Source organism: Vulpes lagopus, chromosome 7 (assembly GCF_018345385.1).
Source record: "Vulpes lagopus strain Blue_001 chromosome 7, ASM1834538v1, whole genome shotgun sequence".
In the NCBI taxonomy this organism is placed as follows: Eukaryota; Metazoa; Chordata; class Mammalia; order Carnivora; family Canidae; genus Vulpes; species Vulpes lagopus.
In genome coordinates this window covers 97552472-97696650 of record NC_054830.1, presented here as the reverse complement: position 1 = coordinate 97696650, position 144179 = coordinate 97552472, and the positions used below count along the sequence as shown (strand labels likewise).

Genomic DNA, 144179 nt, shown 5'->3' with positions numbered 1-144179 from the left:
AACCCTAAAGTCATTGACTTGATGGCTAAGAATCATTTCTCCAACATGCAGTGTGTGTTTGTTTGTTTGTTTGTTTGGGGGGTGGGGGATTAACCATATCATCTGGTTTTCCTTATTTATAGATCTTAATTATTGTAAAATGCTTTATTGTAAAACATTGTGATTATTTTATTTGCAGTTAATACCGTTACCATGGGGTCCTGCTATATACCTGGCAAAGCACTTTTTGTATATTACCTCATTTAATCCTCACTACCACACTACAAAGCAGACACTGCTACCATCTCCATGTATAACAGTTGAGGAAAGTGAGACACAGAGAGATTAAGTCATTTGTCTAAGTTTATCCAGCTGGTCAACAGCATATTTGGGATTTGAACCAGGGAAGCCCGGTCTTAGAAGCCCGACTTGGGGCACTGGGTGGCTCAGTGGTTGAGCATCTGCCTTCAGCTCAGGTCATGATCCCAGGGTCTTGGGATCTAATTCTGCATCTAGCTCCTTGCAGGGAGCCTGCTTCTCCCTGTGTGTGTCTCTCATGAATAAATAAAATCCTAAAAAAAAAAAAAAAAAAAAAAAAAAAGCCTGACTCCACCGCGATGCTATTCTGACTCTCAAGATCATCTGAAATACCCTTCAAAAGCTATTTTTATATTCTATATTCCCTTCCACTTTAATTTCACCTACTTCAGTTCTCTACCTTATCAACATTTATAAAATGCATGTTGGTAAGAATATGAAGTTTCCGTATTATAAAGAAACTATCGTCGTTCACTTTTTTGCATTCACACAATGCGCATGTAAAGTCCAGTAGGTAACCGCAGTCCTAAGATGTCTTTCTACTAAAAACTTCAGGGCTGGGGGGGAACTCTTTAGGAAAACACATTCTCCCATATGCTCTGATGTTTACCAAAAGGCCATTTCTTTGTTTCTAGTGGTAGCTGACCAGTGAAGTCTGCACACATCATTTCTCCCCCTCAAACACTTCAATTGCCTTTTATTGCCTTATTTGTAAATTAAAGAGCTCTTCTAAAAATTGGTATTTTTCTCATGAAGATAAGAATTCAACATGTGTTATAAACATGGACTCAGGGGCACCTGGATGGCTCAGGGTTGAGCATCTGCCTTTGACTTAAGTCATGATCCCAGGGTCCTGGGATCAAATCCCACATCAGATTCCCCGCAGGGAGCCCTGCTTCTCCCTCTGCCTATGCCTCTGCCTTTCCCTGTGTCTCTCATGAATAAATAAAATCTTTAAAAATAAACAAACAAACACGAACCCAGCCCCATAGCCGTTATCTATGTTGCTACCTGTTCTCCTGCCAAGGATTGACTTCGACTGACTCTGTCATCCTTAGAGTAGCTCTGAGGAGAAACGCCCCAGTGGAAGGTTCTACAACTTCAGCGGGGCCAGAGTCCCACAAATAATCACATTCTTCCAAGAGTATGAAAGTCCTTTAACAAGGGGCTCCAATAGTAAAAGACCTTTAGACACAAGAATCTGAAACATTTCTGTTTAGATATTGAATTTGAGCTCACCAAACACTTGCATGTTCACTCAGTATTTTTCAAGCCTTGTGTTGTGACCCAGTAGTGGGTTAAGATATCAATTTAGCTAGATGACACTTTTATTGAAAAAGGCAAAATAGAACAGAATGAAAACTCTTAAAAGTGTATTTTAGGCAGGAAGGGTAAAGATTGTTTTATGAATATTAATTTTCATTCTATATATTTATGTCTGTGTGTGCTAGGTTTGGATGGAAGGCCCCCAAAAGTTGGAAACCACTGCATTCATTTGCTTCTAACAGTGGCACAAAGAAGTAGGCAGGGCCTAGAAGTCGAATGGCTTGCTTATGCTTACACACCAGCTTAGGGACATCCGTCCAGCTTTTTCCATTCTTGGTGTAACTGTCATTCTACAATCCCCATTGATTTAGGACAAGAAAATGAAGCAAAACAAAAGAAAACAATAACATCCTGTTAACACAGCAGTGCATGATGCTACTGAGGTTAACAGGGACAAAGGCCATAGTGAACAGAACAAAGAAGCGTTCAGAGGTCTTCCCCCCCCCTTTTTGAAACTCTTGAAAGTAGATTGCAGAAAGGTATCCAAGAACTCCCAGCTATAAGATAAATAAGTTCTAGGCTCTAATGTACAGCATGGTGACTGTAGTTAACAAAACTGCATTGTACACTTGAAATTTGCTAAGATAATGAATCTTAAATGTCCTCACCACATACACACGCACACACACACACGTGCACACACACACAGAGGCAACTACATGAGGTATTGAGGGTGTTGCTAACCTTATTATAACCTTAATGTAATCATTTCACATTATATACATATGTCGAATCATCACATTGTACTCCTTTAACTTACATAAGTGTCAAATACATCCCAAGAAGGCTAGAAAGTGATAAATATTAGCCAAGAACTATTTTTTAATATTTCACAAAGCCTCTCAGAAATGGTAGTTTCATCCAGAATAAGGTCTTTAACTGAAATGTCAAGTTTTTTGCTTTTGGCTAGAATTGCAGCAACTCCACATATTGTTCAGGAGTGCTTTGATGTCTTTGGTTAATTGCAGTGGAGTGGAAAGTGCCAATGACCAGACTTTTAATGATGGCACTGCCTGTTGGTAGCTGGGTAAATATGGACAAACTATTTAAACCCTCGAGCCTCCATTTCTTCTGTAAAAAGGGAGTTACATCTGAGACTCAATAATTCTTTGTTCTACCCACTGATAGCCTTATGGTCAAGAGTTTTGAGAATATTAATCAATAACAAAATTTCCTTCCACCCATGCTATTATTTAGAATCATGTTTTCAAGCTTAAGAAAAAGTTAATCTGGCACAAGCAAACGTTTTCAAAGCATCTGAATTAAAAAAAAAAAAAAAGTGTAAAGGAGATAAAATGAAGAGAAACATCCCAAACTGACAAATGTGGTTGGGCTGCTGGTTCCAAACTGATTGATTGATTTGTTAATTAATTTACGATGGTGCAACAATAATTACAAGCTACTGTTTGTCAGCCAAATCACTTGTGATGAAGTCAAAGGTTCACATCTGTGTGCATGTCCCAAGGATCAATGCATCAAATTAGCTCTGTTGGCTTTTTTCCCACTAAAAGCTAACACGTGTCATCAATATTCCAGCATTTGTGTGTGTAAACTAATTGATTGAACATTCGTGCTACGTAAACATGCGGTTTGTGTTATGTGGGGTACCATTTATAAACATCTTTGGTGCCAAAAAAATGAAAAGCCTCACATAAGATAATTAATATCTTATTGGACAAATAAAATGGCAATTTAGTGTTATTCCTTTGATTTAAGGATAAAAAAGCATTGCTGTTTCTTCTAAAGTGTTGAGCATTGTTGCATTGCATAGTATTTAACCATTCCACCTTGGAGCAAGCCTGAGGAAATTTACAGAGAAGGTGAAAGAATTGTCTGTGAGGCTGTTCATGTCTATCAATAATAGCAAACTACCTGTGATTCTAGAAAATCACCATATTATTGTCCTCAGTAGTGTCTGCCTGATGGACAAGTACAGCTTATAGAGAAGGGTTGTGTCTAGCTGAGAGGGCTTCAGTGCCTGTCAAGGGCCTCAAGAATGCTCCTCCACATTCACTTTAGTGACAGCATCAAGGACAAAGGGTCATGAGATTAAGGGCCGGTGACCTTCCAGATTCTGAAGATTGGGCTGCAGAGCACTGAGTGCTGGCATCAGGAAGCAGTGTCTCAGTTTTCATTCAGATGCCAGTTTATATGGTTGAAACAGGGCCTAGTCCAAATAAATGGTATTTTTCACTTTTTTGCTCACTCCAAAGAGATCATTTAGAAGCAGTCACTTCTTAACGTTGCTGGGAGACCTTCTTTCTCCCTTTTCCAAAGACGTGTGTCCCTCCATATCGTACCCATCCCAATTTAGATTTCTGTTATTCTTGGCATGTTCCCCAAGCCCTCACTGAAACACTGAATGTTGAAATGTCAGGCCACCACCAAGGCCTTTCCCAACATTGCAATCTAGGTAAGACACATGGAAAAATCACTGAAATCTTCGAGTGGAAAAACAATCAATCCTCTGAAATGAAACAGATGTCATCAAAAATAAGAAAATAGACCAAAAGCTCACCAATTTCAAAGTCACCTTGCTTTGGTCACTTACACAATACAACTACATTAGCCTCTTCCAAATTCTCTAACTTATTAGGTGCCTGAAAGGTCTTAGTCACTGTGATAAAGGTAGAGTTGAGAAAGCAGGAGATGCTCCTTGTTGACAAAGATGCTTTATTGGTCTACTGCTTACCACTTGGTAATGACCATGAGCCTGTCTGCTCCAAGGAAAAATATGAATTTGCTGCTTCTGCCGTCAGCCTTAAAACTTTGCTACTAATCTCATGGTAATTCCTACATGCTTCTAACACATTTAAGTTTTATCTTGGAAAGGGCAGGTGCTGATTCATAACAGGTCACAGATCGGAAGCCTATCATCATTGATCAATGTGCATCCTGGGTACCCACTGAGATCACTATGCCCATTAGTCACTATGGGAAAGCCATAGTCTTGGTGCAATTTGACAATTATTTATTAAGGGCCTTTTATGTGCAAAATATCATCTAGAGCCGGTAAGACACAGTCCCCATCCTCTTGGGGTTTATAATTTTAGTTGAGCAACTAAATAACATTAAACAAATCTTATATTCATAATTAATAAATGTCATATAATAAAGTGGGTTCATTTGTATTGGAACATTCATACAGCCTAATTCATACAGTAAAAAAACGTATCAAAAATGCTACGGTGTTGCAATTCAAACAGTTGCAATTCTAACAATCCTGAAAATAAGAGAGAAAAATATCCCATTTATAGCATAATATGCTGTCCATTATATGATAAACTAAATCTTTCCTTATAGTACACACTAAGTGTGGGCTATAATAATAACCTCATCAAAGAATTGTTACAACATGAGTCTTCTGTGGTCCAAGTGAAAGAGCAAACTTACATCAATTTAAAAAAAAAATGAAAGTTTGAACTGCATGATGGTACAAATGGCATTTGGGAAATGTTGCTTATTCCATGCCTTCCCATTAAATGTATAAAAAGTGGTCACCGCTAGCATTGCTGTTGCCTGGGACATTGGTGAACTAGTCGTGCATTGTTATGTGAAGGATTAATCCCTCTGAGTTCAGCAGTAGAATTTGCAAAGAGCGTCCTACAACATTTTAGACAGCCAGCATTTTCCGTGTTGCCTGGTGGAAATTTAGCATTATCTCATGCTCCAGAAGACTGGCAAAATTCTGGAAAGCTTTTCTTCACCTACTTATGTTTAACACCACTAGATAATAATACGTGTACCTTCGATCAAGTTTTGCATGTTACAGATCTCAAGTCGTTTATTATGTTTTATCTCGTTGGAGCCTCACAACAGCCCCATGAGGTAAACAGATATTATCAAAACCTGAAAATGGAAATGCTTTGCTTGCCAATTTCTTTCCAAAAAATTTCCCCCAGATGGCTTATGCCTATAGCGAATCTAATTGTCTCGAGGAAAGATGAATGGAATCACATTTCCAAGGAATTTCAGCCACCTCCAGTCCTAGGGCTGTACAACCTCGGGCGCAGCTTGGGAGTGAGTGAAGTAGCTCACCGAGCGAGAGCGAGCTGAGCCCCAGAAAGAGGTCAGGCTTGAATCGAGGGGGGCAGGCAGGTGCAGGGCAGGCGGCTGCAGAACCTTGACCTCAGCCACAAATCATGAGTCATTTGCCGGCACGATTGACGGCTGGATTGTGGGGGATAGGCGGGCACACTCAGACGCGGTGGATTTTAGTGTTCCCTGCCCCTTTCCCCCCTAGTTGGGGACCACGCTTCAGCACAGTGGTTACCCTCAGAGTCCTGTGGCTTCATCTATATGGCGAGGCTGGTAATGGCAATTGTGCTGTCCTGTGCTGAAGACTGATTGGTGTTAAGTTGCCTCCCAAGGAACCTGGGAAGTGCCTGGCAAATTGGAGGCCCTCTACAATCATTGATTTTTTTAACCCTTAAAATAATAACATTTTTTTAAATCATAACATTTAATGTTTAACAGTAGTTATTGAATCTCACTACAAGGAGGCTCTGCTTTTAAGAAATCTGCTAAAAAAAATTTTTTAGGACTTTATTTATTTAGCAGACTCTCCACTCACCTCCAGCCCCATGCAGGACTTGATCCAGGGCCCTGGGATCATGACCTGAGCAGAAGGCAGAAGCTTAACCAACTGAGCCACCCAGGGGCCCCAAGAAATCTGCTACAATTTGAGACAGAAAATATTGAAGTTTTAGGATTGCTTTAGTCTATGAAGTTCCCACAGATAAAATTTATATGAATTCAAAAAGTCAACATGAGTATGAAAGTCCCATAGAAAATGCTACAATTACATTCACTTAATCTGCCCTGTGTGTTTTTTGAGCACCTACTAAGTGCTCAGACTCAAAACTCTATGATAGTCCTGGCTTATACTGGCCCCCCTGGGTATGTGTCATGAACTTGGTATTTACACTGCATTCACCAGGTGCCTCACTGACTCCATCTCATTCATCCTCACGACAGGTTGGAATGACAAGTAATGAGTACGATTATCTGCACTTTACAGCTGGCTCTACCAGCCACAAGAGGAGCAGATTCATTTGCCAGAGGTCACCAAATCTACATTTCCCAGGATTCAGCCCTATGCTCATAAACATATCCATTATGTTATAACCTCAGAAAATGAACATAGTAGTGGGAAGTTAAAAAATAATTGCTTTCTGAATAAAGTCATTTTTCAGAGAAGTACTGGGATAAATTTACGTTAGAACAGTGAGAAATGAAAATTGCTATTAAAGCTGTCCGTTACATGATATGCTAAAGCTGCCCCATTACAAAGCATGCTAAGTTAGTTGAAATAATAATTATCATAACAAACACTGATAACTTTCTAGTCTCCTGATTCTTTGCTTAAGCACTTAAAATGCAATAAGATTTTAAAAACTTAAAGCTAGTGAAATACAGAGTATACCTACACATCTCCCTTAACAGAACTTTTTGTGAAAACAACTTCTCCACTGAAGGTGCCTTGCAATACAACAGAGGAATGTAATTCTTTTTTGCTGGCCTGGTACATATTCACTAGTACATTTTCCTATATCCAAGTTCACTTTCTCAGCCCCCCAAAGTATAGATTACAAATTGTCAAATGTCACAAAATAACAATCTCAGAGAATTTTAAAATATCCAAAGGTAGTGATTGACATCATTTAGCTCCGTTCCAGAAAATACGCTATAGTTTCAATGATGTTGCAAGCATCGGATATCTCTCTTTGTTGACCAGCCCCTATACTGGAAAATGAACACCAGCTTTCCCATAGATAGAAGAGATAATTCTCCTTGAGAACATGACCCTTTGCTTCCAAAAAAGACCTGGGAAAAGAGGATGGACAGGCACTTGTGTTTTCTTACTCTCCGATTAAATTAATAACCATATAATCACTGTTTATCAAGATGGGATCCGAAGGATATTTTCCTTATCCAAAGTTTGTACATTGTGTTTGTTAGGCAAGCACACAAGTGAAAATAAATCTCAGAAAATAAGATAAATATCACTCCCAGATAACAAAGTATCTTGGAAGAACATTAATATATTTAATGACATCTGCCGTACAGTTCATTTTTATTTACATATGCTAGAATGGTATTAGGAATGAAAACTCATCACTAAAGAATATAAGTATGGAAGATGCATGATGAAAAAAGACATAGACAAAAAACTTTGTCTATGACAAAGTTTGAAATATTCAAAATGTGGTAACTTTATTTACAGATGTCGAAATCATGTTTTTCACTCAGATATCATCATCGTCACTGTTGTTTTTTTACTCAGTAACTCATGTAATAATCTATTAGTTTTTGCCAATGTCATTAATTGTACAGAAACTGGCTTAGGTAATGGCAACGTTAACATACACCTATAAGACTAAGAAAGAGTGTTAACTACCTCTCAAGATGAGCAAGGAATGAAAAGATGTATTAACTAACTCAGACAACAAGCAGCAAATCTGCAAATGTAATAGCTATGCATTTACCAACATTATAGAGAAAACAGAAATCATTTAGAAGCGTTTGTTAGTATGATGACTATCCCCCGCCTACAACACTGGGACACGGGTTTGATTCCAGAACAGAGACAGCATTGGTCATCTGTGTACCAACAACACTGACTGGCTATGGTAAGTTCTTAACAGAACTTTGTTGAGTGAGGCACAAATTTTATAGCTTCTAATTCTGGAAATATATTTAATGGATAGACATAATATCTTCGGGCTACTAGTTGATATAGTTATTATCTGTATGGTGTCTATTAGTTTTGATTACATTTCTACATTCAATTATAGCTCTGAAGGAAATAAGACAAAATTTGAAATTAAATAAGTATTGAATTTTGATTTTCAGATATATCTTTGCATGGCTGGGAGATTACCACAGGGTTCTAAATGTGGTCATTAGGCTACACAGGAGTTTTCTCAAATCTATTTTTAGCCTATTAATTAGGCTCTTCAGGAATTCTTTTGTTTATAGTAAAGTAAAATAACATACAGACCAGAAGATATACTAGTGCCAGCATTTGTAAGAAGATAGATTAATTTTCAGGTTTTCAGTTAAAAATAGTCCATTGTAAACCTAAGTTCACCTCAACTTCTCAAAGCCTTTTAAAGAAACATCTGCTGTGAAAACAATCTCTTCAGTTTTGTCCTACCTGTACTGACATTTGTCATCAAAGTATTGAATTCAACTTTGTATTGAGAACAGAACTTTATTTTTAAAACAAGTGATGCATTTGTCCACCTTATTAATATTGTCTAAAAACAAACAATAAGGTATATAAAAGTACCATATTTTAACACATCAACTTCTCAAAAAATAAATTTCCTTTCAAGAAAAATAAAAAGTACTTTGCAACCGAGTAGATTAATTAATCTGTAACCAAGAGTCATCTTTGTGCCTTTGATGATATGAGATCTTGCTTAATTTTTGTGTTTATCTGCTTGTTTATTTTAATATTTATAAGACTGAGGATTTCAAGTCTCATAGACCAGCAATTAGTTTTTCAAATAAATTTTGTGGATTCATATTTAAATAATTGCCATTCGTGATTAGGTAAATTTATAAATGTTCTGGCCTGGTTCTGATGGGATCAAAGGATTAGACTTGGGAAATTCAGGAGAAAAAAATGTCTGGTAAATACCCGTTACTCTGAAGTTTCAAATAGCTAACAAAGAAGTTCTAATAAGTCCTACAGAGAGCTTTAAATAAGGAGTGCAAAACAGAATGGAAAGTCCCAGAATTGCTTTTGTTGCTTTTATTTTTCAGTGGTTCAAAAGGAAACATATAGCCTCATCGATAACCAATAATGAAATAGTGCTATTTATGAGATGCGGCTTGCATACATTCCAAGTGGTATTTTTAAATATTGTGAAAGGTCATCAACAGAACTCTAAATATAGCCAACCAACTGTGACTTAAACTGCTCACATGATTTTCCTCCTTGAAGGAGTTACATGCAAAATAATCTGAAGAAGTAAAACATCTAAGATGCACCATTTAAAAAACTGCCTGTATGTAGATGATATTTAACATCTACACACATACATACAGTGAGTTTACTCTTTTTGTGCTTGTTTATTTTTAACTGTCTCAATAAAATGTTTTTCCTCCTCTCTGTTTTACTAAAACATGCCTATCTAGGAAGGAAAACAGATGTAGAATTGGACAACTACGTCTTGTTTGGGTTTTTTCCCTGTCAAGTAGAATTTATGATCATTGTCACACAATAAGAGAATCTAAGTGAAACAGACAATAAGTCAGGAAGCAATTGCCGGGATCCTTTAGCGCTGAAGCTTTCACATTCAGGATTTGGTTACTTAAAACTTCATTTGATTAAGCCAAATAAGGATACAATATCCTTTCTTACACAGAAACCCCAGAATAATTGTAAAAATAAAAGGAGCAATGTCATAGTGAGAGCAGAATCACAATAAACTAGTTTATAACCTGAAAACACCTTTCAAAAATATTCCTGAAATCCCACACAGCAGAATCGTGGTAATGTCGCCACAATACACTTTCTTCTCTCTTCCAGTATATTACTAACGAGCTGCAATAATTATTTTGATTAAACTTTTTACAAAGCATCTGTCATTCCAAGTTTTCAATGACACGCTAAGTATTAAGCTCTTAGACATTTTTCCCAAATTAACAAAGTTTATTCAAATTAAATTTTCCTTAATAAGAAACATGCATGCCACTCACTTCAACCTAATGAAGATTTAATATGAAAATAATTTACACCAAGTATTTTTTACTTAATATTTTACCTCTGAACCTGTGCTTATATATATTCTGCATCTTCTCAGGCAATAAAAGAAGATAATCTTTAAAAGTGAATAATCAGCTTACACAAACCTTTAACAATAGTATTTACAACCATGCTTCTCTTGGGAAGCTATGGTCTCTCTGTACAGAGCTAGGTTGACGACATTTAATGGTGAAATATTTACAGGGATGGTCTCTTATACCCATATCAATCCCAGTTTTTAAGTAAAAAAAATTCAGAGTGAATTTTTTTCTTTTTTTTACTTTTTTCCAACAGAAAAAAAAAAATCTCTCATTTTAAATATTGATTTTCAACCTTACTTCTGGGAACATCCTAAAATGATCATTAAGAGTCATAGTAAGCACCAAAACCCCACTTCCAAGTCTTGGTACAGTCGCATCAAGCACATCTTTTATATAAGCACTTAGCCATCTCTTTCTCCAAATATCCGCCAGTGTTTTAGGAGGTCATTGCACCCACGTACCCGCACAGTGCTCAAGTCTAATAAGAGATGGAATCAGAAACAAAACTCAGCCACTGTAGAGTTTATATCACTTATAAAATGTACTCCAACTGGAAGAAAGTGGTTGAGAGCCAGAGAGAAGGGAAGGGAGGCAGGCTTTCTGCCTGTTCTGGAGGAACTGAGCACTCAGAGCAGCAACAAGTAGCGGCAGCAAAGTTTTCCTGCAGGCTCCCACACCTCGCATTAATGAGACCGCTCATGAGGACAACTGCAGCGCTCGGTGAAGCCTCTCTGCACCTTGGGCGCCCAGGAAGAGCTTCGAAGAAACAGCATAATTTCTACCTTTCGGGAAATGCACACATTCATAAGAACCCCCTTGCCTAGCAGAGCCAGAAGCCAGGACCACTGGGCAGGCGCTCCCTTCTGTCTGGGCACTGGCGATGGGCTGACCACCAGGGCTGGCCGCACCCCTCCCCACCTAGAATAAAGTGCCCATTGTCTCACACTGTACTAATTGTGAGAAAACAGCCCTTGTAGGAAGCATAATAATTATCAAAGCCAGCAAGCAAAAGCAGTCAAGACTTCAATGAAGGGGGCAGAAAGGAAAGAAAGAAGAGAAAAGGAAAGAAAGAAAAATAAATAAATGCTCAGCTGAATTAAGCCAAGGATGAATTTAATATTCATCCTGGAATGCTTGCCTGCAGAAGGTTTACCCATTCATGTCACGACTTTTGCCTACAAGAGACCATTGTCCACACAACAGAAATCAGTAGATTGAAAATTTTCACATAGCACTTTTTCGACGTGAAAGGTTTCCTTTCCCAAAACTATGGCCTCTAATCCAGCATCCTGAGTAAAGAAAGTTATAGCCTCTCTCCCCTCGATATTATTTTGCAAGTTGAATCCTAGAACTCATCAGAGTCCTGAATTTTTATGCCTTTTTTTTTTCCCTCTTCCCAAATTTGCAGCTGGACAAATATGGGGATAAAAAAAAAAAAAAACAACTACCCAGCAACAACAAACCCACACACATTTGCCCGAGCAAAGAAAAATAATGAACTGAATATGCATATCCTCATTAACTAAATTTAATTACGCTGAGTGGCATAGTAATCAGTGGTTGCTCCAGTTACAGTATTCATTGAAAGGGAGGTGGATTCCAAATTAAGGCGAAGCGTGGGGGACAGTCGCATACTGATGAGGCAACTGCACACAACATGATACAATACACTCTCTAAATCATTATTCAGAGAAGCCCAAGAAAGAAGTACATTACTCTGTTTTAAGACTAATGCAAGAACAATTAGCCGAGAAGGCTCCAATCCCCCAGTGACTGCCCCACCTCCATACAATTCACACCAGCCAGCCTGGGGCCCGAGTGGACCATTTACATTTTTCTTTTTTTGAAAAAAAGAAAAAAGTGAACAAAACTTCACACTGCCTTTTTATTTTTCTTCTTAAAGGAAAAAAAAAAAAAAAGGCCTATGTCCCTGGCCACAATAGCGGGGAAATCCTATCTAGCGCGCTGGTGTGCGAAGGCACCCCAGGCTCCCACAACTTGAGCTTGAACTTTCCGCAGGCAGGGAACTTTATAACACGTGCATGAAACAATAAAGGAGGAGCTCAAATAGAAAGGAGGGGGGGGGGTTTGGGGGTGGGAGAAAAAAAATGTTAACACGCCAAACTTACCATCCACCAGGTCCTGGCTGACATGTCATAACATAGCTGCCATTTTATGGAGCTGTCCGATGCTTTCCCAGCCATTATGCTGTCAGCAATCTTCATCAGATGCAGCTCAATGGAAGATAAGACACCTAATCAAGGACACATCGGCCGTGGCTTTCTGGACTACATGTAGGCCAATCCTTATCACACTGCATCATGGGAAAAGCTTCTTTATTAGCAGGAGGAACTGCAACCTCACAGATAGAAAGACAAGGATCAGTTCTTTTGCCTTTTTTTTTTTTTTTTTTTTTTTGGTCTAAAGGGATTGGTGAAAGTAGCTAGCGTTCTTTGTGTATCATGTGCACAAGAGTTAAGTATCTTGCAAGTGGGCGGCTAACTGCTTTGCTGGGCTATGCAGACTAAAGTTTATTTGCATTCTTCTCTGTTGTATATTGTTTGACATGGTCCATGGTCCTTGCTGAGCAGATGAAGGGAGGGGAGGGGGGCGGGAGGGAGTGAGGAAAGAGGGAGCTGTAATTGCTCAGAATTAATATCTTCCCCAACAAAGACATAACAGTTTCATTGACACGGTCAGAACATGGTTCAGATGTCAGTGCACACGGGCGTGCGGGTGTGTGTGTGTGTGTGTGTGTGTGTGTAGTGTGCGCGCCCGCGCACACATTGTGGAACACACAGGTAGCAGCTGCAGCTGGATTCAGCCGAGGTTGCCAAAGGCTACAAACTCCACTCCCATGCTGGACATATGGAAGCAGTTTAACTCTTTGAAATCACTGTTCAAGAAGCGCTGTGCAATCTGCAAGGATAAATCAACCCTGAGAACAGCTTCTCCATCAGGAGACGTCAGGCCTGGTGCTCACCGCCCGCTGAAGACGGCCTAGGAATGCTGTTTCCTTCATCTGGGGAAGACCTGATCAAAACGAGGAGGAGGGAAGGGCAGCGTTTGCCCCGTAATCCCCACTGTACCCTGAATTCCTCGGAACCCCTCGGAACCCCTCTCTGTCCTGCCCTTGGAAGGGAATTCCTGTTCTCAGCCCTGAGCATTGCTGCCTCCTCCGGAACTCTCTCAACTACTTCTTGCAATTGCGCAGGCAGGCAACGCAGGAGCTCCCGTTTGCCAATCAAACAAATGCTCCGCGGGCCTTTCTTCTCTTCTGGAGAGTAAAGATCTGAGTGCAGCAGGAGGAGTCTTACAGTCCCGCCACGACAATCAGAAATCCAGGCCCTGAGGAGCAGAGGGAGTCCTGCCCTTTCTTTTGCTGAAATACAAAAAGGCAAGGGGCAGGTTCTTGATTTTCCAGACCCCTGGAGCACACCCCGCAAACCCAGCCACCCCTCTGAGGGCATTTTGTCACTTTCCGTCCTGTGCACTGCTAGTATCCCCCAAATGGCTTTTAGGCTTAGAATTTAAATGTGCTGCAGACCATTTCAAAGGACGAACTCCTATTCGATTCAGCCAAAGTGAAGGGGGAAAAAAATTGCTGTATTACCGGCAATTTCTTTTCTCTGCATGCAGTTTGTGTGAGGCTGCAAAGGCAACTCCTTTCGGCCTGTGAACTCCAAAGATGAAAAGCAACTGCTTGGAGAGCTCCGTCCTTCGGATATTTTTATATTCACTGGGGAGGCCTGTCAGCCACAGCCTCAGACAGGACAGGAGCTTACGGTGGCCTGACTCTGGGCTGGCAGCAAAATAACCTTTCCTTCACAGAAGCAGCTGATCCTCTTGTGGCCTGGGAATCTAGTTTCACCTCACGTTTGTTTGATTTATTCTCAGTCGGGGTTGGCGGGGTGGAAGGGACCGGCTGCCCCACCCTGGCCTCTCCCTTTGAAGCACCCCAAGGTCCCAACACTTCCTTTCTCCTCTCTCTCCACCCTATTCTTCACTACTTATTTTTTATTATTTTTTTCTTTTGAGTAATGATCAGATAATAAGCCCACTAATGGAATCACAGTTTCCCCCTTTGGATTGGCTCAGGTAGCAGCAGCACTGCTGAGTTCCTACTGTGTGCTGGGCAGCTCACTATACACGTTGGGGCTACAGAGATTAATGAGATGTAGTTCATTTCATTCGTGACTCAAATGCCTTCATCCAGAGCTGTGACAGGCAGAAGGAAGTCCAGCTTCGGTAGCAGGGATAAGGGGAAGGGATGGGCCAGCAGCCCTCTGGAGCCTAGGACCTCATACGCATTTCCAGAGCACTCTTTTGGGGTATTGTGTGGGCTTGGAGGTGAGGCCAGTAAGGCTTCCATGTTTCCTCCCTCTCCCTGCAATCAGTACCTGCGACCCACCTCTCTCAGTGGCTCTAGATGGAAGGAGGACAGCCCGCTACCTTTCTCTGCTGCGCTGCTGCCCACGGGCCCTTTCAGGGCAGAGTCCGACTGGGCACTGGTTTGAGAACACTGCTCAGGCCACCAACACTTTACTGCCTGTCAGAATCCTATAAAACGCTTGGCACACTGCACACTTCATAGGCAGGTGTATCTGCTGAAGAGTGTCCGTTATCATTGTCAAGACACCTCCTCTGATTAGTGGGAAATGATGAAAGATAAGGAGGGATGCAAGGAGAAGGAGAAGCCTGTGGGAGAGAGGCTGCAGCATTTATACACCAATGTGTGAACCGTGGGGAACAGAGACTCACATAGAATGGACAAATCTGTGCACTTCATTTGCCTGGCGGGGGAGCACCAGAGGACTGGTGATGGGGAACCCCTGGCAGAGCTGGGAAGGAAAGGAATCCCGGGCGGTGGTCGTAGTCATAAGATGCATGCCTGGGGGCTGACCACTCACCACTTGGGGTCCTGGGGAATATCTTTCACTGGGAGCAAGAACTTCAGGGTGAGCAGACCCAGTTTATAAATGGGAGAGATCAGGCAAACGGGGCTCACAAGCCAGTGTGACTGGATCCATTGGCTGAACTACTTGCACATGAGGCCGGGCTAAGGGCTCACTAGATGTTTAAAAATATGAATGAGGGCAGTCCCGGTTGCTCAGCCCTCTAGTGCCGCCTGCAGCCCGGGGCGTGATCCTGGAGACCCGGGATCAAGTTCCACGTCGGGCTCCCTACATGGAGCCTGCTTCTCCCTCTGCCTGTGTCTCTACCTGTCTCTGTGTCTCTCATGGATAAAGAAATAAAATATTTAAAAAAATATGGATGAAACTCCAAAACACTAATGAGGAAGCTTCGTGGGGAGTTTGGTAACTGTTACAGCCCACTTAATGCACGTTTAATCTCAGGCGGTTTCCCCCCCCAAATTCCTCTCTCTATAGCATCTGCCCATGCCTGGTGTTCTCCCTCTGATTCCCAGGGTCTCCCCTCCTGTGTTTTCAGCCACCTAGCCGCCTCCCGCAAGTCCCACACCTCACCCAGCAGAACAAAAGTTTGGAACAAGCCAGCTCCTTGGCCCAAAGTAACCTCCAATTGTTGCTTAGTTAAGTTCTCCGAGGGCTTGTTTCTCCCTCATTGGCAAATCAACTAGGCATCAGCCTAGAGCTCAGCGAGAGGATGCTGATATTTGCACAGTTTACCATGCTCCCTATGCCAATTTCAAGGATTCAGAGTCCTGCCCTCATTGAGAAGCAGCAGGGACATGGTCATCAGGTTTGACTCAAAAGTTTGTGGCCAGGATTCAAATCACAGTGTTTTGACCTATTAGTCGTGGGGCCAGAGGTAGGTGGTTAACCACTGCGCCTCAGTGTTCTCACCTGGAAAATGGAATTAGTACTGATGAAGTACCTTATAACTGATACGAAGATTCCAGCAGTTACCATAAGAAAGTGCTTAACACAGTACCTGATGGATAAGAGCTATGTATGTCCATGCCTTATTTACAGATAAGGAAATCAAAGCCCATAATTTGACCCAAATCACACAGCTAATAATTAATGGGGAATGAGAGCAGGGAAGGAAGAAATAAATTTTTAAAAGAGAGAGAAAGAAAAACATAAAAAAAGAGAAAGCTATAAAGATAACTAGAGAAAACAGTGAGAAATCAGTAAAGAAATGAGGAGAGGTGGGGAGAGAGAGGAAAAAACAGAATGAGAAAGCAAACATGAAGCCTTTCTGGTCTCCAGAGCCCTTTTTAGGGCCCTAAGCCCGCTCTGCCCACACTGACCCCCCCCAGAGCTCTCCCCAGCTTCTTGTCCATCCCCCCGGGGTTTGAGGGTTGGCCCAACTGCCATTAGGATCCACGGCTGGGATCGATGGATGCTCCCTACTCATGGAAGCCTACAAGTTTAGATATAATTTGGAGGATTACTCGATGAAGCTATTTCATTGTGACTTACTCAATTTTTAGCTGCTTGGCCCTGATGCTCCATTCTACTGAGTGCCAAGCTGAGCTTGCGAGCCCTTTGTGGCGACCGCAGTAACCACAAAGTAGTGGAGAGAAGAGCCCCCCTGGGAAGGAGTCAGTCCCTGGGCCTCCTCTGCCATTTGTTAGCTGTACGGTCTGGAACTAGTTACTGAACTTTGTGAACCTCTCAGTTGTTTTACCCTTGACACAAGGATTAAATAAGACTGCATAAAGCTCCATCCCAAGCTGCAGTTATTATTAAAATCAGTATGAATTTCAGAGTTGGTGTAACCTGCTCCCCCTTCCTCTACAAGATCAGGGAACTGAGACTCCCCGCGAGACACACAGATGCTCGGTGGAAGTGCTAGAACTCAACCTTTGCTCTCTCCCCTCTTCATCTAGTGCTTCTTCCCCTCCTCCCACCAGCAACAGAAAGAGGATTCACCTTCGGGGCTGTGGGTCTTGATGGTTTGTTGTCTTGTTTTGTTTTGCTAATGTGCCAGAGACTGAGGCCTGATGAATGGGTCTCCAGGGAGCAGGCCTTGGAGAAACTGAGGAAGACTTTTGCTTTTCTTAAACCATGTACTCTAGAAGGGCAGGGATGATGTGGTCTGGGTTTGCTCATCCCCCACATCCAGAGGCTGGCACACAAACACATAGAGCTTCGTCAAATGAACAACTGAACTCAGACACTGGTGATGGGCAGAGAGGTGATAGGGAAAACAGAATAGCAGGCCTTGGGCATGCGGGCTGATGACCAGAGAGCCCTGCAGGGATGCCTGGTGGATCCAATACAGAGATAAAATGAGAGAATGCAAGTCCAGCTAATATTAAGAAGAGAATATTAGCCTTAAGAACCTGTTTGGGGGGCAGCCCGGGTGGTTCAGCGGTTTAGCGCTGCCTTTAGCCCAGGGCACAATCCTGGAGACCCGGGATCTAGTCCCACGTTGGGCTCCCTGCGTGGAGCCTGCTTCTCCCTCTGCCTGTGTCTCTGCCTCTCTCTCTCTCTCATAAATAAATAAAAACTTAAAAAAAAAAAAAAAAAGAACCTGTTTGGGATGGCCAGGCATCTTATCCATCATTTACCAAGACTCAGCAGAAAAAGGCCAGGTTCAGGTCAGGGAGGTTTCGGGGAGCCGGTCACTGGGCCCCTGGCAAGCATGAGAGCAACAGGGAGGAGAATGTGCAAGCACTCTGAGGTGGAAGGGGGCAAAGAAGCATTAAAACAGCCTGATTCTCTTCCGAGTGAAGCAGTCCCAGCTTTCCTCTTCTCTGAGGATTCAGGGAGAGACCTGTGGCTGTTTTAGGAGTTGCATCAACTCACCCCCAGGCGCTGTCAGCATACACAACAATCTCCTGCCTGATCTGAGCTCAGCAGAAAAAAGATGGATCCAAAATGTGGACCATGAGGGTTTCCTGCACCTCGGGCCACATCTCTGGTACCTGAGATGATCCAAACAGCCAGCTCCCCTCTGCAGGGCTCCACCTTCCCTGTCTCCCTTTGGTGACATTGTCTGAAGGGCGTTGGTGGCCACTTGGTATCTCCTTTGGGAGGAAGCCCATGCCATGGGGGTGCACGCACACTCAGAGAGACCCAGCCCCTCCCCCCCACCTGCAGCAACGGCTTCTGGCCGCCTTCCACCACAGCCTGTGTGCCCTGACCTTAACTGATCTCATCCATCCTCAGTGGCTTCCATAAGACACCTCTGTCCAGCACGCTCACCAAAAGACAGTTTCTGAGACAAATAGCAGACCTCCCAAACAAGGAGATTGGGCCCTCTAAAGAATGGAAACAACTGGTTATTAAATTTGGAGTCATATCCAAATGATCTACCTGCAGCTTTTCCCGGAGAAGAGTAATTTGATTGAAACCAGGAACAGAGGCTGAGCTCCTCTTACAACATGACTTTTTCTTTTAAACTTTTCTCCAGCAAGTTTCTAAAGACACTTGCCACATCTTCCAAACATAAGTGTTTTTCAAATATTTTCTCTTTTATGTAGCTATTTATAAGAATGCATGGCGGCTCTGGCCACATTGACATGGGAAGAGTTTTGACTTAGATTCTGGGTAAGGAAAAGGCGGTTGCTTGGATAGCATGTTCTCATTCCTGATAAACAACTCAACTGTGCCTATATATTCACTTATACATAGAAAACATATTAGAATGATATTCACTTATCAATAGGGAGGAACTTGCACTTTTTATACTTTTGTACTCTTAAAAATTTTATAATTTTTATACATTGCATTTATAAACAAAAAGTCAGGTGAAGGCTGCATGGGACCTCCCTGAACTTTTTTTTTTTTTTTTGCAACTTCCCGTGAATATACAATTATTTCAAAGTGAGGAATTGAAAAAAAAAAAAGGAAATAAATACATTCGCATCTAAATGTTTGAGATTTTGAACACTGATGCGGGCGATAGATCCTCTATAGGAGACTGCCGGTTGCTAGAAGCATTCCTAGGCCATGGGATCATAATAGTATGCTCTCCTTGTGCTTTCAGAAAAGGCAGAGAATAAGATTTTTTTTTTTTTAAGAAAGTGGCAGTGAAGGCAAAGTAACAATATATTGTTGTGTTGCCCCTTTCTAACAAGGCAAGCCTTGCCAAAAGATATGCGAGTTTCACAACTAAGGCTCCTAAGACTGCTCAGGCTGGTGCAAGTTCAACATATGAATAACACAGATAAACATGAAACCCCCAAACCTTGATGGGAAGTGGCGATAGGTGGCCTGGAGTGCCTTCCAGTGTACAAGGTCTTAGAAAGAAACAAAGACATGTGCAGGTTTCTTAAGCGCTGTGTCAAAGTCTCCTACTGCAGGGCTCCTTCAGGATAGGGTTATCTTTCTGAGGCTGCCATTAAGAGACAAATCTCCCTGTACCCTCACACCTTCCCCCTCCACTACCCCACTACCATGCTCTACTTTTTGCCACACACACATTGGTTTTGTTGTTGTTTTAAAGATTTTATTTATTTATTCATGAGAGACACAGACGGAGAGAGAGAGAGAGGCAGAAACACAGGCAGAGGGAGAAGCAGGCTCCATGCCAGGAGCCTGATGTGGGACTCGATCCCAGGTCTCCAGGATGACGCCCTGGGCTGAAGGGCACTAAACCTCTGAGCCACCCAGGGATCCCTGACACAAACTCAGGGAGCTGACAAAGGGAAAAAAGAGACCCCAAAGACGGTCTGGGGGTGAGCAGTGTGTATTTGGATTAGGAGGGTCATTAGAGTTTCATGGTTTCGCCTGCTTTGGCTAGGCCTCATTTCTCCAGCAAATATTTATTGCTTACCTGTCAGGTGCCAGTCCCCGTACTAGATGCTGGCGAGTGAAAATACATACCTCTATAGGACTGGGAATGACATTAATCACATGTACACTCAGGTAAATACAAAATTATATCTATGATGGGTGCTTTAAAGGAGAATTACCATGAATGTGTGTACCTGGGGACACAGTTGTTTTGCCAGAACTGGGAAAACTGGGAAAGGCTTCAGAGGAGTAACCAAAGAGAGCTGGAAACCTATTCCTCACAGTAACATTCAAGGCAAGGACAACCCTCTTCATTTTGCAGAATCACAAGTCAAAGACCAGAACCATTTGTGCCAGAGTAAGTGTTGGTGCCTGGAGGCAAAATCAGGTCTGTCATACTCTAAACCAATAACTGTTCCTTAAGTCACCCTGCTTTTGTCTTAGAAGCTGGTATTATTTCTCAGGTTCTGGTCTCCCTTAGAACCAGCTGACAGGTGATCACTTCCTGGAACTGGAAGAAGGAAGGATGAAAGGACCTTCAGGTCACCATGCTTTTAATTTTCTTAAGACAGTTCTACCCTAGGGCACCTGGGTGGCTCAGTGAGTTAAGCATCCTACTCTTAATCTTAGTTTAGGTCTTGATTTCAGGGTCATGAGTTCAAGCCCCACATTGGGTTCACACAGGGCGTGGAGTTACTTAACAAAACAAAACAAAATACCCAGTTCTATCTTAAGAAGTGAAGATTAGGAATCAGGACAGAAAAAGTTCTGCTGAGGGCCCTCTCAAACTCCCCCTTTTACAATGCATTCAGGAGGACTGTAACCTCTTAATAAAAGTCTCACTGGGGTAGAATTCACATACAGTGTCCTGTAGAAATCTTATGTGATGAGATTTTACAACTGTATCCACCTGTACAATTCCCATTCCTATTAAGATATAGAATATTTTCAGTGCCCTGAAAACTTCCCCATTACTCTCTCCAAAGTATACTGACTTCTTCCCAGGCCACAAGCAAACACTGTTCTGATTTCAATCACCATTTACATGTGTCCCTTCTAGAAAATCATATGCATGGAATCATATAGTATCTCTTCTTTTGTGCCTAGCTCCTTTCATTCAACATAATCTTTTTGAGATTTATCCATGTTATTGTTACTGTTTATTGCTGAATAACATTCTGTTGTATGAATATACCACAATTTGTTTATCCTCCTGTTGATGGACATTTGGGTTGCTTCCAGGTATTGACTATTTTGAAAAATATGAGCATTCATGGACAAATATTTCTGTGGGCATATTCTTATTTCTCTTGGGTAAACAAGTGATGGAATTGTTTGGCCATAGATAAATAGATAATTAACCTAATAATAAACTTCCATACAGTTTTTCAGAGTGATTTTACCATTTTACACACCTACAAGTAATATACAGAAGTTCTGGTTGTCCATATTCTCATCAACTCTTGGTGTTGTCAGACTTTTTAACTTTAGCCTTTTGGGTGAATGTGCAAAGATATCTCATTTGGTATAATATGCATGATTAATGGCAAATGATTTTGAGCTCTTTTTCATGTGGCTATTTATATGTCCTCCTTTGTGAATTGTCTATTTAAGTCTAATCTCGATTTCTAAATTGATTTTTTTCTTTTCATTATTTAGAAGTAAAAGTGCTTTGTAAATTTTGGGTACAATTTCTTTGTTAGATACCTGTACTATGAATATTTCTCTCAGTCTGTAGCTTCCTTATTCATTTTGATTATAATGTCTTTAATTTTGATAGTCCTAAATATCGATTTTTCTTCGCACAATTATTGCTTTCTATTTCACATCTAAGAAGCCTTTATTGACCCAGGGGCAGCACAGGAATTCTGCTTTCTTCAAGGAGCATTATAATATGAGCTTTTATGTTTAGATGTATGATCCATCTCAAACTAATTTTTGTGTATGATTTGAAGTAAGGATCAGTGTTTTTGTTTTTGTTTTTCATTTTGATATACTATTGTTCCAGAACCATTTGTTGAAATGACTTTCCATTATCTGCTGCATTACTTTTATACCTTTGGCAGCAATTATTTGGTCTAATTCATGTGAACGAATATCTGGACCCTCTATTTTTCTGCTCCATTGCTAGATTTGTCTATCCTTTTACAAATACAACACCATCCTATTATCACTTTTAAGAAGTACAAGTCTATCCATTTTTCCCTTTTCAAGAATATTTTAGCCATTGCAGGTCCTTTGTATTTCATATGAAATTTATAATTGGCTTGTCAGTTTCTGCTTAGATTTTTATTGGGATTGCAGTAAAATCAAATTGCAATCAATTCTACAGGTCACTTTGGGCAGAATTGACATTTTTACAATTTTTAATCTTCCTATCCATGAATATGTAATATATTTCCATTTACTTAGATTTTCTTTAATTTTTCTCGGCAATATTTTGTAGTTTTTTTTAAAGATTTATTTATTTATTTATTTATTTATTTATTTATTTTTATGATAGACACAGAGAGGGGGGGGGGGAGAGAGAGAGAGTCAGAGACCCAGGAGGAGGAGAAGCAGGCTCCATGCCGGGAGCTGGACGTGGGACTCGATCCAGGGTCTCCAGATCATGCCTTGGGCCAAAGGCAGGCACCAAACCCCTGAGCCACCCAGGGATCCCCTATTTTGTAGTTTTCTATGTAAAGGTTTTGCATATCTTTATTTGAATTTTTCTCGAGGTAGCTTATATTTTTGGGTGCCATTGCAGATGAAATTTCACATTTTATTTTCCATTTGTTTATTGCCAGACTGTAGAAATACAACTGATTTTTATTAACTTCCAATTTCCAGCAGCCTTGCTAAATATGCTCAAAAGTTCTTGTAGTTGGTGAGGTTTTTTGTTTGTGGTGTTGTGGGAGTGGGAAGGTTGGTCTAGTGTTTAGTATTTTCTTTGTACACAATCATGACATCTGTGAAGAAAGAGTTCTATTTCTTCCTTTGCAAACTTTTTCTTTTGCTACTTCAGTGGACTCCCTGTACAATGTTGAATGATAGTGGTGAGAAAACACATTCTTGCCTTGTTCTCATTCTTAGATGGAAAGGCTTCCATATTTCATTACTAAACAGGTTGTTAGTTCCAGGTTTTTCATAATGACCTAGATTGAAGAAATTCCTTTTGATGCTTAGTTTACTGAAAGTTTTTTTTTTTTTAATCATGAGTGTGAGTGGTATTTTGTCAAAATTTTCTGCATCTATTGAGGTGATCATAGAATTCTTCTCTTTTTATCTCCTAATGTTGTGAATTAATAATTTTGGAATGTTAAACCAGAATCACATTCTTGTGATCAACCTCTATTGGTGAAATATTCTTTCCATACATTGCTAAATTTGATTTACTTATATTTTATTAAGGATTTTTGTGTCTGTGTTCTTAAGGGATATTTTCTGTAATTTTCTTTTCTTGGAATCACCTTGTCTGTTTTGGATATCAGTGTCATGCTCCACTCATTAAATGAGCTGAGATGTGTTCTCCTCCTCCCTATCTTTTGAAAGACATTGTGTGATGGTATTATTTTTTCCTTAAATGTTTGATAGAATTCACTAGTGAAGCCATCTGATCCTGGAGTTTTCTTTCTGGAAAAGTTTTAAATTACGAATTCAATGTCTTTAGTAGTTACAGGCTATTCAGATTTTCTATCTTATTGTATCAGTTTTGATAAAAAATGTTCTAAAGAAAAGTATCCATTTTATCTGAATTGTCAAATTGACACAAATTATTTATAACAGTGTCTTATTATTACTTTAATGTCAGTGGGATCTGCCATGAAAATTCTTCTTTCATTCCTGAAAATGGTAATTCCTTTTCTCTCTTTTTTCCCCTTGATCAGTGTAACCAAGGTTTTATCAATTTTATTAATCTTTTCAAAGAACCAACTCTGACTTTATTGATCTCCTTTATTACTCATATGTTTTCTATTTCATTTACTTCCACTCTTATTTTAGAATTTTTTTAAAAAATTAATTTTGAGATTAATTTTCTCTTCTTCATCACTTAAGGTTAACAATAGACCATTTATTTTATACATTTTTTATTTTCTCATGCAGTTACCCAAACCTACAAATTTCCCTCAAAGCACTGCTGTAGCTGCATCCAACAAAATTTGATATATTGTCTTTTGCTTATTTCAAAATATTTTCTAATGTCTCTTGTAATGTTTTTAGTTCCTATATTATGTACTAGTGCATTTCAACTTTATGAATACTTTGATATTTTCTAGAAAGCTTACTTTTGTTCATTTTTAATTCAGTATAGTGTGATAAAAGAACAGTCTGTATACAATTTCATTCTTTTAAGTTTATTGATATTTGTTTTGTGGTCTAGATGAGGATACTGTTATTCCTTGCTTTTTAGGAAGAAGCCTTTAAAAAGTGGTATTCCGGGGGTGCCTGGATGGCTCAGTCAGTTAGCATCTGACTCTTGATATCAGCTAAGGTCTTGATCTCAAGGTCATGAGTTCAAGACCCACATTGGGCTCCACGTGGGGGTGAGCCCACTTAAAAAAAAAAAAGAACAGTGGTACTCTGAACCTCTTGTCCATCCCTTTATGTTTCACCTTTTCCCTCCTCTGGTCTCTAAGTTTCTTATCTTGCTGGGACACTTGTCAGAGCCCAGACTTTTCAAACCCTTGTCTTCCTTACGAACTTCTTTTTCTTTTATGTGAACCAGACCTTAAAGTTCCTTAAAGACTTGCAAGCAGCCTGGCTCTCTAAAAGATAGCTTCTAGGAATATTTCCCAAACTTCTAAGGAAATGGGAATCTGGAGATAAGTTTATGTTTCTAAAATATCATGGGAAAGGAGGGAACCTGGGTGACTCAGTGGTTGAGTGTCTGCCTTCAGCTCAGGTCATGATCCTGGGGTCCTGGGATCGAGTTCTGCATCGGGCTTCCTGTAGGGAGCCTGCTTTTCCCTTTGCCTAGGTCTCTGTCCTCTTTCTGTGTCTCACACAGAATAAATAAAATCTTTAAAAAATAAAATAAAATGTCATGGAAGAATATGTGGACTAAGAATAATAATAAACTCCTTAACATTTTCCCCAGTGATTTACATCTAGAATGGTCTCTGAAAGAGATCATCACAAGGGAGAAGAGAGCCTTGTAATAATATCTTGAGGATGTAGGTTGTGTTCACCTCCCCAAATATCTGTTTAAAATACAGTTTATCAGGTTGTAAGGGAAAAATTCTGTTTCTCAAATGGAAACTCATGTATGAAAATTTCACAAATTACAGGTTCATATTGCCATTAAACTCAGAGAATTGACACAAGGGAGCAGAACCAAATGGTCTAAAGCTGTGCTAATATGGTAGCCACTAGCCACACATCTGACTGGAGCCAGGCAGACCTTGGCTTTCACTCCAGGTCTACCACTTGGAAATGTTACTTACCTCTCAGATTGTTGGTTTCTCTTCCATAAAATGAGCATAATAACGGAACTCAATAATTAGAACTCATCTTATGTTACTTATTATTGTAATCAACTCATGATACTGTGTACAAAGTGCTTAGTACAGTGAATACATATTCCTTATCAGAAGCTGAGAGATCAAGTAACAGGGCCATTGAGAAACATAAGGTTGGGGCAGAGCATGTACCAAAGCAGAGATCGTAGCAGTAGCTAAGGAAGTCATTTGGACTGCCCTGTATGCAGCTCAACATGGCTGGAGGCTGTCACCTTACATATTTAAAAATGCCCAAAAGTAATAGAGTGGAAATAGTGGAGATTAAAGTTGACAAATGACAGAACAGTGCAATCAGAAGTGGAGTCATGTGGGCAGCCTGGGTGCTCAGTTGTTTAGTGCTGCCTTCAGCCCAGGGTGTGGTCCTGGAGACCTGGGATTGAGTCCCATGTCAGGCTCCCTGCATGGAATGGAGCCTGCTTCTCCCTCTGCCTGTGTCTGTCTGTCTCTCTCTCTGTGTCTCTCATGAATAAATTAAAAAAAAAAAAGAAGTGGAGTCATGAGCCAATGGGGCCACCATGAAAGTGCGCTAAGAAGAAGTACAACCTATGTGAGCTGGAGGCCACGTAGGTGAGGGGTGCCAACATCATTTCCTTTGGCCAACTGAGCATGAATGAATGGAAACGTGCATTATAGAAGGGCAGACCATAGGGGAAAAATGATTTGGGCATAGAATCAGTAGAACCTTAAGTCAAACCCTGGCTCAGCTTGTCAACCATGTATGTCATTCAACCTTTCTGGACTGCAAGGCCCTCACCTGTAGGACAGTGGTACTATGCCTTGCTGGCTAGATGCATGAAGTATCTATCAGGAGGTCTAGATAAGGAAGCTGCAGATTGCTACACAAATATAAACTTCCTGGGAGGATGGCATTTGAATGAGGTCAATGTGGCCTGTCTCTGCCAGAAGGGCAAGGGTGTTACCAGTGGCAATGCAGCTCTCCGGTGTTCCAACGTGATTTAGGAGGACAAGGTCCTCTTTTGGCTCCTTCTCCTTAGATCACCAGGATACTCAACCCAACCACACTCCTTTCTGCTACCTCCTCCCCAGGGATTCTGGAGCTTTGGACAGGTGCAAGGTCTCTTATCAAAGAACTCCACACATGTTTGGACCAAGAGAGGTCCATATTGTGTTTGATTTAGGCATTTTACTCTAATCTGAAAATGGAGCAGCACTTAGGGGTGGGTTGGGAATCCCCTTCCCTCCCTTTCTTTACTGTCCCCCTAGATCAAATCCATTCATAAGACCCATCTGGGCCCCTGGACATAGACAGAACCCCTCCTCCATGAACTGTTAAGGTCTGTGTTTTAGAAGAGGGCTCATTTGCTCTGCACATTCTCATTCTAAAGCAAACACATGGTGGAGGAGAAAAATGACCCAATACTGCTTTGTTTCAGGTGCTTCAGGGACAACAGACCAATTCTGCACTAGGTCTTAATGTCCATGGATCAAGATAAAGAGCTTTCTCTCTGGTACTACTGCCTTTCTACATGTCATCCTTCTTCCTTCTCTAATTCTTCCACTTAGTCCATTTCAGATCAAGTTCACAGAGAAAGAATAACCTCCTGCCCCATCAGGGAAATGTCATTTCTACAAGTAAAAAGGGAATGTGGACATTGGTTTGTTATCATAGAGAGGGCATAGTCCAGGCAAAGCCTTAAAGATGCCAGAAGAAGGTTGGCTTCTCAGTGGTGTCAGCCTCCCAGGTACCACTGTATAATGGAAGCAACCAGCACTGATGGTCTGAAGACCCTGCTTCTGCTCCTATGGCTTCTCCTAACGGCTATGTGAACTGGGGTAACTCACTCCTCAATAGGTCTGGGTCTAATCCTCATCCACACAGTGAGGGTGGCGAGTAGTAACAATAATGCTGATAACTAACATTTAATGAGAACATACTATGTACCAGGGATTGTGCTAAGCTTTTTACATGTTTTCCTCCCTGATATTATTTCTCATATTTCTACTGACAAAGAAACTGCCCTGAGTGCAGATGAATAAACCTTCCCAAGGTCGTGGAGCGGGTTTCTCTGGATAAGTACAATTTACTTACAGGTATGTCTGCCCCAATGCCTGTGTTGGAAGCCTCTGTGTCTACAATTGTTATTTCTTCTCTGAAGACTTCTTTCAACTTCTTTGGTCAAAGTTGACCAAATAATTGTCACACTGCAATGCAGAGATGTTTGCTGACCCATGTCAGCATAGGAGACATAGCCAGAGAACCTGGAACAGTTGTTTTTTTGTTTGTTTGTTTTAAGATTTTATTTATTTATTTGACAGAGTCGAGAGAGAGAGAGAGAGAGAAAGAGAGAGAGAGAGAGAGAGAGAGAGAGAGAGAGAGAGAACATGAGCTGGAGGGAGAGGGAGAGAGAATCTGACACAGACTCTGCACTGAGCACAGAGCTTGATGTGGGGCTCAATCTCGAGACTGTGAGATCATGACCTGAGCTGAAACTAAGAGTTGGATGCTTAAAGACTGAGCCACCCAGGTGCACCTAGAAGAGTTCTTGGTACATAATAGATAATAAAGATTTGATGGATAAGCAAGTAGTTTCTGCATATCCTATATGAAAGCATGAATTTGATTTAGTAAACTGGCACACCATTCTCTCTTTGAGTTTATGTACTACCAGCCAGCATCCCTTCATGGTGGGAATTCAGCCTCCAACCTTATCTCCTATGGAGGGGACCTGGGAGTGAGGAATAAGTGGAGTTCACCAGAGCTTCCAGACAATTTCTATGTGGTTAAAAAGAGAAGGTTTAGTTCAACCTTATTATTTTAGTATCACTGCTATCTGATCCTTCAATATACTGGGACTTAAAAGTGATAAATTATATTTTTAAAAAAACAGCCAGGAAAATGCATAGCCCAATAAATAGGAATGCTCAATAAATGAGTTGTGCACAGATTTTAGCGGGCACATTTAAGAGAAATTGCCTTAGTCTGATTTTATATAGCTTGAGGAATTTATTTCCATACTTACCTACTTACTACATGGTATTAAAGAACCCAAAGTAGATAAATCTGTGGTTATTCCAAGAAAGTAGTTCAATGGTAATTATGGATTAGCACACACCCACAGTTAATAGTTGCTACAGTTTAGATTCAGTGCAACCACTCACACTGGTAATATGTGAAATACTCTTTCTCCCCACCCCAGGCACAGTGAATGACTTCCAGGGCAGGATTACTTTCCACTAAGTAGATTTTCATAGCACCAAGCCTCAAATCATTTGTAACCATTAGGGAAAACATGAGACTGAACCAATTAAAAAAATAAAAACTATCCTGAAGCTCACAAAACCACATAATTATACTGCATCACTTAGCATTTTGATTGAGTTTTTGGAAAACTTGATACAAAGGCTGAGAAACTGCCCCAAAAGGCCTACAGACACAATGCCTTTACTTACATAAACTCACTTTTTTAAAAAATGTGTTTTGGGAGGCCAGGATGGCTCAGTCAGTTAAGCATTCAGCTTTTGATTTCAGCTCAGGTCATGATCTCAGGGTCCTGGGATCCAGTCCCCAAGGGGAGTCTGCTTGAGATTCTCTCTCCCTTTGCTCCTCCCAACTTGTCCCCATGCTCTCTCTCTCCAAAATGAATTTTTTAAAAAATATATGTTTTTAAATTTAAAAAATGTGTTCCCAAGATGTATAGACACAGGGAAAGATGGATGGAGAGAGAGGCAGATGGATAAAAATGTAGACAAATACTATCATTAATTTCCTTGATCCAAGTCCATTAATTGTTACTTTTTTATTCATTGTTTTATGATTTTTATTCATCATTTTATAATTTTTAATAGCAAATTATCATTTTACTTATAGAAAGGCCAGCAGCATTGCCATATCACTCCTTTCTGAGTGACTGTTTATGGACCACTGGTAGTAATCAGATGATGGAGTTTGATACTAGATTTTCCTCTACGCTGGGAGAAATCACTTACTCATTTGGGTACTCAATATTTCCATGGGTGAAAAGAGGTTTTCACCTACCACAAGATTAGTCAGAATTTAAAAAGCACTCTGGAGGCGTGCCTGGGTGGCTCAGTCAGTTAAGTGCCTGCCTTTGGGTCAGGTCATGATCCTGGGGTCCTAGGATGGAGCCCCACATTGGGCTCCCTGCTGAGCAGGGGAGTCTGTTTCACTCTCTCCCTCTCCCTGCTCATGATCTCTCTCATTTGTTCTCACTCTCAAGTAAATAAATAAAATCTTTTTTTTTTTTAAAGCACTCTGGAAGGAATATTCAGCTCTACAATAGAAGCCAAATTGTAAATACTAAGTGGGTATCTGGAAGAGTGGGCCAGCAGATTCTCAGTGCATCCTTTTCCCCACTGCTAATGCTGCATCTCCCACCTTCTGAACAGGCGCCCTCCTGGTGCACTTGGTAGCACTCATTAGGTCCCTGGGCCTCTCACGTTACTTTGCTTACCAAGAAGACAAAAGTGTGTCTGTAGCCAAGTGCTCTTGGGTTTCATCCACAAACACAGATCCTGCATGGGAACCCGAGCAGAGAGAGAAAGGCGCTGTAATAGAAACGGAGAATAAAATTGTAATGAATGTTTCATGGGGGCCAACCAGCCCTAGCAGGAAAGCAGAAAAGGGGAAAGACAGGAAGGGGAGCCCAGGAGCGGAGGCCCACGGGACTGTTCCCGAAGCTGAGGTGAGGAGAGAAAAGCGAGAGCCCAGCATTGGGATCAAGGCGTATACATAGACATGGCTTTTTTAAAAGTTAGTCAATTCAGATATTACCTATAGAAATCAGACTGCATTCAGTATCTCTTCTATAACGCGCCCCCAGCCTCTCATTAGTATTTCTTTTAATCAAAGTAGACAAACGAAACAGTACAGCTACGCAAAGAATTAATTTCAAAAATCAGAAATAACCACTGTTAACATTAGAGTATAATGTGCCAGATGCACTCATATGTTTAGGCTTTTTTTATACATAAATGATCATATTCCATATACTATTTTGTGATTTTTCTTTTTTCACTTAACAACACATCAAGAATAGCTTCCCATGTCAGTTAACATAAACCACATCATTCTTAACGGCAGTCTCATATTGCATTGTCTGAATGAATGAAATTTCACTTAACCAGTCTTCTGTTGGACATATAAGTAGACTGTTTTTTAGCGATTACAAAGAATGCCTTATCAACTGGTTTCCATTGTATAATGAGCCACCTCAAAATTTCAGAGCCTAAAATAACAACCCTTTTTCTTTTTATTTAAGGGTGGGAGGGTACAAGAGAAGAGAGAGAGATTGTGGCAGAGGGGAGGCAGATGGAAAGAGAGAATTTTAGCAGGTCCCATGCCCAGTGCAAAGACCGACATGGGGCTCCATCTCATGTCCCTGAGATCAGGACCTAAGCCAAAATCGAGTCCGATGCTTAACCAACTAAGCCATGCAGGCACCCCAACAACCCTTTTTCTTAAGTTCACAATTCTTTGAGGAAACTGGGAGATCTGGTACAGCTGAAATGGCAGGGCCTCTCTCTACACAGTCTCTCATCTTCCAGTGGGCTAGCCTTGGCTTCTCCACACGGTGGCCTCATGGTCTCAGATGGTAAGTCCTGAAGTGCCAATGCTTTTCAAGCCTCTGCTTCTGACACATTTGCTAAAATCTTGCTGGCTATCCCAAGTCACACATCCAACCCAGATTCAAGGGATGTAGAAATGACCCCCCTGGCTTGGTGGGAGAATCTGCAATGTCACATTTCAGGTGATGCATGTATAAGGATGGAGGGATTCTTGCCATTTCACAATCCTCCAGAAGTGCTATACTAAATATCCTTTTAACTACTTCTGTGCACGTGTACCTGGTTATTGATGTGGGATAAATTTCTAGAAAGTAACTTGTTCAGTCAAGGAACATTTTAGGTTGTAGATTCATCTTGCCACAATTGCAGTGTCTCTAATCAACTAGACTTGTAGCAATAAGAGCTCAGTGCCTGGCAGTATGTATATCGTGCAATAAATATCAATTAAATAATGGAATGAATGAATGGACAAATAAAACTAAATAAATAAATCAACAAAAAGATGAGTAGATCAACAGCCTAACAATACTGAAGTTACCATCCTTGGGAATGGGAACTGGTGCAGCCACTCTGGAAAACTGTGTGGAGGTTCCTCAAAGAGTTAAAAATAGACCTGCCCTACGACCCAGCAATTGCACTGTTGGGGATTTACCCCACAGATTCAGATGCAATGAAACGCCGGGACACCTGCACCCTGATGTTTCTAGCAGCAATGTCCACAATAGCCAAACTGTGGAAGGAGCCTCGGTGTCCATCGAAAGATGAATGGATAAAGAAGATGTGGTCTATGTATACAATGGAATGTTACTCAGCCATTAGAAACGACAAATACCCACCATTTGCTTCCACGTGGATGGAACTGGAGGGTATTATGCTGAGTGAAATAAGTCAATCGGAGAAGGACAAACAGTGTATGTTCTCATTCATTTGGGGAATATAAATAATAGTGAAAGGGAATATAAGGGAAGGGAGAAGAAATGTGTGGGAAATATCAGGAAGGGAGACAGAACATAAAGACTCCTAACTCTGGGAAATGAACTAGGGGTGGTGGAAGGGGAGGAGGGCGGGGGGTGGGGGGGATTGGGTGACGGGCACTGAGGGGGACACTTGACAGGATGAGCACTGGGTGTTTTTCTGTATGTTGGTAAATTGAACACCAATAAAAATTAATTTATTTTTTAAAAAATGAAGTTACCATTCTTTAAATATTTGCCAGTGGAGTAAGCATTAATAGAACCCTATTATTTAATTTATACTTTAAAAATTACTAATAACCATATGCTACTTGAGCCCATATGGACAGGTCTATTTCTGGGCTCTCTATTTTATTCCACTGTCAATTTGTCTATTCCTAAGCTCTGGCACTTAATACTGTCATATCTGATTCATGCCTGCATAATACTCCATTGCCTGGAAGTACCACAATTTCCTTAAATGTTCATTTCCTTATAGATAGATGTGTTCCTAGTCTTTTGATAGTAAAGACAGGGTTCGTTTTTTAAAAAATATTTATTTATTCATGAGGGACACAGAGATAGAGGTAGAGACATAGGCAGAGGGAGAAGCTGACTCCCATGAGGAGCTCGATGAGGTACTCGATTCCAGAATGCCGGGATCACGACCTGAGCTAAAGGCAGATGCTCAACCACTGGGCCACCCAGGTGCCCCTAAGGACAGGGTTTAAACAAGTATCCTCTACACTTATGTTTTTGCTCTCAAGTTAGAGTATAGCTTTGGAATGAGAATTACTGGATAAAATAGCATGTTCATTTAAAATATTGATATTTATTGCATAAATGCTTTCCAAAGAAGTTGTAGTGATTCCCACTTTTCCAATCAGTGGGTAAATTTGCAGTTTCCCCAAACTCTCACTTACGCAACATATTAGTTTTTGCCAATCTATGTGAAGAATGACATATGTCACTTTTTAAAAATTATATTCCTATTTGAATTATAATGAACATTTCTTTTTTAAAGTTTATAAGCTGTTCACATTTTCGTGTGTGACTGAACAGATTCAGATTTTTTGGACATGGATTGATTTTGTTGTTGCTCTTTCCTTAATTCTAAGAGCTCCTTGTATCATAAGGAAAATAGACTTAACATTTTGTATTTGCTTTATTCCTGGTTCTTCTCCACAAAAGTGTGTAATTTTTATATGGTCCTATTTATTAAGTATGTATTTGCTGTGCCTGGATCTCAAGTATTTATTCTAAAGCCCTTTCACTCCTCTCTTACAAAAAATTGTTTCCCAAATTTTCTTTTAGTATTTTTTTCTTACTAACTTGTTTGAGAGAGAGAGAGCATGAGTGGGGGGAGGGAAGGGAAAGAGAGGGGGAGAAATAGACTGAGTAAAGAGCCCAATCTGGGGCTCGATCTCAATACTTGGGATCATGACCTGAGCCAAAGGCGGATGCTTAACCCACTGAGCCATCCAGGTGCCCCCTTACTAGCTTGTTTAAATTGTTGGGCTCTCAGGAACTTGTTTTGCATGAGAAGCAAACAGTACTTTTTCCCAAAGGACTAACCAATGCCCTTTCTCATATACTACTAATAATATAATAAATGTATCCATTCCTTCCAATGGTTGGGACTATATGTTTATCAAATAGTAAATGTATGCATGCATTTGGCTCTATTATTGAATTTTATTTTGTTCCATTCAGCTATCTGTCTATTCCAATCTTGCCAACCTTTTAAACTTACTTTAGTTTTTAGAATACATCTTACTATCTAGAGGTCCTGATTCACTTTTACTACTTTTTTTCCCCTTTCCTCTTTTTAAAGATCTTTTCGAGCATCCTTAAATATGTATCTTTGATATGCACTTTGGTTTCAATTTGTCTTTCACGAAAGGAGTATGTTAGATTTCTAGATTTTTGATACAGTCAGCAGTATCTTCCTACTTGTATCTTCCTACCTAGAACTACACACATCTCTCCAATTATTCAAACCAATTTTATATCTTGTGTAAAATTTTAAGTTTTCTTTCATTTAGATTCCATAAGTTCTTAGTAATTTTCTAAGCATTTTATTTTTAAAATTTTTTTTTTAATTTTTTTTTTTACTTATTTATGATAGTCACAGAGAGAGAGAGAGAGAGGCAGAGACACAGGCGGAGGGAGAAGCAGGCTCCATGCACCGGGAGCCTGATGTGGGATTCGATCCCGGGTCTCCAGGATCGCGCCCTGGGCCAAAGGCAGGCGCCAAACCGCTGCGCCACCCAGGGATCCCATCATTTTATTTTTAAAAATGTTGTCAATATATAGGAGTGAAACGGACTTCTCTGCCTTTGAATAATAAGTATATTGTCTCTTATTTGTGGTAAAATACACATAACACAAAATTCACTGTCTTAGTAATCTTCAAGGGTACAGTTCAGTGATGTTAAGTATATTCTCATTTTTATGCAACTGTCACCATCATCCACAACCATCTTTAATGTTGCAAAACTAAAACTCTGTACCCATTAAACAGTAACTCCCTCTGCCCACTCTACTTGCTGTCAATGAGGCAAGGACTCCAGGACTCATGTAAGTGGAATCATGCAATATTTGTTCTTTTGTGACTGGCTAGTCCATAGTCTTTTAGTGGAACACAGAAACACTGGAAATAAATGCTGCCAATAAAATTAATACTCATTATTTCTAAGTTTTTAAAGTATATTTTCTTTTTTTAAAGTATATTTTCCAGTGTTTATAGTTTCAGAAGTCAAATGATTTTGATTTGTTAAACATCAAAGTCAACTTGGTTATACAAAACAAAAATAACTATTATACCACTCAGCTAAATTTATATGTCATTCCAACTTCAATTATTTTATACTTTATTTGTATCTGATAGACCTTTTCGTATTTGTATATAATCATAGTTGCAAAAAAAAAATAATACATGGTTGCTCCTAATGTAATATATTTTTTTTATTTTTATTTTTTTATTTATGATAGTCACACAGGGAGAGAGAGAGAGAGGCAGAGACACAGGCAGAGGGAGAAGCAGGCTCCATGCACCGGAAGCCCGATGTGGGATTCGATCCCGGGTCTCCAGGATCGCGCCCTGGGCCAAAGGCAGGCGCCAAACCGCTGCGCCACCCAGGGATCCCTCCTAATGTAATATTTTAGACCTGGAGGGTAAATTAGTGATAATCTTGTCCAACCCTCTTTTTCTTTTCTAGATGCAAATACCATTTCCCAAAGAAGGTAGGGAAAACATTATTTTAAAAAAAGGTGAAGCCCAAAGAATTATTCTAACAAATATTTCAAGGCACTGAAAGAGGTAGAGAATATGAAATCCCCATCAGACTTTTTTTTTTTTGAGAAGTCATGGAAAAGAGTAGAGAATGCTAGAATTCACAGAATCCTCAGTGAAGCATATGTACCCTCCCTCACCATTTTTTTAAAAAGGGAGGAAAATGATAACTTTAAGGGTGACTCTGTTGTAAGTTTGAGGCTGATCACGCTCATTTTCTTGTGAGGACTTAGAAAAACTGGTTGGGCACCTGGATGGCTCAGTGGTTGAGAGTCTGCCTTCAGCTTAGGGCGTGATTCCGGGGTCCTGGGATCGAGTCCTGCATCGGGCTCCCTGCAGGGAGGCTGCTTCTCCCTCTGCCTGTGTGCCTCTGCCTCTCTCTGTCTCATGAATAAATAAATAAAATCTTTTTTTAAAAAGTTGTGAAAACTTAGAGCCATCATATGTTCACCAAAAACGTCATGTTGACTAAATCCAGTTACTAGTTTGGTATTGTTTTAGGAGCGGAGGGGCAGAGGGAGAAAGAATCTTAAGCCTACTCAGGCTCAGTGCCTGACATGGGGCTCTGTCTCCCGACCCTGAAATCATGACCTAAGATGAAATCAAGAGTCAGACGCTTAACCTTGGTGAAGCACCCAGGTGCCCCCAAATGCAGTTATTTTTATTTGTTAATTTTAATTTTTCTCAAGTTCAACAGAAAAAAATGTAATAAACATTGAACTCAATATAGTTTTTTTTAAAGATTTATTTATTTATTCATGATAGACACAGAGAGAGAGAAAGAGGCAGAGACACAGGAGGAGGGAGAAGCAGGCTCCATGCCCGGAGCCCGACATGGGACTCGATCCCGGGACTCCAGGATCATGCCCTGGGCCAAAGGCGCTAAACCGCTGAGCCACCCAGGGATCCCCCTCAACATAGTTTATTAATAATAATATACCAATAACATAATTTTCTTCTGAAATATTTTAAGAATATATCCATTTATGTCGCGTGGCAGTAATCAGCATTCATATACAATTTTATTTCCTACTCTTTCAACTTGGTATCATTTTTACAGCATATTTTCCCTTATCTACAAACATCAGATATCTTTTGCTGGGGTGAGGGCTATTCATTTCTTTTAAAGATTTTATTTATTTATTCATGAGAGACAGAGGGAGAGAGAGGCAGAGACACAGGCAGAGGGAGAAGCAGGTTCCCTGCAGGGAGCCCAATGCAGGGCTGAATCCCGGGTCTCCAGGATCACACCCTGAGCCGAAAGCAGGCGCTCAACTGCTGAGCCCCCCAGGTGTCCCAGGGTCAGGGCTATTCAGAAGGCTGATCTATTGAACGGGCAGAAGAGGTGGGTAATAGAAGTAATATTAATTGCATAGGTGAATTCAAGCAAAATCACCAGGCCCCTGGGCCCAGGGGAGGAAGAAGCTGAGCGGAGCAGGGGGAGGAAGCCCAGTGAGGAGAGTAACACTTGGCATCTCACTTGGCCTCAGGAGTGAAGTCAAAAGAACACAGCGGGAGCTTAGGGTAGTGAAATTCAAGCCTTAAAACAGGCAGAAACTGCACATGCCTTGCTTCTGTTTTCCTAGTTGTGATAATTGATATATAATGACAAAAGCTGCATGCACTTGAGTAAATAGTAGAACCACACCAGGTGGAGATCTGAGGAGGAGTCCAGAATGGCTGTGTCATTTGTCAGCCCCAATGGCTGAGAGCCTGAGTCACCAGAACAGGGTCTGGTGTCCAGTGGGCTCTCGGCAAATGCCTGTTACATGAACAACTAACAGGATCACTGGACTGATAGGTGAAGAGGTGCCCCAAGACATGGTGTGTCTTGATTTTGATGAAATGAAATCTGTGATTATATCCTAAGGATAAGGCCATTTCCCATTGTGGGTAATAGTTATTATGTGTATTTTTGCTTGATGGACCAAATATACCCAAACTGTGGATTGATAGTTCAAGGTATGAATTATAGGACTCTGTCCTTGATTTTATCTGGTTTAATAGTTTTAATAACAGTTTCAACTTGTATTTCTTCAATGTAATTCCTTTTCTTAAAAAAAAAAAAAAAGATAGACCCTCAGTGTTGGCCTTAAATTATTTTTATCATAACGTTACTTAAATATAGGCACAAGGAAGATTAAATATTGCTCATGGCTTTTATATCACTATGAAGCTAAAAGTTAGAACTAAAATGCAAACCCCGTGAAAATCAAATTAACAACATCACTGTGACATGAGATCACTGGTCTACCTTGCACGGTCCTCATGGCAATGGGCAGGTGCTTTGTGCACAGCCGGGCAATACCAGGAAGGGTCTTGTGATATCTGCATAGCCATTACCCCACAGCCTGACACAGTGTTGTTGGTCTTAGCTCAGCACATGCACGTCATTTACACATCCAGTTGTCTAGTTTCCTTTTCTCAGTAGCCTAGATCATTTGTTGCAAGTACCATCTTAACCGCTAATGCAAATACATGCACCCAAACACCATGGCAGTCTCAAGACAACTGGAATTTTTTATGGATTATATGATCATTGAAAGGAAAACAGGAAATTTATGATTCCTTTACAGAGCTCATTCATTCAACCAATGACTGCGCTCTCCCTAGGCACCGGGCGGCTGCTAGATGCTACAGACACAGGTCGAAACTAGACAGAGCACGTTCCTGCCTGCAGGAAGAACTGAAGAATTAACTACTCCTCACATTTACAGATGACACTGGACTGGAAGGAGAAGCAATATGTGAAAACAGGACCTGGATTATTTTTTAAAAGTGTATACATTTTCCCTATTATGGTATGTTGCAATTCCTAAATCACTACGTGCTTATTGTAAAAAAAAAAAAAAAAAAAATTGCAAGTGATACAGAAGTCTATAAACTAATAACTGAAAGCTACCCCTCTCGCAAACCCCATGGTCTCACTCACCAGGAGTCACAACTGTATTAGTTTGAACTTTCCAGTTATTTCCATGAGTTTGAAAAACCAATTCTGGAAAACTTCACCCTGCGAGCACAGTTTTTAGCCCCTTTTTCTTTACATGGTGGCATTTTCTAAAAAGGTGTCCTTTTTACAGAGGAGAATCCTCCGAGATGGAAGTCTCATAGAGACTGCACTGGGCAAGACTTCAATTTTGCAGAATCGCAACCTTGTTTTAAGTTTTATGAAAAAGATTAACAAGGGGCACCTGTGTGGCTCAGTGGATGAGCATCTGAATTTTTGGCTCAGGGCGTGATCCCGGGGTCCTGGGATCAAGTCCTGCGTTAGGCTCCCTCTGAGGATTCTGCTTCTCCTTTTGCCTGTGTGTCTCTGCCTCTCTCCGTGTGTCTCTCATAAATAAATAAATAAAATCTTTAAAAAAAAAGGATTAATGATGCCATATACAAAACACCCAGCACATAGTAGGCACTTACAAAATATCAATTCTTACATTAAAATAATGGTTGTTCTTGAACTGTTACTGGCTTTTCCAGGTGTGGTATACTATGTCTAGATTATGAAGTGATGGAAGTTCTTTTCTCAACAATCTTGGAGAAAAAAAAAAAACATGTTTTTTAATGTGGCTGATCTTGGAAGATTACAGCTTTTCATATCTTCAAAACACCACTGTTCAGTCGCCCTTCCATTTAATATAATATCCCCCTTGTCCTCATACAGGAGATGTCAGAGGGGAGGTGGAGGTTTGGTCATTTGAATTGAGACAGGGTATTAGCATCAGGACCATATTTCTTTCCAAGTCTAAAATCTAATTTCCTCAGAACTGTGTTTAACAGTTCTGCATTTACGGCTTGAGTTCCTGGCGTCCCATCCGCTTGCCTATACAACATCACTTAGGTAATGCTTGGAAAGTACTTTGAAGGAAATGGGCCCAGAAGTGCTAAGTGGAATTACATGATATGAGTCGACAGTGGGGAGCCACATGAATAGATAAAATCTCCTGTCTGCACTACATTTCATTTTCTCCAGTAAATTTTATGGAACCCTCATGTGTTATGCTGGAAATAAAGCAGGAAGTCACATTTTTTATGAGTAATATGTATGTTGAACATTGAAAAAAATAACAAAGTAGTGGAATGGAATATTTGCACTCAGTTGGGTATAATAAAAATAGTCAGAAATTAAGGGTCAGCCACTTTCCATTATACAATATTTTTAATAAATAAAAAAAATGAAAGATAGGATAAAGTAAACGATGGAGGGAACTGTTATGGAAAAATTTCTTATCCAGGAAATGTGGTTCTGAAGAATTTGAAAGAAAGTTTATATCAGAATATATTTACCTGTTCAACATTTGTTTATTAATTCAATAAACGTTCACTAAATGCCATCAGAAAGCCAACCACTGTGTTAAATACTGGTATAGACAGCATGGGGCCATGCTATACTGGAGGCAAGATAAATGCGTCTTTGTAGAACATGGAGAAGGAATTCTCTGGCAAAGTCATAGAAAGTGTCTCTCGAGGAGATGATATCTATACTATCCTACGGGTGATTAGGTGCTTGCTAGGTGGAGATGGGGAGAAAGAGATTTCACCGCAGTGGAACAGCATTAACAAAACATAGAAGTGTGAAATACATGGGAGGTGAGGGAATGACAAGGTTTAATAACCTGGAACACATAATGCTAAGTCTAAAGGTGAGACCAAGCAAAAAGCTAGCTCTGGTTTTGCAGAACCTTGTAGGTATTGCTAAAAACATGTGCCCTCTCTTCCTTTTTCATAGAACATATACTGGCACATTTGTGGAAATGATGTATTCTACTCATTGAAATTCAGCAGAAGTACCCAGGGAAATCCTGAGGACATTGAGATGAAAATAAAAAGATCCCAATGGTCCAATGCTCACAGTGTAGTTAGTATACTGTTCTTCCACACACCTTTAGTATTCACTTCAATCATTTGTTACTCCATTTGTTGGTACCATCCCCTGCATACATCACTTCTAAGATCAAGAGCAGTAAGCCATAGAGGAAGGAGTGGGGCTCTAGTGTCAGATTTCCTTCTAGAGTCAGGCTCCACTCCCAAGTCCCACAAACACTAGTTGCTTGACAATGGGCGGCATCTCCTCTTCCATCAAAAGGGAGTCCTAACTGTCCAAATTCATAGGGATTGCACATGGATCAAGTGAGAAAATGCAGGCACAGCACCTGGCAAGCTGTGAACACTGTAGATATGTAGGCTGTTTCTACAGACCTGTTATATGAGCATCTGTGTTCCAGTGAAGAACTGTGTGGCTTCTCAGAGCATCATCTGCAGCTCCCTAGGGAAGAAGCCACCACTGCTGATTGCTTCTGTTCTGTGACTGCTCTCCTTCCTTTGCAAGATGAAACGGATATCATTTGGAGATGTTTGGTCACCATCCTCTGTAGAACCACTGTCACTATCATTAGCATTGTTATCATCCCATCATATATTGATGGAGAATGCGTGTAAGTGAACATGAACCAGTCAGAGACCAAACCCTAGCCCATTATAGCCCAAAGGGACATGCAATACTGTAGCATAGGAAATAAACTGATGATTTTTAAAAAAATAAAGTAAATGGGATTACATCTGGGGAAGTGTTTTCTCTTCCCTCAAAATGCCAGAGCGATGTATATATTTTGTTTCTCAGGGCCTTTCTCAGTGCCATTCTCAGTGCCTCAGTGCCTCAGTGCCTCTAACCTCATTTCTACTCACCCCAAATTGAAAAATCAGATGAGGAGACAGAGGGGTTCAAGAAGATCAAGTCCAAAAATATAAATAAAACAACAGGATGACTGGCACCTGTGAATATACTGAGAATATATTTTACCTTTTGACAATGAGCTTAGGACTGAACCACTGATTGGTATATAGAAAAGTAAAAAATTCAAAAATCATGGCAATTGTTAACTCCAGGGAAAATAGAAACTTGTTCAAGGAAGTAAATGTGGTCCTATTAATTTACATCATTATCTACATGATAACATTTACATCATATGACATTCCACCTTCTACCTTAAATCTTTGTATCATGATAAAGAAAGTGTACTTCTCACACAGATGCTTCCACACAAACCAATACGTAGGATGATGGATGGGTGTTAGGTCTTTCAGACTGTCCACAAAAAATGTGAATAAGACTAGATGCTGAGTAAAATGCCTACTTCCCTCCAAGCAAGTCATTGCAGGAGATGAGATAAATGACAACATGATTTACACACTGGAATAGACAAGTATAGTAACTTATATTGTCATTACATAAAATTATGTTGTATGTAATATAGTCTTCATACTTTCATTTAAAAAATTCAAATATGGCAAATATGGCTCAGCTGTGAGAAATATTCATGTAGTTATGTTAAGGTAGAGTCTGAATATGTATCTATCAAGTGTATGATATAACCATAGTGAGAGGATATAGAAGGAAAAGTGTGTGTGTGTGTGTGTGTGTGAGTTGTGGAGGCAGGACAGGGCAAAAATAAAGATAAGAACATTAAATCTCAAAAGTCAAAACTGATCATCATATTACTTAGTAATATGGAGGCAATCCAAAAGAAACAGCCGAAAGAGCTGAAAATGGCTGCCCTGGGAAGGAGCACAAGCAGAGGTTACTGTGTTTTACAATAAATCTTGTAAAGCAGGATTTTTTCACTATAAAAACTATGAACATGTATTAAATAAATATAAAATATATGTAAAGGCATGATGAAAATGGGGTTCAGTTTGAAGTGTTTGAATCAAGGGCTGCAAGGAGGGATGAGTTTTGGGTGAGTCCATTGTTCAGGGCTTCAGAAAGCAAGAAAAAGGTGCAAGTTTTTAAGCAAAGGAGTAGCTTGATCAAGTTGTATTCTGGAAAAACTAGTCATAAATATATGTATATAAAATATCAAATTATATAGTATAATTAAATCTATTATATTTTATATATATTAAACATTATAATTAAATATATATTAACTATATAATTGAATTACATATTTTTATTTACACACAATAAACAATAACCCCACAGGGATTAGGAAAAGTTTAAGAACAGGGAAGCCAATTTGCAAACTTTTGCAATACTCCTAGTAAGCAATGATGACTTTCAGAACCAAACCAGGGAATGTGGGCATTGAGAGAACATGGATCCAAGTGATATGTATGAGGTGGACTTCTCTCACCTCTATGGGAAACGAAGAGGACAAAGTGAAGAACCCAGGTTCCTGTCTTAGCAGATTGGGAGATGGTGGTACCATTAACCAAAATGGACCTTCAGAAGGAGAGACAAGTCTCTAGAGGGAAGTTCAGGGAGAAAAAAAAAATGGTGCATCTGTTTCTGTACACATCTGAAATGTCAAAGGGACATCTAGAGGAAGAACTTGTAAATGCCCATCAGGAGGTCAGGATGGAGAAAGAAACAGAGGATAGGGATTTGGGAGTTCCTGGTTTATGTGTGGTAAGCAGAGTCTCAGGAGGCCAGTCCAATCCCCAAAGAAACTGTATGGTATAAATCAGGGCAAAGAACTGTCCTGGAAAATAAAAATTTTGAAGAAATAATCAGCTGGGCAAAGGCCAACAAAGACAGTAAAATGTAAAAAGGAAAGTAGAAGAGCTAAGTGAGGGTAGCAGCACTGAAATCACAACAGATGAGGGTTTTGAAGAGCAAGGAGGGTTTCACCAAGTCAAAATTTCCAGAGACAAGTCAAGGACCACAATGAAGATATCAGTGACTTTAACAAGGCATATGTAGTGATGGAACAGTATAGACAGGATCGAATAAATGACAGTTGATTAAGTAGATACAGAAATCGTGGCAATGCAGTCAAGAAATTTGGTAGAAAAAAGAAATAGGAAAACAGAGTGGATCATGAAAATCTATTTTCACTGTCCAGTGCCCTTCCTTTCTTCTAGTTAAGCAAACCTGCTTATCCAAACCTTCATTTGGATATCTGCTATATCCACATGGGGCAGAGAATGTTGCAGTCATGGTATCCACTATAGGGTGGCACGTGGCTCAAGAAAGGCTGAGTGGAGACCTTCTCTGGGAATTACTAAACTGGAACTAAGAAAGGTTGGTTGATTCTCTCTGGTGGTAATGCTGAAAAGAGATGCCCCTGAGAAACGCCCAAAGCCATGTTTCCAACTTGGTAGAGAAAAACAGTCTGAGTGGCTGAAGCCCCACAAACAAAAGCTGAGATAAGCAATAGTAAGATAGGGAGTCCTATGGAACAGCCTTGGGAGTTTCCTAAATTCTAGACCTCAAGGCACCTGAGCCGCCCTGGTCTGTCTTCCTGAAGCCTGGTTGCTTAGCTTTTGTGGCTTTCCCTTCAGTTTTCTGAGCCATCCCAGGGTCCTTCAATCAACCCTTCAGTTTGCTCAAACTCAGATTACTTTGCCTATCATTTACTACCAAAAACAAAAGTTCCACTAGAGAGTGGTAACTTGAAGGAAAGAAAGATTGGAGAGATGATTGATAGATGATAGAGAGGTGGATAGATAGATAGATACTGATTGATTCAGGGAAGTAAGCATTGTTTGAAAGCACAAGGGAATGAGCTAGAAAATAGAAAGGCTAAACATATACGGAGAGAGCATGCCTGATGGACCTTTCTGAGAAAGTAGGAGGAGGTGGGATTGTGAGCCCGGGTGGAGGCAGAAACCAAGGACAGAAGCATTAAAGAACCTCATCCCTCTGCTACATTATTCTTCCTCCAGTCCTGGGAGACAAGGTCATTTCTGAAAATGAGTGAAGGTTTCAGGGTAAGGGTTTCTAAGGAAAGTAAAAATAGCTTCAAGCCACTGCCAAGGGCCATGAGAATACGAGTTGTCTAGGAACAAAAATCTAAGTCTTATTTTCCTCTTCTTTAACATTTATGTGACACCATGTATTGGTGTTTGTGAAAGTTATCATTTGTGGAATTATGTGTGAGTTGCTATGTATATCCCGTCTCTTCATTTTCAACAAGATGAAGGACACTTACACAGTCAATTAATTATCTAAAGCTGGGGTTGGCAAACTTTTTCTGTAAAGAACCAGAGAGTAAATATTTTAGACTTTATGGGCCATATGGTCTTTGTGGTTGTAGCTCAGAAAACAGCCACAGACAAAATGCAAATGAATGGGTGAGTTCCAATAAAACTTCATATCCAAAACCAGGCTACTGGCACAACCTGATTAAAAAATGGGCAAGGGACTTAAATAGACAAGGCTTAAAAAAAAAAAAAAAAAAGGCATACAAATGGCCAACAAGCACATGAAAGCTTAGTATCACTAATCATTAGGGAAATGAAATGAAAATCAAAACCACAATGAGATACCACCTCACACTCATTAGGATGGCTACCATCAAAAATCCAGAAAACAAGTTGCTGACAAGGATGTGGAGAAATTGTAACCCAAGGGGAGCCTGGGTGGCTCAGTTGGTTAAGCGTCTGCCTTCAGCTCAGGTCATGATCTTGGGGTCCTAGGATCCAACCCCACGTGAGGCTCCCTACTCAGCAGGGAATCTACTTCTCCCTCTGCTTCCTGCTCCCCACCACCAACTCATGCTTTTGCTTGCTCTCTGTCTCTCTAAAAAGTAAATAAAATCTTAAAAAAAAAAAAAAGAAATTGTACCCCTTGTGCACTGTTAGTGAGGTTGTAAACCAGTAGAGCAGGTCCTCAAAAAATTACACATAGAATTAACATATGATCCAGCAATCCCACTTCTGGGTATATAGCCAAAAGAATAGAACACAGTGTCTTCAAGAAATATTTGTACACCCATATTCAGAGCATGGTACAACATGGATGAAACTTTGAGGACATTATGCTAAGTGAAATCGGCTAGTCACAAAAAGACAAATACTGTATGATTCCACTTATATCAGGTACCCAGAGTAGTCAAGTTTGTAGAAACAGAAAGTAGCATGGTGGTTGCCAGGAACTGGGGAAGGGGAGATTGGCGGGCGGGGGGTGGGGGGGGGGTGCTCAGTGGGTTATAGAGTATCAGTTCTACAAGATAAAAGGATTTCTGGAGACTGGTTGTGCAACACTGAGAATGTACTTAACACTGCTGAACTGTACACTTAGAAATGGGTAAGATGGGGGTGCCTGGGTGGCTCAGTCAGTTAAGGGTCCACCTCTTGATTCTGGCTTAGGTCATGATCTCAGTGTTGTGAGATTGAGCCCCACATCTCCCTCTCTCTGGAGAAAGAAAGAGAAAGAAAAAAGAAAAAAAGAGAAAGAAAGAAAGAAAAGAAAGAAAGAAAGAAAAAAAGAAAGAAAGAAAGAGAGAGAAAGAGAGAGAGAGAAAGAAAGAAAGAAAGAAAGAAAGAAAGAAAGAAAGAAAGAAAGAAAGAAAGGAAAGAAGGAAAGAAAGAAGGAAGGAAAGATGGTAGATTTTGTGTTGAGTATATTTTACCACAATTTTATAAAAAGCAAACAAAGAGGAGTTTCTGGGTGGCTCAGTCAGTTAGGCATCTGCCTTTGGCTCAGGTCATGATCCCTAGGTCCTGAGATCAAGCCCCACATTGGGCTCCCTGCTCAGTGGGGAGTCTGCTTCTCCCTCTCCCACTGCCCCTCCCCCCAGTTGTGCTCTCTGGCTCTATCTCTGTCATATAAACAAATAACATCTTTAAAAAAAAGCAAACAGATAAATGGCCAAATTCATCCATCAGGCCATCATTTGCCGGCCCCTAATCTAGAGAGCCTGAGGGAATGATTATTACAGAGTGGAAATAAAAATTTCCCCTTCACAGGGGGTGAGTGCTGTAAAGGTCAAGCCTCTCCTGGGCCTCTCTGCCCCTCTTCTATTTAGTCTTACGGGGGCAAGGCATAGGCGTTTCATACATAGTCACTGAACGGAACTGCAGTTTCTCTGTGGCCAAGTCCCAGAGGGGGGTAGTGTCTGGAGTCAATCACATGGGGAGGGGGAGAAGGAAAGGAGTAAAATACATGATTTCCTCCAGAGGAAAACTGGTTTCAGTAACACCAAGGCTCTTACCCACAAGTCAAAGTTCCAGTCGCCCATATTAAACGCATCCTATGTGCAGAGGCCCTGTAATAAGCCTCTGAACAGCCAGCGTGGCCATAGCCTCCACAGGGCCGCTTTGTCTTCAGTGTTGTTTAACCTGTACCTAGAACAGTGGCAGACAATTTGTTTGTTTGTTTGTTTGTTTGCTTGTTTGTTTCAGACAACCTTTTGATGCGGTTTCCAGCTGTCCTGTTGTGCAGCAAATGCAAGGTTTCTAGATTTAAGATAAGAAAACAAGTCACCGATGACTGGAGAGCCCACGAGGTATATGCATCCTCTTGGGAGCGGTGAGGTGAGGTGAGGGGGTGGCTCCAGTCTCTAGCGCGCAGACATCGGCAGCTCTCACCCGCAGGGGTGCCCTGTACGGCTCCCTACTCACGCCTGGGCTTCCTGATTTTCTTTGAACTACCTAACTGCACGGTTTTATCAAAATCCATTTCTTCAAAGGACACCACCCCCCTCCCTGTGATTAGGAAAAGATTTTAGTAAGAAATGGAGGATAACAGAGGGTCACCATCCTACCACAAGGCACCACAGGGGGATTTCTGGAGCCCTCAGAACCGCCGCCCACCTCCTAGCTCTCTTCCCAGAAAGCCAACCCTGGGCAGGGAGCAGGGGAGCTCTCAAACCCACTTCCAAAGTCGAAACCTGCCCCTGTTTTACAAGGTTAAATGTTGAAAGTGAAGGTTTGATTTCGGGTTCTGTAAAAATGGGAAAGGATGAAAAGAGACAAAAATGTGGCTTTTCAGGGTAAGGCTTTTATTGAAAGCAGGTACATTGTCGAGCTCAAGCCGAGAGACAAAGGGGGCCTTGTGGAGCTCCCTCGGCCGGGTGCTGTGGTGCGGCCACAGGGGTAAAGGGAGTCAGGGAAATGGCTTCTGTGTGCCGTGGAAAAGAAAGAGCAATTCATGAGGTCCGCAAGTGGGGGCTTGCTCTGAGGGGCGCCCGCAGGCCAGGCTCGGCCCGCGGTCATGTTTCACGTAAGGAGAGGAGGCCTGAGGGGAGCTGGGAGCTGAGGGAGGCCGAGGGCTCCCTGTGGCCCATCGACCAGCAATGGGAGGGACGGGCAGCTTTTCCCCCAAAGCATCATCAGAGCAGGAGTCCGAGAGGCCCCTGGCCAGGACTCCTTGGAGAGGGGTGCCCCGCAGAGGGAGGCAGGGGAGGAGGGAGTCAGTTCTCTGGGGCAGACCCTGTGCAGCACACTGTCCAACATGGCGCTGGCTGAGGCCTGGAAAAGGAATGCGTCCTACTGACGTGTGCTGTGGAGGTACCCTCTCTGTCACAGAAACGAATGTAAAATGTCTTGTATTGACTGTATGCAGAAAGGATAACATTTGGGATATGTTGGCTCAAATAAAACCCATCATTGATTCCACCTGCCCCTTTCTACTTTTTAAATATGTGTCTGCTGGAAAATTGTAAATCATACACATGGCTCGCGGTTTGTTCTCTTTGGGCCTTGCTGCCCTGGAGGACACACTCAGAGGAGCAGTGCCATTCTCAGCTAATTTTCTTTCAGTATCGGATCAAGGACAGACTAAGATGGAGGAGAAAACCCAGAGAAGAACTCACTCACGGTCCTTAGGCCGGAACTCCTACCTCGAGGCAGCTGATTCACATGGCACAGATCCATCCCGCTCCCGTCCTTGCCCCCAGGCCCCTCATACCTGGGTCACACTGTGTTCCCAGCACCCAGCCTGGCACAGAGAGGCCCCTATGTCTGTCTGAGAAAGGTGTATGGCTGGGATCCCTCCATTTTGTAAGGATTTTCCTTATGGTGTAGAGGGCCCTGGTGAAAAGTGTACAGCCTGAATTCGAAACCATTTCACCACCACCAGGCACATGACTCTAGGCAAGTGACTTAGAGCGGCAAGACCTGATTTACCTTTTCTGTCAAACAAAAATGCTAACTAACCATTGCTCTGATTTCCTCATAGGGCAAAGATCAGATGAGAAAGAATGAACCCCAAAGCTCATGCTGGCATTTGGAGTATGGACAATGAATGCTATTTAGTGCTGAGATTCTTTTGAATCAAAAACAAAAGGTCTCAATGTTTCCCTCCGAAGTTAAGAAACGGTACCCAGGGTGGATGGGAGGGTGGGGGAACCCGACACTGACCCAACTCCATCAGGCCAGCAGGAACTCTGGACCATCACTTGGAGTCTACTCTCCTTGAGCCACTGGAGGACTGAAATAGTCATCACAAATGTGTTCACAACGTCAGCGCTGAAAGAGCTCTGGGGACCAGCCATGGGTGAGATAGAACCTTAACTCATGGCCAAACAATGAAGAAACTGAGTTTTTTATTTTAAAGTATCAACAAAAGCCAATTTTATCGATAGAACATTGCATTTCAAAGACATGAAGTTGGGACGCCTGGGTGGCTCAGTGGTTGAGCATCTGCCTTTGGCTCAGGGTGTGATCCCAGTCTGGGATCGAGTCCCATATCAGGCTCCAGGCGAGGAGCCTGCTTCTCCCTCTGCCTGTGTCTCTGCCTCTCTCTGTGTCTCTCATGAATAAATAAATAAAATCTTAAAAAAAAAAAAAGACATGAGGTTAACAGGTTACTTATTTTATCCCTGCTAGCTGAATACACAGTAAGTACTGCATCATGCCACATGGGCGTTATCTAATAAATTGCCCTAGCTTTGCAATAAAAAAGAGTTAAAGTACTGACCCCTATTAGCTTTTATTTTTTTTACAAAAGATTATTTATTTATTAATGAGAGACACACAGAGAGAGGGGCAGAGACATAAGCAGGCTCTCTGCGGGGAGCCCAGTGTGGGACTTGATCCCGGGACCCCAAGATCATGACCTAAGCCGAAGACAGACGCTCAACCACTGAGCCATCCAGGTGCCCCTGACCCCTACTAGTTTTTAAAGCCTAAACAGGATGTAGGATCTATCTCCAAATTGTTCAGCTCTGCTAATCACCGTCCCCCAGAGGAGCTGACTCCCAGTGCAGAGGGGAACCAGAAAGAAGGGAACATTTAGTACCAGATGTGGCCAGACTGTGTAGGGTCACCCAGGATGACCAAGGGTGTCTCTTCTCCCCGAGATCCCAGGACGCCCACCTCTTGCAAACCCCACTCGCTGTCCTAAGGCTGGGAACGACTTTGGTTTTGCCATCTGCCTTACAGCTTTTGTCTCCTGTCCTGAGATCATTTATTTTATTTTATTTTTTTCTGGGATAGGAGGGGGAGTATACAATATGGATGCAGTTTATGGAAAGTCTTCCTTCTCCTTCCCCCTCCCCTGGCCACACATGCAAAATGTGATTTGAGAATAAATGACAGGAAGGCTTAGACTAAGGCTTGTTATTCGATTTGAGAGCTAGAACCACTGGTATCCATGGTAAAACTGTTACCCAGGAGACACCCTAGTTTGGGAGACGTGGGCCTGCAGGAAGAGCATTCCAGATGGGAAATGAGTGATGTCAAGGGGCAGGAGACCGAGGTCTTTTTAAAACACTGGTTCACAGAGCCTCAGACAACAGCTGATGGAACAAGGTATGACACGACCTGGGCCACCAGTCACCGAACACTGGAAATCAGTCAAAGAGCACGGGACACCTGCATTTCTATCAGAGAATCCAAAGGACATGGATCTGGTATTTTGAAGAACCCGAAAGAGCTGAATGGGTTTCCCCTTTAAGACTGAAGGATAGGGCCAGCCTGGGTGGCTCAGCGGTTTAGCGCCGGCTTCAGCCCAGGGCCTGATCCTGGAGACCTGGGCTCAAGTCCCACATGGGGCTCCCTGCATGGAGGCTGCTTCTCCCTCTGCCCGTGTCTCTGCCTCTCTCTCTCTCTTTCTCTGTGTCTCTCATGAATAAATAAAACCAAAAAAAAAAAAAAAAAGACTGAAGGATAAAGACAGCCCAGATGGTGGAATGACTGTTTTCTTGAAGAATGAAGAGTTTTTAGAGGGCTCTGAACTGTACGGCCCAGAGGTGGTGAGACGGGTTGCTGGGAACAGCCGCCGGAGCCCATGGGAGTGGAGTGGGCTGGAGGGAGGGCGGGCAACGAGAAACGCTGCCCCGTGGGAGGAAGAAATGCAGGCATCCTGGTGCAAAAGCATCTAAAGCCGCAGCAAAACCCACTGAAGGGAGGGATGCTCGCCACATTATCAGCCTGGAAGACATCCTGACCATCTCACAGTACGATGGTTCTCGACCACTGGTGTGTGAGACGCCTGCTGGCCTGGCTTCATCTGAGTCACCAGGGAACTAAATAAAATCATCATTTTTTTTCAATCTTACAAGACTGAGGACAGAATAGCTATTTTTAACAAGCTCTTGGGGGGCTTACTTTGCAAAGCTTGACAACCACTTATCTGGTCTACCTTCCAGTGTCTTTAGTTAGAGGGCAGGGCTAAGGTTAAGGGACTGACCCAAGGACACAGAACCAGTTAGTAGCAACAGACGAACTAGAATCTGATCCTGTAATTCTAACTGGTAGTATCTCCTTGGCCTTGCAATGCCTCTTCAAATTTCTATTTGGGCATATCAGTTAGCTCTGAGTCATAACCCCCCAAAACATCACTGAAAACCACCACAATTTAGCTCAGAATGCTAAACAACTAAGTTGTTGGACACTTAGACATGTCCCATTTGGGTGCTTTTTCTGGTCTCAGATGGGCTCCCTTGTCCATGTAGTCAGCTACAAGTCAGGTAGGTGGCTGAGGACTGGCTGGCTGTTAGCTGGGGTGAAGTGAGGTGGGTCACATGATTGTCATCCTCTCACAGGCTGAGTCTGTTCTCTTGGCATCTGGGCAGGTTCCAAGATGGTGAGTGGAAGATGCCAAGCCCCTTGTGGCCTAGTGTGAACTACAGCATCATCACTGCTGCCACATTCTATTAACCAAAGCCACCACAAGGCCAACCTGGATTCCAGAGTTTGGGGTGCCATTCTGAAAACAGGGTTAAGGGAAAGTCTACACACTAGAAGATGAGACTCTCAAGCTAGAAGGTGAGGCTCCCAGCTGCTTGTCCAGCTTGGCTTTGAGAAAACTGGCATATTTATGCATATCAAAGAAGAGATTGTAGGAATCCTCTCTAGGAAAACTGATCAACCCAAAAGAGACATAAAAATAATGACTTTTGTGAGCTGCTCAGAAAATGACAAGATATCTGTTTGATTTCTCCATAAGGAAGCCTCCAGCCAGGGCCTAAATCTTCCATACAGATTGTTCCTGGCAACTTTATACGGGAACCATCCGCCGAGGCCCAGAGACCTCTGAATGAAGTCTCTACCATGACAGACAGCAACAAAACCAGCAACCAATTAATGAGACGGGAGGTGGGCATGGAGGTCGCATTATAAGAAAGCCACAACCACATTTTCATAGATGAAAGTCAGCATATGACACCCACTTGGAAAAAATTAAGAAATATCATCACAAACATTTAGAAATATATTGGTAGCCAAACTAAAATGGAAGAGTGCTAGAAATTATTATCTCTTAGGAATGGGACTCTAGGGAGAAGAGAGCAGAGCTTGCCTGATTTCACAAGAAACTTTGTAAAACTACTAGATATCTTTTTTAAGATTTATCATTTATTTATTTATTTATTTAGAGAGAGAGCATGGTGAGGAGGGGCAGAGGGAAAGAGTCTTAAGCAGAAGCTGTGCTGAGCGTGGAACCCGAAAGGGAGCTCGATCTCACGACCCTGAGATCACAATCTGATCCGAAAGCAAGAGTCAGAAGCTCAACTTACTGTGCCCGCCCTGGCACCCCAAAACTACTAGATGTTGTGAGAATAAAAATTTATTAAGTATACAAAACCTACTTAAATGTCTTCTCTTCTTCCAAACTTCTCCATCTCACAAGCAAGTTCATGGCTCTACTTTACATGTTTCCACACAGGATTGGTTTATTGAAACATTGGTGAATAAATATAAGATGAGAACACATTCATGCCTTTAACTAAATTTTATCTGAAATGTATCTGTTTAGCTGTCTATCCTCCTTTCTATTAGGCTTTCTGTTTTCTGAGGTCAATACAGCAGTGCGGTGCCCTCAGAGGATGATCCTACCTGTGGGCAGGAGGTGGGGGGTGGACATTATAGGTCCAAACTCTTCTTGTTTTACTCACTATCCTTTTCATTTTTTCATTTGTTTAGCCTTGGTCCTCAAAACCATTTAACTTGACCTGTAAAAACATATCCAGTTATAAAAGAAATAAGTGTAGAAATCAGGACAAATGGAAGCCTGCTTTTGAGAAGTCACACAAACATATTATTTAAACTGTGAAAGAAAGCAGGTGGGGGTGGGGGGCGAACGGAAGAAAGGAAGAGGATTCAAACAGCGTTGCACTGCAGTGAAACAGCTACTTATTCCAGCCTTCTGTTCTCTCTACCAGTTGTTATTCTTAGGCAGGCCCATTTAATATGATTTAATCATAGCACAATAAACATTTATATTGATTTATTCTGTGATATTTTAAGCCACAAATCATTTTCTCTGATGAGAGTAGTAAGCTGGTGAATTATGATCTTCATAATTATTTTTAGGGGGTTATACCTACATCTCATCCTGTCAATGTGCCATAATTTAATAACTCATTCTCTTGTTATTGAATATTTTGCTGTTTTAATTGGTGCTACAATGGTATCTTGTACATATTGGATATATTTTTCCTTTTGAAAAAAAGATTTCCTGTAGATAAGCTATCTATTCACCATAGATAGTTGTACAGGCCTGTATTATAGGGTCTGGAACCGGTGAATGAATGGCTTTAAACTCCCTCAAATTCTTACACTGCTAAGAGCAGTGCAACAGTGTGCTGTTCAGAATCACTATTAGAGATGAGAATTTCTAATTTATTAACATTTAAAAACATTTTTATCTTACAACTTCCATTTTTATCTTATGTCAGTTCTAGGTTCTCATACCCTCTACTCATTTATCTGTTGTATTCTTGGTGTCTTTCTCCTTAATGTATATCTGATTTATATAACATAGATATTAGTCTTTTGTCAATGTAGTAATAAATATTTTTCCCATTGGTTTTCCATTTCATTTTGGCTTTGATGTTTTTAATATAATAGAAAGTTTTCATTTCATTTATTTCATTTTTAATTTTTATTCATGAGAAACAGAGAGAGGCAGAGACACAGGCAGAGGGAGAAGCAGGCTCCCTGTGGGGAGCCTGATGTGGGACTCGATCCCAGGACCCTGGGATCACGACCTCAGCCAAAGGCAGACACTCAACCACTGAACCACCCAGGCATCCTGAAAATTTTCATTTTAAAAATAGAGTTGAAAAAAATGGAGTTGAATCTGTAGATTTTCCCTCATGATTTCTTCTGCCCATCCATTTGTTGCTTCGAGTCCCTGAAGAATTCAACACAAGCATCATTTGCTTTGTTTATAACTGAGCTTAATGCCAATCATATTCAGTTTATCATTCAAATAAACAGCCTTCTGAAACTAGGGAAGCCAGTTCATCCAAACAACACCCAGAAGCCAATTCTAAAGTTCTGAGCTAGAAATTACTCTAATTGAAGCTATGACAAAATTTCATAATGAGCATGAGTGATGCTGGGGCAATAAAAAATTACATGTTACAAAATTGCCTTTTTAAGTTCCTTCACCTTTTAAAAAATTCCATTCCCTTTGCACATTTTAGGTTCAGGATATTAAAATGTGAGACTGACCCTTGACTCGTTTAACCTTTGAATTTAACAGATTCAAATTCATGGATTCCATTTCAACATAAAATCCTATGAGCTTTGCAACCTTGGGAATGTTAACAGTAAGAATTCGAAGTGTTCTCCGAGCAGAACTAAGAAGTAGGAAAATGGAGCAGTTTCCCGGATCACGCCTTCCCCCTCTTTCCTTTCAGCTCCCACTCCCAGAAAAGTCAACATTCCAAGTTTGGAAGGAGATGAGGAGAATGAAGAGCCTGACGGAGAAAATTTATCTGAGAGAAAGAAAGAGACAGAAGACACGGGACTGGAGGGAGTTTGCAAGCAGAGCCTGCACGGGCCAGGAGTAAGGAAGAGCCACTCAGGTGGCTCAGAGAATTTGCCCAGTGCTTCCATGGCACCCCGCCCTCTGCCCCCCCACTCTGGAAGTCTCGTGGCCCTGGCCTTGCTCAGGCTGTCCTCCCCACCACTCAAACCCCTCCCCACTGGTAGATGATACCTACTGGTAGATACCTCCCCACTGGTAGATACTTACCTACTTATCCTTTGACACCAAGCCATTCAAAATGTGCTCTAGGAATCTGTGCCAGGCTCTGTTTTGTTGTTTTGTTGTGTTTTGTTGTTTGTTTGTTTGTTTGTTTGTTTTAACCAGTGAAATGAGGTAAGGCTGGAAGTTAAAAGTAACCATTTAGGAATTTTTATAGTAATATGCTAGAGTCATTATGTATTGGTGTACTCTAATCACAAAATTGGGCTTGTACTTTTTAATTTTACTGGCCTAGTCACCGATTTTTTTTTATTGTATATTACCTAGGAAACTGGAAATTAAAAAGAGAAAAAAAATTAGTCCTTTATTATGGATAGTTTGAGAAGCTGCCTGAAGACTCATCTTTGAATATCCCTTCCTCCAGGAAACCTCAACCATTTCCTCCCAGATGGAGTGCATACTTTTCCTCCATGCTTTTAAATATGCAAGCAAATCTCTAACCTTGGACACTTGTTTTAATCACCTGTTTATTCCTTTACATGCAATAAACTGAGCTTCTTGAGGGCAAGTACTGTTACTTATCTTTATATGTCCAGCATCCAATATAATGCATGGCCCACAGAAAACATTCAATAAATGTTTGCTTAATGTAATTAACTGAATGGTCCTGCCTGGGAATGTACAGCCTATATTTGACTCAGTGACATCCACTGAGCTAAAACATCCATTATTAATCAAATCCTCTCTTAACTGGCAACCTTTCTTTAAAATATGCTTCACCATTAGATACGGTTATTGGCAAATACCATATTGCTATCCTGGGAGCCAATCCGATAAGTTTCATAGGCAGAAAGTTTTAAGCTTCTTCTCTGCATTTGTCTTTGTGTTGATTTCACAGCCTAACCCTCTGAGGTAATTTTATTTCCCTGATTTTCGATTTCAGGTGAACACCTTGCTTTTGTTCTATTGCCCACATGGGAGAATGATATATTTCCTAGTGTTGCTATGAGGAATATATCATATGGTGGATGCAGAGTACATGGCATATAGTAGGCTTGAAATAAATCCTTATCTGAAGGGATGGCAAACTTAGGTGTGGTGCTATAGCCTCCTCCCCACCATCTGAGGCATACATTGCTACATAATCATGGCACTTTCCTACTAAGATAAAATATACTGCACGTTCTTGTCCAGCCACTACCAACTGATGTGAAATGGAAATGTACACCTTATTTGTCATCCTCAATAGAAACCATGCATCCCCGGCATGATTCTAGGCTAATGTTGAAGGGAGTGATAATTCCAGTTCAAAGGCAGTTTTTAACAAGTACAGGATAATGAGTCTGGGTAAGCAGGCAATCAATGGTATAGGAAAGTGAGAACATACTTTTTCCAGATCTCCCAAAGGTGAAAGAACTATCGCATTGTTGAAAGACAGGCAAGTAGGTCTTCTGGACAGTGATGTTATCTCTTCGTTTGTAAGAACTAGAAGAAGTGTAAAGAGCATACAGCCAGATTAAGATGTAACCAGCTAGTATATTTCCCCCAAGAGAAAGGAATCGGTAAATCCTGGTCTCCAGGTAGCTTTACTTAACAAGGTAGGGAATGTCTATGTTAGTCTCTGGAATGATGCAAGGACACTGAATGGGTTTTTAGACAAAATTACACAAAGACACAAAATGGATGAATGGGTTTTTAGACAAAATTACACAAAGACACAAAATGGAATTGTGATAAAAATATGTAATAAATATGCACAGCAAAAAAGACTGATGGACATCCATCAAAATAAAGATTGCGGTTTTAGAATACAATTAGACATGATGTTTTTATTTTGGGGGGGTCTTCTATCATGCAGTTTTATTAAAAATAACATTAAGATTAATCAAGTGAGTGTTTTCAATTCTAAAATTTTCTAAATAGAAGGAACATTTAAGAAAGGGAAAATGGGGTCTCCAGGTGGTAAGGGCCCTGAAATAGAGAGCAAATAAGCAGTGAGTATTTTATTGGTTTCCTGCTTCTTAGTTACATATGGGGAGAGAGACAAACCATGTAAAGGCAGCCATGTGTCAAAATTGTCCTGAAAACAAGACTTCAACTTCCCCCAAGAAGAGTAGGTCTTGGTACCTCAATTAGAAAACTGGGAATGATTCACCAAGTGGACTATTCATGTGTGTGTCTGTCTTTTGAGGCCAGAAGCAAGTACGAACCATCTAGGATCGTAGTCTCTTCTTTGCATAACATGGTTTTATTCCAGAGTGTCTGATAAAGTTATTACATCCATACACCCATGAACTGGAAGTTTGTGCATCCTCTTCAAGTACTCCAATATTGACTGTTTTTTAAAATGGCCCATTTTAATCTGACCATCACTGTAACATACAAAAAATAACTTGCAAAAAATAATAAGAGGAAACAAGAGAATGTTGTCTTTTGTTGTAATCTGTGGGAAGATATGAGATGAATGCTTTGAAACGAAGCATTTATGCAGAGAACATGGAATAGTGTGTGTCTCTGAGGAAGCTGTCTTGTTTATCTACAAGATAAGGACCATGTGTAGCCAGGTGCATTACTAGCTGTTTTCAGAAACTTGGTGTCTGGGTTGGAAATGATTTGAATACTTTTTTTTTCTCCTGGAGGCTGTAAGTTTTCTCCCTAATTATTAGTGGAATGTCATATAAAAGCCAAAGTGGTGATCTCTTCTTAGGTTGCAAGTTAATTTCCATCCTGTGATACTATTTTTTTATTCATCCTCTTTAGAATAACTGCCTTAGAAGTCTCTCTCACGTTGGTTCCCAACACTTTTTAAAAGATTCTCTCCAAATCCCCTAAAAATGCAGATTCATATATAAAATGTGCTACTACCCACCACCCCTCATTGACCGGCATGCCTTATACCATGTGTCATTCCAAAATAGTGAATAGATCTTGTCTCCTGACTTCTGTTGACGAATGTCTTGGGAGACTTAGAGGCCCATTCATTCTACCTGACCCTGCACACTCACTTCTTTTTTTTAAGATTTAATTTATTCACTTGACAGAGACAGAGAGAGCACAACAGGGGAGAAGGAGATGTACGCTCCCTGCTGGGCAGGAAGCCCCGCACAGGGCTCCATCCCAGGACTCGGTCATGACCTGAGTGGAAGGCCAACGTTTAACTGCCTGAGCCACCCGGGCACCCTCAGCACACTCACTCCTTAACCCTGTTGTCTACGCTCCCCTGCCACCAACCACCACTTTGGAATCAAACTTGTTCTTAGGATTCTCTTCTCTGATTTCAGCTTCCTTGACCATCCCAATTCCTTACCGTTGGTCATCTCTTTTTTCTGGACACTTCCTTCTTTGGTGTCCATGGCCTTGGACATTCTTGGTCCTCCGTCTGCCTTTCTGCTTACTTCCTTACCTCCTTTAAGAGCTCCTCAGCACCTGTCTGCCTTCTACATGTAGGAGCCTCCAGAGTTTATGTCTTGTCTCTCCTTTTGTGTCTTCTCCATGACCTCACCCACCATCACCCTCATTTGAATGCCTCCTTAAGCTGAGTATTTGGTTGCATCACTTTCCACCCAAGTTGATGAACTTCAACTTTAATAACCTGCCCGCACTTCAAAGTTGCCTTATTTCCAACTGAGATAATTATCCTCCTCCCCCTAAATTAGCTCTTTCTTAATTCCCTATTTTCATATATGGCAACACAGTTCTTTGAGGGACCCAGGCTGCAACATAGAACTGTATTTGCTACCTCCCTCTTTGTGGCCCTCAGTATCCAGACAGTCAGGAGATGTTGCCAACTCTCCATGGCAGCAATGGTTTCCTGAATTCTCCTTTCCTGCACTTCTGGTTCATATCCTTCTTCTATACAAAGAACTATTACAATGGCCTCTTCCTGGTCTCTGTGTTCTCCACCACAATGATCTTCCCCAAAGTGTGACTTTGATCATGACACATTCCATGCTCAAGAACATTCAATGGCTCTCTATTCTCCAACAATTTAAGAGCAAACTCTTCTTGCATTCAAGCACACACAGCTTTCTAACCTAGTCTCCCCACACCCCTATGTGTACCTCATACTGTGGTGAATTTACACCTGTGTATCTGTTGTCTTCTGGACATTCCATGTTTTATACTTTTACTCACTCTCTTGCATCCATATCAAATATCCTTCCTGGTTATTTCTGTTTCTAGAAATCTTATTCATCTAGTAGACTCAGTTCATATTCTTCATAAGCCTCTCCTTATCCTACCAGACCACACATCTGTCATTTTCCTTTTTCCTTTCCTATTCTGCTTTGTAGTATAGTTGTTTGTATACTTGTTTAGCCCTCTTTATTAGACTGGTCAGAAACATGTCATCAGAAGACAGGGACTTGGTTAGCAGTCTAACTGTTACATAGCTCCTTTGAGCCTTGGTATCCTCGTTCATAAAATGCAGATGATGATATAGTGTAATGATGATTAAGACCTTGGGCTTCAGAAGCAGGCTGACCTGGATGATAAGTTCCTGCTAAATATTGTCTATTATTATGATTGTAATTAATTCCTTCATGGGTTGTTGCATCAATTCTGTGGGGTAAAACAAAAGCCCCCCTCAAAGGCAAGTTATTATCAGCTCTGTAAAAGTAACGTGGAATACAGAACAGCTAGCAGCTCTGGGATCTAAGTCCCTGTGCATAATTTGGTGTGCATATAAACAATAACAAGCTATATAAATAAGGTATGATCCTGTTCTGTCTTCATCTTTGAACCTTCTGAGGTGGTATGACAAAGTATTAATGGTAGAGCCTTGGACTTTCTCAAATACCAGGACAAAGAATTCTATGAGTCTCCGTTTCCTTATCTGTAAAATACAGCTAACTGTATCAGCCACAGACATTAAATAAGGTAAATTATAAAATTCTTAGTACAGTATTTGCCATAAAACAGCTGCTCAATAAATGTCAGATTCCTTTCTCTTATTTCCTCCTTTTCCCAAAAGTGCCTCACATCTAATATAAACTTATTAAATATTTGAAATTAACTGAACTTAAAAATACTGAGCATTTGGGGCACCTGGGTGGCTCAGTTAGTTAAACCTCTGCCTTTGGCTCAGGTCATGATCTCAGGATCCTGGGATCAAGCCCCACATAGGGCTCTGCACTCAGTGGGGAGTCTGCTTGTCCCTCTGCCCCTCCCCTTGACTCATGCTCTGTCTCTCAAATAAACAAAAATATTTAAAAATTTAAAAAAATACTGAGGATGTACTTAGAATATATGTACTTTTCACAGGGCATTAGTGTCTTTATAACAGCTGACTCCTGGAGAAGCCAGAAATAATCTCTTCAGAGGTTTAAAAACATATAATTAATTCTTTATTAAAACTGAATTCTATGAAAAAGTTTTAATAAAGACAAAATTACAGCAAGAATTATAGGGAAAAACTGGCACAAGGTAGCTCCACAGCTCTCTCTACGCCCAGATACTGTAATGGTCAGGCACATGTAGAACAAAGATCTTCCCTGTTTTCCTACAGGATTCAAACAAAACAAGCCTCAAAGCAAATATATGGCCAATTTTTTTCTTCAAAATAAGTTTACACTTACGACAACCTATTAAGGGGCTTCTGCATTCTAAGGGTTTTACATGTGCTAATTTATCTGATCCTCAAACCACCACATGTGGTAAAGTACAATTATCATTCTCATGTCAGAGATTATGAAAATAAGGCACAGGAAGGTTAACTGTTCAAGATCACACAGCTAATAAGAGCCAGAGCTAGGATTAAGAATCTCGGCTCTAGAGATCTTCCTTGTAACTATTACACACAAATGATACATTTAGTGCTCCATTTTAGAAAGCACTAAGGTAGAGATTCTCAAGCCTAGCTATATAACTGAATCACCTATGGATTGATACACAGATTCAGATTCCCAAGTCCAGATCAAGACAGACTGAATCAAACTCTCCAAGTGACATCTGGCTGCATGTGGTTTTGGAGGCACCACTGGGAATTCTTTAATGGTGGAACAGAAGAGTGCTAAGGGTTGACATCCTGATTCTAGGGCGGGAAGGGTCTGTTGTTTCAAGACATCATGGAAGAAGGCTCTGGAGAGCCTCATTTCCTATTGTGGGCCTCATCTAGGACCAGCAATACATCTGAAGCCCAACCCAATTGACCACAGGCCATGTCCTCTGAGGCGGAAGTATCAAAGATTCCACAGCCTGGGTAAGGTTCTGAAGCCACTGTGCACAGTACAGAAGGCCATACCTGGCATTCTTATTGTGCCCACGTACATGTTGCATTAGAACTTAAGCCAGCCGTAGGGTGATGCCAGCCAGGTCCCTGGAACATTCTCAGACCCCAGACACCCACTAACTGTAGATGTGGCAAGAAGTGCTCCTCGGGAGGGCTGCTGCCATGTGAGCCTTCTCCTCCTTGATTGTCTTTTCAGCTTGTTAGCTGTCAGTGCCTTTCTGGTCGTTGGGTTTATCTCAGGGGGTGGGGAGTGGGATGGGAAAGGGTACTCATTTCTATATCGCTGCTGCTGGCAATAGGAGGCAAAGTTGAGGGTAACTGCCAACAGCTTCCCCTTTCTCTTCTTTTTGTTCACTCAATCTGTCTGGACCAATGCACAAGGAAAAAAGACAGACAGAATGGCCCTCCAAAGTTGCACTCTGTTTTAAAGCTGATAAAGGATGTGTTTCCCACAGCTTAGGAGAAAAATATATTATCAAGTGCCTAAGCAATTAAACAAATGGTATTTGCAAACATCTGCTGTCCAGAACTGTTGCCTGTGTTCAAACAAAGCCTCACACTGTCTTTGGCAAACCAGGGTGAGAAAAGCTGGGTGCCATTTGCTAAATGAACTCTTCCAGATTACAATTCTGTGGCCTGAGGGAATTAATTCAAATCCACATGGGGAAATTAATTCCCAAAGAGGTAGTTATTCCCTTAGAGAATCAAAGAAACAAGGACCCAGAGTAAAGTTGGCAGTAAGTCAATGAGTGTTTTATTACCCTCTATAAACCATATTTATTATTTATGTCTAAATCACAGAATCCTAAAGTTAAAAAGACTCCAAAAGGAGAATGAGACTTTTTGGTTGAAAATGGTTGCTAACAGCACCAGTGCTTCCCTGAAATTTGTCTAGATGATACCTATGAATATACGACCAAAGATGGAAACTTGCAATTGCATCCCTGAGACAGCCAAATGCACAATCTGGGGGAAAGACAGCACTAGTGGTTAGGAAATGCAGACTCTAGATCTGAATTTTGGCCCTACCTGAATTTTAGCCCTGGCCAGCTGAGTGGCCTTTATATTCCTGCCTGGAAAGATGAGATCATGGGGACAATTTCATATGCTTGTTCTAAGGATTAGAGAAGATAACCTCTGTAAAGCTCTCAGCACCATGTGTGGCACAAAGTAAGTATCCCACAATCGTTAGCTTCTAGTAGCAGAATTTCATGGCTGTTATTGTTGTCACTGTAAAACAGAATTTTCCCCATTGTCCTAGAATCATAACAAATGAAGAAAGTAATGGCAGAAATGCCCTAGGTTTACTGAGAGGTGCCCATTTCGGTCTTCCCCACCTCCATCTCCAGTCCTTCAATTAATATAAAGGAAGAACTGGCAGGGAAATGTGGCCTCTCGGTGAATCTTTTTAGAGAAAGGGGATATACTCACCCTCCCTTCCCCATAGGGGAGGGTAACTGACATTTGTTCTCCTTGAAACTAAGGAAGGGAGACCCTAAAAGAAATTCTAACTAACTTTGGGGGTTTCCAACCCCCCCATTTTTAATTAACCAACAGATTAGTAATCTTTCCACTGAAAGCTGGCAAGGCATTGGGCCAGCTGAGTATCTAATGTGTTCCTTGGGCTCTAGGAAGTGAGTAGGAAAAAATGGTGAGCTGGGCTTTGAAAGGATCAAACTGGTCAGCGGGTAATTTAACTGCCCATGACAACAAAGTCTAACAGTCATAAAGGAACGCAATAATACCTACTGTACAAAAGTGTCAAATTCAGAAAATTCAACATCTAACTGAACATTACTAGATGCATGATAAAGCAAGAACATGTAACTCATAATGAGGAGAAAAGTCAGTCAATAAAAACAGATGCAAAAATGTCAGAAATGATGGAATTAACAGACAAGTCTAAACACAGACTGTTTAAAACACAGCTGTCATAATCATGTTTAAGTGTTTAAAGGAAAACATGTACCTCATAAAAAGATAAATGGATGATACAAGGAACTAAATGTAAATTTTAGAAATAAAAAATAAATCTAAAATGAAAAATTCACTATATGGAATTAACAGTAGCTTAGAGATTACAGAAGACCATGAACTTGCAACATCAAAATTGAAACTTTCTGAACAGGACAGAGAGAGAGAATATTAAAACAAGCAAATAAAACAGAGCTTCAATAGCCTATGGAACAAAACCAAGTGTTATAACATATATTTAAAAGTGATGGGGTAGACAAAATATTTGAAGATATAACGGCCAAGTTTAGAAAATGTTATGAAAAGAATAAACTCATAGATTTAAGATGTTCAATAAGCCCACACAGGATAACCACAAGGAAAACCAGACCAAGACATATCATAATTAAACTGCTGAAACCACATATAGAGAGATTATTAAATGAGACAGGACAAAAGAAAAAATGGTACTTTGGGCAGAAGGGGGAGAAATAAAGGACTTAACAAACTTCTCACCAGAAAATATGCATGCCAATAAATATGCATGCCAGAAAACAATGGAATGGAAGGGCTAAAAGTGGGGTAAGAAACCTCTCTAACCTAGAATTCTATATTCAACAAAATGTCCTTCAAAAATGAAGGTGAAATAAAACTTTTCCAGACAAACAAAAGTTGAATGAATTCATTACCAGCAGGCCTGAATCACAAGAAATGTAAAAGGAAATTCTCAGACAGAAGGAAAAAGATATACATAAAACCAAGATCTAAAAAAAGGATTGAAAAGCACCAGAAATGGTAAGCAGATGGGCAAATTTTAAAAATATTTTTCCTACTTTTAAATTTCTTTCAAAGATAATTGACTGGTAAGAGAAAAGTAATAACAATGTTATTGTGAGCTTTGTAACACATGTACCAGTAAATATATGACATCAACATTCAAAATGAAAGAAGAAGGAAATGGAAACAAAATGTTGTATGATTTTTGCATTATACATGAAGCAGAATAATATCTGAAAATAGACTGGCAAGTGAAAGAGGTATATTGTAGTTCTGAGAGAAACCATTAAAAAATTCAAAGGAGTACAGTTAATAAACCAATAGTGGGGGGAAAATGAAGTATTAAAGAAATACTAAGTTAATCCCAAAAAGGCAGGAAACAGAAAACGGATACGACAAATACTCTTTTAAAAAGTAGTGAGATGTTAGACTTCAAAACGACCATAACGGTAATTATGTTAAGTGTAAATGGTCTAAATCAGGAGTTCTAAATCCATGGGTTATGGCCCCTTGGCAGAAATCAAGACAAAACATCACACTGTATTATTAGTAATCATTGTATTGTTTATCCTCATTAAATCTGCAGGAAAAAAAGTCCCACTTAAGAAAACCTTCATGAAGCAGTAAAAATTACTGATATTATTAAATCATGATCCTTCAGTACACCTCTTTATATTAAAAAAAATCCCTCTTTGTCTCTAATAACATCTCTTGGTATAAAAATCTCTTTTTATCCAATATCATTACAGCTATTCTATCTCTCTTATGATTACTGCTTGCATGATCTATCTTTTGTAATCCTTTTATTTTCAGCCTACTTATGTCTTTTATCTCTTGTAGATAGTGTATAGTTGGATCTTGCTTTTTTTATCCAGTCTGACCATCTGGACATTTCGATTGGAGTTTTTATTCTATTTACACTTAAGTGATTATTGACATAATTGGATTTATATATACAAATTTACTACTTGTTTTGTATATCTTACATCTTTTTTTTCCCTTCTATTCCTCTCCCACTGCCTTCTTTTGTCTTAAATATATATTTTTAGGGTACCATCTTAATTTCTCTACTAATTTTAAATTATACTTTATTGTATTATTTTCTTAGTGGCTATTTCAGTGATTAGAATCTCCACTGTAACTCACTACCATCTACTATGAATTAACACTAACTTAATTCCAGCAAGATAAAGAAACTTTGTTCTAGTAGAAGTCCATCTCCTCTCTTCCTTTGTGCTATTGTGTATGTGTATATATATCCATATCCATACATATATGTAATCTATATATTTTATATATATAAAATCTATGTTATAAACCAAACAGTATGGTATATAACCAGAAAGCTCTAGCGATTATAAATCTATATTCATCTAATAACAGAGTCCTAAAATACATGAAGCAAAAACTTGAAAAATTAAAAGAAGAAATATACAATTCAACAATATTTAGAGAGTAATACTCTAATCTCAATAATTAAGATAAGACCTTGACAGAATACCACTACAGATACAAAAGACTTGAAAAAACATATTAACTAACTTGCCATAACTAACAAGAGAACACTACCCCAAACCAGAATATACATTCTTTTCAAATATATTTGTAACATTCTTCAAGAGACATCATATGCTAGGACAAAAATAAACAAACAAACAAACAAACCTCAATAAATTAAAATAATTGAGAAACCATTTTCCAACCATAGCAGAATTAAAGGAGAAATCTACAGTAGAAATAAACTTGAGAAATTTCTAAATGTTTGCATAGAAAACAAAAATAGAGAAAACTAATGAAAACAAAAGTATATCATTAAAATGATCACAATACTGCCAAACCTTAAAGTAGAATAACAAAACAAGAAGAGGAAGACATTAGTAAAATTAGAAATGAAAAAGGGGGCATCACTACTGACACTACAGAAATTAAAAGGCTTCTAAGGGAATACTATGAACAAGTTTATGCAACAAATTAGACAACTTGGATGAAAAAGACAAATTCCTAGAAGACATAAATCCCCAAAACAAACTTAAGAAGAAATGGAAAAACTTGAATAGACCTTTGATAACAAGTTAACAAACTGAATAAGTTAATAAAAAATCTTCTAGCAAAGAAAAGCCCAGGTCCATTTATCTTCACTAAAATTTATCAATTTATCTTATGTTTTTAAGATTTTATCTTTTTGAGAGAAAGAGAAAGAGAAAGAGAAAGTGAAAGAGAAAGAGAAAGAGAAAGAGAAAGAGAAAGAGAAAGAGAAAGAGAAAGAGAAAGAGAGAGCATGAGCTGGTGGCAGGGTGGTGGTGGTGGTGAGCCTGGGGCAGAGGGACAGAAAGAGAGAGAGAAGTAGACTCTCCGCTGAGCAGGGAGCCTGACACAGGACTTGATCCCAGGACACCAGGACCATGACCTGAGCCAAAGGCAGACACTTAACCCACTGACCCATCCAGGTATACCTCATCAAATATTTAAAGAAATACAACCAATCCTTCATAACTGCTTCAGGAAGTGGAACAGATAATACACTGAGGATTATTCATACAAAAGAATAACACTCAGCAGCAACAACAAAAAACAAACTGATACAACATGAATGAATCTCAAAAACATTATGCTGAGCAGAAGCCTGTTAAAAAAGAAATGGGACATACTGTATAATTCCATTTATGTGAAGTTCTGAAAAAAAAAAAAAAAACATGAGCAGCTCTTGTTTCAAATGGGTGGGGGTATTTAAAAATACCATTTCTTACATGAAGTCTACAATTCAAAAATATTGGTGAATGCTTCTGAAATTTTTAACAATAATTAGAAGAATTAAATGCATGCAAAATACCTCCAAAAACACAAGTAACCTTATAAATCAGATATGAAAAAATAAGCTATCCCCAAAAAAGTTGTTGGTGACACTTTGTACACCTAAAAAATTTAAACTTAGTCTCCCACTACACATTTATTACAAAAATGAAAGTTTATAGAAACTCCTCACTTCATTTGTGCTATTGTGTGTATGTGTGTATATATCCATATGCATACGTATATGTAATCTATATATTTTATATATTTTTGAAATATATAAAATTCCAAGAATTTTGGAAGATAATTTGGTATTTCCTATCAAAATTAAAAATATGCACATCCTCTGACTTGTCAATTTTACTTCTAGAAATATACCTAAAGAAATAATAGCAAAAGAGCAGAAAGATATTGTACAGAAATATTTACTGTAGCATTGTTACTAATAGCAAAAACAATTTTTTAAAAGGAATCCATTTGATGTCCATTATAGAAGAAATAAATAAATTAAATAAATTATAGTAAACTGCTATAGGGAAATCTATAGAAAAGTTAAAAGAATCCAATAGACTATTATATCTTGATATGGATGATCACAAGACATATTATTAAGTTAAAAATTCAAATCACACAAGAGTTAGTAGAATCTCCCTTGAAAAACAAACCAAGCACTCATGTGATAGATCTATATGTATGTGTATATATATATATATATATATATATATGATATATGTGAAGGAAGGATTGAGAAAGGACAGACACCAAATTATGGTCAGTAGCTACCTTGGTGGGAGAGTGAGAGTGGGGATTTTTCACATTTTGTTCCTGATGGTGGGAATTGCTATGGAGAAAGAAACAGAAGAGATGAGAGGAACTATTGTGGGGAAGTTTATGTAAATTTAAGAAACTGATCAAACAATAAAATATTTTTCATGTTTACACAAACTATAAAAACATGAATGGGCTAGTAGGTTTCAAATTTATAATAGGGATCCCTGGGTGGCGCAGCAGTTTGGTGCCTGCCTTTGGCCCAGGGCGCAATCCTGGAGACCCGGGATCAAATCCCACGTCAGGCTCCCGGTGCATGGAGCCTGCTTCTCCCTCTGCCTATGTCTCTGCCTCTCTCTCTCTCTGACTACCATAAATAAATAAAAATTAAAAATAAAATAAAATCTGGAGCTTTCAAATTTATAATAGTGTTTACCTTCAGTAAGGAGAAAGAAGATTCTACAAGGACTTGGGTACCAGAACATGGGGCTGACTGGATGCCCTCTTAGAGCTTATCTACACAGTGATCACCCAAATAATTGATATTATTTTTCAAAAATAAAAAAAAATGCACATGGCAAATGAATGGTAAAAATTAGAGTACTTTGGATAGATTGGTATTTTCCATATTGTGGGCACTTTTCCATACTGAGAATATATGAAATGCTTTCAAACATTTAAGAATTCTCTAAATCAGAAATAAGTTATAAGAAGTACAGACGACTCCAAAAAACTTGATATCAGGTACTTCTAGTTGCCATTAAAATATGAACCTACTCAAAGGAATGAGGCTATTTGGCCTATAGTTACATAATTTATAGAACACATTTCATTTACTTGATGGTCATTACTTACTCATCAAGGATTCGTCATCCATAGTTTCAGTGTGGCACTATAAAAGCTCCACATCATATTAGACCCCTAATCAGTTTTTGCCATGAATCATAAGAAGTAGGGAGCATTTTTAGTTATAAAAAAAAGTAAATTTCAGGGGTGCCCAGGTGGCTCAGTCAGTAAAGCTCCAACTCTTGGTTTCGGCTCAGGTCAGGATCTTAGAATAATGAGACTGACACCTGTGTCGGGCTCTGTGCTGAGCACAGGTTCTGCTTGAGATTCTTTCCCTCTCCCTATCCCTTCCCCTCTGCTGCTCTACTTGTTCATGCCCTCTCTCTCACTCTAAAATAAATAAAATCTTTTAAAAATAGTAAATTTCAGTATTAAAAAGGATAAATATAATCCAGACCATGCCCAATTAAACAACTAACAACATACTTAAGTGCATATGTATGGTAGCATCTGAGTGTTTGGATTTGTATATTCTAAGTTCTCTATTTCCTGAATTATTCTGGCATTTTTTACATGCAAAACACATTGCTATTTGAGCGTTTGATCTAAGCAGAGGCATTTTTTTTTTTAAGAAGAAGATAGCTAATTTGAAAAAAAGAAAAACTAAACAAGAAGAGGACATGTAAAGAATATGCTGCAACTGATACAATTTTTTTTTAAGTTAGCTTAGATGTATTTTTTTTTCTTTCAAACATATCCTGTATCCTTCCTCAGTCCTGTTTGCTCAGCTGGATATCCACAGGGTCCAATTTTCCCTCCAATTGCCCTTGCACGCTAATATAATTGCTGCTCGTATGGGTAATTGGTCAGCCTAGAGCAGCATTTGTATGGATTTGTTCATCTACAGTATCTGGCAGCTTCTCAAATGGTTTCGCAATATTATACTATCATGCATTTTTAGTTTTTGTCTTTTTATAACAAGACTAAATAGATGTAAATCTTTAAGGATGCTATATTTAGCTGTTTCAAAAGTAGGAATACAAATGCAAGTTCTATTTAAGCAGCTACTGTTCCTTTCCACTTATCAAATATAGAATAAATGAACTTGAGTCTCAAATGCATAATGTTTTGCCCTATCTTTCTTTCCTTCTTCCCCAGACATAGCCAAATTAAGTAGATCCAAACAAACTTTAGCTTAAAAAGGATAATAAGCCAGCTTCACTTAGTACTGCCCTTGATGAATCAGTAAAAATGATTAATTTTATTAAATCTTGATCTTGGAGCACATTGCTAATATTCTGTTTGACAACATGGGAAGTACACATAGAGGATTTCACCTGTATTCCAAAGTACAATTGTTATTCTTGAGGAAAAGCACTGGCAACTGTTTGAGTTGCAAGCTGAACTAGCCATGTTTTTTATGGGACACTATTTTTTATTTGAAAGAGTAACTGACAAACTATGCTTTTTCAGATGTAAAAATGTAAAAAGATGAGAACTTTTTTTTTCAAAAATAAGCAAAATACTCCTGTCACTTCAAGGAAAACTATAGACAGTATGTGGTTACCAGTGATAAAATTCAACTTTTTAAGTAAAAAATAGGATCTTGAAAAATATAATGTATTACTAGGAGTTTAACAGATTTCCAGTATTTACTTCTCTGATAAGGTCAGTGGTAATATTTTTTTAAATTTAATCTAATTAATATTATAGAATGAACAGTTCAACACATGGAAGATCTGCATTATTCCAGTATTTTCCAAGTGACCAATGAATGATGTCACAAAATCATGGAGGGGTCAAGAGAGCTTTCCAAAGGGAAAAAGAGACCAGTGGATTTTAATATAACAAAATATGAAAAGTTTTTTGGGGAGAGTCTGGAAGACGGTGGTGTAGGAGGACCCTAGGCTCACTTCATCCCATGAATACAACTAGATAACTATTGAATCATCCTAAATATCCCAGATAACCAACCTGAAGCCTAGCTGAACAAACTCCACAACCAAAAGTAAAGAAGAGGCCACATGGAAGAAGGTAGGAAATGCACAGACCCGATTTGGAAAACAGCTCCTGGCCATTGTGGTTTGGGGGAGGAGAGCTGCAGTTGCAGAGGAGGGCAAGGGACAGACTGACGTACAGGGGAGTGCACAGAGAAAATGAGTCCAAACAGCAATTCACTTAGGAAGTGAGAAGGGCTGAATTTTGCTGAGTTCTTATAACCAATGGGGCTTAAAGCCTGGAGGGGTTTTTTATTTTTTAATTTTTTTTTAAAGATTGTATTTATTTATTCATGAGAGACAGAGAGAGAGAGGCAAAGACAGAGGCAGAGGGAGAAGCAGGCTTCCTGTGGGGAGCCGATGTGGGACTTGATCCCAGGACCCCGGGATCATGACCTGAGCCAAAGGCAGATGCTCAACCACTGAGCCACCCAGGCATCCCAAACCTGGAGTTTTGAAGATCAGCCAGCTTGGCTCCAACAGAGCCAAGAAGCAGGGCAAAGAACCCACAGACATACATCATGGAAACAGCCATCTGAAGAGTGCCTTGCGTACACTGTGAGGAGGTTATTTGCTCATCTTGGAGCATGTTTCAAAGAGGTAGCTTTTACTGAGAGACTTCCTAGGAAGAAAAGAACTGGCAGGGGCCACTCCCTTCCCCTGCTCCTCAGCCTTAGCACAGAGACACCTGTGGGAATCAGTGCAGTGCAGACACTAGCTACCTTACTTACACCAAGCCCCAACCTGGACACACACAGCCTCTGGGAGAATCACCCTTCCCAGTTAAGCTTGGCTCAGTCCCAGTGTGATGAGCCTCTTCCCTCAGAAGACCAGCCCAAACCTCTGTCTATACCACATCTCCCCAGCTTGGGAGCTTTGTGGAGCCTTGGTTCCATCAAAATGGCAACAGTTTTCATTTCTTAAGCAGACCAGAGCACATCTATTTAAAACACGCCACATTTAGGCCAGGGAGCAAACACTGCCAATAACGGGGAAAAGGGAGCCAGCAGACTTACTGAAAAGAGAAAGACCAAAATAAATTAAATCACAAATAAGTGAAGGAGTAGCAACCGACACTATAGAAATACAAACTATTATAAAAGAATATTATGAAAAACTATATGTCAAAAACTGGACAACCTAGAAGAAATGGATAAATACCTAGAAACACAAAAACTACCAAAACTAAAACAGGAAGAATTAGAACATTTAAACACACTGATAACTGGCAAATATATTGATTCAATAATCAAAAACTCCCAAGAAACAAAAGTCCAATATCAGATGGCTTCAAAGGCAAATTCTCCCAAACATTTAAGAAGAGCTAATATCTATTTTTCTCTAATTATTCCAAAAAGTAGAAAAGGAAGGGAAACTTCCAAATTCATTCTATGAAGCCAGCATTACCTAATTGCAAAACCAAAGATCTCACTAAAAAAAGAAAAAAAAAGAAAAGAAAAAGAAAAAAAGAACTACAGGCAAATATCTCTGATGAACATAGATGCAAAAATCCTCCACAAAATACTAGCAAACTGAATTTAACAATACATTTTTAAAAATCATTCACTGTAATCAAGTGGGATTTATTCCTGGGTTGCAAAGGTGGTTCAATATATGCAAATCAATCAATGTGAAATATCACATCAATAAAAGAAAGGCTAAGAACCATATGATCATTTCCACAGGTGCAGAAAAAGCATCTGACCAAGTGCAACACCCATTCATGATAAAAAACCCTCAACAAAGTAGGTTTAGAGGGAACACACCTCAAAGTGATAAAGGCTACATATGAAAAGCCCACTGCCAACATCATCCTTAATGGGAAAAAACTAAGAGCTTTTCACTTAAGGTCAGGAATAAGACAAGGATGTCCACGGCCACCACTTTTATTCAACATAGTATGGGAAGTCCTAATCACAGCAATCAGACAACAAAAAGAAATAAAAGGCAACCAAATCAGTAAGGAAGAAGTAAAATTTTCACTATTTGTGGATGACATGATACTATATATAGAAAAGCCAAAAGACTCCACCAAAAAACTGCTAGCATTGATAAATGAATTCAGTAAAGTTGCATTGATATAAAATCAATGTCTAGAAATCTGTTGCATTTCTATGCACCAATAATAAAGCAGCAGAAAGAGAAATTAAGAAAACAATCCCACCTACAACTGCACCAAAAATAGTAAGATGCCCTGGAACAAATCTAGGCAAAGAGATGGAAGACTAGTACTCTGAACACTAAAACACAGATGAAAGAAACTGAAGATGACACAAAGAAATGGAAAGACATTTCATGCTCACGGATTGATAGAACAATTGTTAAAATGCCTATACTATCTACACATTCACAATGCAATCCCTATCAAAATAATATCATTTTTTTTACAGAGCTATACCAAACAACCCTACAATTTGCATGGAACCAAAAAAGACTCCAAATAGCCAAAGCAATCTTGAAAAAGAAAGGCAAAGCTGTAGGCATCACCATTCCAGACTTCAAGTTATATTTCAAAGCTGTGGTAATCAAAACAGTATGGTAATGGTACAGAAATAGACATATAGATCAAGAGACCAGATTAGAAAACTCAGAAATAAGCCTACAATTATATGGTAAATTAATCTTTGACAAAGCAGAAAAGAATATCCTATGGGGAAAAAGCAATCTCTTTAACAAATGATGTTGAGAAAAGTGGACAGTAAAATGCAAAAGAATGAAACTGGACCACTTGCTTACACTATACACAAAAATAAATTCAAAATGGACTAAAGACCTAAATGTGAGCCCTGATAACACAAAAACTCTAGAAAAGAACATAGACAGTAACTTCTCTAACACTGGCCATGCAACATTTTTCTAGATATGTCTCTTGAGCAAGGAAATCACAGGCAAAAATGAACTATTGAGACTTCATCAAAATAAAAAGCTTCTGCACAATGATAAAAACAATCAACAAAACTAAAAGGCAGCCTATGGAATGGGAGAAGATTTTTGCTAATGACCTTATCTGATAAGGGGTTAGTATCCAAAATACTTAAAGAACTTACAAAACTCAAGAAACAAATAATCCACTTAAGAAATGAGAAGAAGACATGAACAGACATTTCTCCAAAACGACATACAGATGGCCAACAGATGAGAAAAGATGTTCACCATCAATTATCAGGGAAATGCAAATCAAAACTACAATAAGATATCACTTCATATCTGTCAGAATGGCTAAAATCAACAACACAAGAAACAACAGGTGTGGGGAGGATATGGAGAAAAAGGAATCATCTTGCACTGTTGATGGGAATGTAAACTGGTGCAGGCACTGTGGAACAGTTAAAAACAGAACTACACTGTGATCCAATAATCAAACTACTGGGTATTTACTCAAAGAATACGAAAACACCAACTCAAAGGGATAAATGCACCCCTATGTTTATAGCAGCATTATCTGCAAAAGCCAAGATATGGAAGCCTAAGTGTTCACCAACTGATGAATGGATAAAGAAGAGGTGGCATATATACAACGGATTATTCAGCTATAAAAAGAATGAAATCTTGCCATTTGTGATGACACGGATAGAGCTAGACAGTATAATGAATGCTATGTGAAATAAGTCAGAAAAGACAAGTATCATATGATTTCATTCATGTGTGGAATTTAAGTAACCAATGAGCAAATGAAAAAAGAGGGAAACCAAGAAACAGACTCAGACTCAACTATAGAGAACAAACAAATGGTTACCAGAGGAGAGGTAGGTGGGTGAAATAGGTGATGGGAATTAAGGAGTGCACTTGTGATGAACACTGGGTGATGTACAGAACCGCTGAATCACTGTATTGTACACCTGAAGCTAATAAAACACTGTATGTTTACTAAATGGAATTAAAAACTTAAGTTTCTTCATTTTATTTCCGTTCCACATTGCAAGTAAAGTTTTAAGAAACCATCACTTAATGAGTTGTTGTGTAGCATCAAAGAAGAATATGCATATCCATTTGAAGAGACTATTAAAATGTTCACCTTTTTCACAACTACACTATTTGCATGAGACCAGATTTCTCTAGATACTTCAAACAAAATAACAATACAACAGATTAAATGCAGAAACAGAGGAGATGTGAAATTGTTTAGAAAGGCAGATACTAGAGCTTTGAAAAAAATATACAAATTCAAGTCTCTAAATAATAATCACTTATGTTAACATGCAATGAGTTTATTATTGCTATTGCAATGAATACATAAGCATTTAAAATACTTCTTAGGGGCGGGGGGGAAAAATAATAAAATAAAATAAAATAAAATAAAATAAAATAAAATAAAATAAAATAAAATAAAATAAAATAAAATAAAAATAAAATAAAATACTTCTTAGTTTTAATTTTTAATAATAGTCAATAGTGATTAAGACGACCTGCAAAAACAAAAACTCTTTGAGGTCTGCAGTAAGTCTTATGAGTTTAAAGGAGTCCTCTGACCAAAAAGATATAAAATCATTGTAATTTAGCATCACCAAGGAAGCACAAGTATTGTAAATGTTGCTTAGAATCAGAACAAAAGAAACTGAAAAAGAAACAAGATTACAGTTTAGAATCTTTGGTTTGTCAGAATGCAACAATATTTGCCTTCAAAGTTTGTAGTTTTACCTGCAATTCCACCGTGTCATTTAAGTGTAAATCCAGAATATTTATCAATATAACCTTTCTGATAATAAAAACTTAGGAATTTTAAATAAAGTTAGGCCTGTATCTTTCCATCTCAGGGCAGTGTATATTCCTTCACTGTTTGTAAGACAAACTGGTCTTCTCACATGGTATTTTTGACCAATCTATATTCATTAATATACACTTCACTTCTCCTTTGTGACTTTTATGTGGAAGTAGTTAGTTGAGACTTTGGAAATTTCTCAATAAAAAACTATCTAGAAACCATGAGACTACAACCCCATGGGAACAAAGGTGTTAAGTAATTCAATATCCCTGGCTCTAAAATGCCTAGATGTACACTTAAGCTTTCTGCATTATATGTCAATTATTCCTCAAAGAAAAAAATATTTCTATAAAATAGTGTCTGGCACAACAAGTGGTAAATAAATTGAGTGACTGAATCTAGCCATCTGGGTCATCTCTAACACAAAAAATGACTGTGAATATTGTGTTTGTCAATTTCAACCTAGGATGCATACCTAGCTCTTCTTGATGTGTAATGAATTTTGAGATTATGGTAGAACAATATCCTAAAAAGGCAACTAATTATCAATAATCGTCCAAATTGCATAAACCTAAAAAAAAAAAAAGGCCTATCATACACACTTGGTGCTGGAATCTAGAATTTGGGTTGATTTTAATAAAGAGGTGGGTGAGGAAAACAGTTCTATGTTTTTAAAAAATATTTATTTAAAAATAAGATTTCTAAAAATACAGTACATAATACATTTCAAGAGAAGTAAAAATTCCACAATTTAAATTAAAAACAATCTGTAAAGAAAAACAGAAATATTACATGAATAAAAACTAAATCGCTAAAATTATTTTTAAAAAAAGACATTGTTCTTAAGGTAGATACATGGTTTTTCATTTTAAGAACCAGTGGAGACTTTTCATTTAAACAAGTACATCTCAGATACACAGCTCCTGCTTGTCATAATCTTCCCTATTTTCAACCTAGTCTTGAATCTTTCAACTGCTATTTTCTTTTTTACCATTAGCACTAGAAATGTTAGTGAAGATTTTCTTTAAATGCTCTTGAGGGATCAGACAAGGTAAAACAGACAATGCAGCAGCAGAACAGTCCTCAGATTTAAACATATTCACTGAATGAAAAAAATACCTGACATTTTTAAAAGCAGGATCTTTCTATGGCACTTGGAACACACCACCATTAAAAGGTGTTTTATTTTAGGGATAGAACACTACAGACAATTAGAGGTTGACACAAGTCCCCAAATATCACAGATTTTGCCCATTCATTAACCTTGCCAGTCAGATTTTTTAAAAGCCTACTCTGGGGACACACAGCTCATACAAACATGGTCATCAGTGCTCAAGCCTCCCAAAGCCTATCCTGCCGCCCGCCCACCCCACCCTGCCCCCATCATATTAGCCTTGCAACCCATTTATCTGAGTATCTCTGATAGTACAGGAGATTCTTCCTATCATATCTTAGTTGCTCCATTCTACCTATGCTAAAGTAAAACTTCTTTTTAATATTCATCTCTGGACAACAAATTGTGGTGAACTATCCACTAACAAAAACTTGAACGAGTAACTGCATTTAACCACATTAATTGAAATACATAAACAAGTCAAAAAAAGCTCAGAACCAATATTGTAGCAACAGAATCTAGGAAATATATTGTTGACAATTAGAGAGAGACTATTGGTTCTTCCCATTTTGCTTACAAATTTTCCTTTAACCTCTAATGACATGTACATATGTATTTCTATGTATATTAGAATGATCCTAAGCTATATTTCATTTCAGTTTCAGACTTGATCCTTTTTTTTCCATTCAGAAATCACTGCAAAACCATATATTGTATCTACATTCAAGGAGAGATTTTCAGTTGATTGAAAATAATGCAAAATATTCTCAAATGTGATTGTCTACTTTTCCAATACACCAACAATTGTCTTCTTGCCAGAAATCTTACCATTTCAGTTGCAGTTTTAAAGACACTAAACAAGTGTCCTGAAAATTTGTGGGAAAAAAATAAGGAACCAGATTAGTGTACATAGCAGTACAACATTTGGACTATTTTCTCACATTTTTTGTAAAATGAACCATTAAACAGAACTGGTTTTCAAAATAATCTTATTCTTTTTATGTAAAATAAATAACATCCAGACCTCTTTTTTGTGTGTGTTTTGGTGAAGTTCAATTTTCTATTAATTGTTTTGCTTAAATCAAGGTACATCAAACTGCATTTCCTCTTAGGAAAGTGTGTGTGTATGCGCGCGCATGCGCAAATGTGTGTACACATAAATTTCTTAAAGTGTTCTTTAATTGTATCTTTATTTGCAAAATACATAAATGGCAACATCATTCTTTAGTGCCACTAAGGATTAGGTTCACCTCCAACCCCACACAGACACAGATGCAGGATTCTCATAATCAGAATGGGCCCTTCACTTTTCATTTTAGCATATTGTTTCAGCATTCATTTAAAGGGCTCAATAAACTATATAGCTCATGTATAGAAATAAAAGGAGAGTTCTTATTATTTTTTCACTTACTCCTGTAGAAATAAAAACAATGTAAAAAAATCTTGTGAAAAGTGTTCAATTATCTTTTCTAACCTCAGCCTATTAAACTATCTTTTAAAGTAGCCAATCTATATTAAAATACAGAAATGAAAAACCACAGTCATATGCCTAACTACAAAAAAAATTCCAAATGAGAGACATTTAAAACCAATTAAACTGAGGCACAGCAGTGTGCAAAATCTAAGACGTGATCATCAAAATTGTTGTTAGGAACACTGTTCACAAGTCTCCATCAACCAAAAATTTAAAAAAAAAAAAATTCACTCTTTGGTACAGGAATTACAAATGTCACTCAGTGCTAAAGTGAGTAGCACCAGGATGTTTTAGTTGTTGAGGTTGTAAAACACTAACACTAACTTCAGGCACCAGTAGGTTAAAATATCACCCGATGCATACTGGCAAGAATACAGAGCTTGCAATACGCAATCTTTTCTTTTAGTTAACAGCCTATGCAATTAAACCCTGTGCTTAGTCAAACAGGCAAGCAAAACCACAAAAAGAGACACCCTTTGTTGTTGCTGTTTCGTCCACATCTGTTTACACGTAAAGCTATCAATACCAAAAAGACTCAAGTGTTGAATGACTGTGGTAAGCACTATATTGCATGTTACAGCTATTCATAATACCAATAGGTTGGGTGGCCTTCCAGGCATCAAGAGCTCCCAAACAGCCCAAACTTCAAAGTGAAAAATCATCCTTTACATAGAAATCGCTGATTTTCCCTCAGTGGCAAAACTTACTCTCACACTTAGTATCCTTTCACTGCAATGGGAGGCTTGTAAAAAAGCCTTTCTGTCTTTTCAAATGTTGGGCAACCTATTCATTTCTCCCCTGTGTTCAACAGCTCTACCTTTCACATTACTCCTAACACTTCAGGTGAGTATATGCTACATAATTGTGATATTTAAAATTTAAAATAATTTATCAAAGGCATCTGGCCAACTGATGAAATCAGCAATATAAATAAAGTAACTCAAAATGCTTACATGCATTAGCAACTCTCACAGTAAAATGATATCAACAAGAGATGAGGATGAGGCTCAAATGATTGTAGCTGGGGGGGGGGGGTTTCCTGATGTCCCAGAGACTGCACCCAGTCAACCCTGCTGCCCAGATGCTGCTCATCCATGTCCCACTGGCCCTCCCTCCATCTTTGTAAATTCCCCTACTCTCTCCATCCAGTTCTGGCTGCCCTCTATTCACTTCTACCTGCCATCCATGGTAGACAAAGGGAAAAGGACCTACGATGGTAAAAACATATATATAATGATAATGGAAAATACGGGCAGTATCAACAACTTAAGAACTGTAAGTTACACTGTTATTTCTGTTTCAAATCAGCACTAGCAGGAAGCATTACGACATCTGAAGAACAGACCAAAATGCAATGAATTTTGTTGCTAAAAATCGCACAATGAAAATGAAAGGAAACATCAGAGAAAACACTTTCCTGAAATTAAACCATCATTATCCCAAAGGCAGCAGAAATGCTAAATACTAGTTGATATATAAAATAACATGAGTTCAAAATACTTTAAGCAAGTTGCTTTTATCACTTTCTCACATTCTAGTGTAGAATATTCTAGAATTCAAGTGAGAAGGGCTAAATTCAGAGCATAATGAAATTTTTGATTTCTAGATAAATTGAGGATAATTCTTAGAGTAGAAGGTAACAAATGTGGACATTAAATAATACACTCATTTAATTGTTAATTATATGGTTAACAACACTAGTAAGTAGAATAGTAAGTAGAGTAAGTAGAATATACTAAATGTACCAGACTAACTACATTTGCCAATACTTATATCTCAAAAGCAAGAGTAGGTTGGGTAAAAAATCTAATACTTGTATTTATTAGTAAATTATTTAATGTTTGTAAGTATAAACTTTCCCAAATAAATTCTAGGTATATCTACATTTGTTAGAGATGATGTCAACAATTTATTTAATGAAGCAGCAACAGTTTAGTAAACTTGAGCTAGATAATCTATTCATACATAAAGCACAAGGGAAGTAGTTAAAGACTAGAAAAAAAGTTCAGGGACAGACTAGTAGCTCTGTTAACATTAACGCCGCTGTAAACCATGGCTGGACACACTGCAATTTTATAGCAACACATGTGAGAACAATCGAACTGCCCTCTGATCTAATACATAGAAAACTGTGTGGCCAAAATCTAAATTACTTCACATTTCCTGGTTGGAAGTGTTATCCTAACCAAAGTCTTCAAGATTAGCTTTCAGAAATAATATATCCTTTTGGGTGAAACACACCTTCAAGTAATTACTTTTATAGAAGTGACTTGAAAAGGCCTGATGACGAATAGTTATAATTAGCCAGCATCCTTAGAGAAAAATACCTCTAAGCATCAGCAAAAACTCACCGATGTTCAATCTACCAGAAGTTTTAACTTAGTCGTTAAACTAAACATTATGTATTGTAATGTGCTCTACTTCCATTATTATTAAAAGTAAACTATGCTTTCTTCTGTTAAGAGTACCATCAACTAAAATGTTAAATATAGCTATCTCTTACACTAACCACAGATATTTTTAATACAACTCTTAGGCAAAATAGTATTTTTCTTATAACGGAATACCTTCACATATTTTAAAACTCCATGTCTTGGTTATAAAGTACTAAAAGCTCTTTAACTGAATGCCTACTGTTTAGGGGATCCTGAACTCAAGTCAATTTTTGCCTGCAATCTTGGGCCCATAAGCATGTTTGTTCACAGAACAGAAGAACAAATATAATCGTTCAAGAGGTGTAACTTAGAGTCTCTAGCTAAAAATATTTCATTTCCAGAAGCCCAACTACAAACTTCACTGATATAAAGCATCCTTTAACATATATTTTGCTTAAAAATGAAAGGGAATGTTTATAAGGAAACAAAGAGACCATATCAGTAATCCCACTGCTCATAACTATTTTCTGATGCTCAACATCATTACTTATTTACATCCAAAATACATAACACAATGATTACCAAAGCTAGAGCTGTAACTTTGAATAAGATAATTAAAAAATAATGCAGAAAGGTATAGAAAGAATTATTAATCTCTCATTTTTAATGCAGTAGAATCAATAAAAAAAGTCATTCCAAAAATGAAATTAAAAAAAAAATAAACGTATCTTTTCTCGATATTGATTAAAACACATTAGGTACTTGCTTGCCAATGTAACTACTGTAAGTTTCTGTGTTTTGTAATAAACTGGTCATTTTAGGTAATGGCTTTCCCAATCCTAAGGACTTAATCTGCCCAAGATTTAAAATAAAATTCATGAAACAGTTTACATTTGTTTATCCTGATCTGACAGAAATTTCTAATTGAGAATAATAAAATATAAGAATATACATAATGAAGCAAGGTAGTTATCACATTTATATGAGCTAGACATTGCCATCATAAACTGGAACAGACTGATTTTCATAGACTCTTACATTTTTGTACATACACTCCCCCTAAGCTCTGACATGTTCAGAATTAGGCTATACAACGAATTGCGGGGTAGTACATCTCTAGAGCCAGGATAATTATACCAATTAGCCAAAAGAGGGCGCAGACGGAACACAACTAGACTTCCTGCACTCCCTGGGAACCGGCTGGTTGGTTTCTTTCAAGTAGTGGAACAAGAATTACAAACCCAGTTAGGTGTGCTAACTTCGAATACTGAAAGTTACAGCATACGGATATACAGATATGCTTTAATATAGATTCTTATATAAATAGATCGATATAGAGCATTTCTGCCATTCAAACAAAATAAATATATGCCTTGCTTAGTGTATCAGTTTGTATCCCAGTAACTTAGAAGAGTAAGGTGGCAGGATCAAGACCAGGGAGGTAAAGAGAAAGGAGGGAAGAAAATGTGCCTAGAAGTGGTATGTCTGAGAAGACCAAAAACAATCTTCGGGAAAGGGACCACCTCTGGCTCTCATTGCTAAGGCAGAGGTTGGCACTGTGGACCTCCCAGGTACATAACTTTAAGGTAGTTACTGCTACTATATGAAGTATAAATATGTCCGTAAAGCTCTTTAGGGGATCTACAGTTGGCTTTGCTTTTGCTCAAGGTTCTCATTTGACAGGAATGTATACAGCATAAGGCATTTGACTGATATCTATCTATATATCTACACATTACCTCCCTATTAACAGTTCTGTCACCAGACCAAATTTGGTCAATATGTTAGCTTGCACAAAACCCAACTCAGTTGCCTAACACGAACATACTAATTTTGTGATTCATTAAGCTCTATAAATATAACTTCTCATATTAAATTTACTATGCATCTTATCAGCACCAATAAATATTTTCATCTGCCACTTCTAAATTTTTAAATAATAAAGTACTGCAGTCAGAACATGAAAGACATGGTATTTATATCTCTGAGAACAGCTTATTCAATTATTTTAGAAGGTATTTACAATTCCTGAAAGAACTAACTACAGTAGAGTTAACTGGCTGACAATGGAAATCTGTTTCATGATTTCCCAGGTATGACTCCCTACTCTCAGAACTAAAAGGAAAATATTGATATGCTCCAAGAACAGCAGACCTCTTCAATCTTCTCTTCAAGGCAAAGACTGTGAGGGCATACACTTTCTAAAAAGATATATGAATTTTGCAGTATTCTAATGGAAAAAATATAAAAGCTGAATTTCTTTTCAAAGCATGCTAAATGTCTTTTCACACAAATCATCTATGCTTTCCAAGAGACCATCAGCATTAGAAATTTAAATTTGTATAAGCTAATGATAAATATAGATCATTTCGTTTTCTTACTTTTAAGGTCATTTCTTAACGTTAGCTACTAACAAAAGGTATGTCAATCCAAATTTATAGTTGGATGATTAAAATTTCATTTCAATTTGGGTAATTATAGGTACGCAAGAGTTACTTATTTTTACTTGCAACTTCCTATACAGTTTCATTATGCGTTGGCCAATATCTATACATATAAACGTCCAATATGTAATTTTAGATGTACTAGTAGGTAAAGAAAAAAGTACATATGTTTTTCAAAAGCACAATATTCCTCTTTATACTGTACATTATATATTATCTAGTTACACTAGTATTTTAAAAACATATGCATTCTAATATAACTGTACTAGAAAAGGTATCTGTGGAATTATTGCAAATCCTCTACCCTTTTTGCTCACCAAAATCTTAGGGTAAAACAGAATACATGCCTGTGTGGTCAAAAGTTCCATCTTGGAGCATTTTAACAACAACCAATAATCACATCAGTACCAGGAAAAGAAACGGGAAAAGCTAATATGGGAAAAAATGAATCTTTCCTTTAAAATAAGGTAGGTAGTTGGGTGCTTTATTTTAGTGGTGTTTTTATTTTGTTTTTGGTGAAGAGAAAAACAGAAAACATTAGAGAGCTACTTCTAAGAAAATACTGCCCTTTTTCGGTTGTTTTTGGTTTTTTGTTGTTCAATTCTATGCTGTTTTAAAAGAATCCTGCAGCACATGTAAAAGGCAGTATTTATTACTACTTAAGCTATTATGTATTTGAAAAAGAAAATTTACATATAATATAAGGTGTATCAACTTTTGTAAACCCGAAGAATTAAATTCAGATTTGGTTAGTACTGCTTAAGAGTGAAAAATTTAAATAAACATCTGAAATTTCCCATAAATTAAAATCTATAACACTGTCAGTACTAAAAAAATACGTACAATTATTTTATCTCAATCACCGCCTTTTGGGTTTAATAATAAAAGCATTTAAAGAAATCCCTGTGGAAAGCTAATTTGAAAGTAAACATGCTTTAAAACTTAAATATAGATCTTGTATTAGTCCCACAACAGGATCAAGATCACTATTAAAATAAAGCCTGGGGCACATTATGATGCCTAAGATTGGTGGGTGGATTTTAATTGACTTGAAGACTGTCATAGTTCTATTATCAGAAAACCTGTAACGCATTTCCAGCATGGAGGACCCATCTGTGCCCACCATCCATCTGTTTAGACGTGATTGGCAAAGTGGTAGGGAACTCGCAGTGGTTGCCTCTGCCTGAAAGGAATAAACCACAGGATCTTCCAACGAGTGCCAAAAACTTCTGAGAAGGTCTGCTGCCATGGCTTTCGGGGCCTCGATCTACAGAAGACAGCATTATTAGTGAAAGACAGCACTCCCATGGTGCACTTCAGTCAGCTAAAACAATACAGGTTGGCTGGGGATCCATTACTGGACTCTGATGAATTGTGTCTCAGCATCACAAATACAGCTTTTCTTTCATTATGGCATGCAGCTGAGTTTTAACTCTGGCTAGCAGATATTGTATCTGTGTCGTCAATCAACCTAGGGCAACTTTTGAAGCAGAGGAGAGTCTCAGGATTAACAGGATGTGTGTCAACAACACAGTAGCAAATCTCTTTTGATGTACTTTCAGGACAAATAATTTAACTTACTTTAGTTAGACAAGTAACAAGAATGATCAGTACTTATTTTGTTTGAAAACTATCATGGCTTGAAGACCCCTACTGTAAGGCTGGATTATGCTTGTCTAGCTCAGGCTTTAGACAAGGCACCAAGAAAAAGCCATCATTATGTTATCTTTCCACTACATGCACACATTTTTCAAATGTGGCCAGCTGTTTCCATTTTTAAATAAGAGCACCACAGACTTCGCTTTTATACTTACATTTCTTCACAACAGTTTGACATCTTTTCAATAGATGTTGTATCCTATTAAAAATTAAAGAAAAATTATACTCAGATGTAACAAAGTTATCAAGGCTTTCTTCCATATCTACTTTATGAACCTTTTCATCATATTCAGAGAATATTCTAAAGATTTAAACAGTTTACATATGGGTACTAAGAATTTTAAATTAACTGCATACATTGCTGAAATCCCCTTGACAAAAACAGAATGAATATTACACTGTGCCAAATTAAAAAAAATTATTCAATTACAAAACCTCACAAAAATTGTAGGAGTCTCACTTTATTAAAACATAACCCTTTATTATATTTGCTTTCTTTGATAATTCTTTTAAAAATCTAGGATTTATTTTTAATTCAACTGTCAGTGAACAGGCACTAAAAATTAAATACCAAAATGATGAATTAAAGGCACTCATGAACAGAGAACTGCCAAGGGTCAAAGAGTGCTACTGGTTCTGGATTTCTATAAACAAATACAAATCCAACAAGACAATCTATGCATTTGCCACATATTACAGCATCTATTATTCTGAAAAGTAAACTCTTTTTTTTAACACAAAAAATCAGTATCTTCATAATAATACAATTTTATGTGTTTTCTATAGAGCTCTAACACAAATATGTGAGCAAAAACAATTTAACGAAGAAAAGACCGTTTCTAGACATGCTGGTTTCATGTACATTAAGAGAAAAATCCATCCTCAATCCACTGAGAAACTGTGACAGTACGTAATATCCAAATAATCAAAACACAAATCACACAATCTTATTGTAGACATATATTTATATCTTAAGCATACTTCAAAGCACTACAAAGAAAATATGTTCTTTTAAATATATGAAAAAAGTTAGGCAAGTCTTCCTCCTCTCATCCTCTAATAGCTTGCTCACATATGGCAGGTAGACTATGCTGTTATTAAGCAGTACTATTCATGCAAATATCTGGGGTGACAACTCCAATGCCAAGAACTTCTTTGGTTGTAAAACTCTCTTCCAATGATACTAATAAAAAACACTCTGACTTTAAAAATCTCTTTATAGAAGTTACATCAATGGCTCACAATATTAAGTTCTTAATGTATGAACAGCTGAATAACTATAGTTAGCCCACAAATGAGAAAATTATTTTTTTAGATGACAAAGTCACCAATAGCAGTGTTTCATTTCCATATTTCCTGGGAATTTGTGACAAGATTGCAGATTAGCCACATATTCCATATTCATTAGTTTTCCTATCGTGCTTTGAAATTCATGGTATCCAATGACAAGTCTATTTATAATTAACTTTTCTCAGCTCTGTTGCATAATTTCCTCAAAATAACATTTTACTTTGTGACAACACAGTCTGCAAATACATGAGAACGTTGATTATGGGCTTAGCGGAAAGTGGGGCCTCTGCTTCCACATCTGTATGGAAAGTGAATGAAGTAATTTTAACGGGTTCTTAGCAATGATGGGTGACAGGTTGCCCCAAAACAATGAAGGCAGCTTGTGCAATCAGGCAAAAGAAAAACAGGACAGAGGTCTGTAAGTGCTCCTAGGACAGGTAAGTAAATGGCCTTGCAGAGAATACTTACAAACTATTTTGAGATAGGAAAGGTGACTAAAAGTCACTACTATACCTAGTATTATTGGAAATTTTTACTATGCATAAATTTACAATTTGATTGAAACTTTGAGGAACTTATTTGTGGCAGTAAAAGAATCAACTTCAAAGTCTTTGGATTCAGACATTACGAAAAGCTTTTATTTCCGAAGTGCTTTTGACATCTTTCCAGGATCTGGTTCAAGAAATAAGTAGAATAGTACCTGTTAAGTCATCATAAACAGATGGTTATTCTATCAAAGAATGTGATGTTTACCATGATGTTTTGAACAGTATTTGTGAGGCTAGCCAAAAAAAGGTGTTTTTCCCCTCTATGAATAGCAAATGATTATTTCTCTGAAACTCAGCTATCAAGAATACTATTGTAAGAAAAAAAATACAATTTGTATTTGAATAGCCAAACATGGCACAAACATGTCCTTGTGTTGCTCAGAGCAACACAAGTTATCACGCTACCACATTCGTAAACACGTTAGGAATTGCAAACCAGAGGAGGAGAAAGGGTTCTACTGGCAGAGAACACTGAAAACCACAACTTAGTGCCAAAAGTGCCAACTGAGCCTTCATATACTGTTTGTTTTGTGCTGCAAAGCAGGGAAATGTGGGATATTTTAGAAAAAAAATAAAAATAAATAAAATAGATGTTGGTGCAGATTTCATTCAGCATGAAAGATTCAATACCTTTAGTACCGTCAGGAAAGATACTCAGAAAACTTTGTTCTTCAAAGAATGATAAGAAACAAGGTTTTTTGTTGTTGTTTGTTTGTTTTTAGAAACAAGTTTTTATAGTATGTTGTCTACAATTGGGATAGCTTACCTCCAGAAAAATACGTCGTGACGATGGGTCTAGTGACTAAAATATCTAAGACTTCCATCTATCTGCATAACTAAGAGATATATGAAAATCCCTTCCTATTTTATTTTGGGGGGGGGAGAGAAAATGAGCATGTGCAAGGGAAGGGGGTGGGACAGAAGAAAAGGGAGAGAATCTGAAGCAGACTCCATGCCCACTACAGAGCCCAATATGGGGCTTGATCTCACAGCCCTGAGATCATGACCTGAGCCAAACTCAAGAGCTTGATGCTTAACCAACTGACTCACCCAGGTGCCTGTTTTCTTATTTTAAGAACTGAAAGTTTATTTTCTAAAAAAGTAAACTGGAAACAGCAAATCTATATGGGCTTTGCCTATTTTATCAACAGTTACTTTATCTTCTCCTGCATGTTGGTCTTACCCTAAGAAATGATCTTTCAGGGCACCTGGGTGGCTCAGTGGTTGAGTGCCTGCCTTCAACTTGGGGCATGGTCCCGGGTTTAGGTATCAAGTCCTACATCGGGCTCTCTGCAAGGAGCCTGCTTCTCTCTCTGCCTATGTCTCTGCCTCTCTCTGTATGTCTCTCATGAATAAATAAATAAATCTTACAAAAAAAAATATCTTTCAGATTCAGTCTAAGAAAGTAAGTTAAAATATCCTATCTGATAAGATTATATTTGGAAATGGAGGAGAGCGGAGTAGTTCCTAACAGAAAGTGAGAGGGAAGTATTTATTGTTTGTTAGAAAAATTAGGAGGATTGGGGGCCAGAGAGCAAGAATTTATCACCAGACATTTCCTGGTTAACAGTCCTAAGAATCTGGCCCTCCTGGAATAGACAGCTTGATGATACAATCCATCCAACTGACTCATCCTGTTTTGAGTTCATTTTCACCAAGCAACACTGCCATATACGTTGTTGTACAGGAGAAAGAATGTGCTGGAGAGTACTTTGGCACACCTGACAACTGCATAGAAGGGAATAAACAGTCAATCTGGTTTATATGACTATCACTTTTGAAGTAATAAACATCATTGCCTCTGGGCCTAACTCTGGAAACGTGTTCAAAGTGGAGTTTCTAGACCTGCCAAACTGAAAACTTGATGCAATTTAAGAGCATTCTATCACAAAGACATTAAGACAACTCACTCTAACCTCAATGATTGCCTACACTCTTTATTCTTACTTTATTGCACATACCTAATTCAATGATTCTGTTGATTTAATCTGGAGTTTAAAAAACTGCTCAGGAACTTTATTCATGAGAGATTATATATCTGTTTTATCTATCACTAATGTCTATTAATTCTAAAATAGACTTTTGCTTGACTTCCTAGCACCTCTTATCCATGTATGGACAGCAGCTTTATATCTTCCATGGCACCTAGCAGCAAAACTCTTCCGAGTGGATACTCAATATATGCCTGTAGCACTAAACTCACTGAACATGGACAGAAATAGCATGATTCCTTATTTTTTTTCGTTGCAATCCAAAGAGAGAATATTTCCTGTTAATCATAGCTCTCTCTCCTCCTTTGAAGCCATAACTCACTATATTCCTCATTTGAAATAATCAGTTCTTTAAGCATCTATCTCCAACAGAGGGCCTATATCTTTTATTAAAGCTGTATCTTTTATTACAGATCTGAAGTTCATATAAACATTTAATCAGTCATGGAATCAAAGTGAAAAGGCAGCAGATCTTACATGAATAGTAACTGAAAATCTCTTTCCAAAATAATTCCTGTACTTCTCTTCATCAAGCCACTTTCTGGTTGTGTTAAAACCTTAGGAAAGTTACTAAAACTCTGTATCTCAATTTTCAAATAATTCCTTACTCTTAGCTTTTGTAGGCATTAAATGAGTTAATATATGTTAGAGCCCTTAATAACCCCTCAATAAATGGTAGCCCTACTTTTTACTAGATATTGCCTACTATACTTTTTATTGATATTTATTGATATACTATACTCTTTTTGAGAGGGCTGAGAGATATAATATCTCAATTACATTAGAATATAATTTTTAAAAAGTGGATTGTATAATGAAAGATAAAATAACAGGAACTATGGGAGACTACACAGATAATCCAATGTCCACAAGGGGCTTACAATCCAGTTGAAAAAATAAATACTATGTACATAAACCATGATTCATTTACTCATTTATCCATCTATCAAAAATATACTAAGGACATATTATACCACAGTCCTTAGAATCAAGGAGCTTATAGTCAGTGAAAGCAGTCAAGTAGACAAGATAATTTGTAATACACAGAGAATGACAGAATGGTTACATAAAATAACATATTGTTTAAGAAAGCCTTAGGCTAAATATTTGGAACAGCTGGAAACTATGTTCACAATCAAAACTCCAGGTCAACAACTCTTACGTTTTTAATACAACATTATACTTTCAATAAGATTTCTGGTTACCAGTATACTGGTACTGGTAAGTAAGATTGGTTAATGTGCTTCTCTGCCTGAGATTTAGGGAGTAACAAAAATATTAACAAAATGTGACAGAGAGAAGCACAGGAATCATTGTGGGAAAGATCTACAAGTTAACTATAAATACAGGATTCAGTGCTTCCTCCAATCCTACGGTAATATTTTAAAGTCAGATCAAAAATTCATGTAGATTCAGAACATGAGAAAATGAATGGGTAAAAATTCAAGTAAAATGAAAACTCATAAATGTTTAGCTTCTTTACCAAAAAGCTCAATCACTCAAGCTTAATCACTCAAGTAATTAATAATGCTTTGAGAAAATTAAAATGCACTATTCCTATGGAAGAACTTCTAGAAATAGTTTTAGATAGTTGTTAATTACTTGAAATTTTATCAGAAATACAAGAAGACTGACACTGAGCCAGAGAGATGACACAACACAAATATACTTTTCACAGAGGAACGTGTTTATGCTAAAGAGCAATACAATTCCACACATAATAACTTTGATCCTAGAGGCATTTTTTAAAAGAATGCTTCTGTATTACTATTATGCAATGTCACTTAGTATGTATTTAAACCAATTCTTTGGCAAGGGAGAACCTAGGTTCTATAAAGTTCTCTATATATTCAAAGTTCAAAGAAATATTAATTAGCCAATACTTGTGTATAATATTAAAAGCATATAAGAAATGGCATTTTTAATTATCATGATTTTTCTAGGTTTTTAAAACCCACTAAGAAGATATTTCAGATAATATTACAACTAGAAGATTCTATTAGAAATATTTTGTTTTTATTAAACAAAAAATATAATTCAGAATAGAAAACAAAATGTTATACAGAATGCCCTTTATAAAAATGTTAAGTAAGCTGAGTTCAGCATAATTAGCCATGATTTCCATATTTGCAATGCTGATCTGTAGTTGAGTAAACCAAACATAATTTGTACAGAGACTATACTGAATGATGCTATTCACCACACTGATTCAGTGGCATACTTGGCAAAATTTAATTATAAGGATTAATAATCTCGGGGCTACATTTCTGGGTATATATTAAAAGGCAGGTAAGTCCACTAATTGTCTGATTAATGAGAATGCCATTCAGTGGATAATCTCATTTAAACTAACTGAACATTTTGAACATAAGATAATTTTCATTGTATAAAATAACCAAGTTAAAGTTAAGTCACCCCTGCATTTGTGATTCTTTCTGCATTTAAGTAATCATGAATCAGGATGTGGGGAGGAGGGAGCACTTTTCCCCTTTTAATTTGAAAAGCTTTACTGCAAGCTATCTTTTTAGTAATTCAAGTAGAGTCCAACAACAGTACCTGGGAGACTAACTGAGCAAAAGCTCAATTTTTTTCTTTGAGAATTTAAAGCTCAAAACCACAGCTAAATACATCTTCCCCATCCTGCCCTCAACCTCACCACAACTGAGAAAAGCACTCTGCTCCAGAGGCGCCATCAAAAGCTTAAGCTATTATATAAACTCCACGGTGCCCAGGAAACAAAAATGCTTGTATACAAAATTTAGATAAACTGTCAGAGCAGTGTCATGGTACACAATAGCTCACTGTCAGAACCTCACCAGAAGGCGCTGTACCAGCTGTTAGAGCGCTTCTTGATGAACTCTCCCCAAGCCCAGTGACTGAAAACATGACTAATACAATCATCCAGCACTATGAGTACTGGTGCTCATCAGAATGGACATTATTCTTGGCTGTGTGTGAACTACTGCTCAATAAGAAATTCTGACAACATCAATTACATTAATAACAACATCACTATCCATTTCGGAAACAGAAACAAAAAGGCTAAACAGACTAAGTAAGGAATAATTAGAATAATCTGCTCCCTAAATAAAGAATGCTTCAAAGCAGATTGCTCTGAAAACATTTTAACTTCAATATTAATTTTAGTAAATATGCACAAACATATCTTTAAACATGTCTAAAATTAAATCTAAAAATAATCAAAGGTAAATCCTCTAAAATTGGGTTTAAGATAGTCTATTGCACAGAAACATCTGTTTGTGTTGAGATCTTTTAACCTTGGAAATGAGATTAGAAATCCACTGTTTTTAAATTTAATTTCTAGTTATTTTATCTGGGTCACAGATAATCTGCTCTTGCTAAATCTAAAATGACATCAGATAATCATTATTGTAATTATCCTGTTACCTTCTACTATTAATAAGAAGACAGGATCTTCTCTATCACATGGACAGAAATTATTTATTTATTCCAAGAATAAGGAAAAAATTACTGAAAACGGATGTGCTGCTTCCTCAAAACCTCAATCTAAATCTAAAAAGGACAGCATTTGTTTTGCCTATTTGTTGTCTAATAAGCCTATATCCTAGTTATGTAATGATACAGTTTATATAATGAAATAATACTCCTACCAGTGTTTTCCCAAAATGCCTCCTGGTCTTTGGAATGCAGGAATAGGGGAAGGAGGAAGACGTCAGTGGAAGGATTAAATTTACTGTGATTCCTTCTCCTTTTCTTTCGTAAGCTACCTAAAAAATTCATCACTTCTTTCACATTGTGAGAGATGCTTGGATTCAAATTATGACAAAAACACTCCCAGGTGTGAAATTTCCTGTGGGTAGTACTAATTTTTTCATAAAATGAAACAGCAAGCATACTGTATTTTAAAAAAGCAAAATCTCTGTATTTTTAATTTTAATTAAAATATTAAATTATTTTATTTAAATGCTAATAATTCATTAGATTTAAAATTAATACTGAGGTTTAACAACTTTAAATAATTAAACCTTAAAGAGCCTTAAATCAATGTGAGGAGGAGTACATTCTGGAAACCATAAAAGAAATTTTGTTTTTAATCCCAAAAGAGTGATGCTAGAAGCTCAATATGAAAGCCCAGAAAATGGAATTGAAATTTACTGTAAATGTCCAAAGTACTTAGATTCAATAGGAGATAGAGTGGGTAAACACTGGACTAACAAATATATATCTTAACACTGCATTCTTTTTTTGAATGTTTCACAAATGTATAATTTCTACAGATATCAGAACTGTTTAGTAGAGTATTCTGAGAGGGCACTATATGTACACAGAAAGAAATGAAACTTTTGGAGAAAGCATTATATAACAAATGTGGTTTCTACTTAGTTTTAGAAATAGCACAACATCAGAAACCAAACTCCCCATCTTAAGACAATGAAGTGCTGTTCAGTATTATAGCAAAAGAAAAAATCATGCAATTTGGAAAATATTAACATGTTGGTAATACAGAATAGAGTCAGAATAAAATCTGATATCATATATCCTTTAAAAACCAACAAATTCAATAAGTAATCTGATATTCTTCATCCTTTAAAAAGCAACAAATGCAAAAAATAACTTTATGGCCAATTCAAAAGTGAACACTAAAATTTTAGAGTGGAGATTCTTGAAAGATTTTTGAAGACTTTGCTGCCAAACTTCCTTCTCTGAAGCTTCTGGGGCTGCTGGGTAAGAAGGAAACTGTTGCCCCCAGCTATAAACCCAATGACCCTTATAAGTAACTTGCACTCTTAGCAGCAACATCCCAAATGTCCATTTCCAGCCATTCATCATTAGAAACTGAAAAAAAAAATCTGAGAATTATCATTTCAGGGGATATAAACCTCTACCAATGATCTTGGCAACTGCAAAAGTGAAAATTCAAAATTTGAGTATAATCTAGCAATTCTGACATAACTTAAAGATAGACCTATAAAACAATTATGAATTAGTATAAAAGTAGAGAAAAGAGGCAAAGACCTACTTTCATCTTCACTACTGTTATTAAAACCATGTTATTCATCATCATTCGAGAAATCATGATATTAAAAAATATTTCAAGCTGATTAACAATAAAAGTAATTTAAACAGACATTATACAATCGATGAACAGCAAATAAGCACATGAAGAAGTGTTCAGTATCACGAGTCATCAGGGAAACAGAAATTAAAACAAGATGCTAAAAAAACCGACCTCAGGAGTTGCAATTAAAGGCTGACAACAACAAATGTTGACAAGAATGTGGAGCAACTAGAATTCTCATACATCGTTGGTGAGAGTACAAATGGTACGGTCTCTTGGGAAAAAGATCTGGCAGTTGCTTATGAAATAAAAGATAAACTTTTCTTAAGTGACAAAGCAATTCTTGTCCTAGATATTGCCCCAAGAAAATGAAAACATGTTAATACATAAAAAAAGACCAGAACAAAAATGTTCATAGTAGGTTTATTCACAATTGTCCAAGCTGGAATCGAGCCAGCCTTCTATCAACAAAGTAAATAATTGTGGCACAGTCATACAGTGCAATACTACTCAGCAATGATAAGTAATCATCAATACATGCAACAACACAGATCAAAAAAGATTATATTGAGTGAAAAACTTACATAAATGACACACATGAAATTCTACAACCAGTACTAATCTGTGGTGGGGAAAAATCAGATCAGTAGTGCCTCTGCGGAGGAGGCAGATTTATTGCCATGAGGCATGAGGAAACTTTCTGAGGTGATGGTAATATTCTATGTTATGAAAAGTTTTGGGGTACACTGCTCATCCAATAGGAACACCCAATAGGAACACTTAAATGTATGCTCTTCACTGTAGGAAATTTTGCCTCAAAGGAAAAAAATGCAAACAAGCATCGAGCTCTAGTTAATGATTTGCATGGTGAACAATTTGATGCAATTTATTTTGATATGTATATCAAAAGATAATATAGACTGATAGTTTGACATGAGATAATTATTCTACTATGTCCATTGTGGCTGGATATTCACCCACCCACATGCAAAATTCTTCAAAATTTCCTGTGTGTTTAGTATTTTTCCTATAAAACCTGAGGAGCAAAGGTTATGAGTACCTTATAAAGTATGCAAACACAGGTTATACAGGAAATATGTTTTCCCTCCATTTCTGACTATTCTTTCTGTTCTATTCAGAGGCTGGTTACCACTACCTATATCTAATGTGCCTTTCCAGGGGTAGTCTGAATACAGATAGAAGGACAGAGAGAGACACACAGCTATTTCCTGCATATTTCTTTTTTTCTGAAAGTTAGCATTGTTATTAACATTTCTTACTGATCAATAAGAGGAAAGAACACATTAAGAAATAGGACACTGACAAATTATATGCAAAATGAATGAAAATAAAATGAGTAAAATTAACACCTAACTTATGAGAGAAATAGTCACTTTGTTAAGAGCTATATTGTCATATAATTGATATACTATACAATTCACACATTTAAAGTGCACATTTTGATGTTTTTTTTAGTATGTTCACAGTCATTCAACCATTACCAAATATGTTCAGCACCTCTTACAAGAAACCCAATACCCTTTAGCCATCACCTCCAGTCCCCCTAGCTCTCCACTCCTAGTTAACCATTAATCTCCTTTCTGTCTCTACAGACTTGCCTATTCTCGACATTTCATATAAATGGAATTACACAAAGGCAAGACCTCTTATGACTAGTCTCTTTCACTTAGCATAATGTTTTCAAGGTTCATCCATGTGGTAGCATGCATCAGGACTTCTTTTTAAGGCAGAATAATGTCCATTGTATGGATAGTCCACATTTTGTATATCCATTCATCAGCTAACAGATATCTGGATTACTCTCAGTTTGGGGCTATTATGTATGAACAACATTGCTATAAATGTTCATGTATTTTTCCATGTGAACACACGTTTCATTTCTCTGGAGTACACACCTAGGAGTGGAACTGCTGAATGAAGTGATGATTCTGTGTTTAACTTTTTAAAGAACTGCCAAACTGTTGTCTGCACTGTTTAACATGCCCCCTAACAGTGTGTGAGGATTCTGATTCCTCTACATCCTTACCAACTTTTGCTACTATCTTTTTTTCATACAGCCATCATAGTGTGTGTGAAGTGGTACCTCATAATGGTTTTGATTTTCATTTCTCTGATGACCAGTGTTATAGAGCATCTTTTCATGTATTTTTTGTCCATTGATATAACCTCTTTGAACAAATGTCCATTCAGATTCTTTGACCATGTTTTAATTAAGCTGTCCTTTTATTATTGAGTTACAGGAGTTCTCTATCCTAGATATAAAAAACCCCTTATCACATACATGATTTACAAATATTTTCTCCCATTCCAAGAGCCACCTTTTCACGTTCTGGATAGTGTCCTTTGAAGCACAAAAGTCTACACTTTTATTTAACTATATTTTTTTTCTTGGTTGTTTGCACTTTGGGAGTCATATCTGAAACACTATATCCTATTCCAAAATTTACTCCTATGTTTTCTTCTAGGAGTTCTTTTTTTTTAATGTTTTTCTTTTATTTTTATTTATTTATGATAGTCACAGAGAGAGAGAGAGAGAGAGGCAGAGACATAGGCAGAGGGAGAAGCAGGCTCCATGCACGGGGAGCCCGACGTGGGATTCGATCCCGTGTCTCCAGGATCGCGTCCTGGGCCAAAGGCAGGCGCTAAACCGCTGCGCCACCCCGGGATCCCTCTTCTAGGAGTTCTATAATCTTAGATCCTACATTTAGGTCTAAAATCCATTTTGAGTTAATTTATGTATTATGGTTTGAGGCAAGGGTCAACTTTATTCTTTTGCATGTGTATATTTAGTTACCCAGAAGCATTTATTAGACTTTTCTTTACCCCATTGAATAGTTTGGGCGCTCCTGTTGAAAATCAGTTGACCATATTTATAAACAAATACCTCTAGAGTTTCAATTCTATGTCTTTTATATATATATATATATATATATATATATATATATATATATATATGTGTGTGTATGTACCCTTGTGCCAGTACCACGCCTTTTTGATTACTGTTACTTTATAGAAAGTTTTGATACATTTTTTTTTCTTACTATACATTGTTTTCACTGAACATATTCTGGTAAACACTTAAGTTTACATATACATTTGCTATACATAACATAACAATGGAGATCATTTCTTACATACATATTTATTTATACATATGTCAATAGTTTCTGCAAAATAAATGTGTAGAGATTGATCAAAAGGACTGTGCATTTTAATGTTTGATACACACTGACAATTCACCTTTCCAAAAGGTTATGCTAATTTACCCTCTATCAACAATGTATAAGAAAACCTTAACCTACATCTTCTACAATGTAGTGTATTACCAAACTTTTAAATCATTACTCAATATAATTTTTCTCACTTTTTGAACTTCTCTGTTTGATAAATCCCATTTGACTAATAAATATACGCAAAAAATAAATAAGACTTAATTACTAATAAAATGTTTCTACCAGCAACTCCACTTTTTGGAATTTACCTTAAATAGTTTAAAGAGGAAAACGAGATGTTCAAAGTAGTGTAATTTGTAATATAGAAAAAAATATTACACATTAGATGCTGATCAACAGGAAAAGTGTTAATTAAAATATAGTTGAGTCACTAAACAGAGTATATCCAACTATTAAAAACTATAAACATGGAGTCTGTAGTCATATAAAAAAATGCTAATTTTTAAAAGCAGGATACAAAATTGTATAATTGTATATATATATTCTATACACCTATTGTAACTACTTTAAAATTACATAGGCATATGAAAATGAAAATATATAAATAGCTATGGGTAATTTTCTCCTTTAATTTATAAACTTTTTGTCACTTCTTAGAATTAAGTTCATAATTAGGGAATATGTTCATAAATACATTACATTGAAAAAACATACTTACTGTGATGATGCCAATTAGCTGAGTATAAAAAAGTCCAGTTATTCCAACTAACATAGTGATGCCCATAAAGGCAGCTAGTCTCATTATGGCCAATTCATGCCTAACAACAAAGAGGTCCTATAAGAAGAGAGAAAAAAAGACTTAAGACAAATTGAGAAGTTACTTAAAATTTCAAAACAGTCAAGAATTAACCCATTAACATTGCTCCCTTATCTTAAAAAAATACTCTCCCCCTTTTAAGTTTATTCCACTTAATCAATACATAAATATTAGAAAATTTCAAAAATAAGTGTTTTTAATTCATAGTAGCAAGCCAAAAAATAGGATTTTTACTACTCTTGTATCAAAAAGCCTCAATCCTAAAGTTCCAAATTAGCCAAGCTTATTTACTGTTTCCAGAAAAAAACCAAACCAAACCAAACAAACAAAAAAAAACCATACAGTGCACAATCTTTGGTTACACAAAAGGAAATTTTATTATTATACTTCTAGAGAGTTTGAATGTATAAGCCTGACTCATAGTATTAAAGATCAAGTGATCAAGACACCTAGAGATACGTCACTTAGTCAAAATGAGGGGGAAACATAAATGATAGGATCATGTGGACCAGCTCTCTTTAAGCCTTCTTCACCCATTCAACTATCCATCCACTCAACCATCACCACCAAGCACTGTGCTATGTAACAGAAAAGTAAGAATGAGAAAGATATGATCTATGCCCTGAAAAAGCTGCAGTTTATTTCGAGAGAGAACCCAATTTTTTGAAACTCAAAACAACATGATATATGCTCTCTAACAGGGATGCATGCAGAGGACTGTAGAAACACCAAGGAGGAGAAATGTAAATGCTCTGAGGGAAAGCTGATTTCCTGGCTCAAGGCATAAAAACGAGTCTCTTGAAAGTGAACCCAAGAAAGTGGTGTAAAAACGAAAACAAGAAGCATTTCATTTCCTCTGTTACCAAGCAGAGACACCAGAAGAGTGAGAGAGAGTTCTGGAAACCTACTGCTGCTAAGCTCTGGAATAATACTTCCACAGTGAACAGAAGCAACAAATGAATGGGAAGGACCCCCAAAATATAACCACCCGTATGCTTTTTAAACACTAATTCAGGTTAAGACTTAAAGATATCTTCCTGACAACATCAAAAATAGGGAGGTCACTGAACATAATGAGTTTGCTTGAAACAAAAGAACTGGTGCCTTTCTGTGTATCACAGTGACCACCCACCAGACTCAAGCAGAAATCTGAGTCTACACCCAAACCACTCAATTCGTTAGTCTAGAAAAACTTAAAATTCACCAAGACACTCATGATGCTGTTTAGCAGTCAAATTCTGGCAGTCAGTTCAAAAGCTCAGTGAAAAGAGCCTAACGCAGAGTCCTTACAAAACATGCTAAAATAAAAAAATGGAGCCATGTATAAGAAATTAAGTGCAGTAAATTCTGCTATAATGCTGCTTGAAAACACGAAAGTGTTCCAACATGGTCAGTATGTGAAACAACAGCTTGAGCGTAGCAAGAATTCCATTTACTTATGTGTGATTTTTAACTGCAAGAAACCCTACATGATTTTGGAAAACCATACCCTGCTAAACGAAGGTACATGGGAATACACATAACACGTGCACACATCTGAACACCTACTGGCTACCATAATTCATTGTCTGTATTATGAGTCACACTCTGCCACAACTGCTATTATAATTTTCCCTCAGATTTCAGATGGCTCTCCTTCCATTGCTTCCGAGTAAGTCACTTACTGCAACCTGTCTGATACCCACTTCCACTACTACATGGCAGGTCTCTTTTAAGGTAAAGTGTCAAGTCCAGTATAGTATTATGTATGCATTTCTTAACTATTTAACGTGTGAAACCAAGTTGTTGATTTTATTAGGTTCTGATCCTTTCGAGAGTCTTCTGATCCTTTTGAGAGTCACTGACAAAGTTTCTGAGTGTTGTGCCTCCATCTTCCCATAAGCCCTGTGGTTTTCACTGCATAATTTTGCATAGAAGGGTGAATTTCAGAAATGCACATATGGTGTTATAGTAGAGTGGAGTGTAATAAAAATACCATATTTGACCAAATAAAATGCATCTTCTCTTCTCCCAATGAAAAGCTTTTTAAAAAATTTTGTCAACTAGGATTTATAAATCTTGGGGATGATGAGACTAAAAGATCTAATTCTAATATTACATTTATTCACTTGGTTTCATACTTATATTTAAGAGTATTTGTGTAAGACAGTAAAATACCTTGAGAAACCCTTTTTTAGCACATTATCTTGGTCATTTAGCACAGTTCTTCAGATCACAACATCCTTGCTTTATTTTAATTTTTTTTCATGAAGCAATTCTGGGATCTAAAAATTGGCCTGGGAAACTTTATCCAAATCACAAGAACCCGTTTACTATTCAAGATCTTTACTACATTATCAGTGTTGTAGCTGAATGTGTCTCCCCCCAAATCTAGATGTTAAAAACTTAATTCCTAGGACCCTAGAATGTGATCACATTTGGAGACAGAGCCTTTAAAGAGGTGAAGGGTTTAAAACAAGTCCTTTAGGGTGGGCACTAACTCAATCTGACTGGTAGCCCTATAAGAGTAAATTAAAAAACACAGACACCAGGGATGCTCAAGCACAGATGTCCTCATGTGAGGACACAGTGACAAGGTGGTCCGTCCATCTGCATCCAGAGGCATCCAGAGAAACCCAACCTGCTGACTTCTTGCTCTTCGACTTCCAGCCTCCAAAACTGTTGAGAAAATGAATTTGTTGTTTAAGCCTTCCAGTCTCTAATAATTTGTTATGGAAGCCCTAGCAAACTGCTATAATAAAGATATATCTTTATCATTTTCATTTTCCCATTTTTTTTTTTTTTTGTTAAGAAATGTCTTTATATCCAGTAAACGCATAAGATGTAAGTTCATTTTAGGGAAAAATAACACCACTCGCTCAAGAATGAGAACATCTGAAACCACACAGAGCTTTCATCTGTACATTCCTTTGCTATCATATTCTCTCCCTCACCTCTACCCTGAAGGCAAAGATTACTAATTCATTCTTCATACCATTTGGATACTACCATGTTTTACTTGTATATTGCAAATACCTTCTTCTACTCTGAATCTACCTTTTCACTTTCTTTATGGCATATTTTGATAACTCCAAGTGCTTCAATTTAATGTAAACCAATTTATAAATCTTTTCCTTCAATGCTTTTTATTTCCTGTTTAAGAAGCCTGAGGTAGGGGCAGCCTGGGTGGCTCAGCGGTTTAGCGCCACCTTCAGCCCAGGGTGTGATCCTGGAGATCCAGGATGACTCCCATGTCAAGCTCCCTGCATGGAGCCTGCTTTTCCCTCTGCCTGTGTCTCTGCCTTTCTCTTTCTCTCTCTCATGAATAAATAAATAAAATCTTAAAAAAAAAAGAAGCCTTGAGGTAATAATGATTTATTCGTCTATTATCATTCAAAGCCTTTAAAAGCTTTATAGTTTTGCCTTTCATATTTAGGTCACTAATCCACCTGAAATTGATGTTTATTCTTTTTGTGCACTGAAACATAGGGGTCTGAATTTGTTTATCCCTATACCAGTGACTTACACTTTAGTTACTATGTCTTTCTACTAAATCTCCATACCTAATGGGCCATGCCACCCCTCTTGTTCTTTTTCAAGAATGCCTCAGTCATTCTAGATAATCTGTATTTCCATCAGAATTTTAAAATTAGTTTTTCAAATTATAACACATAATCAAGACTCTCTCTCTCTCTCTCTCCATTCAGCTTCATATCTTTCCCCCAGACATCTTGTACTTTTTTGACCATATTTAATTCAGGAACTTCCTGTTTCTTGATTCTATTTAAAAAGTTTTGCTATTAATTTAATTGTCTAAAGGGTTGTCTGAATACATATGATTTTAATTCTAATCTGTTAATGTGATAAAAATACTGATTTTCTAATATAAAAACTACCTTTCATTTCTAAGATACACTCAATCTGATCAAGCTGATTATGTATATATAATATATATTCAGTTTGCTACTATTTTGTGTAGAAGTTGTTTATGTTCATAATCAGTCTAGGCTATAATTTGCTTTCTTATCTTTGATAAGATGTATTCAACATACAGTACACATATATGTACATATATGGGGAGAGTTCCCTCTTTTTCTTTTAAAAGAGTTTTATAAGACTAGAGTTCTTGTTTCCTTTCATATTTGATTAGACTAGACCTTACTCGTAAATCTGTGAATATTCTTTGCAAAAGTTTTAACTACTCACTTAGGGTGATAGAACTCCTGTTTCCAATTTCTTCCTGAAGCAGTTTTCTTCTTGGAGCTATACTATGCTTATGATCAGGAAACTCAGTACTGTTAAAGATATCAACTATCCAAACTGATTATAAAATTAATACAATCCCAATAAAAATCCCCCACCAGGAGAGCGCATAGTGTACTGGTGGCAGAGGGTTTTTTGGTTTTGGTTGTTTTTTACTTTTACTTTGTTTCAATTTGTACAAATTACTAAGTAAGCTGTTTCTAAATTTCATTGAAACAAACAGAAAAACCACAGTGAATATCATATCACTCCTATATAAAAAGAAAAAAGTGAGAGGGTTGGTTTACTACATGCATTCTCAATACAGGTTATATGGCTCCTAAGAGGGAGAAAATTTGTTCTTCGGGCAGAGGTGGCAGGGGGGAGAATCACCCATTTCAACAGTTTTGTGCCCAAACACAAATTAATCCTACCTGACAAAATTCTATTACTTAGTATTTAATTTCATTGAAGGAAGTGGAGAAAATGTCTAAAAAGGCTCCCGAAGGAGCAAAAAATAATGAAAAAAAAAAAAGAGTCTCCACCGGATAATAAGATTTGTTATCTAACTATGGTTATGACAGCATGGTACAACCACAAGGATAGACAAACAGACCAATGGACTAGCAAAGAACCAGAAACAGATACACACATACACTACTTGTTTTATGACAAAGATGGCACTGCAGGGCAAAGTGGAAAGAATTATCTTTTTAATAAATGGTGTTAAATCAATTGGCTATCCACCTATGAAAAAAATGAAACCCTGACTCATACCTCATGAGAAACATAAAAATCAATTCCAGGTGGAAATGTAAAAAATATAATACTTGGAAGGCAATACAGGAGAATTATATTGATGATCTGGGAATAGAAAAAGACTTCTTACGTTGAACCTAAAAAGCACTAACTGAAAAGGAAAAGATTGTAAGTTGGAGTACATGAAAATCAAAAACTTCTGTTCATCAAAAAATATCAACACTGAAAAGGTAAGCTAGAGAAAAGATATTTACAACACACGTACTCAAAAAAGAACTCAAATCTAAAACACTCTACAATTACAAAAAAAAAAAAAAAAAGTCAACGCCTCTCTAACCACCAAATAGGCAAAATACTTAACATAGGCTCACTATATGAAATAGGCTATTCATTTGGTCAGTAAACATATGAAAAGGGGTTCAATACCATTAGTCATTGGAGAAATGCAAATGAGAACAAAGTCAAGTACTGCTCATCTCCAGCAAAATGGCTAACTTTGTAAAGTACTCTGAACCTATATCCTCTACTAGTGGAAGATTTAAATTTGTAGGACCACTTTGGAAAACTGTGAACAGTATGTAAAGGAACATAGATATATACTTTGAACACTATAACTTCTAGCTTTAAGTCCCAGTGAAACTCATGCACATATACAGCAAGAGACATGAACAATGATGCTTTCTGGCAACATTAACTATAATAGCCCCAAACTGGAAACAATTCAAATGTCCGTCAGTAGATTGGATAAATTGTCTTATATTAAATGAAACACAGTTGACCTCTGAATACCACCAGCTTCACCACCACCAGTCTACTTATATCCAGATTTTTTTTTACTGTATTAAACATGTACTTTCTTTTCCTAATGCTTTTATTAATAACATTTTTTTCTCTAGCTTACTTCATTGTAAGAATACAGTATATAACAGGTATTTAAATATGTGTTAACCAACTGTTTAAGTTATTGGTAAGGCTGCCAGCCAATAGTAGACTATTAGCGAAGTTTTGGGAGAGTCAAAGTTATACATGAATTTTCAACTGCACAGGGGTGAGCTCCCCTAACCCCTGCACTATTCAAGGGTCAAATGCACCATGAATATTTATAGCAATATTCATTGCAATGAAAACGAACTCTATCAATGTAACAAAAAGAACAAATCTTAGGCTAACAAATTCTCAACATCCGTGGCACCTCCAATCTGTCGACCCAAATACCATTTCACTACCTATTACTACCTTCCCCCAATACTTTCACTTGACTCCCTGCTTGTTTACACTCCACCGTACACTGCTATCACCTCTCCTGAGGTCACCATCAACTTTCTTGACCCTCACTTTCACCTTCTGGTTCACTAGCTGCTCCTTCTTAGTCACCTTTCTGATTCCTCCTCCTCTTTCTGCCTTCTAAAGGTTAAGAGTGCCCTGGGCTTGGTCTTTAAACCTCTTTTCTTCTCTCGAAGACAAAAAGACTATACACTTCCTAGAAAATCTCCCATCAGATTCCATGACTCTAAATACCATCTTTATGCTGAAAGCTCATAAATTTATAGTACACACCACTCCTCTGAAATCCACATTCCTGTATCTGTCTAGTTAACATCTCTTCTTAGATATATTCAATATCCAGGTATCTCATAGTAAACACATCAAACCAAAGTCTTTAACTTCTTCCTAAAATCAACTCTTCCTCCAGGCTTCTCCACTTTAGTAAGTGATATATTTTTTCCTCCAGTTGTTCAGGCCATGAAATCATCTTCGACTTGTCATATTTTTTTTTCGACTTGTCATATTTGATCTCATACCCCACATCAAAATCATCACCAAGTCTTTTAGCTCTTTAAACTATAATGGACCACTTCTCAACACTTCCACCACTCCCATAATCGTTTCATGTTTGGACATTTTAGTAGTCTCGCAACTAGTCTTACTGCTGCCATCCTTATCCTCCTCCAATTTATTCTTCATATCCTTCCCATCAGTTTTCTTCCTAAAATGTAAATGAGTTTGTGTAACTCTGCTCAAGACCCCTCCAATAGTTTCCAAAGTCCCGACCACCAAACATCCTAAAAAAAAAACATCTCCAACCTCCAATTCCATCTACCACTACTCTTAATTCAGCTCCTCCTACTTTCTCCCCAACTTGCTCTACTCAAGGTAGGCTGGCCTTCTTACCATTCCTTGAAAATATCAAGTGTGCTCCCGCCTCAGGAGGACTGGGCTTTGGTTCTTTCCTCTCCCTGGAATGCTCTTTCTCTCAATATCAGTGACTTGCTTGAGTTCCAGGTCTCTGCTCAAGTATCACTGTTGACACTTTTAGTAAGGCCTTCTCCAACTACATTATCAATCATTAACCTCTATCCCTTACCAAACTGTAATCATACTTAACCATACTCCTTTGCCTGTCATATATGTGTTTATTGCCTGTCTCCTCCAATTAGAATATAAGCTCCTTAATGCAAGAACTTGGTTTTATTCACTGCTGCACCCTCAGAACCTAGATCAGCGACCAATGCACACAGTAGACACTCAACAAATATTTTTTAAATGACTAAATGAGTATTTTTCATAAGTTTTAAAAATAAACTTGTTTTACAAATAAAATTTTATATTACTATAAAATGGTAAGTTTTTGTAGCATCAGTAGAAAGCAATTTTTATTTATAAGCTATTATTTTAAGTAGTTTTCTGTGTTTCTAGGAGACTAACCCAAAAATTAACAAGGTTTTAGGTATATGTGATCTTTCCCCTTACTAAAAAGTTTCTCAACTTTAGCATGGTTGATGCTTTGGGCTGAATTACTCTCTGTTGGGGGGACTATCCTATGCCTTGTAGGATATTTAGCAGCAACTCTGGCCCCTACCCACTAGATGCCTGAAGCACTCCCAAGATCTGTGACAACCAAAAATGTCTCCTGACATTACCAATGTACTCTTGGGGACAAAACCTCCCTCTTCCCCAGCCCTCTCCCCCACCACTGCACTGCTGGAAGGGATTTGGTTTTCCCTATTTTTCAAAAATGAAAATAGCTTATGTCATAACTGAGATATGTAAAGCATACAAATTTGAATTTTCAAAATGGCTTCATAACCAACTTTCCATGCTGAAGTTAGATTCATGTGGCAATTAGATATAACTGCATAAGATATAATCCTGTTTTATCTCTAATGTTATCAGCACTTCTTAGAATAAGCCATAGCTTTAAGTTTTAGCATAATATTCCAAAGAAGTTATAGGAGCATTCTGCACCCTCTCTGACATCCAGCCCCCAAGTAAAATGCACTCTTTCAGTTTTGTTAAATCCTAACGGAAACTCAAATCTAAATAAAATCATTATTCAAATTTAATGGCCATCGAGTGTTCAGGATTACACATTAAATTTTGATACAGATATAATTGCAGCTTTCTTAGAGAGCAAACTATACTGGTACCTCACTGCCAGTTTCATGGCTGAGGGTAAAATATTTAGAAAACCCATCTTGTCTGCCTTCTCATATCTTAATAGTAAAAAAAAATCTAGAAAAACTGGAGCAATTCAATTAAAAAAAAAAAGACACCATATGTTCTTGCTACATTTACAATTTAACTTATGATTTTTGGTCAAAGATGAGTAAGATGAGTGCCTGGTTGGCTCAGTTGGTTAAGTGTCTGACTCTTGATTTCAGCTCAGATCCTGATCTGGGGTTCATGGGATTGAGCCCCACGCATGAAGCCTGATTGATATTCTCTCTCTCTCTCCCCCTCTGCTTCTCCCCAACCCCACACATTCTCTCTCTCAAATACATAAATCCTCAAAAAAAAAAAAAAAAAAAGATGAGACAATGAAATTGCTGCCAGGCTATAACCATTTAAACTCAAAGCAACTGAACCATTCTCAGAGAGAAATAAAAACTGCTAAATCATTTATATTAAATGCTATAATATTCATAAATAGCTATATAAACAAATTTGCTGAATATATATTCAATAGACCTGGTATGCAGGGCAAGGTCAAGATTTATTATAAGGTTTTCATGTTCTATGTATCACTAAAAGCAAAGGGATATATTGACACACACAACTGACAACTGTTAGAATAACGGTATTCTTATTGGTTTTTTTTTTTTTTTTTTTTTACTCTCAACCCTGAGATGGAGACCTGAGCTGAAATCAAGAGTCTGGACACTTAACCAATTGAGCCACTCAGGCACCCCAATAATAGGATATTCTTAAACTGTTTTTTCCCTATTAATATAAACTAATTATGTATCTAACACTATTACTTTCAAGCAAAAAAAAAAAATTTACCAAGGGATGATATCTCTACTACCACTTCAGGATGCTCGCACAAAAATGCCAAATGACCATATTAGCATTAAAAAGAATTTTCATTTCATTTTTTCTTAATTCCACACTATTCTTGTCTAGTCTCAACTATTTTCACCCAAATCCAAAAAAGTTAAATGCATATTTCAGTGATTTTATCTGTTCTAAAGTGATCAAGATAAATCAATGAATGACTTTACAGATACCAAAAAACAAAGTTATTGACTAAGTCTAAAATAAAATACTTCTTAAATAGCAACAAATAATAGAAGTACTCAGGATACATTAAAATTGATTATATAGACAGAATAAAATAAATTATAAGGAGATTTACCAACATTCAAAGCTACCTGCAATCCCATCTTCTGGTTAGCCAAAAAACTACACATCTAATCTGTGGCACTGTTGTATCTGACATCAAATCCTTAGCAACAGTATTAGATATGGGCTCACTGGAATAATAATAATGTATCTTCCTAGCCAAGGATTGGTCAAATTGCTATACATGATTTATCTTCCTCTTCTGAATGTTGGTGGCATGTACCTTTTGTGATTCTCTCCCTGCCATCCCCCTCCTGTCACTCTTCCCATAGCCTTAAATGCAGTGAATATATTAGTTTTGGGCCTTCACAAAAAAATAGGTATAGAAGAATCAATTACAAATTATCTGAATCTACTTCATCTAAAAACAGTTTAAAAGATGATACTTTAGAACTAATGCGCTATGACACAAATGATTAGCTACAAAATCTCTATACTAACAGCTATATATTATTTATTCCAAAAAGAAAACCGCCTCAGATTTTCTCACCTAGAGAGACAGTGTTGCCTATGAGATTGACAGCAGGTACATATTTTTTAAAAATATTTAAGCCAAAAAAAAAAAAAAAATATTTAAGCCATTATAATGCCTTTACAAGGTCTATTTTGACAGTCTTTATATTAGATAAGTTACTACAAATGCATTGCCTCAGTAAAAAGTGAAAACAGCAAAGTATGAATTCACCAATCAGGATAATTGATGAGCTTTCTTTGAAGAATAGATTTTTGTGATGCTTCAGCGTTTTTTAAATCTGTACTTTTTAAAAATTAACAATGCAAAAAATAAAAAATAAAAATAAAAATTAACAATGCTATCATAATATTGTTTTAAAAAAAACCATTAGGGAAAAATACAAAAAGTACAATAGTATCTTGGTACTATGGGAAGAACACTGATTTAGAGATGGATAGAAATGGCCCAAAATCATACCTCTGCCAAGTGATAACTCTTGGACTAGACTATTTTTGGAACTCTCCGATTCTTAGTCACCTTCTCTGTACAATAGAACCATAATACTTATCCTCTGAGAGATACTTTAAATGACTTGACATTTTCCACTAATCAAATGCTTACAGATCCAAAATAACCAAACGTAAAATTTATGAAAAATATGACTAATGATATATTCATTATCCATGAATAATAAATTTCTAAAAGCATTCTAAGTAAAATGATACCTTCCTCCATATTTAATTATAAAGCTATAATTTTCTAATATTGCTTTTGGTAAGCTAGCATACAACAAAATGAAATACATTATTATAATTTAATAATATACCAAATGACTAGGCACTTGCTTTTAAATATTTAAAATAACTATGTGGAAAAAAAAAAATAAAATAAAATAACTATGTGGGAAGTAGTCAAATATGGACCTTGGTCAAAGAAAATTCAGTTTCTTTAATACTCATTCATTTTATTCATTTAAAATGCCAAATCATTGCTAATCTACATGTCTTGAAATCTTTAAAATGACTTCATCCCAATTAACTACTTAAAGTAAGACATTAGTCTCAAGAGGGGTTTTAAAAAATAAAATTTAGCATTATATTGGCATGATAAATATAAATGATGCTCAAACTAATTTAACATCTAACATTTGAAAAACTTATCCAAATATCTCAAAGCTTATGATTTTTATTGATCTTGGATTCTGTGATTCTAACAAAAAATGCTTAAGTCATCCTTATCTATTTAGAAAGATACCTATTATTTAAGTTTCTGCAGTTTTTCCATTTACGTATTTTTGTTTTAATACTGAGAATTTTGAGATTATTTTAGTGACTGTCTACAAAGAAGACAGTAATACTTATTTTAGGGTTGTAGGCTTTCATTAGTATAAAACTTAGAATATATATCAATAATTACAGCCTTAAAATATATCATTATTTGGGGCATTGATTCCTGATGAATAAATTCCTTATCTCCTATACCTCCTTCCCTCATTAAAGGATATTTGAAATATTTCCTCAAAGCTTTACATAGTAAAAACATATAAATCCTTGAAAGTTCATGATAGGTGGATATTTTAAAAGTAAAGGAAGAGAAGAAATTTAAAAAGTATTAAGTTACTCTAAAAAAAACACCTGGGCAACTGCAAAGCAGTTAAAACAACCCAGCACAGAAAGAACTTCCTGACAAGAGGAAGCTAAGAGAAGAGGAATGGAAGAATCAGGGTCTTAAGCCCTTCACTTCCCAGAATTTGCAAAACAGCTTGCTTTCTCTCTCAACTCTCTTCCTTGAGCTTAACCAAAATGTACCAGTTTTCTACTGAATACAGGTTGAGTGCCATTACAACAAAGTTTAAATGGCAATCCATTTCTTCTTTTGTTTAATGAATAAACACTCTTACCTTAAAAACAAACAAATAAACAAAAGAAACAAAAACCTAGGGAAGAGCTGTTAACACTTTCTTTTCCCAACCAGAAAACTAGTACTTGGCTTTAAAACTTGGCTACAAAAAATACTATGCTGCCATCTACCAACTTGAAAGGGTATAAAAAAGAACACAGACTAAGCTTTTACTTCCTTTGACTTACAGGAGAATACAGGGTCAAATCCATGGCATCCCTTAATTGTGCTAATATCTCCACAAGAAAGATGCATAGTAGTCATTAATACATTAATCTCCAGAGATAATTAGGGATATCTGGGGATCTTTATTCCATATCTCAAATAATTGAAAAGGTAACAATGTGAATTAACATGCTGACACTATCTGGCCAGCTTTCCACACAAAGTGAAGAGATGGATATAGTTTTGTTTGGTTGTTTTAGAGAAAAATGAAAAAGAAACAGGCAAAAAACATAGAAAAAAAACCTGATGAGCAGAGCTGTTTGGAGAATATTCCACTACAAAATGTTACCTTTTTAAAATGTCAATGGTAATAATGGGGACTTTTGTACTGAAATTCCTGGTTGTTTTTTTCTACCTTGTTACAAGAAAAAAAATAAAGTGTCATTAAAAGAATTGTTATGGTAAAAACAAGGTTCTATTACTTCACCTTAGAAATATTTGCTATAAAAAAAAAGAAATATTTGCTATACAGTATATTAGTATTTTAGAATGTATTTGACCTTAAAATCAATTATTTCAAATAAAAAATAAAAAAATAAAAAAAAATTAAAAAAAAAATCAATTATTTCAATTATTGCCTCTAACCTTTAGTTGTTCTTTTGCCAACAATGACTTCCTTCATCTCATCTTGTTAATCTCTCACCTAATTAAAAGTCCATCCCAAGCCTCATTTCCTATAACAGTTCTTAAACCCTATAGCCAGAGCAGCACTGTTCTGCACAACTCCACAGGACACCTTTTACTTAGACTAGGACATGAGTGTTGTCTCTTGGAGATGCACAGTTAGGCAACACAGATTAGAATCACTTGGGAAGTGGGGCACCTGGGAGGCTCAGTGGGTTAGGCATCTGACCCTTGGTTTTGGCTCAGGTCCTGATTTCACAGTTCCTAAGACTTAGTGCCACATGCAGCCCTGCACTCAGCAGGAGTCTGCTTGGACAGTCTCTCCCTCTGCTCCTTCCCAGCTTTTGTGCGTGCACACACAAATGCACTCTCTCTCTCTTTCTCAAATAAATAAATAAATAAATAAACAAATAAATAAATAAATAAATCTTTAAAAAGGAAAACGAGTCACGTGGGAAGAAATTTTTAAATGAAATGCTACTTCCAACAACACCTGTGAGGGAAACCATTTTATGAGACTAATCTCAATAAGAACACTACTAAAAGCCACATAACTCCAATTAATTAATAAACAGCTGACTGAAGACACTGGGAAGTAGCCAAAGTAGTGAAGGCTTAAAGGCCCAAGATGTGAGAGTCTAGAAATGCACTAAGGTGAGTCCTACTGCTTCTTACCTTAAGGTACTTGCCAATTCATAAGCAGTATGAAAGGTCAATCAGAAACAGAGGCTCAGAGCTGTCTGTAATCTTACAGAGTTGGGGAAAGAACAAGGAAAAGGCATGATCCATAGTAAACACCAAAATTTTTCAGCTGAGAAAATGAAGGGTTACTTCATAAGAGAGAAGGAAAACTGAAAGTAGTCCTTCACAAAGACAAAACCGAGTAATCATAAATCTTTACAAAACTTCAATAAATGTAATAAATGTCATCTTCAAAAGAACTGCTATATTAAGACCAATGTTCTGTTACTCAGCCTTAGAAATATTCATCATACAAACCTTTGGTTGGATCAAGATGAGCCTTCTCTTTATTGCCAATCCAAAAAAAAGGAGTAAATCATATAGAAGAAAAAAAAATCATATAGAAGAAAAAAAATCATATAGAAGAAAAAAAATCAACCAGCTCTTCTACAGTTTGTCAAATGCCTGGTATCCCACAAAACTTATCAGATCTGTCAGAAGAAAGGACCAAATATCTGGAAACTAAGGGAGACAGAAAAAAATTCAACAGAAACAGACCCATAAGTAGATCTCAAAACTGAAATGTCAGACATAGACATTAAAATAACTTTAAAATGTTCAAAACTATAGATGACAAATTAGAATTTCACTAAAGAAATGATCTATGAAAAAGGTTTCAATGAAAAATTTGAAAGTGAAAAATATAACTGAATTACTAACTTAGTAGAAGGGTTTGACAGTAGATTAGACAGATCAGAAGAGCTGATCAAAATAAACCAGAATAAAAAAAAAAATAAATAAAAAATTAACCAGAATAAAGGTCAGTAGAAAACACGTGCTCTGAAGCAGAGAGGAGAAAAAAAAAAAAAAAACACAGAAAAGACTGTGAAAGGTGTGCAGTGCAGTGAGCTCTCATGTACATAAAATCAGAGTATCAGAAATGCAAAAGAAAAGTTGGGCAAAAGCAGTATTTGAAGTAATGGTATAGTATAGGCAAAGAAATAAATGTTTGTAACTTAAGAATGTCATCAAGCCAGAGATTCAAGAAATTATATAAACTCTCTCAAACAGGAAAAATGCAAAGAAACAATGAAGCACATCACAGAACAACTAAGTACAAAGACTGCCCCCTCATCACCCCATAAAGGTGTCCAGTCCAAAGTGGTGATATACAAAGCTCCTGAATTCAACTCTTTTCACAGACACATTGAATCTACTGCTACACATGGAGAGATTCTCTTTGAAAGAAATCTAGAAACTAGACGAGCAATTCCTACTCAACAATATACATCACAACTGTAGAAAATCATCAAATCACAAAAAAAGAGAGCAAGCCTATTAATAATTACCTTAAATGTAAACTGGACTAAATTCTCCAATCAAAAGACAAGAATGGCTGAATGGATTAAAGAAAAAAATCCTCAACAATACAGTGCCTACAAGTGATTCACTTTGGCTTTAAGGAGACATAAACTGCAAATAAAGAGATGGAAAATGATATTTCATGTAAATGGTAACCAAAAGCAAGCAGATATACTTTTATATCAGACAACATAGACTTTTTAAAATAAGATTTTTATGTATTTATTCATGAGAGACAGAAACATAGGCAGGGATAAGCAGGCTCCCTATGGGAAGCCTGATGCGGGACTCAATCTCAGGGACCTGGGATCACAACCTGAGCCAAAGGCAGATGCTCAAACACTGAAAAACCCAGGTGCCTTATGGACAAAATAGATTTAAGTCAAAGACTGTAAATAAGAAACAAGGAAGACCGACATAATGATAAAGGGATTAATCCAACAAAAGGACATAATATTTGTAAATATTTATGCACACAATATAGAGCCACTTAAACACAACATAACACAAATATTAACAGACCTGAAGGGAGAAACAAAGAACAATACAATAATGGCAGGGGCTTCAATACTTGAGTTTCAACAATGGATAGATCATCCAGAAGAAAATTAACAGGGAAACACTGGACTTAAACTGTACACATTAGATCATCCCATCCAACAGTAGCAGAATGCACACTCTTCTCAAGCATACACAGAACACTCTCTAGGACAGATCATATGTTTAGGCCACAAAACAAGTCTTAATAAATTTAAGATGACTGAAATCATATCAAGCATCTTTTCCAACCACAATGGTATGAGACTAGAAATCAGTTATAAGAAAAAAAAAGGAAAATTCACAAATACGTGGAGCTGAAACAATCTCTACTGAACAACCAACTTCTTGTTCAGAGAAGAAGTCAAAACAAATAAAAATATATCTTGAGGCAAATGGAAACTGGACACACTACAACTTAGGAGATGCAGCAAAAGTGGTTCTGAGAGAAGTTCATAGCAACAAATGCCTACTTTAGGAAAAAAGGTCTCAAACCACTTATCTTTATATGGTAAGGAACTAGAAAAAAAAAAAAAAAGAATCAACCAAGCCAAAAGTTAGTAGAAGGAAAGAAATAACAAAGAGAAAAAAATAAATGAAATAGGGACTAAAAAGACAATAGAAAATATCAAGGAAACTTAAAGGGGATTCTTTGAGAAGATAAACAAAATAGACAAAACTTTAGCTAGACTCACTAAAAAAAGAGGACAAGGAAAATCAGAAACGAGAGAGGAGACATTACAACTGACACCACACAAACAAAAGGATCATATGACACTACTATAAAAAAATTGTATAGCAACGAATGGGACAACCTAGAAGAAAATGAATAAATTCCTAAAGACATACAACCTATCAGAACTGAATCATAAAGAAATAGAAAGTCTGAACAGACCAATTACTAGGAAGGAAATTGAATCAGTAATAAAAAACCACCCAACAAAGAAAGTCCAGAACAAGAGAGCTTCACTCGAAGAATTAATACCAACCCTTATTTCAAAATCATTTTACAAGATCTCCATTAATCTGATACCAAAATCAGACATTAGAAGAAAGGAAAATCACAGGATAAAATCCCTGATGAACATAAATGCAAAAATCCTCCACAAAATATTTGCAAACTGAATTCAACAATACATTTAAAAAATCATACACCATGATGAAGTAGGATTTATTCCAGGGATATAAAATGGTTTGACATCTGCAAAACAATCAACGTGATACACCACATTAGAATGGGGGGAGAGGAAAAACAAAGGAATCATGATCATCTCAATAAATGCAGAAAAAGCAATCTATAAAATTCAACATCCATTCACAATAAAAAAAGTCTTAAAATTAGGCATAGAAGGAACATATCTCAACAAAATAAATTCCATATATGACAAGCCCATAAGAATCATACTCCGTAATAAAGAAGCAGAAAGCTTTTCCTGTAAGATCAGGAGTAAGACAAAGTTTTGCCCACTTTTATTCAACTTAGTACTGCATGTCAGAGCAATAAGGCAAGAAAAAAAATAAAAGGCATCCAAAATAGAAAAAAAGTAAAACTACCTTTCTTTGCAGATAACATGATATATACAGAAAACCTAAAGACTCCACCAAAACCTGTTAGAACTAATGAGTGAATTTAGCAAAATTACAGGATACAAAATCAATATACAGATATCAGTAGTGTACCTATAACACTAATAAGAAACTATCAGAAAGGGAATTAAGAAAACAATCCCATTTATAATTGCATCAAAAAATACCTTAGAATAAATTGAACTATTGAAGGGAAAGATCTATACAGTGACAACTATGCCACTGATGAAAGAAATTGAAGAAAACACTATTAAATGAAAGCTATTCGATGCTCATGGTTTGTAAGAATGAAACATGCTTAAAATGTCCATACTACCCAAGCAAGCTGCAGATTTCAATGCAATCCCTATCAAAATTCCAATGGCATTTTCCTCACAGAAACGGAGCAATCCTAAAATTTGTATAGAGTAACCAAAACCTGAATAATCAACCTTGAGAAAGACAAATAAAGCTGGAGGCATCAGAGTTTTTGCATTCAAACTATATTAAAAAGCTTTAGTAATCAAAACAGTATGATAGTGATATAAAAACAGAGACATACATCAATGGAACAAAATAGAGAGCCCAGAAATAAACCCATGCATATATGATCAATTAATTTTGACAAGGAATCAAAAATGGAAAAAGGATAGTCTCCTCAGTAAATAGTGTTGGGAAAATGGGACAGCCACATGCAGAGAATGAAAACATACCTTTATCTAATACCATGCAAAACCACTTTATATCCACTTTTTCCTCCTACATTTTTAATCTTTTTTTTTTTAGATTTTATTTATTTATTAATGAGAGACACACAGAGAGAGAGGCAAAGACATAGGCAGAGGGAGAAGCAGGCTCCATGAAGGAAACCCAATGCAGGACTCAATCCTGGAACTCCAGGATCATGCCCTGAGCCAAAGGCAGATGCTCAACTGCTGAGTCACCCAGGTATCCCACATCTTTAATATCTTAATAGTAAACGTTTGTTTACTATTCTGAGGGCATTTTGTCAACATTCAGTATGCATGTAAATATATACTTAATAAAATATATATTTATAAATACATATATTTCTGAGGATTCAAATACCATCACCTATAATCAGTTTTCCTGTTAAAAAAACAAAAACAAAAATAGGGACACCTGAGTGGCTCAGGGGTTGAGCATCTGCCTTTGTTTGGCTCAGTGCGTGATCCCGGGGTCCAGGGTCAAGTCCCACATCAGGCTCCTCGTGGAGAGCCTGCTTCTCCTTCTGCCTATGTCTCTGCCTCTCTCTGTGTGTCTCTCATGAATAAAATATTTTTTTTAAAACCCAAAAAACAAACAAACAAAAAAGAGTGATCCTTCCTGTAATTGGTAGAATTTTCCCAAAGTTTCTGTCTTTCATTTGGAGATGGAAATCAGTTTGTCTTGAGTACTGAAATTTCTTCAGTCTGTCACCAGTCTCCTAGCAATACCATCCAATAGTCTGTAAAATTTTCATAAAAATTAATAGGCCAGGGACTCCTGGGTGGCTCATTCAGTTGGGCATCCCACTCTTGGTTTTGGCTCAGGTCATAATGTCAGGCTCCACATTCATTCAGTGGGAAGTCTGCTTCTCTCCCTCCCCCACTACCCCTCCTCACCACTTGCACACGTGTGTGCGCGTTCTCCCTCTCTCTCAAATAAATGTTTAAAAAAACTCAAATGAATGTCTATTCTATATCCGATACTTTTACATGTGTTATCTCATTTAATCTATTATTCACATTTTCCAAAAGAGAACACTGCAATCCAGAATGCTTAAACATGGTGTCAAAGATTATACATATAATAACAAAAGCCAGGCTTTGATCCTAGATGTGTCGGTTTACAAAGCCAAGATCATTCTACTACCACGGTTGGCAAACTCAATATAGAGAGTTAATATTTCAGGTTTTTTGGGCCATATGTCCCTGTCACAACTACTCAACTCTGTTGTTGTAGCCTAAAAACAACTGCAGACAATATGGGAACAAATCAGAGTAGCTGCGTTTCAGCAAAACTTTACTAATAAAAACAGGTGGAAGGTCAAATTGCCAATCCCTCCACTATACTATAATGCATTTCCTCCTAGGGAACCTCTATTAAGTTTTCATTAACATGACCAAATTTTATCTCTCTCCCTCTCACCTTAAAAAATTATGACCTTAATCTTACTGGGCAACTATATTTTAATGCTTTTCTTATTAGGCTCAATTACTTGAAACAGGTTACTCTTGGGATACGTTCAACCTTTTACATATTCTTTTTTTTTTTTTTTCCTTTTACATATTCTAACTATAATGCCAATTATATCAGAAATTAATCTATAAATGAGATGAAACATTTCTAAAACTACAATACTAGCATGCACTAAATTCTCAGTGTGAAAATGTCAAACATCCATATTTAAAGTTCTCCTTTTTGAACTCTTTTCACTTATTAGTATCTAATATTAATTGCTCAATCTATATTTAATAAGCATAATCACCACAAGGCCCCACCTAATATACACAGCCAAACAACAATAGCAAATACTCTCTTTTAATTATACAAAATGATCATAAAGAAGGGCACACGGGTGGTGCAGTTAGTTAAGCATCTGAGTCTTGGCTTCAGGTCAGTAAATTCAGATCATTAAAATGATTTCAGGGTTCTGAGATCAAGCCCTGAATTCGGCTCTATGCTCAGCAAGGAGTCTGCTTGGGACTCTCTCTCTCTCCTCCCTGCCCCTCCCCCTCACTCATTCTCCCTCTCTCTAAAATAAATCAATAAATCTTTTTAAAAAAGATCATATATATATAGAAATGACCTAAAGACCCAGAACTTAAAGACCTTATTCTTTAGAAAGATCCTTCTCTCACTTATTCCAAAATTTAGCTATGTGTACTACCACTGAAATTGTTATTTTTAAGATTTAAATGATATAACTAGGAAAGAAAAATTCCCCTTCTCCATGGAGGATTCTGGTCTTTTGTCCCTTTATCCCATCCTACCTTCCTTCCTCACATGCGCAAGTGCATCCTTGTGCATGCTTTCTTTCTGTTCTGCCTGTCTGCCTCCTTCTCTGTCTTACACACACATACACGCACAGGGTATCTCAAAAACACAATCCAAGTCCAAGTTATGCACAAAACTAGGCTGAAATATCAACTGTTCACACAAAACACATAAGGTAAGATTCAACAACACAAGATCAGATTCAAATCCCAGCTCTACAACTAAAATCATATGAATAATTACTCTCTAGCTTTGTGCCTTCATGATCTACCTATTTAACCTCTATTAGTCTGTTTGCTCATTTATAAAAATGGGAGGAAAGTGTACCCACCTCATGTGGTTGTTGTATGCATTAAAGTGAGAACTGAAACATGCCCACAAGCATGGTGTTAACATTTACATAGTCAAGTACTTAACACATGTTGCTGCTATTACCACCACAATCACTCCTACCATCAACAATCTGGGGCAAGCCTTACTAAGGTCTATTGTTACCCCTGTACAAAATGACAAAAGCACAGTTTCCAATGGTATATATAACAACTTTTTAAAGGAGCTTGCAAATTCTATTCATTGTTAAAAGTCCGGGATTGGGGCGGGGGGGTCCTTTTTCTTAAAAACGTTCCTTCGAGAACCTTTAAAAAAAATTACAGTCTATTTTTCTTCCTGTAAGGAAATAAGAAGTTAACATTTTTCAGTTACTCTCTCATCATTGTAGGTATTTTTAAACCAAAACATATACACTGAAAGATTTAATATGTTGGTTTTTAAAGAAAGTCATTGAGCCCTAATAAATAATCAAAAATGGATTTGGTTAAAAGGGCATGTCAGATTAGGGCACTTTCTTAATCCCGATACATTTTAAAATTCACCAAGTTTGGAGTTTATTTTTGTTTTTTTTTTTTGTTTTCAATCTTCTGCACTTAAAGGAACTGCATGTTAATAACTGTATCCTAGGGATCCCTGGGTGGCGCAGCGGTTTGGCGCCTGCCTTTGGCCCAGGGCGCGATCCTGGAGACCCGGGATCAAATCCCACGTCAGGCTCCCGGTGCATGGAGCCTGCTTCTCCCTCTGCCTGTGTCTCTGGCTCTGGCTCTGCCTGTGTCTCTGGCTCTGTCTCTCCTTCTATCTCTCAAGAGTAAATAAATAAAATCTTTAAAAAAAAAAAAACTGTATCCTACAGCCACTCTAAATTAGTGGATATAAATATTTCTTACCAAGTTTCGCTTTTTTACTGGAAGAAAATAATAATAGTGGCAGAAAGAAAACATCAGTGCATAAGAAGTAAGAAGTTCCGTGTAGAAACACAACTGCAGAAAAAGCCAATGATTATCTTCACCGACACAATTGTTAATCCTGAAAAAAAAAAAGGAAAACAGAAACAGTATTTTAAACTTTAGTAAGACGACATAACCTCAGGAGTGGTAAAACTGAAAACAAACGCGAACAACTTCACGTATGCTGGACTTCATGGAGATAGGCGAACACTGCTTAAACCTATGAGCAAACAGTGCGCAGGAACAGACGTACTATAAATATGCCACCTCACATTTGGAAAGCACTTTCTACTTTACAAAGAAGTCCATGGATATGATCTGCCTTCCACTCACAGCCACCTGGGGTGGCAGGAAGAGCAGATGGCAGTCTCCTTGTTTCATTGGTATGGAAACAGGAACAAAGCAGTGAAGACACTCGCCAGAGGAAGTGATAGTGGCCAAGAGAACAAGAACCTTCTATATATTGCTCTTCTATGACAGCATCCCAGTTGTGGAGAGCAATCGGAATGATTTGAGGTAGGAGGACAGAAACCTGTCACGCTGACATTACTGTTAAGCACTCCCGATTTTTATTACTTTTAAAGTCTACCCTGAGGGGCACCTGGGTGGCTCAGTGGTTGAGCATCTGCCTTTGGCTCAGGTCATGATCCAGAGTCCTGGGATTGAGTCCTATATGGTGCTCCCCACAGGGAGTCTGCTTCTCCCTCTGCCTTATCTCTCTGTGTCTCTCTCTATCTCTCTTCCTCTCTCTCTGTCTCTAAGTAAATAAAATCTTAAAAAAATAAATTCTATTCTTAGTTGCTCAAAATAAATACACATCCGCAAGTACTTACAAATCCTTAGCGCTACACTTCCACCTTGAAAATAGTGAATAGTAACTAAGAACAGTAATTAATGTCAAAATCCTAAACATTATTCTAAAAAAGGTTACACAATTGAGTTTTTCAGTGTGGTTACCACTTGCCTAATAATATATTATTATTATTAGCCTTTTTTTAAAAAAAATCTATTATAAACAGATCACTCAGGTTTAGATAATTACTTGAGAATTAATCTGTTTAACTTCAAGGCACATTTTTTTAAACATCAACTATATATTATACACTATACTATCCTATTGATGGACTTAGACAATTTTAAACTTTTTAATACAGTAACAAAGTGCTTTTATCTAAAATGCTTTTATTTTTCCTAATCTCGGGAAATTACCTTCTATTTAAATAATCACCTTATGGTAAAAATCAAATTTTCACTAAAAGCTTGCAAATATTAACTTGTGCTATCAGAGTAAGTTACCAAAAGCATCATCAGGCAAAACTAAACTCCAACCTTGAGTCAACTATAGATAAATGCAGTTATAAATTTAAGAAGCCCATCATGCAGTTAACTTTGTATATATGCATGTATGTGTGTACAAACATAAATATATATGTATTTAGATATATTTACAAAGTGCTACACTATACTAGTTTAAATATTTATACAGAGATCCCATGCTAGGAAAACAGAATTAAATACAATATCTTGTTCACAGATTTTTGTGACAGCTTTGAAATGAGATACAATGCAGAATTCTCACAGCATTTGTTTTTAAAATTCTATTTCTCAACTGAACTGTTTTTAAAAATATTACAAGAGAGCCCCCTATTGGCCAAAAATGTTGGCAGTTCAGCAGAATCAGCTAACTACCACTTTTACACACTCAGCTTGCATGTAATCTTAATACTTGTGTCCAATACATAATATTGAAAAAAGTTTACAGGGGGAGAAATGAGGTTATCAGCGTTTCTGAAATGTGTTATTCTTTAATTAAACAATTGGAAAGGGAAATACAAACAATGCAATGTATACGGTTTATTACAGTTAGAAATAATAACAGCTAATATTTAAATACTTTCTATGTGTAAGATGCTACACTAGATGCTTTACATACACTGCTTCATTTATACAACCATCTTAGTTCTTTTGTACATGTGGATGCATCTGTCAGTTTTCTGCTTGAATATCTCCTTATTAGAAAAGACAGGATCTGTGTGCAAAAATGACTTTGGCAGCTGATAGAACCTGACAGAATAAAGGTATCCTTACTGAAGGAATTTTAAAAACTGCATGACTTTAATATAACTTTAATTTTAATCTGCTAAGTACTGTTTTTTTTACTAAAATTAAATCATAAATTTCTTACCATGGACAGTGATGATCCATTCTCCTAACACAGTGGCCACAGCGGCTACAGTGATGGGAACGCTTTGGTCTCATCAAATTACATTTGTTACATAATTCCCAGAACTCCCTTTCTAGAGAAGGAAATTAAAATCCATTTAATAAAGGCAAATGACTAATGTTGAAATTTAGCAACAGCAGTTTAGATTTTATAGAAGTCATTGATATATACGTCCAAGAGACTTTTCTTCTTCTACATCTTCACCGTAAAAGAGTTTGCCATAAATATTGCTTTTATTTAAATTCAATTTGCCAACATATAACACCCCGTACACATCCTATCATGTGCCCTCATTAATGCCTCTCACCCAGTTACCCCATCCTCCACCCAAATATTGCTTTTCAATGCATGTCTTACTCTATACATTTCTAATTTTAAACACTGTAATAGTAAAACACTATTAATAGTCAAACTAAGGAACAGAAAATAATGTATTTGGGTTTGGGGTATATTGCTATAAGTAAAATTTAATGACAAAACCCTAAAGTATAACCAAATTATATTAAAACAATTTTATGTAAACAAATTCATTTCTAGAAATTTTATTAACTAAAGACTCTAAAGAAGAAATAATGCTGAATCCTAGTTTCATTAAGAAGTCAAAATCAATCCTATAAACTCATTAGAAAAAAGAGAGCATTCCCACCCCATAACCGTTTTATATTTTTAATAACAGTGAATTCATTTGGGAGTGTTTATGGGAAAGGGTTAGAAAAGGGTTTCAGAGGTATTAGAATGATTTCAGAAGAAGATTATGAGAGAATTATTATTTAATGAAAATAAGGAAGTTCTTTACAAAACTCTTTCTTACCACCGAGTAGCAATTTTCTCTACCTTGTAATTAAAGATCACACATTGAAGTTTTGTGCCAAAAACATTAAGTTTACAGAAAGTCATTTATTTTCATTATAATTTTTTCTAATCAGATCTTTAAGAACTATATGAAAGTCATCTACCAAGACAACTGCTTTATTATTCAGAATGTATCTCTTTAATATTTGTTGAAATGGAATTTTACTTTTACAAAATTCTTAAACCCTCCATCACTTATATTTAAACTACACTCTAATCTTGTTAAAAGCATGGGCATAGTAATAGTAATAGTAATAAAGCCTAGCTACCATACTGAGTAAATATTAGTATATGCAAACTATGAACCTAGCACACAATAGGCGGTCACTAAATGCTTGCTAAAGTATGAGAAGTTTGAATTTAAAAAATGACAGATTTTAAATATAAGTAAAAGAAGATAATGGTAGATAGTATTCCATTTTCTAAAAAGATACCCTATTTTAATTCCATTATTTTAGTTTAATGGCCAAGAGTAAAATCAATATACTGGAATTTTATATAGTAAAGTATTAGGAAAAAAACTCTACTATAGAAGATGTCAATAATAATAATAATAATAATAATAATAATAATAATAATAATATCAAATTCAATGATCCCATACTGAATAAGTTGAGAAATTATCATTTGCATTTAAAATTTCATTTTTTAATTATTGATATTCAATTTAGTTAACATATACTATATTATTAGTTTCAGAGGTAGGATTTAGTGATTAATGAGTTGCATATAACACCCAGTGTTCATAACATCAAGTGCCCTTCTTTATACCCATCACCCATTTCAACATATCCTCCCCACCCTCCTTCCCTCCAGCAACCTCAGTTTGTTTTCTAGAGTTAAGATCCTGTTTTATTTCTTATTCACAGTTCTTATTTTAATAAAAACTTACGTGAAAGAGCAACATTATTTAATTTAGACAGCTAAACTAATATTGTTTAACTGTAAGTGAAATGAAAACTCATTTCATATGTAGCACAATACAATGTCACAAGCAGATTACTCTTTCCCCACTTAGCTAGAGATGCTCTCAACCATCCCAATGTTAAAACTTTGAATTATATATTGCAAGAAATATAGTCAGGAAGTAGACTCCCCCTGATAAGCCAATTTTCATTAAAAGACAATATAAAACCATTAGGTTTTAAACCAGTGTCTAAAAATATAAATATGGTGTATTCATTATTAGTCATTTCAGCATACAACAGTCTAAAGAGTAAAAATCTTTATTTCATACTTAAAAATGTTATCTCCTCAGAAACAAGCCAGCATTTGGCTATAGTGCAAGAAAGCCTAGAACTGTGTAGTCTATACCACGGGGTGGGAAACTACAATCCACAGGCAAATAAATCCAGGCCACCACCTGTTTTCATGAGCTAAGAATAGTTTTTACAATTTTCAATGATTGACAATAAGAAGAATGTGTGATATGTAAAAGTCTTGAAATTCAAATTCCAGCCATACATAAAGTTTTATTTGAACACAGTTCAAATGAATACTCATTCATTTACATTTTATTTCTGGCTGCTTTGGGGCTACAATGGCAGAGCTGAGGGGCTGTGACAGAGATTGTATGGTCTATAAAGCTGAAAATATTTACTATCTGGACTCATACAGTAAAGAAGAGTTTGCCAATCTATGGTCTAGATCATAAATTTGTTTAAAGAAAGAGCTTGAGCCATTCCACTGGCTAAATTTAGGATACTATAAAGTATCTAAAATGGCTTTGAAAACTCACATTTTCTCACACACGTGTACACACACACACACACACACACCCCTATGTGTTTAGAGGAGAAAAAAAAATCACCATTTTAAATATCTAGAAATTTAAAGTAGCATCTATGTTTTTGCCTTGTATAGCAAGAAAAAAGATCCATCCATCTTAATCGACCCTACATATCTATAAACCATTTCTTGCTCTTCTCCTTTTTCTTCTTTGGGGTTTATTCATTTCAAATGTGCCCTGGTGACTGACATACTCTGACGTCTGAAGACTTCTGTACTAGCCATCTAATATGAAATAAAAGCCTATAGGGAAAAAATCAGAAGGCAAAATGCCATCTGTAACTGATGAAAATAAAGATTTTTATTTATTTATTTATTTATTTATTTATTTATTTATTTATTTTTAAAATAAAGATTTTAAATTTAAAAAAAGGCCTATGGGAGAGAGAAATCAATTGCTAATTTATGATAGCTATAGAAAAATTGACAACTGGCTTTTTTTAAAGGAAAGAAAAATTTTAAAGAAAAGAACAATTGAAAAGTGATTTTTTTAAAGAAAAGAAAAATCAAAACATAAAGCAAATAAAAGAAGACAAACTCCACAAATGACTCGGTAAACCTAAGTGACCTAAGTAAATAGTATCACATTGTGTAGCATGGATCCTCTTAATGCTGTAAATGCATAAATAAATACAAAGCAAGATTTGGTTTTGTTTTACTTATCCCTCAGAAAGAAAGTAATCACATTCTATTTCAGACTTTTAAAAAACTTGCATATTAGGCCTTCTCAATTACTGTATTTAAAAAACACAAAATAATGTTTTAGGGAGGAAAATATAATTTGAAACTATGAAAATCAATACAACGTTTGGCTCTTTACAGAGGTTTCCTGACAGAATCACTTGACAATGTAGAAAATAAATGGCAGTAAGTCTTTAACAGATCTCCTTTAAAAAGCAATATAAGTAATGGAGAGGGAGGGGACTGGGGTGGCTCAGTCAGTTAAGCATCTGACTTCAGCTCACATCATGATCCTGGAGTCCTGGGATCGAGTCCCACATTGGGCTCCCTGCTCAGCTGGGAGTCTGCTCCTCCCTCTCCCTTTGCCACTCCCCCTGCTTGTGCACTCACACACTCAGTCAAATAAATAAATAAAAATTAAAAATTAGGGATCCCTGGGTGGCGCAGAGGTTTGGCGCCTGCCTTTTGGCCCAGGGCACGATCCTGGAGACCCGGGATCGAATCCCACATCGGGCTCCCGGTGCATGGAGCCTGCTTCTCCCTCTGCCTGTGTCTCTGCCTCTCTCTCTTTCTCTCTCTGTGACTATCATAAATAAATAAAAATTTAAAAAAAATTAAAAATTAAAGAAATGGGGAGGGAAGCAAAACTACAAGTGAAAACATGACTTTGAGCATTAATAGCATATGTGTCCCTACATGTGTGCTATTTTGGGGTAAAATTTCAAGGGACATTATCACACAAATTTTATTTTTTTTTTATTTTTTTTTTTTTATCACACAAATTTTAAAGGTGCTACATTTTTTTAAATGTGGAAGATTTTGTTCAGTAACAGATACGTAAAAGTCTTGAAATTCAAGATTTTTGAATTTTGCTCTACTCAAAATGCCTCTAATGATGACAAAAACAGTTAAGTCAAACATGTAAGTTAAGAACTTGATGATGAAAATGTTCTAAAATTGACTGTGGTGGTGCACCTGCCTGGCTGGCCCAGTCAATAGAGCACACGACTCTTGATCTCTGGGTTATGAATTCAAGCTCCACATTGGATATAGAGCTTCCTTTAAAATATAAATAAATGAAATTGATTGTGGTAATGGTTGCACAACTCTGTGGACATACCAAAAGCCACTAAAATGGGTGAATCATATGGCATGTGAATTATACTCAATAAAGCTGTTTTTTCTTTAAAGTTAGAGACTGAATGAAATCATTTTATAACACTTGGAAATGACAAAGTAATATTTCTATATTTCAAGCATGCATGGGATGAATTTGAATCATATAAATACATGTTTAATTATTTAATTTGACTATTTTACCTACATGCCCAAAAGTTTATAAAAATCAAATTCTGGGGATCTTTGTGTGGGACAATGAAACATTCTCTTATATTCAAATGACCTCATATATTTGGTGAGTCATTCTATTTAAAAAAGAAACAGAAAGTCATGTAAAATATTTCAGAGTTAATTCAATTAAAACATGGTTAAAACTGGGGCACCTGGGTGGGTCACTCAGTTAAGTGTCTGCCTTCGGCTCAGGTTGTGATCCCAGGGTGCTGGGATGGAGCCCCCTGTTGGGTTTCTTCCTTAATGGAGAGCCCACTTCTCCCTCTTCTCAGCCTCTCCCTGCACTCATGCTCTCTCTCCATCTTTCTTTCTCTCTCTCTCTTTTTCACTAGCACAATCTCAAATAAATAAAATCTTTCTTTTTAAATGGTTAAAATCAAAAGTATTAGGGCTTAAGTTTACTTTTCTAAAGAATTCAATTATATGAAAACTGCTCAACTTTAAAACATTGATGAATAAATATCAGTTTTGGGATCCCTGGGTGGCGCAGCGGTTTGGCGCCTGCCTTTGGCCCAGGGCGCGATCCTGGAGACCCGGGATGGAATCCCACGTCGGGCTCCCGGTGCATGGAGCCTGCTTCTCCCTCTGCCTGTGTCTCTGCCTCTCTCTCTCTCTCTGTGTGTGACTATCATAAATAAATAAAAATTTTAAAAAATTTTAAAAAAAATATCAGTTTTTATAGCCCCAACTCAAGTCATGCGATTTTTTTCACAGTCAAAATTTTGTATTTTTTACTATGTTAAAACCATATTTGCAAAATAATCAGGAAACCTACACCATGAGACACATGATAACTTCAGTTTTCCCCAGAATCAAAGCAAAGGTGAATAAAGGGCTAAAATTATTCATCTCTATATAGATCGTGGTTAAAAAAAAAAAAAAGGATGGAGACAAGTATTTGGGTGTCACAGCACTCTATGACAACCTGCTGTGTGACCTATACAGAACAATCTACACTGGGTTATTCAGTCTACCTACCTCATGCAATTACCATGAGGATCAAATGACAGGAGATAGTAAAATACTGTGGAAACATTAAAAAACAATAAATGAAGTATTTTTTTTTTCATTTGGACAAAAGGTAACTCTTCGGGACTCAGTGAAGAATAACTGGCCAAATGTCAACTGAGTTCAGAAAGAATGCAGACATCCAAACAACAGCAACGTGCCATGGAGCCCTACCATCATTAGCTAAAGGTAACACAGCGCTTTTTTTTTTTTTTTCTTTTTTTTTTTTTTTATTTATGATAGTCACAGAGAGAGAGAGAGAGAGAGAGAGAGAGAGGCAAAGACACAGGCAGAGGGAGAAGCAGGCTCCATGTACCGGGAGCCCGATGTGGGATTCGATCCCGGGTCTCCAGGATCGCGCCCTGGGCCAAAGGCAGGCGCCAAACCGCTGCGCCACCCAGGGATCCCAACACAGCACTTTCATGTCAATTCAATTAGTCCTGAGGACATAATTCATTTGGCATTCATTAAAACCAATGTTTTTTAAATGTTTAACTAGCTAATTTTTTAAAAAATCATAAAATTCCTCTTAAAAACTGCAGTTCTCTGTTTTCTCTTTAAAAATTGTAAGATCTAAGAACACTGGGCCTACATGACAATTTCACTGTAGCTGCTGCCTTTAGATGGGAGACTTTCAGTATGACATTGTTCTTCGTTGGCCTCTCTTACTGATTTGTAGCATCTGATACACGCAGGCATTTGAGTTTCTGACTGCTGCAAACTAAAGATTTCGTCAGAAATGGGTCCTGAGTTAGGAAAGGCTTGCTTCTCTAATTTCCTGGAAACACTGGGTTTCAGAGTCGAAGGAGGCAATATCTTTATTAACATGTTAGAGAGCCCTTGATTTAGGCTACTTGAAGAAAGAGATTTGGTACAAATTGCAGATTGCCACCCTCCCTACCCCAAAACGTGTGCATGTGCGCACACACGAAAACTGACAGTGATACTGCTTCTCTAAGTAAATAGAAGCAAAATATTTGACACAGTTCTCAGAAATTGCTAGTCATATAACCATCAGTGTCATATCATTCCCATTTAATCATTAAACTTGCAAGGCCAAGTATGTCCCTAAGCAATGGCTCTCAGCAACTTAAGGGAGGCTCTTTAAGTGACTTGCCACTAATCTAATTTCAGAGGGAATTAATGGGTTCCCCAACTTTTTACACACTGGAATCACCTGGGATCTTTGAAGAGTGCTGATATCTGGCTCCAACCTCCATACATTAGGATTTAATTAATACAGGATTGTGATCAGGACACTGACATTTTTAAAAGCTCCCTTGGTGCTTCTAATGTCGGCAAGGCTGGAAAGTACTGAAGTACTATAGGGAATATTCTGGTTCTCTAATATCCAACAAAGTCACAGAAATTTCTCATTAGAAGAAAGCACAAGGAGTTCTCAAAGCTTATATAGCAAATGATCAAAAAGTGCAACTGAGGAAAGAGAGTACCTGACGTTTACTATACCTGGCATATAATAATAAACAAGCAATACATTTTCAATGTATTGAACCACATTTCTGTGGTTCAAATGGTTATTATGCAATAAGGGGGCCCCAAATTACCTTCAACAGACACTAGAATAAAAAGCCTTCAATTTTTTTCACTGAATTGTTAAAACTTGGAAAAATGTAGGCAATTGTGTCATTATACTACAAATATTTACTCTAAGCAATATTCAATTTATAATATCACAAAGAGAAGGATACCATCAAAAAGAATCCTTTTAAATAAAAACATATCAGGTAATTATATATCATTCAACAAGCATTTACTTGTGACAGAGATAGGCACTAAGGATAGAGACAGAACAAATGAAGAAAACAAAACAAAAACTCTACACCCTCACAGAGGCTATTATGTAGGTCTAGGGTGGGAGAAGAGAAAACCAAATAAACAGGTAAACTACAAGGAGGCAGGGATTGGGGGATACCAGGGTCAGCTGGGATTTGCAATTTTAAATAAAGAAGTCTAGAAAGGAAACATTTTTTGAGAAAAGACTTGAGAATGGTGTTAGAGGACTTTATAATGAATACATGCTAAAGGCTATAAAATACATTCACAAAGGTAATAATGCCAGCAGAACAAAAGTGATCAATCTGAAGAGTGCCATACCTCCATGTGGAATCTTAGGGTTCTCAGGGAGTCTTCCTGGATCAGTAAATGAGGCCCTCACTAATGCAACCAGACAAAATATGGCAATGCCATAGAATACTTTGAAATAAATAAGAAAGTTAAGTAAATAAAATTAGTCATTTATTCTTCAAAATATTTTATCAAAAAGTATATTGAAAGTTTAAAAGCATGTTTTAAATAATGCCATCAGGATTAATAATTTTCAAAAAATAAAATGGAAAAATTAAACGACTAAATAAAATAATTAAGTACTAATTCATTTCATTCATCAAATAATACAGCCAATAGACTGTCTCATACATATTGTTAAATATTATTTTGCATAACTGACAAATTTGCTATAAATCAGATTTTTTATTAACAGAGATTCCTTGTCAATAATGGCATAAATGAATAAGCACCCTTTTAATTACTAAAAGTACTATATTTGACAGAATCAAAGCAGCATTTTAAAACCCATCCTACAATTATACATTTTCATCACCTCTAACAGGCTATCTTCAAAATTATTTTGAGTTAGTTACATCCAATTGCTCCTTTCAATAGATCTTAAGATATTGATGTAATGTGAAAATAAAGAATCTAGAAATTTTGAGTTTTTAAAAGAATAGTTAGAAAAATAACAGTAAGGAAAAATAGATTCATTCCTTATAATTCTACATTTTAACCGAAAAAAAAAAAAATAGGCATTTGGTGGGAAAAGGGAGGAAGGCAGTGCACCCGTAATAGGAAACTTAGTTTGAATGCTAGCACCAGAGTGGACTGCATGGTACTGGTCAGTTTTACCACTTGTATAACAGAGATTATATTTCCTACAGCACTTGTGAGGCCAAAATGACATAATATACAAGGAAACTGTAAATGCCATGTACATGTAAAATATTTCATTTCAATCTTATTCTTTTAATCATAAGCAAGCCATCACCAAATGAACTATAGCAGAAAATAATTATCCAAGAGTTCAGTGTCACCATAATCCACATCATAATCCATAATTTTTGTATTATGAAATTCTCATTTCTCAGTAATGTGGACCATCTTCATCCTTAAAACTCCTTCCACATTTGAAATAAGTACATAATAGAAACACTTAAAATACACACAGACACACACAAAATAGCACTATTGTGTCAGTTTCATTTTAAACGAAACAACCTTTAAATCTTTTGCAGAGTTAGATAAGGAGATCCCACACATATCCAACCCTGCAAAGTATATAAAAGCCAGTCTTTTTCAAAGCTTCCACAATTTAGTAAGTAACTTAATATTAACAGCACTAATAATATTAAAAGAAAGGTTATCACAGTGATACTATACACCAAAAATATTCACAATGAGAAAACTAATTATATAAAGAAATAAAGATCAGAAACTTACTTATTATTAATATGCCTGGAATATGTCCTTCTTCATAGTGAGGAAAGAGGACAATTTTGGGAATTAAAACAATATTGTATAACCAGACAAAGACAATCAAACCCATGCAGCACCAACCATGTGGATCAACAACAAAGTGAATCCGGAGACCCATTTTTGCAGTCCCACAACTGCCTGCCAACCCACAAGGAATGACGATCCTAAGGAGAGGTAACAGAGGAAAAAATTACTTATGTAGAAAAAAGTACTTGACTAAGACAAAACTATGTTACTGGCAACTATAAAATGACACTGAATTTTCTTTGTATGTTTTTGACAAAAGGAAACACATTGGAATACAAAAAGAAGTTTCAGGATAGTCAAATTTCATCATGAGCTTCAACTAATTTAATTCCAATCTTCACTATGAATTGCTATCATAGAGGATAAATTGGCAATACCTTCTGAAGCTAAACACAAGTCTGTCCTTAACCCAGCAATTCCACGTGTAAACCCAAGAGAAAGGAGACACATATTAGAAGATATGTGCAAAATTGTTTAGCAGTTTTAATCATTAGACTAACTGATGGTCATACAAGTCAAAATACTTGCTCATACAAGTCCCTCTTGTGGTGGAAGGGGTGTTACTAACTACAAAAGGACATAAGGAAAACGCTGAGAGGCTAGAATTGTTCTGTATCTTGACCTGGGTATACCCATATGTAAAAGTTCACTGTTCTGTACACTTAAGATTTGTGCAATTTAATTTTAAACCACAATACAATGCCTTAAAAAGTCATTTTGAAAAGTTATGATAACCAGAAAGTAAACACAAAACTGCCAAAAAATATTTAAATTCACAGAACTAAGCCCTACTAATCTTATTACTATCAATTCAAGAAGACCCCTGTTTAAATGGGACTTTTTCATATGAGTGTTAACAAAATCAATCTCCCGGATAATTCTATTTTCATGGTACCAAAGAGTGATTTAAAATACATGCCTACCTTAGTAGATAGAAATTACTCTGTAAGGTCAAGGGGGCACTTTTCCCATTAAATACAATGGAATAATACAATAATAAAGTAGGACAATGTTTCTCAAATCTGTAGGCAAATCAGAATCAACTGAGGAGCTTTTTAAAAATACCTTATTCTTATAGTGAAAGGGAATATAAAGGAAGGGAAAAGAAATGTTGGGAAATATCAGGAAGGGAGACAGAACATAAAGACTCCTAACTCGGGGAAACGAACTAGGGGTGGTGGAAGGGGAGGAGGGCGGGTGTTGGAGGGGAATGGGTGATGGGCACTGAGGTGGACACTTGATGGGATGAGCACTGGGTGTTTTTCTGTATGTTGGCAAATTGAACACCAATAAAAATTAATTAAAAAAAAATAAAAATAAAAAACAAAAATAAAAAAATAAAAATAAATAAAAATACCTTATTCTTGGGTCCTATTCCAGATCTACTGAATTATAATTCTTTATGGAGTAAAGCTCAAAAACCAATAAAATGTTTTAAAATGTTCCCCACATGTCTCTGATAGAGCTGACTGATATCTAAAGACCACCGATCCAAAAGCTTCCCTAAGACTTCAATGTTAAGGCAATGAGTTGACCTCAGTTCAACAAATTTATTCATGGAGCCACCACAACATACCAGTTATTATAGATACAATGAGGAATGAGATGTGGTCTTTTTTTAAAGTAACTAACAGTCTAGTGTGGAAGAGTCATAAACTGGGTTTAATAAAACATGTTAAGGTCCAGATATGTGGACAAGATGGCCCCAGAGGCATGGAGGATGGGGACTAGCTAAATTTGGGCAGGACTCCCTATAGATGGTGAAATCTGAGTTCAGCTTTAAAAGATGAGTAAAAGTTACCCAAGCAAAGAAAAATGGCAACAACACTGCAAACAGAAGGAACATCAGGAAGCATACAAGGGCAAAAATTGTAGGAGGTATTACAAATTGCCATGATAAGTCATAAAGTGTACAGTGGGGCATGAAGGGTGAGAAGGGGCTACCATGAAAGACACAAAGATGCCATGTTAGAATGCTAAGACTTCATTCTTAGGCATTGGAAAGCTACTAAAAAAGGAACATGATGAGATTTATACTTTAATAAATTATTGAAACTCTGGTGTCAAGGGTAAAATTAAAGATCAGTTAGGCTAAGGAAAGACAAAAGCCAAAATTAGGTTTGGAGAAGAGATCAACTGAGGAAATAGTTACAATAAAACCAGTATGTTTTACTAACTGACTGGATATTAGGGGTTACAGAGGAATCAGGCAAGAAGGACTCCCAGATTTTCATCTTCTATCCCTCACTATCATCAGTTGGAGAGCCTCAGGATCTCACCCCTTAGGGGCCTTGCCAATGTTCTTTAAAGCTACAAAGATACCAGAACAAAGAAAAATGATTTCGGATTAGCTAATTTTAAAGTAATACCCTGATCCTATCATCCTTAGAACATGCAAATACTGGAGCAGCAGGAAAAAAAGACAAGAAACCAAATGCAACACCACCCAACTGTTTAAATCAGATATGGTCTAAATTAGTACTTATGTATGAATTTTAAAATAGAAATAGTGCCTAAGCCTTTAAAAAAGTAAAAGTTGAACTTCATCACCTTTTAATTAGAAAATTAAAAGACCTATCAGTATCATTAAAGTGAGGAAAGTCACAGAGGATAAAGTGTGCTATTTAATTTACTGGGTATCATTGTTTTAAAAACTAAAGGAGCTCAAATACAAATGATAAGCTGTCTACATAGCTAAAATGAGAAACATTAAAAAGAATGTTTATTTTTACAGCCTTGCCAACCATCAAGTGCCAAAAGAAATGACAGAAGGCTCTGTCTCTCAACATGTTCAATATTATTAACTTCATGTACCTTCTTTCTTGTAATGTTTCAGTTCCAGTCAGGACTGAAAAAAACAGACTATGAATTCCAATAATTACAGAGAATAATTTCACTATTTATTTCTAAATTTATTAGTATTAGAAACAGAGAAGCCTACAAGCCAGCAAAATAAGTAGCAGAATTAGAAAATTACTCATTAATTTTTTTGAGCTCTATTTGTATTCTCCTCCACCAGAGAATAACAAATTTCTTATAAGATTCCTCACAACTGAAAATACTAGATACTGAAAGGTAGAGTCAAATGTGTCTGATTTTCCTGCATGTAAGCATATGTAGACAGCAAGCCCTAAAAGAACAAGCATCCCCAAGGAGAAGTAAGTAAAGAACAGAAAAATAGAACAAAGAATAAATAAGATGTTAAATTCTTTTTTAAATACCTGATTAGTGAAAATTAATGCCACATAAGCTTTACAGCTAGATTGCGGAGAAGCAAACAGTAGTCTTCCAAGAGCTCCAAATCAGATTACAACCAGAAACACATAACTGGTAGAGTTGCAGAATCACTCCACTCAGTTAATATCTACTAGGCGTGGCTTATGGCCGAACAGAAACTATTACACATCCTGAGCAACAATCAAACTGAACACAGTGCTGCTGTTGGGTTTAAAGGATTGGCATTTGTAAAATACTTTCATTAGCTGGAGATTCTAACATGCTAATTTATACATTAAAAGGTGAGTTCATAACTCAAACTTTGATGTAACTAGTGGACATACTGGTACTTCAACATTTTTTAAGATTGCTATCTGGTGACTCTACTTGAGTGCTGTGACTAAGTTCATTAATGATGTAAATTACTACAGCACAAACTGTTTTTTTTTTTAAGATATTATAATTCAACTCTAATAAACTGGACTACATAAATATTTACAGTGTCCAAACTATTCTAGGAGGAAACTAGCTTTCCTTTCTTGCCTTTTTAGGCCACTAAATCTTACTACGTATTTTCCTCAGGAAGAATACTAGAATCACTATGAAAAGAAAGGGATGGAAAACTATTAAAGGACAGAAAACAATAACATCAAAAGGCAAAATTTAGGAAAGGATAGAAATTAGCCAAAATGATTTACAAGAAATCTAGCCAAATGTTCTCTTTAAACTCACAGTTTTATGTGATTCTCCACATCAGCCTTATGAGTGTTTCATAAATATTAAAAAAGTATTCCTTCTCTCATCCCTCCTATCTGAAATGTCCCTACAATTTTGCTTACTCTATTTAAATTCAATTCATACTTCAAGGTCAATTTAAATCTCACTCTCCAGATGAAATTTTTCCTGCCACCTCAGTTCAGTGATTTTTCTCTTCTAAATTTCAAATACAAAGTAAAACTAGTAGAAGAAAATAGCAAGTAGTTTTACAATCTTGAAATGAGGAAGTCGTCTCCAACAAGACTACATAAATATTAAAATTTCTGAAACCTAAAACTTACTGCAAGCAAAATTAAAAGACAAAGTATCCCTTTCAAAAAACATTACAATACATGAAAGGTAAGAGGCATACAAAGTAAATACACAGAGAAGCAATTCACAAAGGAAAAATAAATAATGGCTAATCATTATTGATTAGGAAAATATGAAATAACTAGGTGTATTTTTTATCCTTTGTATTCACAAAATTTTTAAAAGACAGATGATTATCCAATGATGAGACAGCATGGAGGAAAGGACATGCTCATCCATTACTGGTATGCATGTAAACTGATACAATCATCTTTATAGGGCAAGTTAGTAGGATCTATTAAAAAATCAAACTCACCCAGCAGTTTTATCTCTAGTAACAGCTACCAAAGTACTCATTAATAAGTGTAGAGGTATGTACCCATTCAAGGTGTTCCACATGGTGCTTTTTGTAATCACAAAAATTGGGCACACGTCAAAGTTCATGAAGAGAGAAGGAATGGTCAAATAAATTCTAAGACATCCAAAGTGCCAAGCTATTTCCAAGCTACTATAATTTTAAAAGAAAACAAGAAAGGAAAAAAAGGAGGTATATCTAGACCTGCATATGGCTACCCACACATAGTGTTGAATGAAAGAAAGAAGTTATGAGAAAAAAGCTTAACAGTGGTTTCCTAGAGGAGAGGGGAATAATGGAGAGACTAGGAAAAGGCGTAAGGGAACACTCCAGTTCCCTCATGAAGATCTCCATCTCGGTATGAATTTGAGGCACACAGGTTGTGAATCTGTCAGAAGTCCGCAAACATACACTTAAGAATGGTGCGTTTCATGGTATGTAAATTTACCCTTTAAAAACCCCTATATACCAACATTGAACTCTAGTTAATGATATGTAGGCTGAAATATCAGGGAGGGGGCGGAAGGCAGAAATGTACTGATGTCTGCAATTAAGTATGAAATGGATCCAAAAAAAAAAAATAAAGTGGATTGACGGGTAGACAGAGAGATGGATAAGCATGTGATGAAGTTTAATAAAATATGAGTTGCAGAATCGAGGTGATAGGTATTCAGATATTATACCACAAATTTTTTTCAACTCTTCTGCTTAAAATTTTTCATAATTCAACATTGGAGGGGAAAACAAATTACAGAAAAGTTTATATAACATGATTCTTTCTTTGTTAAAAAAATACGTATAAATAATTTCTCAATATGTACAGAAAAAAAAATATAAAAGAAAACACATCCACCAAACTGTTAACACTAGTGGTTACTACCGAGCTGAGGAAGGAAAGAGAGTGAGAAGAAAAGCTTTCACATTTTATGTATAGATTATATGTTCTTTTAAGTTTATTAATAAACATGTGCACTTCTAAATTCTTTTCAACCAACTGAAAAATAAAGGTAGCTGAGGAGGTTCTGATTAGACACTACAACCTTTTACACAAGATGTTTAATTTAAGCCTCTCTTTGCCACTATATTTATCACCCTAAGATTAAATGCTTTTAAAATATTTTTTAAAAATAAGAATAAAAATAAAATTAATATCTTTTAAAATGCAGTATAGAAGCATCAGCTGTAAATCCATATCAGATTTGTATTTCAGGAGGATGTTTCTGAAATTCATATTACTTACAGATTACTTTTCTCTATGGAAAAAGAAATTTCTTATTTAAGAAAATGTCTAGCTAAAATTTAATATGAAAAATTTTAAATAAACATAATGCAACTACAATTATCTTTTTCTACAAGTGAACAATTTTTTCATGCATCTAAAAATAAGACTTTGATGATACTATGCCACATAATACAGAAACATATCCCCATGTAAAATTAAATGTAGACTTACCACTTGCAAATTCACCAAGATGTGCTGTAATTTTTCTGGTACTTGCATTTAGAGGTTTTATCTTGATTCATTCTTTTTTTAAGAATTCATTCATCCCAACAACTGGATCTCTCCTCAATGAGAGTCCTCCATGAGAATCTATTAATTGTTTAAACAAATAATCTCTTACAAAGATAAAAATTGTAAGTCACTCAATATTTCATGAAAATGTCAATTACAAAAGTTTTAAATTCAGAAATAAGATGGCTCAACTCCACCTGATTTTGTGTTTTCATATCCTACCCATCCCCCCAAAATCTGCATTTGATTACCATTATACAGGAAAGTTTTCTCTTTTGAAACCACCCAGTTCCCATAAAATCAAATTAGTATTGTGTGTCCAACATTTGGGCTTCATCAAACTTCCTGACCACAAATCACAAAATGACAACAGATTCTGAGATCATTGATGAGACAAAATGCAATGTAATGTCCCTCAAGATGTGAGGCTGGAACTATCCAATCACAATTGATAAACATAAAGAGTTTAAAATAGAAGCAAGTTTTAGTTTAAAATGCTTTAAGGAAAAAAGTTATCCTCCTATAATGAAACATTAAGAGAATCAACCATAAAAGTTAGTTTCTACAGTTCAAGCTTAAACAACCATACTGTAGCATTCTAGATAACATACATACACCAATTCAGTACTTATTAATGGAATTAACATCTATTGACTATATACTATGCCTTTGCACAGGATACAGACAAAGAAGAGATGGGCCCCATCCTCAGTGGAGACAGACTAATAAATAGACAAGATCCATACCATGTAAGACAAGGTAAGATAGAGGGCAAGAGGGCAAGAATGCACCTCATCTAGGAAGGATGTTGGTTCAGGGAACTTTTTTCAGTTATGGGAATATTTATGTGTATACTAGGTTGTAGTACAAAAGGTATTTCTTACAGCGAGTAAAAGATGTCTGGAGAGAGTGGAAAGTGCAAGTTAGCTAGTCAAAGAAAGGAGGCTCTTCTGAACAAGGAAGAGAAATCAGCAAAAGTATAGAAGCAGGCAGAGAAAACCTAAACAGACTGAAATGACTAGAGTCATTGCATATGGTAGAACGGAGTAAAACATGTTTAACCTTTTGAGCACACTCATCCCCAAGAAATATATTTTACGACCTCACCAGTATACACAGAAATTTATGACATGTTTTATATTCATTATATGAAATATATAATGGAAAAAATGTAATGAAATATTTGCCCTTACTACATGTGATGTACTCAGACACTGCTATCCTATTTTATCCTAGTTCACTTTAATAAAAATATATAATGTTGGGTCACAGACCACTAAAGAGATTTCATGACTCACAAGAGTGATCTAAGAGCAAAAAACACTGTTAAACCATGCAAATGAGTTTGGACTTTGCACTGAAAACAGTGGGAAACCATCAAAGGATTTTAGGCAGAAGAATGCCATGAGGAAGTTCGCATTTTGGAAAGAACAGCAACACTGTGAAGAATGGACTTGGGTGAATGGATAAAGCTCCCAAACTGATTACACAAAATAAGCTAGGCTTACAGGTTAAACCTGGTGAGAAATGAGGGTACCTGGGAAGACCAAAAACAAAGACTTATAAGGGGAGTGCAGTGGGACAGAGGTGAAGAAAGAACACAGGGCAGGAGACATGCTGGAAAAGGGCAAATTAAGAATTGAATGAGTAAAACTGGTATTACTTGGTGATCAACTGGAAGCAAAGGGCAGATGGTAGGACAGCTCCCAGGTTTTTAGCTTAGGGACTCCATGAAGGGTGGTACCACTCTCCAAGACAGGAAATGAAGGACAAGTTAGAGGAGTTTCCTAAGCGTACTGCTTAGCAGAACAAAAGGAAACTATTACTAACTGAGGATGTGAGAAATTCATCAAAATCATTAGCACTGCATTTCCATTCCCTTTATAGACTTTTTTAACTCTATTTTCTCCCAGTGTCAATTTTTCTATAGCCATGATTTTTAGATTGTCAAATATAATTTGTTTCTACTCTTACTTTCTAAGCTAATTTAGAGTGGTTTCTTTGCCTGCACTTTTGATTTTTTAGAGACAAAATATGGAATGACAAAGTAGAGGGGCTGCTACTCTAAGAGCAAATGAACAAATTCATCTTCGTCTAGAAAAAAATCACAAGCAGAATTAAATGTGGTACAACAAAATGTTCTGAAACATGGCCAAAGTCAATAATACTGCTATGGCTATGACCGTAGGGTGGCTTCCTAATGTTTCAGCAAAACAGTTCTTCCTGTCAGTATTATTAGGTAATAGCACAAGTCAAACATCTATGAGTCAAACCCAGGTCACTTAATGGCTTAGAATCAAGGAAAACGCCTACTTTACATTGACAGTTATTAGAGCTTCACTGCACCATAGCATTTACAATGGGATGACCATTTCATCTCATTCAACAGCATCACCAACACCAAGGAATCAAATTTCACCTATGTAGTATATAAACAATGCTAGGCTTAAAATTCCTTGTAATTTTAGGATAACAAAGAACATCCCAAAGTTTCCTAACTATAAAAAGTCATTAAGTATTTTTAACATTGTTATGTCTGAAGAAATACAATCAACAATTCATGGGGCAAACCAAAATAAAATCCCAGTTTCCAAAATGGTTAATATAGAAATACATAAAATTTAAATTTATAGTTGTAGCTTAAAATGAAATTACAACTATAAAATTTTAAACATATTTATCCAGATATTTAACTTCTGATGTTATCTAGCCTGAAAACTGGCCAGGTTAAATAATTCTACCTAAAATATCAGGCTACTGGGGTGCCTGGTGCCTCACTCAGTTGGTTAGGCAGCTGACTCTTGGTTTTGGCTAAGACCATGATCTCAGGGTCCTGGGACGGGACCAGAGTCAGACTCTGCTAGGTGGGGAGTCTGCCCCAGGATTCTCTCTCTCCCCTCCATCTCTGCCCTTGCTCGTGCACTTGTGGACTCTCTCCCGCTCCCTAAAATAAAATCTTTAAATATATATATATAATTATTTTTAATTTTTTAAAAATCAGGCTGTAGCTGTCTCTAATCAAGGAGGTAATTTAATTTTTAAAATATCACATAGGTATTCAGTTTATTTCAAGAGTAGGAAATTAATCTTGTGGTATATGAAAAAGAGAGCCACATTCAAATTATGGCACAGCCTCCAAGCTGCCGTTTCTTTTCAAGCTTCCGTTTAGCCATCTGTAAAATGGTGATAAAAATAACTCATGGAATTGTTGTTATGCTTAAATGAGAAACTGCCTGACAAATGAAAAGCAACTCTCAAAATAGTAACTTTAAAGGGGCTTGGGGAATAGGAGAGGAAGAGAGAGGAAGGTAAGTTTTACTTCTAGTCCTACAAACTCCAGAATCAAACAATGTTTCCAGGTCCCTATCTTTAAAGTCCTGATACAATTTAGCCATACCCCAACTCTACCTCTTCCAACAGTAGCCTGAGGACACTTGTCAGGGATGAGAAACCTCCCACAGCCCAGCCTTTCAGCTGGTATGGTACTATGAGCATACAGGGAAGTTTTATTTCTACGTGTTGGCATGGGGTCTCTTCAAGCAGAAAACTTAAAATAGAGATTTGATCTAAAATAGAGTGGCTGAACTAAAACCTGTAAACCAAAATCTTTCAAGGAAAAGCAGAAGGGCTGGTAAGTTAAGGACTAAAAAACCATGAGAGCAAATCAGGACCTGATTTCAGAAACTAATGAAGAATTTTGACTCAATGCTGAGTTCTCCAAGAAGACTCTGTGAAAATGTGGGTGGGCAAAGTGTCAAAGCAAAACATACTTGCAGTATCAATGGCTTCAAGAACCCACTTCTAGAACAGTCCTTAAATTACTACCTTCTAGGCAGAATTGAACATAAGCCATTGGCTCCTCTGTGTACCTTCATGAGTGAAAAGTAAATGTAAATTAATACCTCTGTCAAAAATATTGCACTACAATGACATACTTCATCAGAATTCCCTAACAGAAAGTAAAAACAGGGGCGCCTAGATGGCTCCATCAGTAAAGCGTCTGCCTTCAGCTCAGGTCATGATCCTGGGGTCCTGGGATCCAGCCCTGCACTGGGCTCCCTGCTCAGCTGGGAGCCTGGTTCTCCCTCTGCCTCTGTCCTTCTCCCCTTCCCTCTGGTTGTGCCTGCTCTCTCTCAAATAAATAAAATCTTAAAAAAAAAAAAAAAAAAGTCTACATGGGACTCTTCACTTAGGAAGGTAGAGACGTGGGAAAGGGTCAGGAAAGGCAAGCGAAGAACTCAAGTGTAGGGTAGGGACAGAAGGCAACAGATAACCTTTGCTGCAAACACAGGACAAGGAAAAACCTTCAGATAAAGTAAAAGTAGAAATAAAGAGGCCCTGGTGTTTCCTAGACACGAACCTCACATGTTCTTCCAAGAAGAAGGGAAACTAGCTGCCTACCTCTAGTACCCACAGCACCAAGACAGACTGAAAACAAAAAAAACAAAACAAAACCAAAACTAAATCAGATATCCTTCAAAGCAGGCCTTACCAAAGCAGGCACAGTTTAAGAACAATAATACTAAAACAAATAATCACTCCTTACTTGCTTGAAGTTGAAAATTCTGCCAAGTTATGCATTCCATAATGATGGATAAAAGGCTGAAAATCAGAAGCCCGGTTGAGGTCATACCTGCACACGTTAAAGTGCGAACTAAAATAAAATTAATCAGAGAGCGGCAAAATACTAATTTTTACTTAACCTGCCCTTTGGGGAAATGGCAACAGGTAGGTGAAAATAGCAGATACCCAGCCTGCCGCTTACACGAGATGAAGTTAAATCTAGCTGCGGGTAAATAAAGCATGGGCAAGAGGGGGTCTGAAAGGCAGAAGACAAACTGAGCATGTCACATCTTTTCCCTAGGGTACATTAAAAGAGGGAAATAAGTAAAAAACTACTATCACCCTAAGATATTTTTGGTGAGGTAGCTACCCATGAGAGCAGTGTTATTCCACATCGTGAATAACTAGATTTATTCAATTCACCAATGAGTCTTAACCAAAAAAAAATCACTATGCTGACAACAACAAAAAGGGATTTTTTCCCCATTTATTCTTATCTTTGACCTGTATTTTTCACTGATACAAAATAGTTCAAACATTTTCAACTCCGTAGGAGGTATAAGTGCACTCATTATTCTACTAACGTTAAAATGCTGTTTATATTTAGTGCACTTGAAAAACTGAATCTGAGCCCTAATGTTTTACTAAAGCAATATAAAATTCCTTCATGCCTTAATATAAAAGTAAAACTGAGCTTAGGGGAAAACTCTCTGGTAATAAAAATAGCTTTTCCTCTGCCTTCCCTGTTATCCCTGTTAATACTGATATTACCTGTATGTAGCCTTCTATGCTAAAAAAAGATTGTATTCATTCACACTCAATTACAATCCCAGAAAAAGACTCCATGGCGACAATACTAGACTTCTCAATTAGTTTCTTCACTAATACATGGCATTATTTTATCTATGCATTTTTCCACAGGCTCTGAATTAGTCCCTGTGAATTAAAAAAAAAAAAAAAAAAAAAAAAGATCCGGCAATGGGCAAGTAAGTAAAAATTGTATGATTCATTGGTCACTTCTTCTTTAGGATCTACCTGTTAAACTGATGGTTACATGTGTGCATTTAAAAATACCTACCTTTCTCTTATTAAGTAAAACACCCCAGAGATAGGCAGTGTGACATGGTTACCATATTATTTAAAATATGCTCTATACCATTCATTCCAACTACAACTGCTAAAATATGTTACATGTAGCGGAAATCACCAGTGTTTGAAGGGACCTAATATGATCCCACTGTTTTACATCCAAAATGAGGAACTCTATAATAGTACTACACCAATTTTCCAAAAATATGGAAATATACATTTTTTATATTTTGATATAATTTTCCTAATACTTCTTCAGGCATATGTTTAAAATGTGCCCTTAACATGTTAAAGGGTTTTAAATTAATTACAAATGTTGTATATGCTAAGTATAAAAGCTAAAATAAGCCTTAAATAATTTAGCCTAACTCCTTAGCTGTATAGATGAGAATACAGGATGGGTCACTGACCTATCATGACCCTACAGCTAGACTGTGACAGCAACGGGGCTAGAATCTAGTTTTTCTTTCCACTGCATTAAATCTCATTTGGTTCCTTCCTTCCAATTGATTTCTCAGCTCACCTCTTCTTCAAAAGTCTTTTTGCCATGAAGAGGTTGTGCAACTAAAGCAAAATAAAACACGGCTCTGGGTTTTACCTGCAAAATAAGTAAAATCTAAAGCAGTGAAAGGATTTAACAAGACATTACACAAAAGCCACAGGAGGCACAAGTCAAGCAGTCATGAAATGATAACTGTCGTTGTTATTATTTTTACCACGAGGAAGGTCGTGAATTTTTTTTTTCAGGATGCATACACATTAGCATCCTAGGCTGAGGACCCATTTGACACATCATCTTTTTTAACTTGCGCTTAATTATCCTTAGCCGTCTTTTAGGCTGTAACTTTACACTATGATTTATGACCCACCCATAATGACCTTGATTTTTTCCCCCCCTCTTGTACTTTTATGGACTGCTACACTGCAATATCTTCGAGTAATAACCGGTCAGGTTCCCTCAGCCCTAGAGATACAGACATCCTCCTCTGACTCACAAGGGATTTTAAAATGTGACCCAAATATATCTCGAGAAACCACAACTTTAAATGGACTCTCCACTTAAAATCCAGCGACCTATTTATTATAGTGAATGGTAACAAGTGCAAACTGCTGCCTTCCAGAAGCTACTTTCTCAGAATCCCTCTTGGGTGGGGGTGGGGGGTGGGGGTGGGGGTGCCCGAAGGTCACCGGAGGAGCCAACCACTTGTGCCCCTGCTGGTCCTCTGCAGCCGCGCGCCACGGTCTGCAAATGAATGAAAGGCTGAGGCGGCCCTGCGCGGGTCTGCGGGCGGGGGACGAGGTTCACGGGCGAGGAGCTCGGGGCACAGACTGAATAAATTAAAAGGCTGAATAAATAAATAAACCAAAGCCGCCCCCAGATCGCTGGGACTAGAGCAGGAGCCCATCCCCACCCCCAGGTCTAGGAGGGGGCGCTGGCGGGCGCGGCTCCGGGGGCAGCTGCTCCGAGAGCGCCGGGGCGAGGCGGGCGAGCCGGGTCCCGGGCGGGGGCAGGTGCGGGGAGGGGCAGGGCGCGCGGCGCGAGCGCGGCCAGGTGAGGGCGGCGGGGCCCGGCGGGGAGGGGAGCGGAGCGGAGGGGAGGGGAGGGGAGGGGCGGAGCGGGGGGGGCGTCGGCCCCGCGCCTGCACACACTCACCGGCGCCGGCGGGCTCGCCTCTCGCCGCCGCTGCTCTCGCGGCCGCCAGCCGCTCTTCCCCCTCCTCCCCCTCCTCCCCCTCCTCCTCCTCCTCCTCCTCCGGCGCCGCGGCCGTCGCCGTCGCCGTCGCCCGGGCCGGGCGCGCTCCCCTTCCGCTTCCGGGAGCCGGAGCGCCGGGGCCGGCGGGGTGGGGGTGCGCCCGCCCGCACGCCGCCGCCGCCGCCGCCGCCGCCTCTCCGCTCCCGGGGGCCGCGATGGGAGCCGCCGAGGGCCGAAAGAGCCGAGATCGCGCCGCGGGCAGGAGGAGAGGCGCCCGGGCCCAGCCGCGTGCGGCGCGGCCCCGCCGTCCCCGGAACGCTCGCACCTGACGCCCCTCGGCGCCTCCGCCCTCCGCGCCGCACCTTCCCGGCCGTGCCCCAGCCGTGCCCCTGCTGTGCCCCGGCCGTGCCCCTGCCGTGCCCCGGCCGCCCTCCTCTCCGTCCCCGCCCCCCACCTGGGGAGGGCGGAGGCGCCTCCCTGTAAGGCTCGCGGGCCCCTGCTCCCCCAGAGCGTCCCGGATGCCCCCCCCCCGCCGTGCCTTGCCTCAGAGCGCGCCCGCAGCAGCGGCTCCTGCCCGCGCGAGCTGGGTGCAGGTCCGCCCGCCAGGCCGGCCGAATCAGGACCTGCCCTCTAACCGGTCCTCCGGGTGATTCCGACACGCGCACCTCCCGTGTTGCAGGGCACTGGATTCCAGTGCGTGGTCGTGCCCATTGCAGACCCTCGGAGGAGCAAGAGCCGGAGTTGCCCCAGCCACCGAGGGTGCTGCCTATTCCTGTCGGACAAGCTTCACTAGGCGTTAAGGAGGCAGCCCACAGTTGCCAGCTTTCCCATCCCTGCAACCTAGGGAAAAGTAAGCTGAGTTGGCATTGCAAGTAACCCACCTCCAGGTCTAAGTTGGGATCTTATCAAACACCTCCCTTCCCTCACCTAAGCTGATATGATACAGTACTGCAATGTTGGTGGTAACACAGCTAAATCTCTGCCTGCATGCCCCAAGAGGAGAGTGTATGGGTGGAAGATTATTACTTGGTGCATAAAATCTGAACTTCTCACAGGATAGCATTGCAAGCCCTTCACGAACGTGTCTCCGTGTACCTCTCCAGTCTTAGCTCAAATGAACCTGGTTCCTTTACCCTTCTTAGGATGCCCTTTGTCTTCCTCTCTGATGATCTTCATCCAGACCTGGAAGCAGCTCAAACCCTGCCAGCCCAGCGTACTCTTCCACCACACACACACACACACACACACACACACACACACACACCGAAGCTTCCTTTGAACCCTTATGGTACCTTGTACCGCTAGGTTTTTTAAACATGTTGTGTTCTGGTTTATGAATCAATTACAAATACCTTTGGACCTTAAAGGCCTAGGTCAGTGGTTATCCAAGCGTGGTCCTCACACCAGCAGCATCAACACCACCCGGGAACTAGTGAGAGATCCCCGTCCTCCAGCTCCATTCCAGATCTACTGTTTTAGAAACATTAGGGGTGAAGTCCAGTAATTGGTGTTTCAACAAGCCTTCCAGGTGATCC

At 37.6% G+C, this 144179-nt stretch overlaps 1 protein-coding gene across 4 annotated transcripts; it reads right to left on the bottom strand.

Moving 5' to 3' along the window:
- Window positions 1–82383: 82383 nt before the first annotated feature.
- ZDHHC21 (zinc finger DHHC-type palmitoyltransferase 21) lies at window positions 82384–143763 on the bottom strand. 4 transcript variants are annotated; one of them, XM_041762063.1, is made up of 10 exons: window positions 142606–142660; window positions 141475–141549; window positions 135240–135377; window positions 129085–129284; window positions 127687–127785; window positions 119854–119965; window positions 117609–117747; window positions 96342–96458; window positions 83715–83758; window positions 82384–83167 (listed from the first exon to the last, which is right to left on the bottom strand). In XM_041762063.1, the coding sequence occupies exons 4-10, from the start codon at window positions 129236–129238 to the stop codon at window positions 83035–83037; spliced, it is 798 nt and encodes a 265-aa protein (XP_041617997.1). In that variant the 5' UTR covers window positions 129239–129284; window positions 135240–135377; window positions 141475–141549; window positions 142606–142660; the 3' UTR covers window positions 82384–83034. The 4 variants fall into 4 exon arrangements, with proteins under 4 accessions (XP_041617997.1, XP_041617998.1, XP_041617999.1 ...); XM_041762064.1 differs by lacking the exons at window positions 141475–141549; window positions 142606–142660 and adding an exon at window positions 143740–143763; XM_041762065.1 differs by lacking the exon at window positions 141475–141549 and having other exon boundaries at window positions 129202–129284; window positions 142606–142746.
- Window positions 143764–144179: the final 416 nt, after the last annotated feature.

Excerpts from the sequence above, each read along its gene's own strand:
- ZDHHC21 (XM_041762064.1), bottom strand. The coding sequence starts at position 129,238 with ATGGGTCTCCGGATTCACTTTGTTGTTGATCCACATGGTTGGTGCTGC. Across the intron at positions 119,966-127,686 it reads CCCTAAGATTCCACATGGAG|AAAGGGAGTTCTGGGAATTA; the intron begins GTATGGCACTCT and ends TTCCTTCTCTAG. Across the intron at positions 83,168-83,714 it reads TCAAACTGTTGTGAAGAAAT|ATCGAGGCCCCGAAAGCCAT; the intron begins GTAAGTATAAAA and ends TGTCTTCTGTAG.